Source organism: Ptychodera flava (assembly GCF_041260155.1).
Source record: "Ptychodera flava strain L36383 chromosome 3 unlocalized genomic scaffold, AS_Pfla_20210202 Scaffold_26__1_contigs__length_13983176_pilon, whole genome shotgun sequence".
NCBI lineage: Eukaryota > Metazoa > Hemichordata > Enteropneusta > Ptychoderidae > Ptychodera > Ptychodera flava.
The window spans coordinates 10,239,986-10,371,461 of NW_027248280.1; the positions used below are offsets into that span (position 1 = coordinate 10,239,986).

At 38.3% G+C, this 131,476-nt stretch overlaps 4 protein-coding genes and 1 long non-coding RNA gene across 6 annotated transcripts; 3 read left to right on the forward strand and 2 right to left on the reverse strand.

Annotated features, from left to right (window-relative positions):
- The first annotated feature begins 6,607 nt into the window (after positions 1–6,607).
- On the forward strand, positions 6,608–11,736 carry LOC139125929 (uncharacterized). Its single transcript, XM_070692007.1, has 4 exons — positions 6,608–7,352; positions 9,037–9,267; positions 10,521–10,739; positions 11,504–11,736. The coding sequence occupies exons 1-4, from the start codon at positions 6,623–6,625 to the stop codon at positions 11,506–11,508; spliced, it is 1,185 nt and encodes a 394-aa protein (XP_070548108.1). The 5' UTR covers positions 6,608–6,622; the 3' UTR covers positions 11,509–11,736.
- A 14,255-nt stretch (positions 11,737–25,991) lies between these two features.
- On the reverse strand, positions 25,992–41,834 carry LOC139125810 (perlucin-like protein). 2 transcript variants are annotated; one of them, XM_070691901.1, is made up of 6 exons: positions 31,252–31,353; positions 30,286–30,362; positions 29,713–29,869; positions 29,186–29,277; positions 26,708–26,850; positions 25,992–26,306 (listed from the first exon to the last, which is right to left on the reverse strand). In XM_070691901.1, coding segments are annotated over exons 2-6 (453 nt in total). In that variant the 5' UTR covers positions 30,346–30,362; positions 31,252–31,353; the 3' UTR covers positions 25,992–26,305. The 2 variants fall into 2 exon arrangements, with proteins under 2 accessions (XP_070548002.1, XP_070548000.1); XM_070691899.1 differs by lacking the exons at positions 29,713–29,869; positions 30,286–30,362; positions 31,252–31,353 and adding exons at positions 40,204–40,360; positions 40,778–40,854; positions 41,759–41,834 and having other exon boundaries at positions 26,170–26,306.
- A 27,469-nt stretch (positions 41,835–69,303) lies between these two features.
- On the forward strand, positions 69,304–99,469 carry LOC139125730 (aldehyde dehydrogenase 1A1-like). Its single transcript, XM_070691829.1, has 13 exons — positions 69,304–69,449; positions 77,462–77,566; positions 78,883–79,023; positions 83,072–83,198; positions 84,028–84,218; positions 84,969–85,082; positions 87,133–87,238; positions 88,188–88,375; positions 90,545–90,709; positions 91,849–92,006; positions 94,780–94,854; positions 95,901–95,940; positions 98,859–99,469. Exons 1-13 carry the CDS (start codon positions 69,408–69,410, stop codon positions 98,886–98,888), a joined length of 1,482 nt encoding a protein of 493 aa, XP_070547930.1. The 5' UTR covers positions 69,304–69,407; the 3' UTR covers positions 98,889–99,469.
- A 4,125-nt stretch (positions 99,470–103,594) lies between these two features.
- Positions 103,595–107,880, forward strand: LOC139126090 (uncharacterized). The gene is made up of 3 exons (XR_011550462.1): positions 103,595–103,984; positions 104,429–104,548; positions 105,757–107,880. It is a non-coding gene; the product is annotated as an uncharacterized lncRNA (long non-coding RNA).
- Positions 107,881–115,490: 7,610 nt separating this feature from the next.
- LOC139126011 (perlucin-like protein) lies at positions 115,491–120,464 on the reverse strand. The gene is made up of 6 exons (XM_070692079.1): positions 120,375–120,464; positions 119,407–119,482; positions 118,831–118,987; positions 118,597–118,688; positions 116,150–116,292; positions 115,491–115,793 (listed from the first exon to the last, which is right to left on the reverse strand). Coding segments are annotated over exons 2-6 (435 nt in total). The 5' UTR covers positions 119,449–119,482; positions 120,375–120,464; the 3' UTR covers positions 115,491–115,792.
- Positions 120,465–131,476: the final 11,012 nt, after the last annotated feature.

A 131,476-nucleotide genomic window follows, 5' to 3' on the forward strand; every position in this document is an offset into this window, starting at 1 on the left:
TGAAATCTTCCGAGAAAATTCAGATAAGCATTTTCACTCTGTAATTCGTCCACTCTTCTACCCAAATCGTGGATAGCTTGTCTGTGTGCCTTCCTTTCCTCGTTCAGCTGACTTATCGACAGCAAAACGCTGTCTTCCTGTTCTTCAATAGTGTCAAGTCTTCTCTGTTGCCCTCCAGCTGGTCGTTCAGCTCCTCGAATCTCTTCACTGTATCGTCTACGTTCGTCAAAACCCGGGACATGCTTTGGCACTCGCCACTTTCACCGACCAGGGTGGTGAACACGCGGGAGCAGGCTCCAGGCCGGTGGCAGTAGTCATTGCCATGTGTACACTCTTGCACGTACTGGGCAGCGGTGGAACCAAGAAGGATGAAACTGGTGCATGAGAGCAGAAACGCCGCTGTAAACGAACATCTGTACATTTTGGCTCTCAAAATCACACTGTATCAAAGCCGCCTGTGATTTTTATGTCGACTTTTAGTAATCTGACGATCTTTTTATCCTATCATAGTGGGTTGCATTGTTTTGATGTAAATATACATTTCATGTATATATAATTACTACAACATTATACCAGAAAGCAGGAAGCGAAACACAGGACACGCTGTGAACCCGGATACTAACTGTATGAAATTTTTCCGTACACTTTCAAAACCAGTTTCATCATAAAATTTTAATTACGCACTCTAATCGTTGCGACTGTTCTGGACCACCGCATTGCAATCAAACTATTGCTTCGTAAATCTTTTTGTATAAGTAGACAATTCTGTCAAACAGTTCATAGATACGTTTCAAGCAAGCGCATCCCGTCTTCGTTCAAATGTTCCTGGTGTCTCGTTCACTTCCCGCTTCCTAGTTCAATGTTGTAATATATACATAAAAAACAATGCAGCGCTGAATGGGGCCATCGGTCCAAATTTCAACATTAACCAACGCATGGCCGTTGACCTCATGAGATTAGAAGCATCTCTGCAGTACTTGATCTAGTGTTACTGTCAAATTTCCCAACGGGACTCAACGCGTATACTGTTTTGAGGCGAGCAGACTCGCGCGGACAAAGTTTTAAGAAATCAATCGGGGACAATGCTCTTTAAAGGTTTACTATCACCAGTTCAAATTGTGCCACAGTCAAAATGGAAAGAGAAAATCTAACCAATCACAGATTTTAAGCGGGAGGCCGCTTTTAAAAAACAGCGCCCTCATATGGGCATTTTGAATACCAAAGAACGCCCCTTTTACCATATATGGGCATATTTAGATTACAGGTGACTGCATACCTTTACGGTAGAATGCGCCTTGAGAACAGCTCTTCAGATTCTCCAAAGTTTACAATACGATGTTTGGTCTGCGACCTGTTGAGTCCCATTTTAAAGCTCATGAAATAAATACAATATTCACCGGCAGTATACCCGTGTTACTAATGGAGGCACCGTGGGTAGTGGTTAGAGTGCCCGACTCACTGTAGGAGGATGGTGAGTTCGAGACTGTTGGTGTTGTGCCTTTAAGCAAGGCTGTTCACTCATAATTCCAGTGGGCACTGGGTTATGAGTTCCTCATCCTGTAATTTGGTTCGCATGTTGGATGAGCCCCCCCCCCCCCAAAGAAATGTGCTGTTCCGATTATCCGATCTAAACCAATTTTATCCCCCGACCCTAGACTTCTTAGAGCTTCATAAACCCGGAAGTAAAAATAACGATATAAAAAAACGGGAAACGCATGAAATCACGCGACGAATCGCGCGAATGACGCGAGAACTATGACGTCATTCTTATAGCAGGCCTCGTCAAAATGGCGACTCGCGATGCACATAACGTGTACTCAATTTCGTTTCGCAAATGCGATCATGGCGAAGAAAGGTAGATTTTGTCTTCCGTTAAACAGAACCGAACATTCGAAGAAATTTTGGAGGTACACCATCCAGGTTTTTCTGAATGTAAAATGTACTCTATTCGAGTTGAACGGGCCAGTGATGCTGCTGGGCCGTGGTTGGAAGTACAGCAGACAAATGTACAGGTTGGCAAAGCTACAAACAGCTTCATCGTAAAGTACGTTCGTTTTTCTTGAGAGCAACTGCAAAAAGCTGAGGATTTACGAAAATTTTGGAAAAATTTTGGAAAGAATAAATAGTTGATCATGACAGTAAATATTGTGTTGTGTCAGTTCTTACAAGTCAGACTTACCTGTGGATAAACAGTTCACTTTCCTGTCAAAGAATTGTAATTCGGCCACATCAATTTCAGTGGCAGTCTAATAAACCACACACTTCAATTCTACTGATCTATATTTTATTTTAATATATTAGTTTTCAATTTGAGTGCGTTTCATGAGGAAATTGTTCACTGGTAGTTTGTTTGAACGCGTACAAAAAGCACATTCAGAAATAAAAAAAAAATGAAAAAAAAAATCCCTACCTACCTACCCTATTTTTGAAAACAGTGTAATCGGAACAGCACATTTTGGGAGTTTGAGCAATAAAATACAAATGAAAATGAAATAAAAAATATTCCCATAGAGTTAAAATAGGGATGACGGCCATCATTTTGAATTTCGAGTGTCGGTAAACATCATCGATAAATTCTTTTCTCCGTAAATAAGTTTTGCACAGTGACCTCTGATTTTCTTTCTTGATTGAAAAGAGGACGGTTTAAAGTGCCGAAGGGACAGCTAGCTCAAACATTTCTAATTTTTATCTGATCTACCATTTGTGGGGCCTCATTCTAAAGTTCTTGGAGAAAGAAAAAACTTTCAATATCTTAGTTTTTCGAAAATCTGAAATGTAATCCCTACTGATGAGTTAATACACGAATTGCGGCCGTTTTGAGTTTCAAATATCACAAAATGTTGGGTAATTTATTTCGCTAATTCCAAACTTTGCACTTTGACCCCTGACTTCTGTTGTTGATTTGGTAAAAAATTGGTTGCAAGTTTCATTCAGGAAAGTTTGAACAAAAGTTTAAGTCTCTCACATTCGTGGTGCGTCCTACCTGAACAGACACACACGTCCTACGATGCAATTGGCCATTCCTGTCAACTGTATACATGAGATTGATCTTAGCAAATTCAAAGTTAATAATAGTTTTGACTATATTCCAAGCATTTTTTCTGATTATTTCCGTAACGCCTTCCTCAACCCCTCCCAAGTAACGAATTCTCCATTCCTTCCAACTGATTTCCGATTTTTAAGGTTGTGTTCTCAAACACCTTTGGAGGGGGGAGAACTGAGGGGACAACTGAAAATATTATGGGTATGTTTGGGCCTTTTGAAAAGACTCTGGGGCGTACAGAGGGACTCGAAACGAACGTGTCTCTGATTAATATGCGATACGTGTTCGGTTGCCCCTTAAATAAAAAGTCGAAAAAATAAGTTGTATTGTATATCTATGTGTCTTTATTGTTAAGAACATGTAATTAACACACTGGTACTATCTGACATCTGTAGGCATTAACCAAGATCAAACGAAAGGCTCCAGCTTCTTTGTACTGTGCGTCAATAGAAAAAAAAGTACCTTTGCTTTTATGAAACAGTACAAGGATTACAGTCAGCAGCTTTTGCGGCATACTCTAAGAGAGACAGGAAACCAAACTTTCAATCTTAAAGCTGTAATGATCAATGGCAGTTGTTGATAGCCGTACTGAAATCAACTTGTGGGAGACCCCTTTGAGTACCCCTTTTTTTGAAAAGTGGAAATCACAATGCGTCACTTTTTATAGAACACAAATGGAACAGAATACACACTCTGACTGGGCTGTCAGTAAACAACTCTGATTTATTGGTGAGATTTGGTCATTTGCATGACCCAAGAGTGACCTAACTTCCTGGCACTTTGTCAGTATGGTATCATGCAACAATCAACGTTTCTCCCTTGTTAACAAAGAAAACCGATTCATGTTCAAGAACCTGCTAAAAATTAATAGTATGGTTGACTATTGCAGAGTTTGAATTCAAAATAGCAAATCCATTCCAACAACAATGCCAGGATGTAAAGGTCACAAGGGGATCATGAAAGTGTATTACATACAAATTATACCACAATATATGGTCATACACAACTTGCCTTTCACTAAATGTACAAGTCTTCCAGTTTTTTCAGAAGAGACAATAGTGAACAAACATCAGGTTCTGTGAAAACAAAACAATTTCTCAACACAGCTTTCAGGGACATTTTGACTTTCAGTCATAGTACTGTTACCTAAGTCACCTAGCATCTTCAAATAGAAAAAAAGGGTGAAACTTGATATACATGTAAACACGAACATATTTTTGAACTTCATATATTAAATCTGTATACATACCTTCAACTTATTTGAAATTTATTGAAGATCTATTTTTAAACTTACTGATACAAATATAAGAACAAAACTTTCAAAACTGTAAAAAGTGAAAATACCCCGACATATAAACAGATTCCCTTTTCTCATCATCTATTATACAATCATCACAAGTCACAGATTAAAAGCTACTTAACTGTATGACTTATGGCTATTTTTCTAGTGATATTGTTTTGTGAATCTACTGAAGTTTCTTGTTCTACTCCTAAAGTGTGATGAAAAGTGGAGACTGCTTTTAGCTTTTCAACACAGCCGTATGTGTACAGTCAGCATTGTTATTATTTAAAATTGAATTCAGGTCCGGACTAGAATTCACTAGTCATCAATAACAATGATAATGGTCTTTACACATAAACAGATTTTGTTGCCGAAAGAGAATTTGTTATTCTAGCGTGCTGCGGCCCGGGGGAGTAGAACGAAACAAGTGCAGATGATACACCAACCAAACTTTCTGAAGGTACAGCTGATGCCAATTTTATAAAATTATGTTAATTATGTTCATTTTCACGACAGATGAGGGAATTCATCCTCCTTTAAAACTTTTTTATGTGATCGCTGTTTCTCATCTTTACAAGATGAAGTTTTCCTGTAGAAGAAAATATGTCAAAACAGCGCTCTTCTTTCTGTAAATAAACTTCCTCATACATACAAACCGAACTTTCGTCGCTCTTTAGGTTGATATATTTCATGTTGACAACTAATAAATTTTTACGTGAGCAAATCCTATGAATTCGGGCACATATATGTTAATCGGAAACAGCGACAAACAACACCAATTTGATGGTAAATTAGCAACCAAGTGAAACACCCCATATTAGCTTGCTACCGCCTCAATATTTGAAGTGTTGATGCATCACTGGCTGGACTTGTGAATTTGTTCAAACAAACATGTTTGTATCAAAAACATCCAAAATGAGGTAAAAAGGAGCGACTCTGTCAAAATGCTACAACCCAAACCTAAAGCCAGATTGCCTTGATATTTGTACCTCGCACAAACTTTATGGAAGGCTATTGTCCCACTACCCTTTTTTTAGCTTAGCTGTCAGCAACACCGGACTTATGTTTTCTTTGTATATTAACAACAAGTTATTAGACGCTGTTTGTCCTGTGGTCAGAATTTTAAAAACGACTTTCATACATGATTGCATTCGTGGCACATTGAAATACCCAATTCCACTGAAATACTTAGTTTCGTAAGGCTGTCACTGCCATTACTATTGCTATTTGCCATCAATACTGTCTTCAGATATCACTTGATCAATTCAACAGTTGAACCATACCTGTAGTAAAAACTCATTCTGGGCCATCTGTATCTCAATTAATGAACGTGACTCTGTCATCTTCTAGGACTTGTAGTCAAAGTACCCATTAACAAGTGGGGACAGTGTCATAGACGATGACTTGTTGTTTCTAGATTTCTTTGTATACTTAAGCTTTGCCATGAGTTGTTATAACGGGCCGGATCGAATATGCAATCATAATTAATCTAAGAGAGCATAAAGTTTTGTAGTAATCTTGGTATAGCAGCCTTTTATCATCAGCGGGCTGTGCTGTAAACATCTTTGTCAATATGTAACATCTAAAAAGTAAGAATAAAACTGTGTTAACTTTGAAGACCGAGAGTCACAGCTCTGTTCATGCATCCCGACAACCTTTCGTATGCCATATCCTGATGACAGACAAAGTAAAATGTTATTCGCGAATTGTTTTTATGTCATTCAATACTTCATTTCTCTGCCAGCCAATAATCATGTCTGCGATAGAATAATAGAATGATAAAGCAAGGCAATTCTCACATTTCACTGAAGTTTCGTCTCGAGCCATTTGTCTCAATTTACAATAACAACCGAAGATGTTCTGTCTCGATTGTTTTATACTCTGTAACCTGTTTGACACGCTGTTTATGATAAGATAGAAGACACCTGACAAAATGCAAAATAGATATTTACATCAGATATATCTCGGAGATACTAAATTATTTAATGTCTGTTTGGTACTTGCATCAATTATGACGCTTTATTTATTCATCCATTCAGGAGAGAAGGCACTCCAAACACGGGATGTAGTGACAAGATGTTTCTGGGCGAAAAACGACGCCATCATGGTCGTCAAGAGTCATGCCCCCGGCTCTTGATATAGTCGTTAAAACTTTACTTCGTTAGCAATAATAAATGTTTCAATGGCATTGTGGTCATAAATTTTGTGAAATGGCTTGTGAAACGACAGTAAATTTGACAGCTGTAAAATCACGAAATTATGCAAGTACAGTTAGGTTATATACAGTGTGACTATATATGAACAATACTTCACCACTCCATCAGCAATTCATTCGTCCGAAGTCACCCAGCAGCATGTTCAGGTTTGTGCTTGCTCTTGCCTTCCTCACCTCCTTTGATGTAACATCCGTATTTGCAGCTCTGATGATGAACAGAGAGTGCACATCAAATGGCAACTACTGCTACAGATCAGATGTGTGTGCCTATGTGTTGAATTTCCAAAGCAGCGAGAATTGCTCATGTCCAGAAGTTGAACAACTTGTGACAGCTGTCCACGAGGTTGCTGCCAACGTTGAATTACTTGGACATCGAATCGACTTGACGGAAGATCAAAAGGAGACCATAGTCTTCCAACAGGAAAGTCATGGGAATATAATAGACCAGCTCAACGAAACTCTCAAGGCTGATAGAGAGGCGATGAAGGAACTAGAAAGAAGGGTGGACACGTTACCGAACGATGCGACCGTCGCCGATGCATTAGGGTCAATTCAGGACAGCGTCGATGACCTAGAGTTGCGGTTCATGAGACAGCGGGCGTCACTTGAAGGAAGAGACGCCAATTTAACCAAATGCCTCGGAGAGGTGACATATGCAAATCGACAAATATCTAATCTCCGGTATGAGGTAGCAATGAGGGATGCACAAATGACAGGAAAAAATCGACAAATATCGAATCTCCGCCATGGGTTAACAGCGAAGAATGCACAAATAGCAAGTCTGCAGGGTCAAGTTACAACCTTACGACAGCGTGAGTATATCTTTGTTGATGTACCAGGCAGGATTCTTTGATTAGAAAACGTGTGGAAAAGTGTGTGTCGCATTTTTTACACGTTTATTTGCCATTTTCATAAAATAATTTTTATCGTCTCGCAATCCCATCCATATAAGAAATGGTTGTGTACTTCATTTTAGAAAAGGAAGAAACGCTGTACTGCAATAATATGATCAATTTTCTTTCAAGGAAAAAAGTCTCGGCCTACATAATATATTTCTTTCCACAATCTGATTGGATGTTTAATAACTCCCACTGTACAATATTTCAGAAGTATATTTGACAAAATTTTGCATACCCTTTACATTTCACAATTCAACCATGCTGAATCCAAATCTGTGGTATGCAAAAGTTAATTTTGAACGTTTATCTTTTAAGTGTTCAACATAAATTTCCACTGCTCTTCATCGCTAACTTCACTGAAATATCCCTTATATGTGTTTAATAACTCATCCTGCCGTAGCCAGTATTTCTTGCGTATTTAGAAATAATTACATAAAAATTCAATATGTCGCAAGGTCCAAACTCTTTATGAAGGTAAAGGTCATTGGTTCAGTGTCCACTGCAAAGTCAAGGCCACGCCAATTTCAAGGCAGAATTCATCAACCAGATGTGGTTACATGGAAATTAGATCATTCTTTCAAAAGAGCAGCCATTTTGTTTTAAATTTGGTATTTAAATGGTCAAAGCTCAAACTTGAGATTGGCATACGGAAGATTTACAGTGCGTTTCTCCTAGGCACCGCAACTCAGCGTATGAGACGGACACATTTCACGTACAAAACAAACGATTAGCTTGGCTATCACGACACATTTCAAAGCTACAAACTAATTGATTAATTAATTACAGTAAACCAGCATGGCGCAGCCCCTCTGTCTATACTGAGAGATACACTTGATCTGCAATGTAACTGTTTTTTACAATTTCAGCAAAGAGTTGAAGCTGAAGGTTTTCTCAACAGAAACATCTGCTCTCGAAATAAAACGCTAACACGAAACTTTAACTTTTCTTGCGTTGACAACTGACATATGAGGTTCATGTCCGATCTCGAAGTAGATCAAGTGTATCTCTCAGTCTAAACTGCAGTGGCCCTACGCTTGTTTACTCAAGGGGTAGTTTACTCTGAAATGTGTCGTGATACCCAAGCTAATCGTTTGTGTCGTAGGTGAAATGTGTCCGTCTCATACGCTGAGTTGCAGTACCTAGGTGAAACGCACTGTAGATTCAACATACTTAACTTATGAAAACTTAAGTGTATTCCAATCCCCAATCAACCCCCCCCCCCCACCCAAAAATAAAAATGCGTCTAGTTGTCTCACATCTCAAATCTTTAACTGGGCTATCACAACTTACATGGCGAGCTATTAATTTGTTTTGCTTTTGAATCATGTTAGTGATAGTGAAAGCGCTTCATTGCATTTGGAGACCTGGCCGTTGTAAGGAGCTCAATGTAGGTCTGAAAAAGTGCCTCCTGCTACACTCTCAGATGGTGCATAGTGGCGATGCACTGAAGGTTTGAGACGTAGGTCTGCAACACTTTTCCAATAATTCATGATGTAAACTTGCTTTTTCCACATTTCTCTTTGCCTATTTATACGGGCATAGTCATTCACCAGTTGTTGAGTTAATTTCTTGTTCATATTTGTCTCATACGAAACAGTCGCAGTTTATCCAAATGTAGCGGTTGGAAAACCTGCCTATCAAAGCAGTCTTTACACACGATCGACACCAGCTGGTGCAGGGAATGCTGTCGATGGAAACAGAAACAGCTATTGGTCAGGCCTATCTTGTACTCTCACTGAACATCAATACAACCAATGGTGGCGAGTGGATCTTCTGAATACATACATTGTTGACGAAGTGGTCGTCACAAATCGCCGGGACTGCTGCGGTAAGTTATAAGTTAACCTTGAAAATAATTGGCACTTGTCACTTGATGGTGTAATATGGTGAAACATTAATACTTGTGTTGACTCGTACAACGCTGACATATCCCTACAAATTTGATCATGTTTGTCAGTTCATCAGTGTAGATAATATTCGTAGACCTTACTTGTCAGTTCAAAGTTTCAGATGTAAGAAGGCTAGATATCTTTACATTCGTAATCAAGGCTATTAGAAGGGGTTAAACGGTTTCACACTTATCACCCGTTGTTACTACCATTGTATTAACATGAGCTAGACTGATCATCTCTTCAAGTATAAAGTTTCCAGTAATTAAATGTTGTATAGTCACTATGTTATGATCAAAATTACGTGAGACAAAAAGTAGACGAAAATGTCCGGCTCTCGGATAGAAAACCCGGTTTAAAACTAATTTTGGTCAAACGTCACCAGCTGAGCATATGGGCGTGCGTTTCCCGTTTCGATGCAGGTCTGAACAAGTTGTGCTGCAGGGCAACGGTTTAGCTTTGCCCATAGGGGCGACACTAATTTACTAGACGTCCGTGCTTGCATTGCGTCCGTGTATGCGTCCATGCGCCAACTGAGATATTTCAGACAAACCAGCTGATTTCTGTAATACTTGGCGCAAGGATAACACACTACGGCATACACACGTACGCCTATTGGTTTTGTGATACAATCCAAAATGGTTACCAAGAGGGCAGTTTGTTTCCAGCTTCCTCATGTTTAAAGGCATTATGCAGACATACCTCAACTGGTGCCATTCAGATTTTGCACAAGGACAACACATGATGACTGAAACATGGACGTCAAATTAGTTAGCGGTATCATCCAATATGGTTGCCTCATGGCTATTTTGTTCTGGTTTTATTTCCATGTCAACAATTGATACTCAGACATTTTTTGACTGATTTCTTGTAAACTTGGCACAAAACGAAGACTGATATGTAAATGTGAAAGCACCTCTCAATCCAATACATAGGAGAATTTCTTTGAATTCGGCGAAGAGTCTTCCTTAAGCTGTACAGGGATTTGAATCTGACTCACAAATTAAATCCATAGGACACTGTTTGGCACCGTGTATGACAACATATGCTGGTAGCACGATCAGTCAAGTTGAACTGAATATATTAAGTAATATAAAGCCATTATCTGCTTAGTCGACTGATCGAAGACCCACATATTCTTGCAGGTGGTGCATATGTTTACCAACTTTCCTTCTCCCTTTTACACATTTAGCTGAGCGTTTGGTGGGAGCCGTTGTACGTTTTGGCTCAAGCAGTTACTTAATGAGCAACTCTAAATGTGGCAGCACTGTAACAAGCTACCAAACAGCCAGATGGACCACTATCAGATTTGTTTGCAGCCCTCATACCAGAGGGCGCTATGTTTCTGTTCAGCTAGAAGGACAAAACAATTATCTTACGTTGTGCGAAGTTGAAGTACATGGTTACTTAGGTAAGTGCGGATATTAATTGACTGTTTTTCAAAGGCAAGGAAACACTTTGAAGTCTGCTGAAGATACATTTACTTTAAGAATGATCGTGTTCAAAATTTCATTTTGTAGTTGAAACAATTCCATATCGACACAAGGGGGGGGGGGGTGTTTACGATGGAGAATGTGTTTATGTTTGTCACGAAATTGGTCTCGTAAATATATGCCCTTCGCAAGTGAGCTTAAAGTAAAACTCTGAACATTCAGTGCTATGGATCGACGAAAAGTATTTTGACACTAATTTGTTGTTACCATTGTACGCAAAAACTGGTTAAATCCTTTGAAATCTTACTCCCCTTATTATCAAGTTTTAACGATACTTCACGAGGTATTGCTCTTTGGCGACGCCAGGCTGTGTAAACTTCATTCATTGCCTTCAAAGATACGTCCTAATGGATTTAGCACTATTGATTGACTAATTCGCTGATATATATATATATATATATATATATATATATATATATATATATATATATATATATATATATATATATATATATATATATATATATATATATATATATATATATATATATATATATATATATATATATATGTATATATATATGTATATTCACACAAAATGCAGAATATCAAATATTTATATGTATGTATGCATTATCCGCGTTACATATTTATTTATTATGTATACGTTTCTGTGTGTTTATTCATATACACGTATCTTTTTAATCATTAATTTATCTTTGTATATATTTTTTGTTTACAGCCTAACATGTCCGAATTGAGCAATTTCAGAGGATCATATAGTATCCCATGCTTAATTGATAGCGATTCATAGGTTTACAATGACTACGTCATCGTGAAGTTCCGAGGAGTTAACATAGAACTTAGAAGTGTTGGTAATTTGCACATTTCATTCAAATTCGAATTCTTTATCATAGCTGAATGTAGACACTTTTTTCAATCTTGTATTATTAAATAAACCGTTAAATTACAGAGAATCATGTCTATGTACACACTTTCTTTCGCATGCAATGTGACAGATTCAGCACGGTAAAACCCTTCTTTGAGGAGATATGGTATGAGATTAAATTACAATGTTTTTTTTTTGCGTTTAATAAAGGCAATGCAACGAGGTGAAGGAGAAGCCACATTAAGTTCAAGCAAATCAACATCTGCATTGTAAAGAAAATACCGAACCTTAAATTAGAGACAAGAAAGAAGGATTTACATTCTCGCATATCTCCCACGAGTATACATTTCCACCATGTATTTGTTGCTTTTAGTGGACCATATGCAGACACAGTGTGAACGCCTCTCGGTCTGGAAGTTCGTTAATACTATCAGCTGTCCTTCACTTAAGATGCACTGGTTTGTTTACTCGCGCACCATACCTGTTGATATGGCAACTACCAGACTGTAAACAAAACAAAATGGCCGTGGCTTTCTGTTCTCTGCGACTCCTAGTATTCGGGAGAGTAGAAGAAAGCTTTGGATTGGTAATATTGATATATCTTCCCTTGATATCTCCAGTTTGGATGTCATTATCTTTTTCCATGGTACGTTCAGATATGGAGGAATTATTGGTATTGAATTCGGTGGAGGAGTCATATAGCTTTTGAATGAAGCATGCTAAAGGCATTGTGCGCCGCAGAAATAAAAGACTTAAACTATTACTCAAACTTTCCTTAACGAAAACCTTCAACGATTCTATTACCATATCTAGATTAAAATCAGGGTTCGTCGTGCAAAGTGTGGTACCAGAGAAAAACAAATACCGCAATTATATACGTTGTCGCTCAAATTTGATCAGAATTGGTACATACCAAAGATCAACAATAAGTGTTGCTTCTATCTGTTCAGTGTCTATGGTTTGAGCAGGTCTGTTTATATGTCACAGTTCATGAACAATGACAGGAAATGACTAATTAGCTGTTTCAGTTACTGCCCCCACTCCCACACATAATAGGTACCCTGCATACAAATAGGTTAAAGGTCAAAAATCTCTTACTCAGATGTGTGGGCTGTTTCAGTTACTGCCACCACTCCTGCACATTTGTAGGATTTCCCCCCTTTTCTTCCCTCATTTGCATATTTTTGACACTGACATGTTCATTTGAACAACGTCACATCTCAACCCCTGCATCTACCTGTACACCAAATACTCAAATGGTAGCTTCGCCGGTATGGGAGCCTTTGCGTGTGACGGACATACATCCGCACATACATACCCACATACATACAGACAGACATACAGACGCCATCGACTCACCATATAAGCTCTTTTTGATATTTATATAAATACTAATATGAGTAAAAATACCAAACATTTACTTATATTTGCATTTCAAAAAGGCCAATATCCCTTTATTAACTCTACAGTCTAAATCGAAGTTTTGATTTTTGAAAATCAACGTAATTTTTTTTCTTATTCCAAGACTTTTAAAATGAGCCCTACAAGTGTTTGATCAGAAAAGTATTGAAAAATTTCACAGTCTAATTGTTATTTTCCAGGGCACATTTAACCTTAACATATCGCGACATTTATGTGCCTATTGTTTATTGATTTCTCATCAGCTTTTAATACAATCCAACCCCACCTCATGGGACAAAACCATTTAGATTTAGTGTCAGCCCTGAACTTTGGATAGTTGATTTTATTGTAAATCCCTCCAAAAGGGTTCGCTATGGGTTGGCTTATTCAATCTCTCGGTCTACCTGTCCTGGAGCTCCACAGAGTACCTTTTCTATCCTCAGTTCTATTTACACTTAACACAAACGGTTCATGCGGTAAAAATTAATCCACTCCACTTGTCTAGTATTTCGATGATTCTGCGTCAGTAGATTTATCGAGCTCTGATACCATCTACTTCAGTGAAGTTGAGAATTTTTTTTTTCAAAATTGTGTAAGTGAATGACAATGTTGCAGTAGCAAGGGTTACTACATTCAAATATTTAGGTGCTATCTTAGACAACAAACTCAATTTTACAGCACATATTGATTATATTAACTCAACATCTCAGTCCAGGATTTAGTGCCTTCAGAAGCTCAGATCACGTAATATGAAAGGAATATCACCCGAATTTGCTAATTCACTGTCGCCCGTACGATCAGGACAGAGGAAACGTTCGAATCTCGCGCTGGCTTTCAAGTTGTTTACGAATGGAACGTTTGCTGATAGCAACGCTCGTAGTAACCAGAATGAAGCTTGTTCTAAAATGCATGCGCTTGCCCATATTTGGGCAAAACGTGCCTGGGCGTGATACGGCAACTTATTACACAAATGTGAGGGCGTCTTTTCCCATGGCGTTGCACAAGGGGCGAGTTAGATTGTAACCCGAGTAGCAACCCCAAATCACCAGAGTTACAATCGAACGAATCAGCGAACCTACTTTAATGACGCAAATACGTCATTTGACCTTTCAACCTAACTCGGGCTTCTCCCGCACCGGGAGCACGAGCGTAAAGTTGGCGTCATCGCCATCCTCATCCTCAGCCTCAGGGGTCACACGAAAATGAGGATGAGGATCACGCTACAGCGTCGGCTTCACCGGCGTCATATCCTATTATTCGCGACTGCGTCTGATGGAATAATACGCGTAAAAAGGACTGTAAAAACGTGTTCCAAGTTTCATATCACTTTAAATGTTAATCAAAACACAGTGGAGTTTGTATTTCATAATATTTAGTAACCTCTCCTCTTAAGATCCATTTCACACGATGTAGTTACAATTCAACATTCTTAGCCTTTAAAGTTCGAATGCTGTCTATTTAATACATTGACTTTTCAGGTCTCAAGTCGTAGTTATACAAGTTAATTGTTTTATAAGTCTTCTAAGTAACTGGGGCTTTCATATCGCCTCTCATGGTGGCGATTTTTACACATTTTGGACCATGCATGCCTTTTTTGCACCCATTTTCTGAAAATCTTAACGACTTTTCTTTATCCACTTTCTTGGATATTTGCGGTATTAACAATTCAACAAGTCATAAGATTGATCCAGTTGTGGGAATGCGTTCTTTTAAAATCTTACCCTTTAGGTATTTTCTCCATTCAATATTATGAATGTTTTCGTTTTCTAAAAAGACGGATTATAAGGATTACATGATACTAGTCCAACTACAGTAGTTTTCGTTTGCCCAAAGTTATGCCAAGTGATGTCATGCAATTGCAGAGTATCTGCTCCGTGTTCTTCTTATGTCTTTTGAAGAAGTCTTTCTAGAACCACATACCGTATCTATTACTTAGGGGTTATTACACGAAGTTAGGGCGATACCGCGTCGTATTCGAGTGATGTGTCCGTATTTTGACGAGTTGCGCAGCAACGAGTCAAAATACGGACACATCACTCGAATACTTCGTGTAATAACCCCTTTATCATACATGCATGCTTTGGTTATGACTGCTTTTCTACAGACGCTCCGAAATAAGCGACGAAATCAACGTGAAATCGACCTTGCTTCCTCCAGGCTGTACTTATAAAAAGTTGGTTGCTAAGGAGTGATGACAACCGTATCACTTCTTGATATTATTCCGCTATTGGGTCATTACACTTCAAAGGCGTGTTTATGGAGCACTTCAAAAACGAACAATTTAAATATTACGATGTCGACACAGGTTTTTACAATTTGAAGAAGATTTAATGACGGTGGATGTAAAACATTGGCGGGAGTTTTTTTATAAAATGGGTGTGTTTTCGTGTTTTGATACATAACCTCATCCCTTCGTGAAAGTTTTCGGTTGTGAGGCCGCCAAAATCGGGTCAAAATACTCGCGTCACGCCAGCGCGCGTTCGATTTAAAACTCGATAGAGAATGAACAGCTGAGAGCATGGAGCAAGCAGCTCTGCGACATCTATGAATGCACAGTGGATATAATACCCGTAGGCCTACCAGTCAGTTTATCTCGAAGAATTATACATGTCCCCAGACGTCAAATATGTCTAATTTACCATCTTAGAAAGCGGATTAGGGAAAACATGAAGTGAGTACGCTGTAAGCTGTAGTGTCGTAACTCGTTCGTGATTTTGTTGCTGTACGAATAAAACATTTCAAAGGTATTTCCGTCGTCTGTTCGTATATTTTCGTTCCTGGCTTGCCTAAATAGAACTAAACTTCCTTTAACAACCTAAGCGAAAGTTGACTTTCCCTAGATCTTACATTGTATCTGAAACCCGCACCGCACCGGTGCCACCAGACACGATCATGACCTGTGAATCTCACTGACAGGTACAAATCGGAAATATTATGTGCACCTTCAACCTTGTCTGTCGCGAGTATTTTCAGTGAGGTTGGATTTTTGTGGCTCATTTACGGCTGTAAACGATGTAATTCACCGCCCAGATACTTAAGCTCATCAACAGGAAACTTGTCGTAAAGCGGTTCTATCATGATGCACTGTCAACCGATATCTTACATGTAATCTTCAGCAACGTAGACGACACGAAAACACCGAACCGCAACGGGACCGGCCTTGAAATTGACAGGTTTCCGTAAATGATACACATTTTCAATATGTTTATTTGTGTGTTTTTGATACAACTGTGCCTAAGTGCAATGCCCATGAAGTGACTGCAAACAACAGAATTTTGACCATAATCATAATGACGTTTCGGATTGTCATTTGTCTTATTCGCTCAGCTGTATTATATGTACATATACCAACGAAGGTCATGCATACCAGCGAAGGTCACGCGTACGCGTCGCTGTAAGTAGTTCGGTTACAGTGAAAATATAATCCATATTTTCACCAGTTAAAATATGGGCTCATATCAGTACCGTCTGAACAATAGAAGAATGGCAATACAGGCATAGCATGTACGATAAAGTAGAAAATCCCTTGCACAAACTCAATAACTGCTTTCACAGCGCATTACCATCCAATTTAAACAATGCTATATGGGTTGGTATTGGTCATAGGAAAAGTTTAAATATCTAAGCTTACATTTTCTTGTGACTTTGTATTTGATTTTATTTGTTTCACCTTTGTCAACCGTCACGAGGCAACTGATGAAAATCTAGCAGTGAGTGTAAACACGGATTTGAAAGTTCTTCACTATTGCTGTATTTTTGTAAATTTTACAAATACATGTATTGATATTTAACTATTCTAACTCGAGGGGGTCAGTCAAAATGTCTGTGTTAGAGGTAGATAGGGGGTTACTCAAATTCATTATGGTTGGATTTCGGGGGGGAATACTTGAAATTAAGGAGTTTCTAATGTAATTCTTACGATCCCCTAGGTCGTAAATAATGACGGCTCCCTCCCGACGTCTACTGACTATTCCTTCACCCTATACATGAACATGCATCACGTCTCTGTAAAAACAGGAACCTTTCATTGTAAATGAGTTTGTCAGTTGTAATTCTTTAGAGAATTCAACGGATGTCGTCCCGAGCTGGCTTCTTCATTTAATTTTCAACTGAAAGAGTAGGGTGTAAATAACTGAGGCTGAACAGGTAGGTAATAGACATCAAATCAGGTCCAATAATCGTTATCATTCAAGGTAAACTATGAAATTTACCAGGTCCAAGGAACATATAGATGATGACAAATTTAAAGGCAATGGGGCCATCTTGAACCACGAAATAGTGGTGGTACCAGGTGTCCGGAATGGGTAAGCGTACCCTGCCAGCTAGCCGCACCCGTCAAGATTGACCAAAAGCGACAAATTCATTGTTATTTGGTGAATTCACCAAATTACTTTTGTGAGTCAAAATTTGGTATGCTGTCACTCATCATTTGAGAAACAGACAGGTCATATTTGGATACAACATCTCCGTATCTACCGTAGAACTTCTTAAATGATTTCACTAGTCTACTTTCTGAGAATCCTTGCCTCACTAACTTTTGAGCTAATAGGCTGTGTCTAACTCGAAAGTCTTCATATGAATGGCATGCTCTACTGTATCTGAGGAGTTGTGAAATATACACACCATAAGCTGGAGATGATGGTATATTGCTCGACAAAAGGGAAAGTTTATGATTTCAAAATTGAAATCGTCTCTTTTGTCATACAGCTTAGTATATAGTGTATTATGTCTAATTTCAAACAATACATCTAGGTATGATGCCGAGTCCACACTTTCAGTTGTTTCTTTTATTTCTAAATCATCTGGGTAGATGTGGTGTAGATAATTGGATATACCAGGATTGTTTAAACTGATGAGATCATCAATATATCTGTGGGTATTGTTAAATCGCTTGGCAATCCTTTTACACCCAGATTTCTGAAGTGATTGCATGAACTCTGCTTCATACGAATATAAAAATAAGTCTGCAAGAAGTGGGGCGCAGTTTGTGCCCATGGGAATGCCTATGGTTTGCCTGAATGTCATGCCAGCAAACTTGATAAATATGTTGTCAATTAGGAAATGTAGCATTTGAATCACCTCAACATCACTGTATTTGAGTTTGGCATCACTGTTGTTGGTGAAATAGCCTAAGTTGCGCTTGATGGCAATGTATTCATACCTACGACTACCATTCTTGTAAAAGAAGGCTTTCTTCACGAGAGATGATAGCCTGTCTTTAAGTTTGTTATGTGGGATGGTTGTGTACAACGTTGAAAAATCAAATGTGTGGATTGAATTGTACATGTTTTTGTTATTTTGTAAAATATGTAACAATTCTTTGGAGTTCTTTTAATATCCACATTTGATTGACCCCACTAGTTTCATAAATTTTGTCACAATACCGTACCAAACCAGATTTAATGGTTGATAAAATATGATGGTAAAAGTTGTGACAAGCGTTTTGTTGTACACTTACTGGAACCAGCTATGAAACGTTGTTTATAGGGATTCTTATGGATCTTAGGAATCCAATATAGATTAGGTAATACCTTGTCATCTTGTGCTAACTCGATGCCAAACTCACTCAAAACTGTTGAATGGTTCTGCAATATTTCCTCTTCAGATAAGGTTGAAAGAGAGTATGTTGTGCTACTCTCATCATCTGAGTTAATCTGAAGTTCGTTCTTTAAACATTGAATGTAATATTGCTTGCAGACAAAAATGATGTTGTTTGATGCTTTGTCTGCAGGCACAACAACATATTTATCGTGTAAAGCATCTAGACATTCCCGTACAGAAGGGTCATCGAAGGCAGATGTAGTGTTGATGACAGTGTGTAAAGAACGAAGACGTGAAATGCGAGATTTTACCTTGTCACGGACTGTGCGAAGCCAGTCCGAAAGACATCCAACGTCTTCGTCTTCAAGGGCAGCCCACTTCTTAGCATAAGCCTCAGCAGCATCCATGATTAACTTAAAGTTAAAGTTCCAGTTTACTTTGGGTGGCTCGCGATATTTTGGGCCAAACTGGAACAGCTGCCGAAGCTTAGGATGTGGAACTATTTTCATGTCACCTGTTATTATATGACCGTGAGGTTTGTAACAAAAGGGAGATGACATACAATCACAAGTACCATCATGAACATTGTTCCTAATATCAATTTCTTTCAAGACCCTATTGTAATTAAACAATTTCCTACCTATGGTCTTAGAATAGGTATAGGACACTATAGGAGGGTCTTGAAATGTAAAATAAGGTGGTACTTTGTCCATAACGTCCTTGTTGTGTAAGATATTACTGATGTTAATCATGTCAATCCCTTTGTTAACAAACCAGAGTTGTCCGCGATGTGTAACAAGTTCCCTATGTTGACCGTACACGAGGAACTAGCGTTCACAGTTTACCGTGACTGTCGTCTTCATTCGCATCCGACGCGAAACAGAATTGCAGATGGAATTGCAATGCTTACCTAATATGCATGGATATTACATGTCGATCATCCAGAATACGTGGCATCTTGCCAGAGAGGGCGCGCACACACGCAAGTCGTGACGTAAACCGGGGATCACGACCGTGACGCACATGATTCAAGTCGGTTGCAAACCGCAGATTGGCTCCTACAAGTTAGCAGAGTCAGGGAATGTTTGGAAATGGGATAATTGGAAATATGCTTTATTCGTTACAATTATTATTAATAGAAGAGCTTTACGATCCCAATAATACAATTGTTTGTTTTTGTGTTGTTTTTCGGACTTGAAAGCGTGCCAAATATGAGGGTACACTAATAATTACGTAGTCGTGACAATAATTCCAGTAATGAGTAATTATAATTAAGGTAATTATGGTAATTTACTAATTGTTCATCATTAGCAATGTACATTCGCATAGGGTGTTTAAATGTTAGTTGAAGTCTGTGTGATTTTCCCCCGAGAAATAAACCAAGGCTAGATGATTTTACTTAAAATAGAGGGCGCTGATAACATGCTGATGTTCTCACGTAGGGCCTCTTTAAATCAGTATTTTTATCATATTTTATAACACGGGAAATAGCAAGGCATATCGAATATGCGGGCGACTAAATCGTTGTATTAATTGGGTGATTGTGTAACGAAATGCATCTGAGGCGAGGAGATCAACAAGCTTACGGTCAACAGGCACATATTGTGTGTGTGATTGGTTAAGGCTTGTAGGAGCTTCTTCGGAAAAACGATCAAACAGACAAACAAACAAACAAACAAACAAACAAACAACGTACAAAGGAAATAAATATCCAAAGCGAGGAAATGTTGGAAAAATTAGATAAAAAAATTAACTATAATAAGTAGTAATAGGAGGGACGGTAACGGGCGGATTTTGGCAGGAGGTTCAGTGAGGTTCAGTGAGGTTCAGTGAGGTTCACGGTTTTTTGGCAGGAGGTTCAGGAGGTTCAGTGAGGTTTACAAATTTTTCGCAGGAGGTTCAGTAAGGTTTCACATTTTGGCAGGCGTTGATTTGAGGTGCCACAGTCGCCGACGAGTTGGACCCCCTAGCCCAGTCAAAAATAGGAATTTGCGATTTTTGGCAGGAGGTTCAGTGAGGTTTCAGATTTTGGCAGGAGGTTCGATGAATGTTGATTTTAAAAAATAAATGTTCACTGCACTCCACGTAACTGTTAGTTTTCATCATGAAAACTCTATATTTAGCTATAACTGTCGTGATAAGATACAATCACAGAAAGCTAACCTTGATTAAAAATGCACTAAAGATAATATTTTTCTTCATTTGAGGCCATAACACTTAGGTACATGTGTCTATAATTTATATAGGGTTTCCAATAAGCACCATTCAGATTGACTTTTTATCACTCTCTGCCACCAACTCAGAATAACTGTCAATATATCGGCCGCTGAGGCCATGGCTTATTTTCAAAGATAGAATCCATGCATGGTTTGTGAATCGAACTAATAAGTAGCAGCAAAGTCTAAAACATGTACATAGGGGCAAAGCCTAATTTGTTTAGGCCCCAGAGGGCACCCAGTTCAAAGCCATGACATGTTTAAACGAGACTGCTTATGTAGTCAAGGCTGATAGAAAAGTAACTGGCCTATGTTGTTAGACACAAGTTGTGGTGACTCACTGAGTGCCCACAATATATATTTTTTCCGACTGGCTCAGGCATGCATGACTGCCCAGAGCAGGTTTTGAAGACAGCCTCTGACCCAAGAAGTCAGTGGAGCATGCCGTAAGAGTAAATGGGTCGTGGAGTGAGTGTACTGTATTTATATTCATTTCAAGAATGCCCTGAAATATGAAGTTTGGTTTAATAAATTAAAAATCAAGGTTTAAATTCACCTTTTACAATATAGCAAAGCCTTAAGGATAAGTATGCCACAGGCGTCAAAAATAGAGAAAAGGGGCGCCCTCAATCTAGCGCGTTTTTTTTTTCGCCAAATTTTGCTAGAGGGGTGGCGGTATACAAGGCACACAGTTCTGCAATAACTCAAGCAAATAACTGCCGACAGCAATACAGAAAACAGGGCTCGAAATTAGCGGTAGTCCCGCGTCCACAGACTACCAACCTATCCCTGGGGCTACCAAAACCCATGAAATGGTAGTCTAGACGGACTACCAAAGCCTGGGACATGGAATTACTTGGTAGGCGACATGATGTTGATCGCTGTGAGATGATCGACGCCCATACAGTCGACCAAGCTGGACACAGAAAGGCGAGACTACGACTTTGTTTATGCAAGTTAAAAGGCGACAGTGCAGTCGATTTTGTTGCGACAAACTATCACTAAAATATCATTATCTGAACTGATGTACTTCGATGACAGGCTCGGGAAATGATGGCCAATGGAAACTCATTTATATAATTATTTACTCACAAAGTATAATCACAGTTAAGGGGAGACCCGCCTTCGCAGACACTTATCTTTAACTTGATTTTTCACCATTAAAATGAATCTTAAACCCGACATGTAATATGTATTTTGGTCACTCGACAATTGAAGATTAAGAAAATTGTAAGAATATTTCAAAATCTGCGTGCGTGTGTTTCAGTTTTTCACTTAAAAAGTGTAAGTATGAGGGGGTGATGGCCATTGGTGAGCGGTTTGTCTTGGATGTTTGATACTCCGATTTGTTTTTGCACAATTAACCATGAAAGTGAGAAGTGGTGGATTCTGAATAAAATAACGACTTTTGTCCACGTCTGTCACGATATTTATTTGAACATTATCGGAATTCTGGCATACAGTTTTGTAGAAACAGTCACTAACTACCACCTGTGTAAAGATAAGGCTAATCCATCAACTTGGCACCACACGTTACACTCTCCAGAAGTTGCGATACATTGCCAAAAACGGAACGGAGTAAATCGCAGAAATGTGTATGAGAGCCTTAATTGGAGTCGCACAAAGTCAGCCAAAAATCCGGTTCGCTTACATTTTCGGTGGAACTTCACTTCCTGGATAGAATCATGCATAATAAATATTTCATTGTCTAGATATAAATAAAAGGCCCCTTCACAAAAAATCTTCATTCTTGCATGGGCTACCAGATCTTGTCACTGGGCTACCAACTCCAGAAAATGGTAGCCCGATGGGACTATCAGGAAAAAAGGTAATTTCGAGCCAAGAAAAAGATACAGGCGATCGAGGACATAATAGATCCACTCCTCAATGTCACCGAAGTTTGCTTGCGCATGCGTTATTATATGCACGTCGCCGGTTTGACCTATTTCCGCTGCAGTCAAACCTAATCCTCTGAAACGTTCGTCGACTCTCTCCGTAGGGTTGGTGTGTGCGAACCCTGCTTCTGTATTTCCGGGAGATTTTACCGCTTCACAAGAAAAAAGTCTCTGCGTGAAAGTCATCAAAAATGGTTTCGCATTTCTGACTGAGACGAAGTGGTCGACCGTGTGATCTGCATTGTGTCTGTCCTCAGTTCGATAACCACATGGCAGCCCTGATGTAATATTAGCGTACTTCGAGTGTGACAAAAGCTCAGATATACGTTTACATATTACAAGTTTCAATTTGATTGAACTTTTGTAATAAGTTAGGCTACCAAGCAGCCCAACAACCACTGGTCTGGCTGGAGCTGGCCCCTTGCTGGTAACACAATGACTCATTGACTGTTCCCAATAATATTTGACAGCTGTTTTCTAAGTCTCTAGTAAAAAAATTCCAACGTACAGAAGTTTTGGCTTAACTTTAACTGTCTGAACATGATTTCTTTCTCAGGGGTGAGCAAATTATACATTGAGTCACTAGCCCCTGCGTTGCCATAAACAATTACAAATAGTCGAGCCACAGTGTCCATTAGCCGGCCCGCCAGTGACTCGTTAACTATGTGAAGTCCATTTCTCCCGCCTAATCTCAAACTTCGAAATGTGAAGGAAAAAATTCTATTTGGCATGAGGATTTTTGCCTAAGTTAACGAAACTCCTAGCAACCAAAAAACAGCAAGATATAAATCAGTTATTTTAGCGTAGTGCATGGCCGTTCGTACATGCAGACATACATGGTATGACTGTACTGTGAAACTTTTGCGATTCCCAATAACCTCCATGTGATATTTCGGTGACCTCAACGACCCTTTGCAATAGAAACATTCTGTCTCTTGATATACATGTATCAATTGTTGAAATAGATGAAACTACAACAAAAAATCACACAAAATAGCATCGCATACGTGATGGATCAAATTGGTGTCGATTCCGATGTCATATCCGCCGTAGTTGTCAATGCCAGTCCAGCTAACTTAACGACCGATCATTTTCTCCGAGTGTCTTTTACACGAGCGATTTCATCGCTAACAGAATGGTCCAAATGAATGACTTGTTTTATTTTGAAGAGCTATACTGATGAATATAACAAAGTCCACAGCCCTGTTGTTTTTATAAATTGAAAAATTGGTTTTTGCATGCTCAGTTGCTGCAATTTACCCAATTTGCATACTACTTGATCCATAGTATCATAACAGTTGATTGTTACGTAGATGCTTTGACGTTGCCAAGCATTTTGTTGTTTTTATTCGACAAAGAGGCCGTCTGTCTCTTAATACCCATCTATCAATTGTGGAAATATATGAAATTACAACAACAACAACAACAACAACAACAACAACAACAACAAACACACAAAATAGCATCGCATACAGTTGGTTCAAATTGGTGTCGATTCCGATGTCATATCCGCCATAGTTGTCAAAGGCAATGCCAGTACAGCTAACTTAACGACCGATCATTTTCTCTTTTCACACGAGCGATTTCATCGCTCACAGCATGGTCCAAACGAATGATATTTTATTTCAAGGAGTTATACTGATGACTACAACAAATTTCACAGCCATATTGCTTTCATTTTAATTTTTGAAAGATTGTTTTTTTTCATGCTGCAATTTAAATTTACCCACGCTGCACAATACATGATCCATATCATGACATTTGTTACATAGATGCTTGACAGTTTCATTCAAAATTTTGTTTATTGAGTTAAAATTCAAGCTGTAATTTCTGATTACTACGTTTTTTTTTCCCAGAATTGCATGATTTCTTTAATTTTGAACCTTACTGAAGAACCTTATGTCAGTTGAGTTAGGCTCGGCATGGAGCTAGACTCCGTTTCTTGCTACATGGACTCGGTAACCATCTTCGTGTTCACTTTCCTTTGATCACTCTTGGCAATACGCTTCTGTATATCGTTCGATGCTGATTGAATTTGCTACTCTTACGTTTCGAATGTATTTTCATCGATCACCACAGGGCACCTATTAGCATGCATAGCCAGAACCTTGGCAATGCGACTCCGCAGCTGAACTAGGTCAAATGGCCATGCAAATGATATGCTAATCCAATTCCCGGTGAATGAGGGAAAAGGTCTATTCACTAGCAAATGCATCTTATACAACAATAATAAACACACACATACAGACTCTGTACATTTGTCAAGTACGGTAAGTATACGTGTATATGAGAACAAATCTTTGGAACTGCACAGTCGGGCAGCAGTTGGAATGGAATCAGACATTTTAAGTACGATTTGGTACAGGACATTCGGTTTAAGTGAATCAGGACGACAGAGAAGACCAAACTCAATTAATAAGATTTAAAAGGCAGATTTAGGAGGGTACTCACTGAGAACACTTTGCAGGATCCGGAAGTACAACTGACTGATCAAAGCGAAACAATTGTGTCACTGTGACAAGACCTAAACTTAATAAATACACAGTCGTGTTCGAATACCCTATGCACCTCTGAGGGGAGCGAATTGTGGGGCAGAGGCGTAGTGCTTGCGATGAAGGCGAGGCAGTTTTATGTCAGCAGAAATTGCAGAAATAGCTATAGGATTGGTGTCATTGCAATCGGTATTGAGATTTGTGGCTAAATGGGTGTCTTTTTTGTGGCCTGCTTTTGAAAATTGATGAATGCTGGAGGGATGTCTTAGTCTCCGCAACGTATTGTTTTGGGCCAGGTTTGCGTGTGATGAGGTATATGAGCTTCTTACTCTGACAGCTGATGTTGTATCTGATTCCATATGTGGTATTAGTGGCGGTGAGAAGAAATGGCCTATGCCAGATGAACATTCGTGGCTTTTTTAAGCCGCATTAATTGTTGAGAAACCACGTTTGAGTGGGACGGACATACTGAATTTCTGAACAAATGCGGCAAGAAAGATAGATAGATGAATGGATGGATGGATGGATGGATGGATAGATGGATAGATAGATAGATAGATAGATAGATAGATAGATTGATAGATAGATAGATAAGTAGGTAGATATCAGGCATTGGCAACACACAAGCCAATAATAAGATTACATATGTTACCTACGGCATACTCGTAGGAATGTTGAAATACATTATCCCAGAATAATTTAATAATTTCAATAAAACTGAATTTGTAAATTAGCGCCACAAAGGGGGCAAGTAGTGTCTCCAAAGAAAAAAGGTACATTATGACAATGTTATTTTGCTAAGATGTATATTTTAATACTACCACCTAGCAATTACAGGTCGATTGATTTCATGCTTAAAGTTACAACCAATACGAGCAAACGTTTTTGGCTTCTGGTACACATCTCTCGTTCAGTGACATTCTCCGAGTACCATGTAAATAGGATGTGACAATTTCTTACAAGTTTTGTTTTATGAACAGAACACTAACAAACAGTAAATAACTACATAAATACCATACATTTAATTGAAGGAAAAGAAATTATTTGAGAAAACATTGACTAACATTGTCCAATGCCATAAAAGTATGGTATCTTTTTATGCTTCTGTTATCTGCGAGAAGAAAAAAAAGATTGTTGAAATATTACATAAAGATCTCTCTCTCTCTCTCTCTCTCTCTCTCTCTCTCTCTCTCTCTCTCTCTCTCTCTCTCTCTCTCTCTCTCTCTCTCTCTCATATGCCGAGTGTAACTTTTGCAAATTTTCATTCGACTCACTATGGTGTTTATAAAGCTATAAATATAAAGCAGGTATTTGAAATAATATATATATATATATATATATATATATATATATATATATATATATATATATTATATATATATATATATATATATATATATATATATATATATATTATATATATATATATATATATATCTTATAGAATAAAATACTATTGGAGTGCGAAACCTGATAAAGTTATGATTTTCGATATGCATCCGATGTACTCACCAGTTTTCTTTTTCACACATTGATTTCCTCTCAAGACTGCATGTCCGGTCATTCCATAGATAATCTTTCATCCAGATTTCGACACAGTTTTCGGTACCTCCACTGTTATTTGGTTCGTCTGGACTCCAGCTGGTGAATGGCACCTAGCAAACACATGTTTTTTTTTTACATTTTACCATTAAACATACTCTATCACTAACAATTGAGGATACAGAGCGGTAAAAAATAAGGCAGTTCTCTATTGTAACGTCTTTGGTTAATAATATGATATAACGTTTCAACTTTGTGTGACTGCAATATTCAAAACTCGATCAGTCTTAAGGTCAGAATTGAATAGTTAGGCCAAGACGTTTATTCTGATGACGATCCAACAGAAGCTATCATCTATAATACTGGCATGCATAGGAGTACCAGTATTAGGAGAGGTAACAATGTTATTTTGTTCGCGCCATCACGTGTTATTAATAATATTACGAAATCACGTCTGGGTTAAAACTTCTACATAGAGAAAGGTTAGGTCATAATGCAGAGTAGTCACTGAAATCTATCTATTTTCCAATTGCCAATCAACTCTAGGAGAAAATGACTTTGGTGTTTTGCTACGTATGTTTCCATTTTACTGTACGATTCTTCGATTAAGAGGGATTCGCTTTACTCTCCTTTGTAACCTACGGCGATACAAAAGCATACCAAATTTTGGTCAGGACAACTCGTTAAAGTTGCAATATGGATCAAAATTGCCGATTTTTTTCGTAAAACTAAAGCAAATAGACCGTACTACGTTGAAGTACTCTTCTTAGCTAAGCCTCTCACCAATCCCGACACACAAATACTTTTATTTTGATACGTTGTGGCCGCCTAGAAAAGCTGTTTTGTAAACAAACTTTCAAAACAAAAACATTGGCGTTTTCTGCTGTGCACGTGACAAGTACAACCAAGAGTGATGACGTCTCACTGGAGTGCACGTTGGAGGGGCGATGTTGTCACGCTGACAGAACTTGACACATATAATGATAATTCATTGTAAATTTTGCGTTTGCCAAACTTTGGTAGCATCACAATGTTTCAGAAATATAAGTATATCGATATGTTAAAGTACAGCTGTACAAAAGATCGTGTAATTGATTTTTCTCAACCATATAGCCTACATGTACGTCAGTGCCGCGCCGTATGCACCAGTACTGTGTACGTTCGATCGATCGAACGTCCAGACTCGTACACCGATCTGGTTGTGTTCACCACGTGCCTGACAGCGTTTCCGCAATCCTCTCCCCGTTGCATGTTGTTACATTTTTAAAAGGCGAGGTATCTGCACGCTATATTTATTTGAAAGCTTTGCCCACTTCAGTATCGTCCACCACTGCAGAAGTTCGGCAACTGTCTCGCCCCTCTGTCTGGTCTTGCATGGCCATGTCAGCGCGTCGATCGATGCGTCATAAGAGACCATGCCATTATATGTAATGATGGAGACTGCAGTTTTTCTTTACTTCCGACAAATGCATATTTAACCTGAAGGATATAGATTATCAATGAATGCTAACAGATCTAAGTTATTTCCTTGCGGGGGGACTATGGTTCGGTTCACATTACAAATCGTGGGGTCCGCACGGCCACGGTGTTGGTAGGTCGGTGTTGCCCTAGGAAACACCGCTGGCTAGCGAAGTTGATCATCACACAGCGACGTTGGTGTTTTCGAGAGAAACTGTAGACACAGTCTGCCTCCTCGACGTGGTGCAGTAGTCGCGTGTCACTCTTTTTTCTGGTTCCATCTTTTGATCTGACCAAACAATGTTTATTTTGCCGACATTTTGGGCTAATTTCTTCCATTTATACAAGGCTGAATCAGTCAGCAGAGATCCAGGGCGCGGGCAGAGACCTGACCGCTTACCCGTGGGAAGGCTAGCTAGGCATGTTGACACGATGTTGCAATTTCATAAACCGTTACCATGCATCAAATACGCATGCGTACATATTCAAATAGTAAAAATGACGTTTCAAATTCTGTGCTTTACTCTCGCAAACAGTAAGTACCAAAACAGCAATTTATTCGGTAATTAAATCAATTTACTCGAATTAGAGCCACCCCCATATTCCCGTTAATGGTCGAATCTGCAAATGACATTGTTATGGATTTTTCTATAAAGTTAAATCTTCGAAATATGAAGGTCAATCTGATCCATATTGCAACTTTAAGCGCGTTAAAGCTTCTCATTGGACACGTCCGTAATATCGGCATATTGAGATGGAAAGGTCCCGTCAACCAAGTTATATCACTTGTTTGTTCTTGCCCTTGTTACCATGTCTCCGCAAATCGTCAAGGATACAACATGAGGTTTGACTATTTAACATAAAGCACCAGGTAATTGTGTTTGCACGACACATCATGCCTGGGTGCAGCACAAAACAGCCGTATACATTACCAGCATTACGAAAACTGAATGTCAAATGCCAAAATGAATGCATATCAATTAATCTTACCTCAGTCAGGTCATGTATCATAAACCATTTGGCACAATCACAGTCAGTTAGCGCTCGCCTTGTGCCAATCCAAGTGTTTTCAGTAATAATGCCTACAAAACAATAAGAGTTGCGATGATTTTGAATCTACCCTGCGAACTGTGTAAAATAAATAAAGGGGATTCAGGAAATTGAACAGATGAGTAGTGCTTGATGGATTCAAAATTTGAACTCTCAATGTGAAAATCGTTTAAATCGTTTGCTTTCGTAAAAACATACGTACAAAAATACATAAATAATACACACACATAAACACATACATACATTCAAACATACATACATACATACATACATACATACATACATACATACATACATACATACATACATACATACATACATACATACATACATACATACATATACATACATACATACATACATACATACATACATACATACATACATACATACATACATAGTTACGATGAATGGATGGTTTGGTAAATATAACGTCAGTAAGTCACAGTTTTGTTTGTGCGTTCTACCTGTCACAAAATCAGATTCCGCCTGATCGTCCAATTTTACGAGATAAGCACCATTTGCATTGCATGCACACTGCGCATCAACAAAGTTCATCTCTTCCTCTTCATAATAATAACAGTGTCCATTATACTCAGACCAACCATCATCACAACATAAACACTACAAAAAATACAAAGAGAAACGACATTTCAACAATTCGGTATATTGAATTGGCTTTCGATATCTTGTGTGTTCAACGGTTCTTTTGCTGATGAAACCAATGGCCGGAATTACCTACGTATGTGCTAGATAAAAGGAAACGCATTCTTCACGGCATGTGGTCTGTTGCTATTAGGTATTGAGCTGAATGCACGTAGATTACATACATACGTGCAGAGCATTGGTTTTCACGTATTTTAAGAAATCAAAACCTTTTTACTTGGTGAGAAGAAGGTACCACCTTTAAAAACAAAATTTCTCTTTTGGAGGCTTACTTTCTTGAAGTAAATTATATAAGATCCATAAGCAATATGTATATTTTCAAATTTGAATAGTGGTAACTCATTCGGTCAGTCTAACAAGCTTATTTTACCTACCACGAGTAGATGAGCACTCAGGACAAGCAGGGTAACGATCATGGCACTGGGGATCTTCATCGTTCTTGCGTCAGATGCTAAAATACAAGCGACGGGAGATAGTATACGTTGTAAGGGATGTAAAATACACAATAGCGATAATTGAGTTCGCCTTTCAACATGGCCCGAACGTTAAAAAATTTCACTGTCAATTGCTGAAGTTGTGTTTAATATTGTATGGTATATAGTTATACGATGCCGTCCAAAGAGCCAGACAGTAACATGAAAAAACCTATCAGAGTAGTGCTAACATACTAACTTTATTGCATATCACCAATGGTTTATGCGCTAGTGTACTTTATAGACGTGCGCTGGATCTAGTACCATAAAATCTGAATTGTTGATCTGAGTGTGAGTATAATTTGGCACGTGACTGCTGTAGTGCTTTTTTATAACTGCAATCAATAATGGCCTAAGTAGAGGTCACTGATAATTAATGCAATTTGAAAGCAACTGTCAGCAAGTTCAAGTACAATGTAAAATGTCTCAGCCTCCTGAAAGGTAAAGTGTGACAATTTGAGTGTTTACAAAGATAATACGTTAATAGAAAGCGAATCAGATAAAAGAAACAGTCAAAGTAAACATGTATCATTTTTATTCGAATACCAAAATGATACATTTCATGACGTTTGCTACTTTGATCAGGGTCAGACAAGGAGAAGCCAGAATTAATCATGGACTACTTATTTTTTTTTTAAGATTTATATATTTTGTTCTGGTCTACTTTTTCTATTTGGCGAGTGTAAAAACAAGTTTTTAATAACATATTGCATCTACATGTTCTTATTATATGACTTTTTTCTGTCACAACCACCATCCGTTTTTTAATTTAATGGATTTGCGGCAAAAGTTTGAACTTCGAAATGCCGTTGATACAGGTGAATGAGCTCAAGAAAAGATGTAATAAAAAGGCCATGCTACGCTTACCTGGTACCTTGGCTTTGTATATGTCACAATTGAATGTGGTCTGTCGCTTCTTTCCAGTTCGGGAACGGAGCTTGAAATTGCACGTTGGAGGTCACATATATATATGTTATTCAAGGTCAGTGTGATAGAACTATGCACCCGCGCATTTGAGCAGCTTCTCGAATCTGATTGGTTGGAACAAGATATAAAAATACTTTATCTCTTTATTTCACTAAATATAGAATAGTATTGCAGTAAATTAGAAATATATTTCAAAAGGTGATGTGTTTCAGGAAGATTAGAACGAATTGTGGGTACAATCCGGTGGTAACAATTATAATACTAATTATAGATATGGCATTTTTCAAGAAAAGTGGTCAGGCAACAATTGCTGGTTACTGGTAAAACACACTTTAATGCACATAACGTTGTTTTGCTTGACTTTTTCAAATGCTCCCTGGTGATTGTCTGTTTTTCTCTCTAATCGGCGTTCATTCAAATAACGTCTTGAAATCGATTGCGTTTTTATCAGAATTAAAGTTACTTGATGCCTTGTCTTTTTACAGCAAGTCTGAAGATGCTGCGCTGCATTCACTTGCACAACTTTGTACGGCGTTTTGGTGACCATGCCTGTATTCAATAAGCAGTGACTGTACCTGGTGCGGTAAAGAGGCAAAATCTATGGGTCATCTCGCTGTCCCAAACAATGATGACTCGGTAACCGACACGAAGGATGGTATCCTTCCGCCTATCAATCCAAAAAACAGGCACACTGACACAAATATTTAATGCTAAGGTGGAAATGGCATAGCAAAGACAATGTTCGATAAAACAGCATTTCGCGTAATGTGTACCGATAAATTTGTGTTTCTCTTTAAAGCATCGCATTCGGCCATTAGTTCACTATTTGTGGAATGATCACGCCAATGTTTAGTAAACTGTAACTCATACATTATGGAAAAGGGATAAAACACAGCAAAAGTGGCCACACTTTCAGGTCGGAAATATGTGAGATTTGAAATGGGAACAGAGCGAACTCATTTGCCAGGTTCCTCCCTACTGCCCCTGTAAGTTAATTTTTGCTGGTATGTACGTCGACCTATAAATGGACGAAACATAATTGTCTTTCTGAATGTTCCAAACTTCGGTGTATACCAGTGCTATATCATAGGATTGTGCAAAAGCACGTTGTAGATCATTCTGAATTTCAAAGTGTATGTATATTGTGTGACCATAGCCCGGACGGTTTTGCTCTACCACGTTCAAGACATTCGATCCCTCCGTGTAAACATTTTAAAGAATGTGTAATTAAGATCAAGTTAGATATAACTGAACAAAAGTGGTACAAAAGGGGAACAAGTTAACCGAATAAACAAGTACACAAAAGTTATTATAAATTTTATGCTTAAGCGTGGTACGGGATGTTCTGCACGGTAAAACATGTTTAAAATTCTTCACACGTTTTCACACGTAGAGTCAAATAATATAAGGTTATTCACAAAATACAGAGATTTATGTCCGAGTACATCGTGCAGCGGAGGTATTGTTCCAGACGCGTAGCGTCGAGGACAATTGTGAAGCGTACGATGAACGAGGACATAAATCCCGGTATTTTGTGAACAACCTTATTATATATTACACACCTTTTTGGTCCGATTGTACCGCGAAAAAAGTCAACATTAAAGCGTTTTGGGATGCCCGTGCCGCACTGCACTGAGCAATCGCGAGCAAACTGAGAACGCGTTCAGTGCGTCCGCTTAGCGCACAGAACGAAATTTCAAACCCGCGCAGCGCAGTATACGTGATAGACATTGTAGGTCGACAGCATAATTTCACCCGAATTCACAGGTTTTTGATTTAACACTACTAACGTTGTGAAGTGCTGGAAGTTTAGAAGTATGTTTTTTGTTACAAACTTCAAACCATCTGTCCTTTTTCCTCGCGCTTACGCAAAGGGTTTTTAGGTCAAAGGTCAGAAAGCGTCCAATAACACCAAAAGTTATTGTACTCCGCGTCAAAGTTATTGGACTCCGCGTCCTGTGATATTGAAATTTATTACTGTGCGACAAAACTCCATAGGTTACAGACGCAGGTGTATAATAATCATTATATTACCATGCCCTGCCCGTCGCATTTTGATTGGGCGAGCTGAACCACGTGACTGACCACAAATACACAATAATGGTTTGTTTACATGCCCGTGAATATGAATAATAAGATTAACAACTGAACGTATCGTAACTTCACAGCTCAAACGTAAATCATAATCAACCACAAAATAAAACGGAGCACTTGTACGTCAAGTTGAGATACTTTATTTCTGAAAACATCTACGGATTTGCCAATTTTTTACAGCGCGCGTGACAGTGCGTCGCGTATTGCTCAGTTTCTGGGGCCCAGTTGTCGTTCGCTCCTGAAATTTTCGCAAATTTTGACGGTTTTCTTGTGTTCGCTGATAATATAATGGAAATAACAGACTCCGCTCTGACCATTAATGTTTATTTGTGGGCGCGGGCCGTTAATTTTTGGCTTTCCTCTCGCCCTTGCCCACAAATAAACGTTAATGGTCACAAATAAACGTTAATGGTCAGCGCGTCGCCCGTATTTCTATAGTATCATTCAAGGTAAAAACGTTGATTACCAGACCTAAGAAATAAAATAAAAGATTGATAGTCCGAATATTTGCCGCCAATTCTATCTTCAATGGATATAGATACAATTTTGTGACTATGACCAGAATAATAATGTTCTATCAGGTTTGTTGTACACTCTAGAGTAAGAGTGTTTATCTTAACAATCTGTGAATCTACATGAGTTTATTTCCAAGAGCACGGTTCCTCCCGCACATTTGTATTTAGGAAGACCACTTTCTATTTATAAATATTTTCGATGAATACGTAATGAAGGGTGGACAAGTCGATATTTGAAACAAATTTAGTAAAAGTTTGATACAAAGCACACAATTGCAGTAACAAATTAAACGTGAAAGTTTCAAAAAACGGTGGATGCCAATAATAGTAATGTAATTATCCACGTTTACACGGCATTCGAGAATGATGGAATAAGTGTTGGTTTCAAGTAAATGCGTGGCGGTTATCCTTGATTTGAAACGCCACAAAGGCCATTCTAGATGTTAAAATGTTGGTAAAATCTGCTAGCTAAAGATTAAAACAGACAATGACTGTAAAATTTGGTAATCAGTAATGTAATTCATGACAAAAGTATGGGTGTTTTTAGGCAAAACATAGTATACTTTATACATATCTCGCTGCGAATAAATGCAATGTCAGTATTTACAAGTTAATGCTTGTCCGAAATAAATTCATTCATGGACCTTAACGATGAACATTACTGCCGCAAAGACTATTTGAATTACAGTTGAAGACAACGAATAGTCCTGATTTTGCATGACAAAATCGTCGATGCTAACATGTACACCAATTAATGCCTATTAATCAGTTTCGACAAGCGCCACATGTATGTATGGCGAAGTGTAAAGGAAATTGGCTTGCTCTCAGTATCTGGTAATGAGGGAATTATTGCCTATGAATTTTCTGGCCATCTTTATGGCAATGCAGTCCATGATATGTTCACCCTCAATCCCTCACTACACGGACTGTGGTTGACCCGTACATCCATAGGTTGACCATAGTCTCTTGCTGGGTGGAGGGACTGTCATAGTAAACAGAGCAATACTAGTTTTGGCCCTGCTATGCAAGAACATTTGCACTTGGTATGTGATTGCGATTGCGACAAGATTGCGATTGTATTTTTGACTGAATGAACTAACGATTCTCGTGACCAAACTGTAGTACATGAGAAAAATTAAAGGGCATATTTCCATGGGCTTTCCCAATTTCTTGAAATTATATTGCACTGCACTGCACTTATCAGGAGTGCACATTTCCCCAATTTGAAAAATTAGCAAAAACTGAGTTTTCTTCTCAGTGACGTGTGCACGGGCGCAATTTATACTGTTGATTAACAGTGCCGATGACCTTGTTGCATCAATGGCTTGAAAAGGGAGAAGTAACATCCATAGAAAATTGCTTTCTGACATTGGGATGCTGCATACCCTGTGCTTTTAAAGACGTTCCCATCTGTCTGCTAGCAATGGCCAATCCCTACAGTATATCAACTTTTCGACTTCTACGTAGGTTACAGTTATTGTTGGATTCTGTGCACGATGTCGCTTACGCAATGATAGATTTTTGCAACATGTTTCGAGTGTTTGCAAGTGACATGAGTGATGAGCAAAGCTACTTTTCGTGTCCCCATATCTTTGCTCCCAAAACGACTGATAGATAGATAGATAGATAGATAGATAGATAGATAGATAGATAGATAGATAGACAGGCAGACAGACAGATGGACAGACAGATAGTAAGATAGATAGATAGCTCTGCTGACTACATCAGCGTGCTAAAAAGGGGCGCCCTCAATCAAACGTGGTTTTCTTTGTTTATTTACACGCGTATTTCGAAGTCGTGCAAACTACGCCAATTTTGCTAGAGGAGTGGCGGTATACAAGGCACACGGTTCTGTAATAACTCAAGCAAATAACTGCCGGCGGCAATACAGAAGAGATACAGGCAATCGAGGACATAATAGACCCTCTCCTCAATGTCACCGGAAGTTTGCGTTATTAATATATGCACGGCCTCGTTTGACCTATTTCCGCTGCAGTCAAACCCAATACTCTAAAACGTTCGTCGACTCTCTCTTCGTAGGGTTAGTGTGTGCAAACCCTGCTTCTGTATTTCCGGGAGATTTTCCCATTTCACAGAAAAAGCCTCTGTGTGAAAGTCATTAGAATAATTTTGCATTTCTGACAAAGTCGAAGTGGTCGACCGTGTGATCTGCATTGTGTCTGTCCTTAGTTCGATAACCGCATGGCGGCCCTGATGTTATATTTAGCGTACTTTGGCAAGACCAAATGCTTTAAAGTATGAAAAAGCTCAGATATACATTTACATAGTACATGTTTCAATCTGATTGAACTTTTGGTATAAGTTAGGCTACCAAACAGCACAACAGCCGTTGGTCTGGCTAGTTACTGGTAACACAATGACTCATTGACAGTTCCCAGTGATATTTAACAGTTATTTTCTTTCCTTGTCATCAGTTAGTCTTTAATAATAAATGTCCAACGTACAGAAGTTTTTGGTTAACCTTAACTCTCTGAACACGATTTCTTTTTCTGGGGGTTTGCTAATTATACATTGAGTCACAAGCCCCTGCGAAGCAAAAACCAATTACTAAAATCCGAGCCACAGTGTCCATTAGCCAGTCCGCCAGTGACTCGTTAACTATGTGAAGTTCATTTCTCCTGCCTGCTCTCAAACTGCGAAATGTGAAGGAAAAACTTCTATTTGGCATAGAGATTTTTGCCTAAGTTAACGAAACTCCGAAAAGGTCTATTCACTGGCAAATGCATGATATACAACAATATAAACACACACATACAGACTCTGTACATTTGTCAAATATGGTACGTATACGTGTATGAGAAAAGATCTTTTAAACTGCACAGTCGGGTAGCAGTTGCAATGAAATCAGACATTTTAAGTACGATTTGGTACAGGACATTCGGTTCAAGTGAATCGAGACGACAGGGAAGACCAAACTCAATTGATTAGATTTAAAAGCCAGATGTAGGAGGGTACTCACTGAGAACACTTTGCAGCATCCGGAAGTACAACTGACTGATCAAAGCGAAACGATTGTGTCACTGTGACAAGACCTAAACTTAATAAATACACAGTCGTGTTCGAATACCCTGTGCACCTATGAGGGGAGCGAATTGTGGGGCAGAGGCGTAGTGCTTGCGATGAAGGCGAGGCAGTTTTATGTCAGCAGAATTGCAGAAATAGCGATAGGATTGGTGTCGTTGCAATCAGTATTGAGATTTGTGGCTAAATGGGTGTCTTTTTTGTGGCCTGCTTTTGAAAATTGATGAATGATGAAAGGATGTCTTAGTCTCCGCAACGGATTGTTTTGAGCCAGGTTTGCGTGTAATGAGATATATGAGCTTCTTACTCTGACAGCTGATGTTGTATCTGATTCCATACGTGGCAATATTGGCGGTGCTAAAGAAATGACCTATGCCAGATGAACATTCGTGGCTTTTTTAAGCCGCATTAATTGTTGAGAAACCACGTTTGAGTGGGACGGACATACTGAATTTGTGAACAAATGCGGCAAGATAGATAGATAGATAGATAGATAGTAGATAGATAGATAGATAGATAGATAGATAGATAGATATAGATAGATAGATAGATAGATAGATAGATAGATAGATAGATAGATAGATAGACAGATGGACAGACAGATAGTAGATAGATAGCTCTACTGACTACGTCAGCGTGCTAAAAAGGGGCGCCCTCAATCAAACGTGGTTTTCCTTGTTTAATTACACGCGTATTTCGAAGTCGTGCAAACTACGCCAAATTTTGCTAGAGGAGTGGCGGTATACAAGGCACACGATTCTGTAATAACTCAAGCAAATAACTGCCGGCGGCAATACAGAATACTGATAGATGGATTGATCGATAGATAGATAGATAGAAAGATAGATAGATGGATAGATAGATAGATAGATAGATAGATAGATAGATAGATAGCCAAGATAGCCACACTAGCCAATAATAATGTTACATATGTTACCTACGGCATTCTTGTAGGAATGTTGAAATACATTATCCCAGAATAATTTAATAATTTCAATATAACTGAATTTATAAATTAGCGCCACAAATGTCCTTAGAGAGCGGACAAGTAGTGTCTCCAAAAAAGAAGATACATTATGACAATGTTATTTTGCTACGATGTATATTTTAATACTACCACCTAGCAATTACAGGTCGATTGATATCATGCTTAAAGTTACAGTCAATACGAGCAAACGTTTTTGGCTTCTTGTACACATCTCTCGTTCAATGACATTCTCCGAGTACCAGGTAAATAGGATGTGACAATTTCTTACAAGTTGTGTTTATGAATAGAACACTAACAAACAGTAAATAACTACATAAATACCATACATTTAATTGAGAGAATAGCAATTATTTGAGAAAACTTTGACTAACATGGTCGAATGCCATTACAGTATGGAATCTTTTTATGCTTCTGTTATCTGCGAGAAGAAAAAAAAGAGATTGTTGAAATATTACATAAAGATATCATTGTTTTCTTGTCTCTCTCTCTCTCTCTGTCTCTCTCTCTCTCTCTGTCTCTCTCTGTCTCTCTCTCTCATATGCCAAATATACCTCTTGCAAATTTTCATTCGACTCACTATGTTGCTTTTTAAAGCTATAGATATAAAGCAGGTATTTGACAATATAATATATATATATATATATATATATATATATATATATATATATATATATATATATATATTATATATATATATATATATATATATATATGCATCAGATGTACTCACCAGTTTTTTTTTTCACACACTGATTTCTTCTCATGACTGCATGCCCGGTCATTCCATAGATAATCTTTCGTCCAGATTTCGACACAGTTTTCGGTACCTCCACTGTTATTTGGTTCGTTCGGACTCCAGTTGGTGAATGGTACCTAGCAAACACATGTTTTTTTTACATTTTACCATTAAACATACTCTATCACTAACAATTGACGATACAAAGCGGTAAAAAATAAAGCAGTTCTCCATTGTAACGTCTTGGGTTTATAATTGATATAACGTTTCAACTTTTTGTGACTTAAATATTCAAAACTCGATCAGTCTTAAGGTCAGAATTGGATAGTTAGGCCAAGACGTTTATTCTGATTACGATCCAACAGAAGGTATCATCTATAATACTGGCATGCAGATGAGTAACAGTATTAGGAGAGGTAACAATGTTATTTTGTCCTCGCCATCACGTGTATTAATAATATTACAAAAACACGTCTGGGTTAAAACTTCTACATAGAGAAAGGTTAGGTCATAATCCAGAGTCGTCACTGAAATCTATCTATTTCCCAATTGCCAATCAACTCAAGGAGCAAATGACTTTGGTGTTTTGCTACGTATGTTACCATTTTACTGAACGATTCTACGATTAAGAGGGATTCGCTTTACTCTCCTTTTTACCTACGGCGATACAAAAGCATACCAAAATTTGGTCAGAACAACTTGTTAAGCGCGTAAGAGCTTCTCATTGGACACGTCCGTAATATCGGCATATTGAGCTGGGAAAAGGTCCCGTCAACCAAGTTACATCACTTGTTTGTTCTTGCCCATGATACCATGTTTCCTCAAATCGTTAAGGATACAACATGAGGTTTGACTATTTGACGTAGAGCAGCAGGTAATTGTGTTTGCACGACACATCATGCCTGGGTGCAGCACAATACAGCCTTATACATTATCAGCATTACGAAAACTGAATGTCAAATGCCAAAATGAATGCATATCAATTAATCTTACCACAGTCAGGTCAGGTATCATAAACCATTTGTCACAACCGCAGTCACTAGCGCTCGCCTTGTGCCAATCCAAGTATTTTCACTAATAATGCCTACAAAACAATAAGAGTTGCGATGATTTTGAATCTACCGTGCGAACTGTGTAAAATAAATAAAGGGGATTCAGGAAATTGAACAGATGTGTAGTGTTTGATGGATTCAAAATTTGAACTCTCGATGTGAAAATTGTTTAAATCGTTTGCTTTCGTAAAAACTTACACACAAAAATAAATAAATGGCACACATAAATACCAGACATAAATACATATTACATACATTCAAACATACATACATACATACATACATACATACATGCATGCATGCATGCATGCATGCATGCATGCATGCATGCATACATACATACATACATACATACATACATACATACATACATACATACATACATACATACATACATACATACGATGAATGGATGGTTTGGTAAATATAACGTCAGTTAGTCACAGTTATGTTTGTGCGTTCTACCTGTCACAAAATCAGATTCCGCCTGATCGTCCAATTTCACAAGATAAGCATCATTTGCTTTGCATGCACACTGCGCATCAACAAAGTTCATTTCTTCCTCTTCATAATAATAACAGTGTCCATTGTACTCAGACCAACCATCATCGCAACATAAACACTAAAAAAATACAGAGAGTAACTACATTAAAATAATTTGGTATATTAAATTGGCTTTGGATATCTTATGGGTTCAAAGATTCTTGGACTGATGAAACCAATGGCCGGAATTACCTACGTATGCGCTAGATAAAAGGAAACGCATTCTTCAGGGTATGTGATCTTTGCTAGTAGGCATTGAGCTGAATGCACTTAGATTACATACATACGTGCAGAGCATTGGTTTTCACGTATTTTAAGAAATCAAAACATTTTTACTTGGGAAGAAGAAGGTAGCACCTTTAAAAACAAAATTTCTTTTTTGGAGGCTTACTTTCTTGAAGTGATTAATTTAAGATCCATAAGCAAAATGTATATTTTCAAATTTGAATAGTTTTAACTCATATTTCGGTCAGTCTAACAAGCTTATTTTACCTACCACGAGTAGATGAGCACTCAGGACAAGCAGGGTAACGATCACGGCACTGGTGATCTTCATCATTCTTGCGTTAGATGCTAGAATACAAGCGATGGGAGATAGTATACGTTGTAAGGAATGTAAAATACCATTATTATTAATCTTCAACGAGACACAATAGCGATAATTGAGTTAGCCTTTCGATATGACCCGAACGTTAAAAAAATCACCTTCAATTGCTGAAGTTTTATTTAATATTGTATAGTATATAGTTATACGATACCGTCCAAAGAGCCCGAGAGTAACATGAAAAACCTATAAGAGTAGTGCTAACATAATAACTGTATTGCATATCACCAATGGTTTATGCGTAAATGTACTTTATAGACGAGCGCGGGATCCAGTACCACACAATCTGTTAATGTGAGTGTGTTTAATTTGGCACGTGTCTGCTGTAGTGATTTGTTATAACTGCAACCAATCACGGCCTAAGTAGAGGTCACTGATAATTAATGCAGATTCAAAGCAACTGTCAGAAAGTTCAAGTACAATGTAAATGTCTAAGCGTATCCAAAGGTGAAGTGTGACAATTTGAGTGTTTACAAACATAATACGTTAATAAAAAGCGAATCAGATAAAAGAAACAGTCAAAGTAAACATGTATTATTTTTATTCGAATACCAATATGATACATTTCATGGCGTTTGCTACTTTGATCAGGGTCAGACAGGGAGAAGCCAAAATTAACCATGGACTACTTATTGTTTTTCAAGATTTATATATTTTGTTTTAGTCTACTTTTTCTATTTGGCGAGTGTCAAAACAAGTTTTAAATTACATATTGCATCTACATGTTCTTATTATATGACTTTTTTTCTGTCACCACCACCATCCATTTTTTTAATTTATTGGATTTGCGGCAAAATTTAAACTTCGATATGCCGTTGATACAGGTGAATGAGCTCGAGAAAAGATGTAATAAAAAGGCCATGCTACGCTTACCTGGTACCCTGGTTTGTATACGTCACAATTGAATGTGGTCTCTCGCTTCTTTCCAGTTCGGGAACGGAGCTTGAAATTACACGTTGGAGGTCACACATATATATATATGTTCTTCAAGGTCAGTGTGATAGAACTATGCACCAGCGCATTTGAGCAGTTTCTCGAATCTGATTGGTTGGAAAAAGATATAAAAATACTTTATCTTTTTATTTCACTAAATATAGAATAGTATTGCAGTTAATTCGAATATATTTCAAAAGGTGATGTGTTTCAGGAAGATTAGATCGAATTGTGGGTACAATCCGGTGGTAACAATTATAATACTAATTATAGATATGGCATTTTCAAGAAAAGTGGTCAGGCAACAATTGCTGGTTACTGGTAAAACACACTTTAATGCACATAACGTTGTTTTGCGCGACTTTTTCAAATGCTCCCTGGTGATTGTTTGTTTTTCTCTCTAATCGGCGTTCATTCAAATAACGTCTTGAAATCGATTGCGTTTTTATCAGAATTGAAGTTACTTGATGCCTTGTCTTTTTTACAGCATGTATGAAGATGCTGTACTGCATTCACTTGAACAACTTTGTACGGCGTTTGGGTGACCATGCCTGTATTCAATAAACAGTGACTGTACCTGGTGCGTGTGGGTCATCTCGCTGTCCCAGGCAATGATGGCTCGGTAACCGACACGAAGGATGGTATCCTTCCGCCTATCAATCCAAAAAACAGGCACACTGACACAAATATTTAATGCTAAGGTGGAAATGGCATAGCAAAGACAATGTTCGATAAAACAGCATTTCGCGTAATGTGTACCGATAAATTTGTGTCTCTCTTTAACCCTTTGAACCCGGCTCGGACAACAATGTCCACATGATGTCATAGGGTACCAGGGGGTCAGGGTGCAAAGGGTTAAAGCATCGCATTCGGCCATTAGTTCACTATTTGTGGAATGATCACGCCAATGTTTAGTAAAGTGTAACTCATACATTATGGAAAAGGGATAAAACACAGCAATAGTGACCACACTTTCAGGTCGGAAATATCAGAGATTGGAAATGGGAACAGAGCGAACCCATTTGCCAGGTTCCTCCCGACTGCCCTGTAAGTTATTTTTTGCTGGTATGTTCATCGACCTATAAATGGACGAAACATAATTGCCTTTCTAAATGTTCCAAACTTTGGTGTATTACCAGTGCTATATCATAGGATTGTGCAAAAGCACGTTGTAGATCATTCTTAATTTCAAAATGTATGTGATTGTGTGACCACAGCAAGGACTGTACGGTTTTGCTCTACCACGTTCAAGACATTCGATCCCTCCGTGTAAACATTTTAAAGAATGTGTAATTAAGATCAAGTTAGATATAACTGAACAAAAGTGGTAAAAAAGGGGAACAAGTAAACCGAATAAACAAGTACACAAAAGTTATTATAAATTTTATGCTAAAGCGTGGTACGGGATGTTCTGCACGGTAAAATATGTTTAAAATTCTTCACACGTTTTCAATAAAAAGTAAAATTTAATTACTATATATTTCAACCGCTGTTCGTCATATTTCAAGATTTGCTTTCAACAAATTATTTAGTGTGACAATTGCCGTCATCTTTAGTAATATATTCATTTCTGCCATGCAAACAATCACACCTTTTTCGTTTTACTTTTCAATTATAAAGCACAGTAGAATATGAGAGTTCGGGCATATGCCACAAAAGGGAATTATAGCTGAATTCTTGATATCGAGAAAATGATTCAAATCGCCCAACATCACATTGCAAAACCGATATGTAGGTATCATCTTGGTTCCATTCCTCATTGCCCAACTTTACCTTGGCTTTTCCAATAGCCTTTTCGTCCTGATGTTTCACACATTTGCACTTTATGTGCATTATAGTTGGAAAAGTGACGTGACCAGTCTTATAATTTACTCTGTACACTAAGATAGCTGCTAGTGTATACACCTTTTGCAAGGTCATGTGGGATATAGTGCCTGTTTATAACCTTGACGGGACGTGCGTTACAAGAAAAACGTTACTATTCTGTAAGGCCGTTGGCCGAGGGGTATAGCGATGTGTTTTGTAACGCACGACCACAAATGAAAGCCAGGTCATAGTAATTTCAGGTGCAGCCAACGGAGCTATTCATCGAAAAAGCTATTCCGGAAGCATTGTTGAGGGCAGAGGAAATTTTAATCTTACTAGGGCAGGGGACATATTTTTAGGTGGCAGGGGAGCAAATTTTAGGGTTTTTTGTCGGCAGGACATATATTGGTTTATTGTCCTGGGGACAGCACTTGGCGAAAAATGAGGAGAAAGGAAGCTACTTTTAAACGGGGACAGGAGAATTTCAGCAATGGTATTTTTGGGGATGGGGACACAGGGCAAGTACTTATACTTTTAAAAGGTTACCCAGACTGCTTAGCCTATCGATTGCCCCAAATCTCACTCTTTGTACTACGAGATGGAAACCAAATAGAAGGCAACTGCAGTGTGTTTCTGTATGGGAATGTTAATTTTCAGGGGAATTTTTTTTCTCATGGCAGGGAATTTTTCATCACAGGGTAGGGTAGCTTCATGTCTGCAGGGGAAATGGAAAGACAAAATTTCGAGGGGAACTTTCTCTAGGGCAGGGGAACCGGCAAGTTTGGTTTTTTATTTCGCAACAGTGCACTCAGGGGAGCTTCAAACATTCACAGTGTGGAGGGGAAACAGGCAAAAATATGAGGGGAGCGGTAGAAATGAAGTTTGAGTGCGGCAGGTTAAGTCGAAAAATTTCCAGTGGGAGGGCAAATTATGAACAGCTAATTAATTACCATCTTGACTTAAAATTAGTCAGTTCACATATATCTTATCATAGTAAGGACCCCTTTAAAAGTGCATTGTTCATTGGCTGCACCTGTAGTTTAGGGTAACAGGACTACCACATTTTTTTAATCTCTACAACAATATTCCAAACACAGCTAGCTACGTCCAAAGTTGCACTTGAATCTGTATCGTCGATGACCTCTTCCAATATCTTCGCTATTTCAATGTTAAATCTTTAGCTTGCGGTTTTATTCACAAGCTCATCGCTCACCGGGGCGCACCTCAAGTTTTGGTCAACCGCAGCTCTCTCAAAACTGCAGACGGCACTACGTGTATCATCACATGACAGCGCGCTTGTTTTCAAAGAGTATTTCCCATGGAATATTCTTTCAAAAATAATCTCTTACGTCACTTGTGTTGATTCAGACGTATCTGTTTTCTCGTCATTTGACGAGTTATAGAAGATTCCATCATGGAAAGACCACGTTGCGTATTATACGTCTAACTAAGTCGTAGGCCATAGCATTGATATTAATAAAAGTACGAAATTGATTTGAATTGTCATATACATTTGAATTGCGATTATTTACTTTTCTAGATTCGATTTTTAACTTCCCCTTTGCGGGATATGAATCTTAACAGTACATTTTTTTGACGTTTGCGTGACAGTGATACGTCTCGTTGTTGAACACGGCGCCAGTATTTGATCGAAGTTTGATTTAGACATCCAAAGAGTAAAATAATATAAGGTTATTCACAAAATACAGAGATTTATGTCCGAGTACATCGTGCAGCGGAGGTATTGTCCGAGACGCTCATGGTATTTTGTGAAAAAAACTTATTATTATTTACCTTTTTGGTCCAATTTTACTGCGAAAAAGTCAAAATTAAAGCGTTTTGGGGATGCCCGTGCTGCACTGCACTGAGAGATCGCGAGCAAACTGAGAACGCGTTCAGTGCGTCCGCTAAGCGCACAGAACGAAATTTCAAACCCGCGCAGCGCAGTGTACGTGATATACATTGTTGGTCGGCAGCATAATTTCAACCGAATTCACAGGTTTTTGATTGACCACTACTAACGTTGTGTAGTGCTGAATGTTTAGAAGTATATTTTTTGTTAAAAACGTGAAACCATCTGTCCTATTTTCTGGCGCTTACACAAAGTTTTTTTAGGTCAAAGGTCAAAAAGCGTCCAATAACACACAAAAGTTATTGTACTCCGCGTCAAAGTTATTGGACTCCATGTCCTGTGATATTGAAATTTACTGTACGACAAAACTCCATAGGTTACAGACGCAGGTGTATAATAATCAGTATCATTCAAGGTAAAAATGTTGATTACCAGACCTAAGAAACAAAATAAAAGATTGATAGTCCGAATATTTGCCGCCAGTTCTATCTTCATTGGATATAGACACAATTTTGTGCCTATGACCAGAATATTAATGTTCTATCAGGTTTGTTGTACACTCTAGAGTAAGAGTGTTTATCTTAACAATCTGTGAATCTACATGAGTTTATTTCCAAGAGTACGGATCCTCCCGCACATTTGTATTTAGGAAGACCACTTTCTATTTATAAATATTTTCGATGAATATGTAATGAAGGGTGGACAAACCGATATTTGAAACAAATTTAGTAAAAGTTTGATACAAAGCACACAATTGCAGTAACAAATTAAACGTGAAAGTTTCAAAAAATGGTGGATGCCAATAATAGTAATGCAATTAGCCACGTTTACACGACATTCGAGAATGATGGAACAATTGTTGGTGTCAAGTAAATGCGTGGTGGTTATCCTTGACTTGAAACGCCACAAGGGCCATTCTAGATGTTCAAATGTTGGTAAAATCTCCTAGCTAAAGATTAAAACAGACAACTACTGTAAAATTTGGTAATCAGTAATGTATTCCATGACAAACGTATGGGTGTTTTTTGGTAAAACATAGTATACTTTAAACATATCTCTCTTTGCGAATAAATGCAATGTCCGTATTTACAAGTTACTGCTTGTCAGGAATAAATTCGTTCATGGACAATTATAACGATGGACCTTACTGCCGTAAAGACTATTTGAATTACAGTGGAAGACAACGAATTGTCGTGTTTTTTGCATGACAACTTTGCCGATGCGAACATTTACACTAATTAACGCCTGTTCAACTGAATCATTTGCGAAAAGCGCCACATGTATGCATGACGAAGTGTAAAGGAAATTGGCTTGCTCTCAGTATCTTGTAATGAGGGCATTATGAATTTTCTAGCCATCATTATGGCAATGCAGTCCATGATATCTTCACCCTCAATCCCTCACTACACGGACTGTGGTTGACCCGTACATCCATAGGTTGACCATAGTCTCTTGCTGGGCGGACGGACTGTCATAGTGAAAAGAGCAATACCAGTTTTGGCCCTGCTATGCAAGAACATTTGCACTTGGCATGTGATTGCGATTGCGACAAGATTGCGATTCTATTTTTAGCTCACGTGTGTAAACACGTGGGCTATTGTCATAGCGATGTCTGTCTGTCTGTCTGTCCGTGTGTGTGTGTGTGTGTGTTAGTGTGTGTGTGTGTGTCTGTCTGTCTGTCTGTTTACACGATAACTCAAAAATACCTGAACGGATTCAAGTCAGATTTGGTAGACAGGTACCATATGCTACTTGCAAGAACTGATTAGATTTTGGTTAGTGTGGCTTGCATATTAATGAAGTTATGCAATATTGTTTTTTTCCTTACAATGGTTTCCCTATGGAGACGGTAATGACAGTGTAGACATAATCATGAAATACTGCACAAAATTTCATGAAACTTTTAGCACATGACAATCTACGAACATTTTGATGATACTGTGAGTGTCATGTCAATTATCTTCTCATTTACATATTAATGAACTTTTGTTATTAGTGAGATAACTCTGAAATTCCTGCACCAAACTTGATGATACTTGCAGCAAATATTGATCTGATATATATCTTATTATACTTAGAAGCATTAGGCAGTGTCAAGTTAATAAATAGCTCATTTGCATATTTTATGAAGGTTTGTAATTAGTCATATAACTCTGATATATTTCACCAAATGTGATGAAATCTGCTACAGATACTGATCCATTTTTATCTAACTGTAGTGTAAAGCATTTAGTAGTGTGAAATTAATTAAGGATTCATTTGCATATTTAATGAACTTTGTAATTAGGTATATAACTCTGAAATTACGGCACCCAGGTCAGTGAAATTGAGTACAGATATTGTTTTGATAAATATCTAATTGTACTGAGAAGCATTTGGCAGTGTCAAGTTAACAAATAGGTCATTTGCATATTTTATGAAGTTTTGTAATTAGTGATATAACTCCAAAATAACTGCACCAAATGTGATTAAATCTGCTGCAGATACTGATCCGACAGATATCTAATTGTGGTGTAGAGCATTTAGTTGCGGTAATTTAATTAAGGGTTCATTTGCATATTTAATGAACTTTGTAATTAGTGATATAACTCCAAAATTACAGCGTTAAATTTGATGAAACCTGCTACTGATGTTGATCTGATAAATATCCAATTGTACTGAGAAGCATTGAGCAGTGTAAAGTTAATAATTAGCTCATTTGCATATTTCATGAAGTCTTATAATTAGTCATATAACTCCAAAATAACTGCATCAAATGTGATGAAAACTGCTGCACATACTGATACGACAGATATCTAACTGTGTTGTAAAGCATTTAATACTGTAAAGTTAATTAAGGGTTCATTTGCATATTTAATAAACTTTGTAATTAGCAAAATTACAGCGTTAAATTTGATGAAACTTGCTACAGATGTTGATTTGATAAATATCTAATTGTGCTATGAATCATTGAACAGTGTCAAGTAAATTTAGGGTTTATTTGCATATTTAATGAACTTTGTTATTAGTGACATTACTCTAAAATTACAGCATTAAATTAAATAAAACGTGCTACAAATGTTGATCTGGTGGATATCTAATGTTCCTAAAGCATTGAGCAGTGTCAAGTTAATTGCATATTAAATAAAATTTTGTAATTAGTGATTAAACTCTGAGAGTACCGTGCGAAGTTGAAAAACCTGCTACATACAGTGATAACATATATCTCATTGTTCTGTGAAGCGTACAAGTATTATTGAACCTGTTGTAAAACACGTGAGCATATTCAGTTCATATCTGGTTGACTGATTGAACTAACGATTCTCGTCATCAAACTGCAGTACATGAGAAAATTGAAAGGGCATATTTCCATGAGCTTTTCAATTTTTTGAAATCATATTGCACTGCACTTATATCAGGAGTGCATATTTTCTCACCTTGAAATAACAGCAATACCAAACCGAGTTTTCATCTCAGTGACGTGTGCAGGGGCGCAATTTTACTGTTGATGAACAGTGCTGATGGCCTTGTTCTGCTTTCAATGCTAAAACACTTCCTTGAGAGTTGCATCAATGACTTGAAAAGGGAGAAGTAACATCCACAGAAAATTGCTTTCTGACATCGGGATGCTGCATACCCTGTGCTTTTAAAGACTTTACCATCTGTCTGCTATCAATGGTCAATGCCTACAGTATATCATAATTTTGACTTCTGCGTAGGTTACAGTTATTGCACGATTCGGTGCACGATGTCGCTTACGCAAAGACAGATTTTTGCAACATGTTTCGAGTGTGTGCAAGTGATGAGGCAAAGCTTGTTCTGCTGTTCACCATATCTCTGCCCACAAAACAACTGATAGATAGATAGATAGATAGATAGATAGATAGATAGATAGATAGATAGATAGATAGATAGATAGATAGTTTTTACCAACATTTTACTATTGGGAATCTCTTTCGCGGCGCGTCCGGTTTTTTTAAGCCATGGATAACCACCACACATTTACTTGAAACCGCAATTATTCCATCGTTCTCCAAAGTCATGTAAACGTGGCTAATTGCATTACTATTGTTGGCATCAACCAGTTTTGCAACTGTCGCCTTTGAATTATTACTGCGAATTGTGTGCTTTCTATAGAAAGTTTACTCAATTAGATTCAAATTACTTTTTTTCACCCTTCATTACGTATTCATAGAAAGTGGTGTTTATGCGGTCCTGAGCATTTTGACTCTGGGAACAACACTAACATTAATGTAGGAAGTGTAAAAATAAATTATAAATAAAATCTTCTGCCCTCAGAATCTACAACAAGGGGTCTCACAATAGACTCTCTCCTCAATGTCAACGAAAGTTTCCTTGCGCATGCGTAATTATATGGGCGTCGCCGGTTTGACCTATTCCGCTGCAGTCAAAGTCAACCCCATGGAACGTTTGTCGATTCTTTCTGTAGAGTTAGTGTGTGGAAACTCTGCTCTTCTATTTACGGGTGATTTTTGCCGTTTCATAGAAAAATCCCTCTGCGGCGTGAAAGTCATCACACTAATTATGTAATTTGTCTATGGTATTAACTTGCAAAAATGTTGTCGATCCCGATGTCATATCCACCATAGTTGTCAATGCCAGTCCAGCTTACTCAAAGGCCGAATGGAGTGCAAAGTTTGCTTGAGTCCATTACGGGCTGGGAGGGGGTGCATTATTGCTATTATTTTATAGCTTTTTGCAATGCCAGTAATTTTTAGTTGTGGAAAACACTTAGGAAATTTAATCTGAGTTTGAAGCAAGTGAGCGTCGTCCGACATGATCGGCCCTGACTCTGTATACTGTATACATTTACATGCACTCCACACTGCGCCGCACCTAACACGGACGCGTTCAACACAAAAATATGAGCAGCACTTTCACGGTTCAATTTGGAATTAAAAACTGATGTATTTTGAAGGAAATGAAAGGAACTGCAGGCCTACCGTCTATGTCGAACTTGAAAAGTCATCTTTAAATATCATGCCATTCAAAAAGCCGACACGGTGAAATGCCAGATATGAAGAAAACGGAATGTTCATGCATCGACATCAGCATGCATGATAAGCGAGCTGCATGGTATCAGCTGATCAATACGATCATTATTATGTCGCTCGTAGTACAGCATTCGGTGCAAACGACATCAACAGAGTTTAACATTGTTGTTCAAATGTTTACACTCATTAATAATTGTGTCTATAAATTTTATTTTCGATGGCTTCTTGAGAAGAGTTATTTTATTTCGGCGAACGAGAAAACTTGACGTAAACGGGTGCTTGAAAGGTACAGATGAAAAACATACCGGAGGGTTACCGTCGCGATATCGAAAACAAGATAAGGAGGAAAAACGATGAATTAAAGTTGTCTCCGATTGCAATCAGTACATCAGAATTAGGAGGCCGAGGTGTTAGATCTACGGAGAGTCCACGCACGGTCGTCATGATTGTTGGCAGTAGCTCATCTTGGACCGAGACTTTCCGTCGTAATTTCCGTACACGTCCAATCAAGGTTGATGACAGCTAGCAGCTATAGCTGCCGTTGTTGGCCCGTTTACGGCTGGTTCGAGTAGCCTTTCACGCTTGCATCGTTTACATGGCCACTGACATACATAATATGCCATGTGTCAAACCCAGTATCGTCTAGGAGTTTGCAAACGTACTGAGCGGCAATGAAGCGAACCATCTTGTAAACAAACGTAGGTAGCCTACAACCAGCGTATCGGACGTGGACTGCATGCTTAGTTCGAGCAAGACAGACGACAAGTGCATGCGGGTGGACTCAAAAATGTGACAAATCGTAGAGTAAGACATTATTATCAATATTGTGCACCATTGTCAAGATTTATCGTTTTGTGTATTACATGGTTTATCCGATACCTTCCTCCTTTTAAATGCGCAGCCCTTTTTTCGTTTCTAAAAATACTTATATTGTTATGCTCGCTGTGGGGCCGCAATGCTGAATAAAGGAAAACATTACCAGTAATAATGTGTGGATATGACGTCAAAAAATTCACTGGTATTGACAAAGCTATAATATAATTCAGGATACTGCTGGATTCTCTAATTTATAAAAAATCAAGGGACAAGTACTTTTCCCTTGTTTGATTACACAATAATGAGAAGGACAGTTGCCGATTATATTCATACTTATGCTTAACCAATTTTTGCATATCGAACACTGGCTTCCAGGGCATTCGGGGTCCTCATATGGCAGTATTGTTTTGTAGCTTTTGTGTCATGTATTAATGCTAATCCACAAATCAAATAAACAATAATATATATATATATATATATATATATATATATATATATATATATATATATATGCTTATAGCATGCAGTCCCCATCCGATACGCTGGTTGTAGGCTACTACAGGGCTCGAAGTTAGCGGTAGTCCCGCGTCCACAGACTACCAACTTTTCCCTTGGGCTACCAGAGTCCATGAAATGGTAGCCCACATGGACTACCAAAGCCGGGGCCATGAAATTCAGTCAGTACTTGGAAATGCCATGTCCGGTCTTTAACTTTTGGACGAGCTAAATGCAGTCAACCCAGCTGGACACAGTAAGGCCGGACTATGACTTTGATTTGCAAATTACACAGACGACCCTGCGATGGAACTTTGCAACAAAGTTTCAATATCTCAACTGATGTACTCGGATGACAGTCACAGAAAATGAGGGTGAGTGAAAACGTATTCTCATCGCATTTTGATCAAAATGTATCAATCACAAATTCCTCCCCACTTCAGAAAGCCCGTGGTCTGTTTTTAGCCCTGCTGAGGTGGTGGTCATTGCCATGACAACTATCGAAACTGGCATGCAACTCTGAGAATGAGACGAATTGTCAAAACAATGATTGGTCACTAAACGTTTTAGTCATTTGATATGAGGATTGGAACAGCAAAGGTATATCCAACAAAAAAAAACATTATTCGTACAAACAATAAATGAATTGTGGCCTTACGTAAAGTCATCTCGATCACAGTCTACTTTGAAAAATTCAATTGCTAAAAACTGTGTACTGTAAAGGAAGTTTCCTAGCCGCCTTTGTTTTTACACAATCGGCCCTGAAAGTAAAATAACTTCGGGAATTCATGAATAAATTAGATTCGTTGTGGAACAATAGGTATTAGATAATAAGGCCTTGTGTGTCCATTATGCGTTAAAACAGGACACCCTACAGCACCACTGGGGTATTCACAGCGGGCTCAAGGCATGGTGGGGAAGAATATTCGTAGTTTCTGCGAAACATTTGGGTGAACATCGGACGAAGAGATAGGTCGCAATCTCTGTTGCAATAGATCTAAGGACCGATAGTCTCAAAGCTTGCCGTTTTCACGCTGACAATTGTTTTATTTGCTGTTAGGAATGCGATCGCGCTCACGCTTACTTCCTCCAATCAGGCAGCCACTGCGTGAAAAGTGGCTTGCGGATATTTCCGCCGTTTTCTTTTAATAGTGCAATATGGTTGGTATACCGAATTTAACGATCGATTAAGGACTGAACAAGTGAATAACACTGTCATAAGTGTTGAAAGTGGCAAGTAAATTCAAATATTTTAACATCATTTTAGATTTCCGCCGTTTTCAAAACTAATCATGAGACAGAAAAAATAAGATAACATAGTCACAAGAAAATGTTGGCCATCGTGTGTTGTGCATTCAAGTAAATGGCATTATTATACATGTACCGTCGAGAACGATAGAATTTTGCATGAGTTCAAAAGCCGTATGGAAAGTCCGTTCCGTAACACGTACGGTTTCAAGGAACCCCATCCCCTGCAGCTGTATCTGCGCTATCACTGTTGAACGGTTTCAAGGGACTCGTTGGACGAGTGCCAGAACATGTCTCGCGCTGGCTCTGTACGCACGTGTGTAGTGCACACACACTATCTTGAACTTGCAGAAGGGCGTCCGAGATAGCGTTCCACGCTTGTGCTATAAATCTGAAGAAAAATTTGTGACGTTGCACGAAAACGGTCATTATTCTGACAATTTGATGCCCCAGTCACGAATATAAGGTGTATAATAATAAAGTTATTACGAAAACACCGTAAGAATGCGCTCGGACATTGGCGCCGCATTGCCCTCCGCTCCGCGTCGGGCGATACGCTGCGCCAATGTCCTCTTGCAGCCTTTGCGGTATTTTCGTAATAACGTCATATTATGCTTGTTTCCTGTATAATCATGACGTGTATGTGCAAGAAATACTGCATTTTTTGTAATTTTACTGGGGCGCCAACTTATGAGTGCGACACCCTTTTATTATTATACCTGTTAAAACGCGTAGGAATTAATCAGCGAGTACTGATACTTCTATACATGTCCCTCAGTTAAAACATTTACACGAACCAGCTTTGACAATAAAATCATGAAAATAATGCATAAAATTCGCAGCTATTGTGGCTTAACTTGAATAAATTGGTGATTCATAGTTTTAAAACTGGAATAAAGTATAATTCTTCAATTGCCAAAATGTCAACTAGGAAACAGAGAAACGTTTGTGTCCCACTGAACACTATCATTTCCTGTGTGATTTCACATCATTTGCATTGTCAAGTTGATTACAATGCAACAATGTAATTGTCACCTCTTATACTTGTTACATAAGTACAGTATGCACAAACTTTTAAAAAAAAGTTGAGTTTGAAGTTCCTTTTGAAGGTAACGTGGCCTGCAAATTTGCAACATTGTATACCAACATTGTAATTTAAGGGGTGAAAATCACACGCAAATCACATGCATAACGTCAACTTGGATGTTACTTGATGTTTATCCATATCAAGCTGTGTCACAGAGAAACCAGTGGCGTTTCCGGATGGAGAGAGTATGGTAAGACAATAATCCGCTCAACCTTTGGAGGGACCGTGTTTGCTATAATGCTGAACCTGACAACCGAGAGAATTACTAAATCGATTAAAGTCTTCAACGATTAGTTAGAATATTTCTTGTGTTCTAACTCTAGACACAAGGAAAAGTACGAATTTCAGACGATCCTTTGATGATATATTAGGTATGTGGGAGGTTCTGTATCGGTACTCTGTGGATCGAACGTACCTAGGTCGATACAGAACCTCTCACATAACTCGATATCTGTGACATTTCCAATGAAGACATGTTGACCAACTCATATAATCCGCTGATAAGGCCCATAGCTTGAGGTAGACTATTGGGCAATGTTAATCGACTAACTGCTGTGACTGTGATGTCAAGTGTAAATCTAGGAAATATAGCTTATTGTATTCATTAGTGGTAACGGTTGTCAAGGCTTTTAGTCATCTACATTACTTGCTTTGGTTCTAAAGCTATGAAAGAACGACATTTGTCTGAAAAGACCGTAGACCTAAAATGAGCAGTTTGCATATCATTGATATTACTGATTAACATCCATGATCAAACTTTAAAAATCCTAAATTAATGTTCGGCCATTGATGAATGTAGTTAAAAGTTTTGGACTTGAAGAATTTTTTTTTGACATTTGCGAGCCCGAACTGCAAAAATAATTCGTAAATGTGTTTCATTACATTAGTTATTAACAACCATGACCAAGCAGAAACTAGAAAAGAGATTCGTTCATTTTACGTACATGTCGCATTTTTGTTGTGATTACTAACATTAAGGGATACGTAATAAGAAAGGAAAAAGGATATTGCCCCTGCGAACGTCTACCGTAAAAAAGGAAAAGGCGAAAACGGCTGTCAATGCAATCATCGTAGCCGAAAAAAATATCGAAACATTCTCGCCACGACACCTTTGTTTCTAAAAGTTTCTGCGTTTTACATATTCTGTACTTAAAGCACGATGCTTCGAGGATTTCCAGGCTTTTAGAATTTAAGTATCTGAATCGCACGCCATTCTCATCTCACATATGACGAAGAGGTCAACTCGAAACAACGCCATTCGTCAATGAAACATGTTCTTCCAGTAGAAGACAATACTCATTACTGTAAAAAAAAATACTTATTTGTTTCCTTGCAATTGTGCAAATATTCCCGAATCATTTGCATGGTTTTTAACTTATATTGGTGAGCTCAGTATGTTCGTGATTGGGATTCGCAATCAACCAAACGACAATCGTTTTCTACCTAAATATCGTCGAATCGCGTAGGTATGTATCACCTCCACGGTCAATCCATGTAGCTGAAAAATATATTCTTTCTTCAGTTCCGTGGTAAAACACTGTCCTTTACACGAGGCAGGATTCTACGTTGTGTAACTTGTGGCAAAGACGGGCCGCAAATGTAGTAAGAATTCTGGAACTCGGGGCTACAAGATCAGTACTAGTTCTACACTTGGTTCAAGTCTTTGTGAATGTTTGAATGGGGTGAACAGAATGATTTGTGTTCTGTTTTCATGATGATGCATGAGTACGGTGAACGCTGTACCGAGGAGTTTCTCATTCAACTTGCAGCCTTGCTCCTTCAGTAGAGAAATATGCGGAGATTTTAATCAGTACAGTTTTGTCCGAAGCGATGAAAATCAGAGCAATGTGGGGTGACTTCTTCAGTGATTGCTTGGTACGCAGACGAATACATGTTTTCACTGAATATAACTCTCGACAACTTTTTTCTGGTAATGTCCCATGATTTACGATGGTCAACCGATCAGTTTTAAAACATGGTCGATGTGCAATCTTAATGCCATATTTTCTATGCGTGTAACGTACTCGTACTCGATATGCGTTTTTTTTTCAGCCAGAATAATCGGGGGAGGGCTGTCAATCAGTTTGTATTGGCTTTACGCACGGTCCCCTTTTGTAGATGAACTGTGCTTTACGTCACTGTGTACACGGTCCGTCTAGCAAGTACTGTGCAAGAAGTCCAAATCGGTGAATCCGACAGACACTAACTCATTACTGCGCAGACTCAAAGGTCACGCGTTTTATCACTGGGAACACCTGGCCTGGGCTGCCAAATTGCAAATAGGTGAATAAGAAATAGGAGGGACACAAGAGAAACTATTACAAATGGTTTTATTCTTTAAAAATTCACCGACTTAAACCCAGTCTAATTTCAAGGGCGCTCTGAGCCAAATCTGTTAGGAGCTCAAGACATCCTCAGAGCCTCCGATCATAGCGCCATACTCTGACATAAACCCCAAGTTATCGGCATGGCGAAATATAAGTACCACTCAAATCAAAATTATATTTTCGGTAGAAAGGGAGATGTACTGTATATTTTGGTCTTTTGAGTCACCTGTGAAAGTTTTACTGTATTGGCCAACAAAATGCTGAGGATTGGGCAACAGCCAGCGGTATATCCGATCGAGAAAACCTTATTCTTGCAAATAACAAATAATTGTAGCATTACGTAAAGTCCATCCGGACCACAATCAACTTTGATATATGCAATTCATGCTTACAATGTGAAGGAATTTCCCCAGTCGCCTTTATTTTGACACAATTAGCCGTAAACATTTACCCGTAGTCCAATGACTAAAAATTGTAAAGGACTATTTTTGTCTGCCTTTGTTTTTACACGATCAGCCACAAAAGTGAAAACTGTAGAAATTCATGAATATATTAATGGCTTTGTTGACCATAGGCAATATATAGTGAGGCTTTCTGTGGTTCGATTATGCGTTATAACACGATACGCCACAGCACCGTTATATTCACAGCTAGGTCGCACCCGTTGAGCTACAATGTCGAAGTCTATCGCCGCGCCAGTAGTCAAATACACACAGGTAAGCCAAGAGAGAACAAAATATTATTTTCCGGATATATGGGCAAAGCAAAGGCAGCGACCGAAACCAGCAAAATCTCGCCCTCTCATTCCATTGTTATTGATGACTTGGCGTGTACATTTTACAAACTGTCAAAATTATAGAGGCATTGCATAAACAGTCAGTGTTAACAGAAAAAATCTGATCATTCACATGCTCTAAGAAGAATACTCAAAACAATGTGAATAAAAGCACAGACAAATAGAGTCGGACTGGCTTGCCTTTTGTTCCATGGTCGTCTCGGTAGACTATTGCCTTTTCATATTAAAATGAGCTTCGAAGGTGTTAAACTTTTTGGAGATTTTGTTTGTGGTTGATACAGCGCTTGTCATTTTAGTGTTTCAGGGTTTGGCACACACAGATTTTTTGTTTGGCACAGCCAAGGTTTACAGTTCGACACAAAGAAATACCAGACGGAAATGCAACATTTTATCCAAGACAGACGACACGTTTTCATTTCTGTCTTCGTCTGAGAATGCCGCACAGTGCAGTGTTGTTGCATGCAAATTTAAGCGAGTTGTTTAACGGTCACAACTGTCGGTCTGAACAGAAAAAGACCCACGTTTGATCGTCGTATCTTCGTATAGCTATCGCCTTGGAGTAATCTATCGAAATAATGCAAAATACACGGGGAAGAACCTACACCCGTGGAAAGGCAACCAGCAGTGATCTCCGGCAATAAGTAGTTCACGAAATAGAGGAGATAGGTGGTGATAAGGCGACTGGTTTTGTACCTCGTGGATCATATGTACAAACAGCGAAGAAATTGCGATTGGCAGCAAAGACCGTATTAAAAGAAGATTTGGGTACATTTTTGCAAGACCGGTTCAGTAAATTCCCCTAGAAACTATCGCCGTGGTCGACAAAGAGTGTTCCTGGACGTTGAAGTTGAGTTCATAGAAGCCATCAAATCTGAGAAGCCCTCCGTTCGGGACCGTTCAGTTTTTACGGCCTTGGGGGCGGCAAAATCTTGTCGCCGGTGAAAAAAGATGAACCCCCCCCCCTTTGTCAGACGAAAAAATTTGATGATTAAATGGAATAGTCTTCCGGTGTGTTTGACCCAGACTCCGAAGGTTTGAACCAATCATACGCCTGTATCGGGAAAGATTACTGTCACTCTTAGGTAAAAGTTCTGCTACAGTGTTATAGCTCCGTAACATTCTGCATGATAAGAGAACGTGCGGCAATCGACGCATCCTTTGATGTTTGTGTGTCGGAGTACAACAACTTGTACGTTACAGTCAAGAAACCCGTGTGTGCCAAACCCTGAAACTCCACACTAAAAAGACAAGCGCTGTAATTGCTCGAGATTATGCGAAAAATACGACGAGATGGCATCGTGCTGCCAGTCGAGTAGCAACCATAGTTACTTTGTGAGCTCTCAGGGCAGAAACACTGCTTCACGCCAATCAAAACATAACACGCCAGCAGTTTCATAAACATGTCCTTCCTTGACGAACGTGTAAAAGACGGTATGACTGACCGTAAACCATATTGTATAACTAGACAGTATCGATAAAAGACTTTCAAATTTGGTTCAGACGCACTCATTATATATTCAAAAAGTATGAGAGGAATTTTAAAATGGTAAAACTCACTTTCCTGAAGCTCAAAACACTCCCGTTTTCGTCAGCACGCCAATTCCGCTAAGCACCACACGACAACAACAGCACAAACTTTGCCGAACAAACTTTCGCTTAACCATTGGCGAAAGTCCGCAAATTACCGAAGGATGCATGGTCGGCATTCTTCGGAAAAGAGAGGCGAGAGCAACCTAAGGCGAGGCGAACATGGATGGGGTACCTAACCGCTTCACGCCTTGAACAATACCCGTTACAAGTCTGTCTATATTTGTCTGTGATAAAAGGCAAAAAAAAGTCTTTATTAAGTTAAACAATCGCACTATAGACTTTTTAATGTCTTCTAGGTGTTCGCTCTTTTATTTTTCGTTCGCCCTATCGTTGAATACCTTCATACGCTGAAGGTAATTATTGTACCTTTTTTTGGCAACAGAAAAATCGAGTTGTATTACTTCCGCTGTGCCTTTTGTTTTAAAGCGCCAAAATTGTAATGAACGTACGTGAAAAGTGACTTGCGGATATTTCCGCCGTTTTCTTTTAATAGAGTAATATGGTTGGTATACTGAATTTATTGACCGATTAAGGACTGACAAGTGAATAACACTGTCATAAGTGCTGAAAGTGGCAAGTAAATTCAAACATTTTAAAATCAATGTAGATTTCCCGCCGTTTTCAAAACTAATCATGAGAAAGAAAAAATAAGATTACATTGTGCCAAGAAAATGTTGGCCATCGTGTGTTATGCATTCAAGTATATGGCATTATTATACATGTACCGTCGAAAACGCTATGATTTTGCATGAGTTAAAAAGCCGTATGGAACGTCCGTTCCGTAACACGTACGGTTTCAAGGCACCCCATCCCCTGCGGCTGTATCTGTGCTTTCGCTGTTGAACGGTTTCAAGGGACTCGTTGGACGAGTGCCAGAACATGTCTCGCGCTGACTCTGTACGTACGTGTGTAGTGCACACACACTATCTTGAACTTGCATAAGCGCGTCCAAGATAGCGTTCCACACTTACGCTATAAATCGAAGGAAAAATTTTTGACATTGCAAGAAAACGGTCATTGCACGAAAACGGACAATTTGATGCCCCAGTCACGAATATAAGGTGTATGATAATAAAGTTATTACGAAAACACCGCAAAGGATGGACTCGGACATTGGCGCCGCATTGCCCTCCGCTTCGCGTCGGACGATGCGCTGCGCCAATGTCCTCGTGCAGCCTTTTTTGGTATTTTCGTAATAACCTCATAGTATGCATGTTTCTTGAATAATCATGACGTGTATGTGCAAGAAATACTGCATTTTTTGTACCTTTTTCTAGTGTGCCAACTTATGAGTCCGACACCCTTTTATTATTATACCTGTTAAAACGCGTAGCAAATCAGCGAGCACTGATACTTCTATACATGTCCCTCAGTTAAAACATTTACACGAACCAGCTTTGGTTTGACAATAAAATCATGAAAATAATGTATAAAATTCGCAGCTATTGTGGCTTAACTTGAATAAATTGGTAAAATGGCCTGCAAATTTGCAACATTATATACTAACATTACGGAAAACGTTAAAATATTGTAATTTAAGGAGTTAAAATCACACGCAAATCACATGCATAACGTCAACTTGGATGTTACTTGATGTTTATCCATATCAAGCTGTGTCACAGAGAAACCAGTGGCGTTTCCGGATGGAGAGAGTATGGTAAGACAATAATCCGCTCAACCTTTGGAGGGACCGTGTTTGATATAACGCTGAACCTGACAACTGAGAGAATTACTAAATCAATTAAAGTCTTTATCGATTATTTAGAATATTTCTTGTGTTGTAACTCTAGTCACAAGGAAAAGTACGAGTTTCAGACGATCCTTTGATGATATCTCAGGTATGTTGGAGGTTCTGTATCGGTACTCTGTGGAACGTACCTAGGTCGATACAGAACCTCTCACATAACTCGATATCTGTGACATTTCCAATGAAGACATGTTGACCAACTCATATAATCCGCTGATAAGACCCATAGCTTGAGGTAGACTATTAGGCATTGTTAATCGACTAACTGCTGTGACGTTGATGTCAAGTGTAAATCTAGGAAATATAGCTTATTGTATTCATTAGTGGTAACGGTTGTCAAGGCTTTTAGTCATCTACCTTACTTGCTTTGGTTCTAAAGCTATGAAAGAAAGACATTTGTCCGAAAAGACCGTATACCTAAAATGAGCAGTTTGCATATCATTTATATTACTGATTAACATCCATGATTAAACTTTAAAAATCCAAAATTAATGTTCGACCATTGATGAATGTAGTTAAAAGTTTTGGACTTAAAGAATTTTTTTTTGACATTTGCGAGCCCAAACTGCAAAAATGAATCGTAAATGTGTTTCATTACATTTACAACCATGACCAAGCAGTAACTAAAAAGAGATTCGTTCATTTCACGTACATGTCGCATTTTTGTTTTGATTACTAACATTAAGGGATACGTACTAATAAAGGAAGAGGATATTGCCCCTGCAAGCGTCTACCGTAAAAAAAGGAAAAGGCGAAAACGGCTGTCAATGCAATCATCGTAGCCGAAAAAAAATATCGAAACATTCTCGCCACGACACCTTTGTTTCTAAAAGTTTCTGCGTTTTACATATTCTGTACTTAAAGCACGATGCTTCGAGGATTTCCAGGCTTTTAGAATTTAAGTATCAGAATCGCAGACCATCGTGAAGAAGAGGTCAACTGGAAACAACGCCATTCGTCAATGAAACATGTTCTTCAAGTAGAAGACAATACTCATTACTGTAAAAATTGTACTTATATTTTTCCCTTGAAATTGTGCAAATATTCCCGAATCATGTGCTTGGTTTATAACCGATATTGGTGAGCTCAGTACGTTCGTGATTGGGATTCGCAATCAACCAAACGACAATCGTTTTCTACTTACATATCGTCGAACCGCGTAGGTATGTATCACCTCCACGGTCAATCCATGTAGCTGAAAAATATATTCTTTCTTCAGTTCCGTGGTAAAACACTGTCCTTTACACGAGGCAGGATTCTACGTTGTGTAACTTGTGGCAAAGACTAGCCGAAAACGTAGTAAGAATTCTAGAACTCGGGGCTACAAGATCAGTTCTACACTTGGTTCAAGTCTTTGTGAATGTTTGAGTGGGGTGAACAGAATGATTTGTGTTCTGTTTTCTGTTGAGTGGGGTAAACGCTGTACAGGGGAGTTTCTCATTCAACTTGCAGCCTTGCTCCTTCATTAGACAAATATGCGGAGATTTCAATCAGTACAATTTTGTCCCAAGCGATGAAAATCAGAACAATGTGGGGTGACTTCGCACGTCAGTGATTGCTTGGTACGCAGACGAATACATGTTTTCACTGAATATAACTCTCGACAACTTTTTTCTGGTAATGTCCCATGATTTACGATGGTCAACCGATCAGTTTTAAAACGCGGTCGATATGCAAACTTAATGCCATATTTTCTATGCGTGTAACGTACTCGTACTCGATATGCGTTTTTTTTTCAGCCAGAATAATCGGGGGAGGGCTGTCAATCAGTTTGTATTGGCTTTACGCACGGTCCCCTTTTGTAGATGAACTGTGCTTTACGTCACTGTGTACACGGTCCGTCTAGCAAGTACTGTGCAAGAAGTCCAAATCGGTGAATCCGACAGACACTAACTCATTACTGCGCAGACTCAAAGGTCACGCGTTTTATCACTGGGAACACCTGGCCTGGGCTGCCAAATTGCAAATAGGTGAATAAGAAATAGGAGGGACACAAGAGAAACTATTACAAATGGTTTTATTCTTTAAAAATTCACGACTTGAGCCCAGTCTAATTTCAAGGGCGCTCTGAGCCAAATCTGTTAGGAGCTCAAGACATCCTCAGAGCCTCCGATCATAGCGCCATGCTCTGACATAAACCCCAAGTTATCGGCATGGCGAAATATAAGTACCACTCAAATCAAAATTATATTTTCGGTAGAAAGGGAGATGTACTGTATATTTTGGTCTTTTGAGTCACCTGTGAAAGTTTTACTGTATTGGCCAACAAAATGCTGAGGATTGGGCAACAGCCAGCGGTATATCCGATCGAGAAAACCTTATTCTTGCAAATAACAAATAAATTGTAGCATTACGTAAAGTCCATCCGGACCACAATCAACTTTGATATATGCAATTCAATGCTTACAATGTGAAGGAATTTCCCCAGTCGCCTTTGTTTTGACACAATTAGCCGTAAACATTTACCCGTAGTCCAATGACTAAAAATTGTAAAGGACTATTTTTGTCTGTCTTTGTTTTCACACGATCAGCCACAAAAGTGAAAACTGTAGAAATTCATGAATATATTAATGGCTTTGTTGACCATAGGCAATATATAGTTAGGCTTTCTGTGGTCAATTATGCGTTATAACACGATACGCCACAGCACCGTTATATTCACAGCTAGGTCGCACCCGTTGAGCTACAATGTCGAAGTCTATCGCCGCGCCAGTAGTCAAGTACACACAGGTAAGCCAAGAGAGAACAAAATATTATTTTCCGGATATATGGGCAAAGCAAAGGCAGCGACCGAAACCAGCAAAATCTCGCCCTCTCATTCCATTGTTATTGATGACTTGGCGTGTACATTTTACAAACTGTCAAAAATTATAGAGGCATTGCATAAACAGTCAGTGTTAACAGAAACAATCTGATCATTCCACATGCTCTAAGAAGAATACTCAAAACAATGTGAATAAAAGCACAGACAAATAGAGTCGGACTGGCTTGCCTTTTGTTCCATGGTCGTCTCGGTAGACTATTGCCTTTTCATATTAAAATGAGCTTCGAAGGTGTTAAACTTTTTGGAGATTTTGTTTGTGGTTGATACAGCGCTTGTCATTTTAGTGTTTCAGGGTTTGGCACACACAGATTTTTTGTTTGGCACAGCCAAGGTTTACAGTTCGACACAAAGAAATACCAGACGGAAATGCAACATTTTATCCAAGACAGACGACACGTTTTCATTTCTGTCTTCGTCTGAGAATGCCGCACAGTGCAGTGTTGTTGCATGCAAATTTAAGCGAGTTGTTTTAACGGTCACAACTGTCGGTCTGAACAGAAAAAGACCCACGTTTGATCGTCGTATCTTCGTATAGCTATCGCCTTGGAGTAATCTATCGAAATAATGCAAAATACACGGGTAAGAACCTACACCCGTGGAAAGGCAACCAGCAGTGATCTCCGGCAATAAGTAGTTCACGAAATAGAGGAGATAGGTGGTGATAAGGCGACTGGTTTTGTACCTCGTGATCATATGTACAAACAGCGAAGAAATTGCGATTGGCAGCAAAGACCGTATTAAAAGAAGATTTGGGTACATTTTTGCAAGACCGGTTCAGTAAATTCCCCTAGAAACTATCGCCGTGGTCGACAAAGAGTGTTCCTGGACGTTGAAGTTGAGTTCATAGAAGCCATCAAATCTGAGAAGCCCTCCGTTCGGGACCGTTCAGTTTTTTACGGCCTTGGGGGCGGCAAAATCTTGTCGCCGGTGAAAAAAGATGAACCCCCCCCCCTTTGTCAGACGAAAAAATTTGATGATTAAATGGAATAGTCTTCCGGTGTGTTTGACCCAGACTCCGAAGGTTTGAACCAATCATACGCCTGTATCGGGAAAGATTACTGTCACTCTTAGGTAAAAGTTCTGCTACAGTGTTATAGCTCCGTAACATTCTGCATGATAAGAGAACGTGCGGCAATCGACGCATCCTTTGATGTTTGTGTGTCGGAGTACAACAACTTGTACGTTACAGTCAAGAAACCCGTGTGTGCCAAACCCTGAAACTCCACACTAAAAAGACAAGCGCTGTAATTGCTCGAGATTATGCGAAAAATACGACGAGATGGCATCGTGCTGCCAGTCGAGTAGCAACCATAGTTACTTTGTGAGCTCTCAGGGCAGAAACACTGCTTCCCGCCAATCAAAACATAACACGCCAGCAGTTTCATAAACATGTCCTTCCTTGACGAACGTGTAAAAGACGGTATGACTGACCGTAAACCATATTGTATAACTAGACAGTATCGATAAAAGACTTTCAAATTTGGTTCAGACGCACTCATTATATATTCAAAAAGTATGAGAGGAATTTTAAAATGGTAAAACTCACTTTCCTGAAGCTCAAAACACTCCCGTTTTCGTCAGCACGCCAATTCCGCTAAGCACCACACGACAACAACAGCACAAACTTTGCCGAACAAACTTTCGCTTAACCATTGGCGAAAGTCCGCAAATTACCGAAGGATGCATGGTCGGCACTCTTCGGAAAAGAGAGGCGAGAGCAACCTAAGGCGAGGCGAACATGGATGGGGTACGTAACCGCTTCACGCCTTGAACAATACCCGTTACAAGTCTGTCTATATTTGTCTGTGATAAAAGGCAAAAAAAAGTTTTTATTAAGTTAAACAATCGCACTATAGACTTTTTAATGTCTTCTAGGTGTTCGCTCTTTTATTTTTCGTTCGCCCTATCGTTGAATACCTTCATACGCTGAAGGTAATTATTGTACCTTTTTTTGGCAACAGAAAAATCGAGTTGTATTACTTCCGCTGTGCCTTTTGTTTTAAAGCGCCAAAATTGTAATGAACGTACGTGAAAAGTGACTTGCGGATATTTCCGCCGTTTTCTTTTAATAGAGTAATATGGTTGGTATACCGAATTTATTGACCGATTAAGGACTGAACAAGTGAATAACACTGTCATAAGTGCTGAAAGTGGCAAGTAAATTCAAACATTTTAAAATCAATGTAGATTTCCCGCCGTTTTCAAAACTAATCATGAGAAAGAAAAAATAAGATTACATTGTGCCAAGAAAATGTTGGCCATCGTGTGTTGTGCATTCAAGTATATGGCATTATTATACATGTACCGTCGAAAACGCTATGATTTTGCATGAGTTAAAAAGCCGTATGGAACGTCCGTTCCGTAACACGTACGGTTTCAAGGCACCCCATCCCCTGCGGCTGTATCTGTGCTTTCGCTGTTGAACGGTTTCAAGGGACTCGTTGGACGAGTGCCAGAACATGTCTCGCGCTGACTCTGTACGTACGTGTGTAGTGCACACACACTATCTTGAACTTGCATAAGCGCGTCCAAGATAGCGTTCCACACTTACGCTAAATCGAAGGAAAAATTTTTGACATTGCAAGAAAACGGTCATTGCACGAAAACGGACAATTTGATGCCCCAGTCACGAATATAAGGTGTATGATAATAAAGTTATTACGAAAACACCGCAAAGGAATGACTCGGATATTGGCGCCGCATTGCCCTCCGCTTCGCGTTGGACGATGCGCTGCGCCAATGTCCTCGTGCAGCCTTTTTGGTATTTTCGTAATAACCTCATAGTATGCATGTTTCTTGAATAATCATGACGTGTATGTGCAAGAAATACTTGCATTTTTTGTACTTTTTCTAGTGTGCCAACTTATGAGTCCGACACCCTTTTATTATTATACCTGTTAAAACGCGTAGCAAATCAGCGAGCACTGATACTTCTATACATGTCCCTCAGTTAAAACATTTACACGAACCAACACTTGGTTGACAATAAAATCATGAAAATAATGTATAAAATTCGCAGCTATTGTGGCTTAACTTGAATAAATTGGTAAAATGGCCTGCAAATTTGCAACATTATATACCAACATTACGGAAAACGTTAAAATATTGTAATTTAAGGAGTTAAAATCACACGCAAATCACATGCATAACGTCAACTTGGATGTTACTTGATGTTTATCCATATCAAGCTGTGTCACAGAGAAACCAGTGGCGTTTCCGGATGGAGAGAGTATGGTAAGACAATAATCCGCTCAACCTTTGGAGAGACCGTGTTTGATATAACGCTGAACCTGACAACTGAGAGAATTACTAAATCAATTAAAGTCTTTATCGATTATTTAGAATATTTCTTGTGTTGTAACTCTAGTCACAAGGAAAAGTACGAGTTTCAGACGATCCTTTGATGATATCTCAGGTATGTTGGAGGTTCTGTATCGGTACTCTGTGGAACGTACCTAGGTCGATACAGAACCTCTCACATAACTCGATATCTGTGACATTTCCAATGAAGACATGTTGACCAACTCATATAATCCGCTGATAAGACCCATAGCTTGAGGTAGACTATTAGGCATTGTTAATCGACTAACTGCTGTGACGTTGATGTCAAGTGTAAATCTAGGAAATATAGCTTATTGTATTCATTAGTGGTAACGGTTGTCAAGGCTTTTAGTCATCTACCTTACTTGCTTTGGTTCTAAAGCTATGAAAGAAAGACATTTGTCCGAAAAGACCGTATACCTAAAATGAGCAGTTTGCATATCATTGATATTACTGATTAACATCCATGATTAAACTTTAAAATCCTAAATTAATGTTCGACCATTGATGAATGTAGTTAAAAGTTTTGGACTTGAAGAATTTTTTTTGACATTTGCGAGCCCAAACTGCAAAAATGAATCGTAAATGTGTTTCATTACATTAACAACCATGACCAAGCAGTAACTAAAAAAGAGATTCGTTCATTTCACGTACATGTCGCATTTTTGTTTTGATTACTAACATTAAGGGATACGTACTAATAAAGGAAGAGGATATTGCCCCTGCAAGCGTCTACCGTAAAAAAAGGAAAAGGCGAAAACGGCTGTCAATGCAATCATCGTAGCCGAAAAAATATCGAAACATTCTCGCCACGACACCTTTGTTTCTAAAAGTTTCTGCGTTTTACATATTCTGTACTTAAAGCACGATGCTTCGAGGATTTCCAGGCTTTTAGAATTTAAGTATCAGAATCGCAGACCATCGTGAAGAAGAGGTCAACTCGAAACAACGCCATTCGTCAATGAAATGTTCTTCAAGTAGAAGACAATACTCATTACTGTAAAAATTGTACTTATATTTTTCCCTTGAAATTGTGCAAATATTCCCGAATCATGTGCTTGGTTTATAACCGATATTGGTGAGCTCAGTACGTTCGTGATTGGGATTCGCAATCAACCAAACGACAATCGTTTTCTACTTACATATCGTCGAACCGCGTAGGTATGTATCACCTCCACGGTCAATCCATGTAGCTGAAAAATATATTCTTTCTTCAGTTCCGTGGTAAAACACTGTCCTTTACACGAGGCAGGATTCTACGTTGTGTAACTTGTGGCAAAGACTGGCCGAAAACGTAGTAAGTATTCTAGAACTCGGGGCTACAAGATCAGTTCTACACTTGGTTCAAATCTTTGTGAATGTTTGAGTGGGGTGAACAGAATGATTTGTGTTCTGTTTTCTGTTGAGTGGGGTAAACGCTGTACAGGGGAGTTTCTCATTCAACTTGCAGCCTTGCTCCTTCAGTAGAGAAATATGCGGAGATTTTAATCAGTACAGTTTTGTCCGAAGCGATGAAAATCAGAACAATGTGGGGTGACTTCGCACGTCAGTGATTGCTTGGTACGCAGACGAATACATGTTTTCCCTGAATATAACTCTCGACAACTTTTCTCTGGTAATATCGAATGATTTACGATGGTCAGCCGATCAGTTTTTAAAACATGGTCGATGTGCAAACTTAATGCCATATTTTCTATGCGTGTAATATACTCGTACTCATGTGCATTTTCTCTTCAGCCAGAATAATCGGGGGAGGGCTGTCAATCAGTTTGTATTGGCTTTACGCACGGTCCCCTTCTGTAGAGGGACTGTGCTTTACGTCACTGTGTACACGGTCCGTCTAGCAAGTACTGTGCAAGAAGTCCAAATCGGTGAATCCGACAGACACTAACTCATTACTGCGCAGACTCAAAGGTCACGCGTTTTATCACTGGGAATACCTGGCCTGGGCTGCCAAATTGCAAATAGGTGAATAAGAATTAGGAGGGACACAAGAGAAATTATTACAAATGGTTTTATTCTTTAAAAATTCACCGACTTGAACCCAGTCTAATTTCAGGGCGCTCTGAGCCAAATCTGTTAGGAGCTCAAGACATCCTCAGAGCCTCCGATCAAAGCGCCATGCTCTGATATAAACCCCAAGTTATCGGCATGGCGAAATATAAGTACCACTCAAATCAAAATTATATTTTCGGTAGAAAGGGAGATGTACTGTATATTTTGGTCTTTTGAGTCACCTGTAAAATTTTTACTGTATTGGCCAACAAAATGCTGAGGATGGGGCAACAGCCAGCGGTATATCCGATCGAGAAAACCTTATTCTTGCAAATAACAAATAAATTGTAGCATTACGTAAAGTCCATCCGGACCACAATCAACTTTGATATATGCAATTCAATGGCTACAATGTGATTGAATTTCCCCAGTCGCCTTTGTTTTGACACAATTAGCCGTAAACATTTACCCGTAGTCCAATGACTAAAAATTGTAAAGGACTATTTTTGTCTGTCTTTGTTTTCACACGATCAGCCACAAAAGTGAAAACTGTAGAAATTCATGAATATATCAATGGCTTTGTTGACCATAGGCAATATATAGTGAGGCTTTCTGTGGTCAATTATGCGTTATAACACGATACGCCACAGCACCGTTATATTCACAGCTAGGTCGCACCCGTTGAGCTACAATGTCGAAGTCTATCGCCGCGCCAGTAGTCAAGTACACACAGGTAAGCCAAGAGAGAACAAAATATTATTTTTCCGGATATTTGGGCAAAGCAAAGGCAGCGACCGAAACTTTTATTTATTTTACCAACCAGCAATATCTCGCCCTCTCATTCCATTGTTATTGATGACTTGGCGAAAATTATAGAGGCATTTCATATACAGTCAGTGTTAACAGAACAAATTTGAGCATTCCACATGCTCTAGGAAAAAAAAACTCAAAACAATATTCAATAAAAGGCCAAAAAAGTTTTTATGAAGTTAAACAATCGCACTTTTGGCTTTTTAATGTCTTCTAGGTGTTCGCTCTTTTTATTTTTCGTTCACCCTATCGTTGAATACCTTCATACCATCGAGGTAATTATATATTTTACCTACAAGTTCGCACACAGCCGGAGAAAAACAAATTGCACATGACAAAGTCAATGAATAATTCCTGTAGAAGGACAACTCAAACCGAGCTTTTACGGAACCATGCGTAATATTCAACGTGATACCATTTCTTGTGAAACCGACGAACTTTTAAGCAGCAGAAAATATAATGTACTGTACATACTGGTCTTGTGAGTCATCTGTGAAATTTTTACTGTGTACACTGGGTGAAAACCCTATAATACAGGACAATACAGGCACATATTTTAGACTGTATTTAGGGTAAATACATGTAAATAAAGGGCAATACAGAGTAATACAGGAAACACAAATGCAGGCCCTGTATTTTTGCCTGTATCAGATGATGCCTATACTGACAACAACTTTATTCCGATGTTGACTGGCCTCTAGCCGATGTCCGCCCCTCTATCAATCAATCAATCATCAGCAAAAGTTTGTATAGCGCCAAAGTCCAAAACAGAAGTTTTGCTCTGTGACGCTCAATGGTTAAGCCAGACTGTATGCTCTGGTGAACATGTGAGTTTTCAGCTTTCTTTTGAAAGTTTCTAAGTTTTTAGACTCTCTGATGTCAAGTGGTAGTGCATTCCATAGTTTAGGGCCAGCGTGAGAGAAGGCACGGCCACCATAGGTTATGTTTATGTAGGTTGTGCAAGTTAAAAGTTTCTTGGTAGATGAGCGCAGTGTGCGTGTGGGAATATAAGGCAGGGGTAGATCACTGATGTATGCAGGCGTTTGGTTGTAGGTAGCTTTGAACGTTAACAACAAAATCTTTAAGTCAATCCTGAGACAAACTGGTAACCATTGGAGTGATTTGTGTGAATTTCCTGGTGCGTGTGATATCCTGGCTGCAACATTTTGTGCTCTTTGTAGTAAAGAAATAGTGTTGCATTAGTCGATTTTGGCTGATAAAGTTGCATGTATGATAATTTGACATGTCTCGTTACTGAGATAGCGTCGTATAGAACCAATCCGGCGGAGGTGACTGTAGATTGATTTGCAAGTTTGCCTGGTGTGCTGACTGAACATGTGTTTATTGTCGAAGATCATACCAATGTTGCGCGCAGATGAGACAGCTGTAATGGAAATACAACCAATGTTCACAGTGTTAACAGGATCACGTGAGCAGTTGAACTTTGAACGAATCAGCAGGGCCTCGGTTTTACTACACTCTAGGCGTAATAAGAGAGAGAGAGAGAGAGAGAGAGAGAGAGAGAGAGAGAGAGAGAGAGAGAGAGAGAGAGAGAGAAGAGAGAGAGAGAGAGAGAGAGAGATTTTACGCTTCCACGAACCGATCATGTTCTTTCGGAAATCGCCGTCGGGTTGCACGATAACGCCGTACGAATACGAAAATGTACGGATACTTTCCTGAAATTTGACTGACATTAAAACATGTAGAACACAGCAAAAGAGTTGAAGTCTTCTGATCTTGGTTTCGTAAGTCTACAAACTTAGAATACTCACAGGAAAATGGTCGCCATAGTCTTTTCAGATTGTTAAAATATTCTTCAACATCGCGTTTCTTACGATAGGTGATGTCAATTATAATTATTTGATCGACGTAGATAATGCACTACACGTCTCGATCATATAACCTGCCTGCCACAAGTTACCATTTATTTTCTATTTACTATTTATTTTCAAAGGCCGAGACAACTTACGTGACGTCCACCGATGGCCGGTCGCGATGTGTCTTGAAACAGCGGCCACTTTGATTTTGACATGCCCCTACATCCAATTTGTTTTTGTTTGTGACGTAGAGCATAGAACTACTGAATGACGACCATTTGTCGATGTCGGGGTACCAAAAAATCCACCCATTCTTGAAGCAATCTCGATATAAAAACATGTTTCATGTGAAATTTCACAATCGTCTCGTTATTAATTCGACCATTTATCTCGGCAGTGTTAGTTTATTCTTAAATTTGATCCGACGATTTAAAATCATAATCATTTTTGTGCTCGAATTACATGGGTTTTTACGGTGATATTAAGATCCCGTACACATTGACAACGCTGGGTTTTTACCCGCAATTTGGCAATTAAGTGAACAACTGAATTGCAGCCAGCACATGCCGAATTTTCAGTCTTGAGACAGGAAGCTGAACAAGCGTACGGTCCGACAAACAAAACTGGCATGAAATGGCTATGCATGTCGCTTCGAAACCTGCCTTTATCATGACTCGACACTCCCTGCGGACTAACCGCCGTGTGCTAACAAAATCGAAACCACAATATGTATACTGCGTTGATTTGGGTCACCTTTGCCTATACAGAGGACGGTGTGAGGGTGAAAGCACCAAACTCATGACATGTGACATTTTTGCCAGGGCGTTATTAAAAGTTGGGTTGGTCACTGTTGTCTATGCTGTGGGGTTGGTGTTGACCTGGTTGGTTAGGCAAAACAATGAATTGTGCTGTTCCGATAACATGGTTTTGAAAAACAGGGTAGGTAGGTCGGTAGGATTTTTTGTCCAAAACATTTTTAATTTTAAATAAGCATTTTTCAGGGGTTCAGGGCAGTCAAATACTGGCCACAACATTTCCAGAAAAATGTATCATACATACATGGAGGTAGTCTTTGCTACCTCCATGATACATATAAAAGGAAAAACGAAACATAAAAACATCTTTGTTCAAGCAAAAATCAAATTTAAAGTAACGAATGCGTGATTTTATGGATTTTTTCCTTCTTTTTTTACTTCCGTATTTACGTAGCCCTAAAAAGTTTAGGGTCGGCAGTTAAAATTAGGGTAGGTCGGGCTATCAGAACAGCACAATTTTTTTTTGTTCGGCCTCACCCACTGGCAAATGTGGTTAGTGCCAGGACCTGTACTGAGGCTGCGAGCTTGTCAAACACTTACTAGAGTCAACAGATTAGTCAATTAGCCAGCGTTATCTATTAAGAGGTAGCTGTTGAATAAAACAATACATTGACTATAATAGGAAGAATGGTAAATTAGGTGGCAAGGTGGTTTTCCCACAGAGCACAGATCCGTGATGGAGGGACTCTACACACAGTGCAGACTACATTTCCAGAGGTACATCAAAATACGGTCTGACACAGTGTAAAACACATTACAGCAATAGAATACAAATCTGTGTTTAGAAATGTGTATTTTCTCTCCAATACAGTCTTAAAACATTTCTGGTCAGCGTGTTTGCTTTTTTACCTCCATACACACGGGACCGTGACATACACTCATGTATCGTGCCTGGTTGAACAATTTCCCAAAGCTGCCAGTGAATCCCTGTCCTGCCAAACAAATTCTCTTCGGTTTCTTAATGAAAAATTCTTCCAGTACATGTCCGTGCGTCCGTAGGTGGAGAGACTGTGGCTTGGTACATTGGTATGGGACAAGGTGACAAAGTCAAAGTCATCTCGACCACAAGTATCTCTTTTTTTACATCCATTGTCAAGTCAACCCTCATTTTACGTCTATGATCAGATCTCCAATCAATGAACAGATTTTCTGCTACTCTTTCCATGTTTAAATATACCTCATTCTGCCGATCTATGCCCCAAATTCCAAGACGGACTGGCTCAAAATTATACAATAATGTGATGAACAATGCAAGCTATGAGTCTCCATTGTGAAAAATGACGGCTGGCATGCATCCGGACGTAAACAATGCAAGCTATGAGTCTCCATTGTGAAAAATGACGGCTGGCATGCATCCAGACGTGAACAATACAAGCTATGAGTCTCCGTTGTGAAAAATGACGGCTGGCATGCATCCAGACGTGAACAATACAAGCTATGAGTCTCCGCTGTGAAAAAAATGACGGCTGGCATGCATCTGGACGTGAACAATGCAAGCTGTGAGTCTCCATTGTGGAAAATGACGACTGGCATGTATCTGGACGTACCCCCAAACAGTGATAACGAGTGAAGCCAATTTACGGCTTATGTATTGCAGTTGAGCTACACCATGGAGGTCTGCCCATACTTTGATGGCTACATCAAGCCTGAGAAAAGTGAATAAAAATTTTACATTTTACAAAAACGACAACGTTCAAATAACATATAAAACATATTGTACAATTACTGTACATGAAACAATCACTGCCTTGCATAACACAGATCGATCTGCATACCAGCAGCACACTAGCATGGTTGCCGCTGCTGTTTAAAATGTGATAATATTCAGGCAAAGATCACTGATAACAACATTTTGATAGTTTACTGACGACTGTAACTAAGGAACGATTAGTATAAAAAAATCAAAGTCATTACTCCCGTGACAGAACACAATAATCGATGGTTACCATGGCAGAAAACACAAACCGTCAACTTCCGATCTATTGTGATCTATTAAAAATCAAACTAAATAAAATGCTATATATCTAAAACAAACTTTATTGTTCTCGACAAATTTCAAAGATTAAATCACTCAATACAATCGTACTTAAGCTTATTATAATTTCTTTTGGCAACCCTCCGTCCACGAGAGCAGTTCATTCTTCTTCCAGCTATTTTCATATTACAACCTGGCAGTTATCTGAAATTAACTCCATTTATCTGAAACCAGTTCCATTCCTAAAATGACAGATTGTGTTTCGCTTTCAGTAGTTTGACAATTTTTTATTATAATTACTATTAGTTCTTTAATTGGGGGAATGTTTTTTGTCATTTACTCGCCTTGGCCTGCCGAGAGGTACTAGGAGATCTTCAGTGTATTGATCAACGTTATCTTTAAGGCGTGGCTTTGATCATACGACAGACATGAATTAAAGATAAAATGATACATCCATCATAACATCAGTGTCACAATTAATATTCAAACTTCACTGTGACACGTTGCAAAACCCATCACGTGAAATTATCATATTCTTTTATTATTCTTAATATAATTCAAATATATTCCAGTTTTCATCCAGACTTCCGTGGACATCCTCGTCAAACGTAATAAGCGTTATTGTGCGTTTGTCTCAAATATGCATATCGACTTATTATTGAGATCTTGTTGTTTAATTAACTATTTTAATGGTGTCGATGACCGCTAGATTCATTAACCTTTGTCTGAGATAAAATATCTCAGTAACACTCTCCGTCTTTCAAGTTATTCGTCCCGCATTGTTATCCATAAACTAGTTACATTTTAAAGTGTAAAGAAAGTTAGAAGTCGTACATTTACAATAAGTTGTAAAGTCTTTAAAAAAAGCGAAAAATTACATATTAAATTCCTTCTTTACATCGAGTTTTAAACGGCATAAAGATGGACATCCTCGCAATTCTGAAGAAAATAAGTGCACTATTGTTTCATTTCCCGTAATGTGGGAAGTCGGGAGAAAATGAACTATACATTCATGATTTATGCAATCTCCATCATCGGGGCACAGCCTCGCCTTCACATACAGAACTAAGCCAGGAATTCTTGACCACTTGACGTGGATTCAATAGAGAAACTAGAAAATGAAATTTCTTGCGCCGCTGTTGGACTCAGTCGCGATGTCTTTAAGTTTTTGAATGAACAATTTTACGTAGCACCCCTAAGTTTATATTTTTGATTCGATGTATGACTCTACGGTACACTGTCGGATGAACCGATATATCAGACGTATTATATGTTCTCAAACAAATATAAATTCAAAACACTTTTGAGAAAAAATATTTTGTTTAAGGTAAAGTTAAGTTTATATTTTAAAAGTTAATTTTTTTTGTTCAAAGTTTTTAAAACATTTTATTACAATATAAAAATTCTCTTACAAAATCGAAAGTTCGGGGTGGAGGAATAAAATCTTTAACAAATATTAAAGATGTTGTCGAGAAAAATAAGAGTTTAAATTCAAAAGTGATAAAGTTCCGTGGCATGCAGGGGCCACCGTAGGAGCCAGTACCTTCATGCTATACGGCAAGCATTGAGGAATATCTTGGTCATTGCATGCTCACTGTGTTTCGAATGTCATTACAAACAGCTTTGGTAGGTCTGCATAGATTTCCCTGTTTGATGAAAGTTAGTGTTGTAATTGTAGGAAATTCGTGAAACAAACAAATTTGTCTCGCTTTATTCGGAATTGCAACTGTCTTAGAATGAGCATGGTGCTAAATCCATGCAAAGAGTAATCTCAATTCGCTGCCCACTTGTGGGGGTTGTAAACCTGATGTAATAGCTATTCCCAAGATTTCTATCGATAAAGTGTGTGTGTAAACAAGAAAAGTAAACTCATGAATTTTAATAGACGTGGTGGGTATGGCCGATTTGGGCCAAGTAGGCCATAGCCACTACGTCTAAATCTGTGTGGGGAAAAGCTGCAATGTAAATTAAACGGAAATTCGGCTTTTATAGAGGAACTTATCACTTGCTTTAGTTCAAAAGCTACGAAACGAGACATCTGTCTGAAAATACCGTAGACCTAAAATGTGCAGTTTGCATATTGTTGACACTTCTGATTAACACCCATAATCAAACTTTAAAAATCCTCAGTTAAACCCTCGGCTCGAAAAGGCCCAGGATCGGGATCAACGAGGCGTTGGGAAGATTATATGGCGTTATTTCTGTCTTTTACCCTAAGGTTCTTTTAAAATTTCAATCATTATAGAAATATGTTACTTATTTTTTGGATTAAGTCCGGATGGGGTTTAATGTTCGATTATTGATGAATATAGTTAAATGTTTCGGATGTGAGCAAAATGTTTTAGACATTTGTGGGCCCAAAATGAAAAAAATAAGCCCTTAATGTGTTTATTGTACAACAACCGTAACCCAGCAGAAAACAAGAAAAGCGAATCGTTCATTTCACGTTTATGTAGCAGCAAAATAAAATTGTTTGTTTTATAAGACTCTCTTCGATACAAAAATATCTTGCAACTTTGCATAAATAACACGGAATTGCTTTTAATCGGTAGAATAAAATATTTCTGAGGACAGTCACACCTTATCTTCTAATATTAAACATATTTTGTTTATAACACCAAAGACTTGAAATTGTGAAAATGTTCCCAAATGATCTGTATAAATTAGTGATTTTTAACTGTCTTTCTCACGGGCATGTTCGTGATTTGGATTCGCAACAAGCCTAAGGCTAATAGTTTGTAACCTGAATTTCGTCGAACTGCGTAGGTATGTATCACCTGCCCGATCATACCATGTAGGTGAAAAAGATATTCTCTCTCCAGTGCTGTAGTCAATCACTGACTCAACGATGAAGGGGTTTATGTTCTGAAACGTGTATCAAAGACTGGCGTTTACGACTGCAAAATAAGCATGAATTCAGCAAGTCGAGGCTACAAGATAAGTTCATGCACTAAACTGCTTGGACTCTTCTATTTTCTGAAGTTTGTGTGAACAAAATCAACATACCTTGTCATATGTGGCCATTAATATCCTTTGAGTTCATTTGCACTTTTTCTTATGTCTCTCATTGTAAATGTATTATGAATGCCTTTCAGTTTAAAATGGATATTTTAAAAAACGAAATATCTGATCAAATTGTTGTTAACATTCCGCCTCTACACATGAAAATATCACAAACTTACTTATTAGTGTCTGGCATCGGTCAACAAGAAGTTTGTGCTTACACAAAATTTAATGTACTTACTCATAATACATGTATTAATATTAGTTTGTATGAAATATGGTTTGTATGAAACATATTCATTTCTTTTCATGCATGTTATTACAGCTCCTCATCAACAATGAGTTTGTTAACTCAACAAGTGGTAAAACATTTCCAACCATCAACCCATCAACTGGAGAGAAGATCTGTGATGTTCAAGAAGCGGATAAGGTTCATTTGCACTATTACATAAAAAATCTTCAACCACCATGGATAATGAGCTTGCCTCCGAGTTGATAGCTCCGCTGTCAGTGACACGGGGCCTATTTTGTCGGGCATTCAGCTCCTATTGTCCGTCCGTCGTCCGTCAATTTACACTAAGAGCGGTTCCCCTGGTCTAAAAATGTTCATACTCGGACAACAAGTCTTTAAGAATGACCTTACTAAGATACTGATATGAGAATGAAATGCTAAATTGGAGTTTATTCCTCTTTTTTGATGAACAAGTCTTTTCTAATACTCTCTGGTGTCACAGTTGTCAATTGGATGAGTTATCTTCACATTTGTTAAATTGATTTTTTTCTCATGTTTTTGTCCACATTTTCAAAAGTCTACTTCTCTAAAACTACTTGCATAAAAATCTGATAACTTTATTCAGCGTGTTCAAATAACTAAACTTGCATATGCCACTTTTCGTGTCATTTCCTGTTTTTAGATATCTCTAATATAACTACTGTGTGACAACTGTAAAATTTAATATAGTATAAACCTTTCGAGTAATGTCCTCATTAAGATGGGTTAAAATTTTCAGGAGATTGCATAATGCAATTTTGAATTTTTGCATACACTTTGTTAAGGTTTTCATGAAAACGATCATTTGTCTCAAAACCACCCGCGCAAAATTTCGGGTATAAATTTTCCCAGGGATGACCTGATTCAGTTTTGTTCAAAGTCTGATGAAATCTGCATGTTGAAAGTCTTGGCATAAAATATTAACACCTAGAATAATTTATTTTTCCTCAAGTAAAGCCAAACTGTGACTTCAACGTAAAATGTTAACTTAGAAGAAATACTTAAATCGCAACAGTGGCTGGTAAATTATTCTTTTAGAATTGTGCATGAGCAGCCGTACAATAATGCATTATTTGTATAAGTTTGATGATATATTTCGAATATTTCATTACCATTGCACAGTTTGTGTTACAGCAGTCTTCTTGAAATGTCATCAGATTCATACGTTCTGGTTCATGAGATGTACGGCTGTTAACTGTGCAATATTAAAATACTCAATGCAAGTTTACTCTTTGATATTCATTGGATATACACGCTGAGTACATATATTGTTTTCATAATGCCATCAGTAATATAACGTATTATGTGTTAGCTTAACTGGAAGATCGGACAAGTGCTGAGTATGATCACTGTCAAAATGTCATAATGACATCGATAATATATTTTTATTTGTTTAAAATCGTAATTTAGCGATTAGACGATTGACTTTGAGTACATCTACAATGACGTCGGTAATATATTTTATTCTGTGTTAGGCCGATGTTGATATTGCAGTGAGGGCTGCCAGAAAAGCATTTCAGCTTGGCTCGCCGTGGAGAAACATGGATCCTTCTGCAAGGGGAAAACTTCTGTACAAACTTGCAGATTTGATTGAACGGGAAAAAGAATACTTGGCTGTAAGTTATAAATAATCATTTTCCTCGACACCTTTTCAAACATCGGTGCTAAGCATTTTTATTTACTTAGTATAATTTGTATTCTTTTTTGCCGTACATATGTTATGTTAAGTCTCATCCAACTTTGGTTCTTACATTTATTTATTGAATCGTCATATCAGCATTTTTTATCACTCGGAGATTTGGATGTAGTGGTACGATACTTGTTTTTTGTGTTTAATTTGATTTATTTGGCAAATTATTTATGAAAACAAAAACAGAGGATATACACAAAGAAAACAATGAAACCAACATTTAAAAAAAATGAAAATAACTTGCCGATTATTACACAAAATAGTTAAAACCTAATTTCCATTGAGGTACGCAAGTTAAAGTAGACGAAAATAATACTAAAATAATGCAAGCCAATACAACAATCGATGCAGGACTAGTAAAAATCCACATAAATCAAAAAGTACAGCAAACAGAATATAAAGTACCCTTAGCCGTCGAAATTTGAGTACAGGTAAATTTAACCTTTTTTGAAAGCCCGTAAGCATTGGCTTGTGTACTAAATAGTAAATGGAATATAATTCCAAGATTAAGCTCCTGAAATCAGGAATGAATGTTGTATATGAGAACCAAAGGCCAGAGAACGAAAAGAATATGAACTTGATCTGGTGTGGTATCTAAATACTATTCCGTAGTATTTTTCTTTTTTCAGCACGGAAAATACTCGTTACGTGATGACCGTGTCACCACGCGTCAAAGACAAGTGGTGTCACGGTCATCACGTCATGAGTATTTTTCGATCCGAACGAAGAAGTAGGGAATAATATACTAATCACATGCACAAGCCAAAAATTGATTACTTTTTGCAAAATAAAAGGGTTTTTAACAACAATTCGGCTTTTAAACTTCTGAACTACTTTTAGAATAAAATTAATATGCCGTGGCGAGTTGTCAATCATCTAGTCGTCGGTTGCTTAGGCGAGGAACACGGCGCTTAAGTTTGTGTTCGGAGCAAATCCCAGATGGCCTCGCACAACGCGTGCCTTTTGCGAAGTTCTACACGATTTCAAAGATAGCAAACTTATCATTTTTCGAGAACAAAAATCTACTGAATCTCAACAGCGCCAACACTGTGTAACGTAGCGCCGGACAGTACTCTGGTTGCTACACTTACGGAACCCACTGTAATTAATGTGACAAGCTTTAAGAGGCTTAGCGTGCGCCCTTGCTGTGGAAACTGCATATTATCGCATGAAAGTACTCTGTGCCTCGAAAATTCTGGCAGAGGTGGGGTCTGTACGGATACGATTCCCCATATTGGTAACAAAACTAACACATAAGGACTCAGAATTTGCTAAGTGGATGTATTATGACTGACTTTTACAAATTTTCACGTCTGACAATATTTTTATCGCGGGAGGACTACGGGCCGCCATATTGTTTGTTTACGTTGACGAGCACATCGAAGATCGAAGAAAAATGTTGCGGTGGACCAAAATCGATGATATAGACGCGGTTGTCGTGACGTAGAACGACCAGAGTATAAATATCGGTATTTTCTGCTCGAAGGCGACAAACTTGCTTTGACTTTGGTATGTGATAATAATCGTGACACTTTACTGTTAATTTTAAACTATTCAGAGAAATTCCTGTAGAAGTGATTTATTTTAAACTGGTCAACTCTTTGTTACCCAGGCCGCTACTCTAGTGTGTTTTATCGGTAAGTTGAGAACAAATGTAACTAAATTGTTTTGGGAATACTGTAAGTTTGACCAAGTACGCTTTGCTAAACTTGAAAAGCAAATGTACAAGTATAGTCATAATGACATTGAATGAAGGTATAGACGCCGATTTTATCGTTGTTGTTATTTTTATGATCGCCATCATATAAGCACAAGGAAATAAAAACTTTATAAGAATATAGGAGGTAATTTACTCACGTCATAAACTTTTTGCTGGAACCTCATCCACGGACGCTCTGCTCTTAATAAGCTATTTTAAGTCGGAAATGTATAATGACAAAGTTCGAAAAAAATATTTTTGGACGGAATACTTTTCTGGGTGATATTTGTTACTCGATCATTTTATATAACACTTACTTTGAGAGAAGAGTTAACAGTAAATTTGTATACGATAATGATAAGTATATCAGAATCATTAGGCACGCCGGAGCTCTACAGTCACTTGAATCGGATTTATCAGAAGATTCAGAACCTTCACTAGCCAAGCGATGTTTCTTCGGGCAAGGGATCCGGATCCCCGATGACCGTGTGATTGATAAGCGGCTTAACATGGTTGTAAAATGATAGACAAATCATAAAATTCATGATGAAAATGCCTATGAGATTCAAAACATCGGCTTACAATACATTACCTCGCATTTGTTTTGTTTTCGAAAAAGGTTATGTTTGACGGACAATAAGGGATGGCAACACATTTTGACTTTAAATGGCAATTATACTTTTTTACGTGCAAAAGTAAGAGTATCATTTCCTCAGCGATGCCGAAACCAGTGTTTACCGTAGAATGGTAGTTATCTGGAGAACAGAATTTTGCGATAATACGAGCAATATTACGGTAATGTGTGATTTTATGGCAAAAAAGGAAGTAGATCGATATTATAGGTAACACGATCATTGAGATGATTGGATTTCCAAATTATCCAATAACGATTTTTTGTTGACTTAACATTCCAACTGTTCCTCATACAGAAACTGGCCTTGTTAGGATTTTACCTGGTCCACTAATACTACTGTTCTCGATGTTTATCTACAAATGTAAGATCAGCTCAATATTTTGACACTTTCACGAAACGCATACGTGGATGGATAAAATGGCTGCCTTCAGCATTTGTAATGAACCCTATGTACTGGTCAGATGTTAATGTTAAACATGCCTGTAATTAAGTTCTAAGTTATAAAGAGCTGGTATACTATTACAAAGTGCCGTTTGACACGTCATAACAAGTTCCTTCTCAGTGGGTTCTACAGTAGAGGTGGCTTCAGATCAGACGCTACAAGACAGCGAACGATACAGAAAGTATGTGACATAGAGTAGAAGTAAACGTTCATGTACACTGAAACTATATATTGTATAGTAAAGCCGTCGAAAAATCCGAACTTCGATCATTTGTTCTCGTCGTGGTACGAAGCAAAAATGACTCAATCGTTAATCGCGACGCAACAACCCGGATGCTCCGCGGCGAGAATAGAGGGAAATCGTCGGGATTGGGGGTTACAGAACTGCAGCAAATCGCTGCCAAACTGTTCAAGTTGGATAGTGTCATATCAGTTCAAGGAAGTGCTTCAGATCAGGTGTCAGTTTGTGTTCTCTAACAGCTTGCCAAAAGCTTAGACTTGCTCCAAGTATATAGGCACATAAGTATCAAAACATATAGGAAATTGAAGGACAAATCATCAGCAGACCGTCGCGCTTATGGTAGGCTGTTGCCTAGATCGTGGGGGTGTACGCGTTGGTTACTCAGCTACCTAGAAAAGCCAGGCAACTTGGGCCAGTCTACCACAAGCTTTAAACGTTGAGCTAGGTCCGTTTCTAGCTTCATGCTCTAACTAGATGCTAATTGTGTGCATTCAACTCCTCTTTACAGAAAAATAATTGTCATGGTTTTCTCTACCTCCCTTACAGTGCAGTGTAGATCTTGACCTGGTTCAAATCGGTGATACACATTTGTTTGAAGTCATTGTGTTACTTACTTAGTTTGTTTGTTTGTTTATTTGTTTGTTTGTTTGTTTGTTTGTTTACGTTTATTTGTTCATGAACTTGTTTGTTTGTTGTGGCACTGATGTCCGGACTACATATATTATAGTTCAGGCTGTATTCAATCATCAATAACAACATCTGACGATTAGACACACACAGGCTGTAGATATTTAGACATAATTTTTGGTAGCCACGAGATGGCGTACTCTTGAGTAAGGATAAAAATACGTAATAACGTCTGGTATTATAACCGTATCTGTGCTAGCATTAGGATACTTAAACCTCTCCTTTTGCATTTTAAACGGTAACACTGAAAAAATTGTGACTTATTTTTTAGGCACTTGAAAGCCTTGACAACGGCATGCGATATTGTGATGCATTGGAAGAGGCAGAGGACGGAAGCAACCTTTTTCGTTATTTTGCTGGATTTGCCGATAAAATCGATGGACGAACCATTCCTGTCGGTGAGATGCTATTTTGTGTGTGGTGGTGGTTGTACAATAGGAAACATGTTAGACTGAGTAGGACGACTATAGATTAGCCCACACACCTGTGGCTGCGAACTAAAACATATTTTCTTAGGGCTCCAAGTAATGAGTAATGAATGAGTGGACTCCCTAACTCACTTAATTTTCAAACATAAATTCTCTGTGTCCACTTATCTTCAGTTTTGCCACTAAATACAAGATAAAGAAAGCCCTGTCCTAATCGACTTAGGCCGATGTTCATTAGTAAGATAGAAGGAAATGCCAAGACGTTGGTATAAACTTATCAAGTCTCGCTCGGTTTAATCTTCTGTACCCGGTATACAGCACAAATTACCACAGCTCGTCTTTTCAATGACGCAGACGTTCATGTTTACATGAAATTCCAGCTATTTTCACTATTGTCAACTGACTTGGCTCACAATGTCAGGCACCATAAAGTTACGCCTGATTCAGAGCAGGGAAATCTAGGGAAAAAAGATAGGAAAGCTTCGTTGTATTTATAGCAAATTTACACATTGCAATGTCTTGTTCTGTGCTGTAAATTACGACTCTGCGATGTTCCTTTCGTAATAATATAATTGTATCGTAAACACACACATATTTACGCATATTTAATTATCGTATATATATATATATATATATATATATATATATATATATATATATATATATATATATATATATATATATATATATATTCATTTATGATTTAATGGTAAATATGTACGATTATGGTATATATGTACGAATCAATAAATTTTATACTTTGCAAATTTTACGTTGCACAATTCAATCTTGTTCACAGATGGTCCGTATTTGAGTTACACTCGTACTGAACCAATTGGTGTTTGTGGCGCGCTCTTACCGTGGAACTACCCCTTGGGAATTACGTTTTGGAAGATTAGTCAAGCTTTAGCATGTGGCAATACAGTCATATTGAAGCCATCAGAGGAAACACCACTCACTGCATTATATGTTGCATCTTTAGTTTTAGAGGTACTGTACTTTCAGATTTCATCATAATATACTTTGCCTGAATAGAGCCACTTGATTTGCTGAAGCTGAGAGAATCCTGTCGTACGCGACAATTACAACCCTTTTCAGAATTAGAGCGCAAAGCCACTGCAGTGAACTGCAATAAAACTGCTTACACTAATTAGTTTCAGCTGTAGCCATGGCCACTTTGGTGTTGAACAAGGCTACTTGATAAAGACCAAAATGTCTGCTTGTACAAAGGCAAAACTAGCTCTGTCTGAAGCTCGAGTTGTAAATGAGAGTTTACGATTGGCACCCCGTGTTCAAGATTAAGATACAATGTAACATTACCATGCACTGGTCCATGTACAAATCTTTTTTATTTCAACTTCCCCAGACAAACTGTCTGCATGGGACATACAATGTTGTCGACTTTGCCAGCTGGCTACAGCTGAAACTAATTAGTGTGAGCAGTTTTATTGCAGTTCACTGCAGTGGCTTCGCGCTCTAATTCTGAAAAGGGTTGTAAACATCGAATGAAATTGTTTCCTCTGGCATGATGAAATTCGTAATCTGTAGAAGATCATTTTACGTATGCTGCTTTGGAGATGACATGAAGATTAATTACACTTCTTAGTTTCTTTTTTTCTCAAGCCGTAGGACAAATAAACCAACGATGTCATTTTCTTGTGAAACATAGTCACTGCACACATACAAAACAGAGCATTTGCTGACTAATTCATCAGTTTCTTCTGTGGTTTCTGTCACAAGGCTGGATTCCCTCCTGGTGTTGTCAACGTTTTACCAGGATATGGCTCGACAGCTGGTGCCGCCATTGCAGAACACATGGATGTGGATAAACTGTTCTTCACTGGAACTATTGAGGTATCTCTTCATCATATTTCTCGATCACGGTAAACAATGTGGAACCCATTCTGTGGTATCAATAGAGACGTAGTATATGATTCATCTGGTGCAAACAACCTCAGAACAAATAATGTTCAAGTAATTTTTCAATGCTGTTTTCGTTTCCCAACTAGTCATCCTTTCAATTAAGATGGTTGCTTGAATATTAGCCAAGAATTGGATATTTCGTAAAAATATTATTTTGTTATGAGTGCAATAATGCCTATGTGGGACAAAAGGAAAAGTAAACAACTATGTCCAATTTATTTCTATTGTAAATTGCAATGTTCAACAAGAATCACTATGCAGATATAAGTCGGTGTTTTTTTCTCGGAGACTCGTTCATTCAATGGAAGGCCGTAGTGTGCCCGTGGCCACAACTCAGCTAGCTGCCTAATATGCGTCTCAATTATATTAAGGCCCAATTAGATGTAACTTTTGGGGTTTTTTGTAGATCAGATGTTTTGAAATAAAATGGAACTTATGTAAAAATGTAAAAATTTGCGACAAACGCACAACGTAGATTTTAACGATCGAAAAATTTTAGAGTTGCACGTCAACAATAAGCGCGACAAAAATCCCATAAGCGCCCTTATTTTATAGAGGAAATCCACCACTATTGATTGAAATATTTGTATTATCAAAGTCTGCTAAATAATGGAACATCACATCTCTCAGAAGATAGGATGGTGACTTTTGGTAAGCAAAATGCAAAAAAGATACAGCTAATTGGGAAAGAACATAATTTGCGTTGAGGTGCAATTCACATCAGTTAGGTTGTCCTTAATTTGTCTGTATTCCCTAAGTCATTACTGAGGTATTTAGTTATTATTTAAAACTAGCAGGACGAAAATGTATGCCACTATAATACCGTCAAATATTGTCGTCAAGAATCCTTTTCGTAGAATCTCTTGAGTGAAAGTGCTACTATTCATACTGTACACTTTGTGAGATCCCTTTCCGCATTGGAAGGTCGGTAGTCACACTCGGTCACTTTTAATAGGACACAAATGGAATACTTTACACACTCTGACTGGCCTTTCAGTAACAACTCAGATTTATGGGTGAGAATGGGCCATTGACATAACCCAAGAGTGACATTACTCTATTACTGTAACTTTTGGTTAAGTTTTTGTGGTTTTGTTCTGTGCATCTACTGCAGTTTCTTGTTCTACTCCCCAAAGCGTGATGAAAAGTTCAGTTTTTAGCTCATCAATATGCCATATGTGTAGAGCCAGCATTGTTATTATTTAAAATTGAACTCAAGACCAGACTGGAATTCATTTGTAATCGATTATAATGTTTACCGTCTTTATACATATTCAGAGTATTTTGCAAAACAGAATATTGTTTTATTCTAGCATGCTGTGAGGGGTAGAATTAGAAACACCAGATAATAAACAGAACAAAACATACTGAAAAGTTGTCCAAAGTTAATGTCCACAGTTACTGTTCTTTTTTACAATTATGTTAATTATGTTCGGTTGTCCTGATGTGTGAGGGAAGTCATCCTGTTCCCACGCCTTGTTCATGTGATCGTTGTTTTTCTGAGTGTTTTACTTGTTTCCTGTAACAGAAAATATGTCAAAACAACGCTTTCCTTCCGACCGAAAAATCGTTCATTCCCCAATCAGGCCTATTCTCTTTTTAAGGGGAGATTTCAAAAGATTTCAAGCCGGAAGGCCGGCATTTGAATACGTTTTCAGTTTGTTTGTTGGACATTTGGCAAAAATCGAGGAAATTTTAGAGGATTATCTTGCCCCCATTCAGAAGTGTTTGTGAATGCAGCGTAAGGGCATACCCTTCTTGAAACCAATTTCAACACCGAACACACTGGTGGCTATACCTCGGAAATGATCATTTGATGTAGACAAGGTCTTGACCTTAGACAAGGTTTTATTGAAATTTTATACTCCTTCTATAAGCTATTTCTTTTTCAGTATTATTATGAGCTCTTCACTGTAGGTTCTTCATTTTGATTATCTTACTGCCGTTACTTAAGCCTCTAAAAACTCCATCAACTGATTAGGTTGGCAAGAAAGTGAAGATCGCTTCTGCAATGAGTAATCTCAAACGTGTGGCATTACAACAAGGCGGCAAATCTCCAATTATCATATTTGCGGACACCAGAGACCGTACGTATGACTTATTTCTATCTCCTAGATCTTGTTCTTACGTTGATGTAAATTATTATACTCTTAAGTACTGGCTAAAGGGGCCTGTAGCTCTACCTTTTACTACGTTTTTTCACTATAAATTTTGGTATTTTATGCCAATCGCAAGACACATGTTGAAACACCTACTGCCTAGCTTGCCAGCATAGCTCAATAACTGGACAATACAATGCTATCTTCACATTTGAATTAGAGTCCGAGCAAGATTTAACCTATCAACAATAGCAATGCAGTTCGAGACACGGTTCGAGACCCGGTAGGTCCAGAATAAAAGACTAACTATCAGAGGACGCTGAGTTCGAGACTCTAGCACGGTGTAGTACCCCTGAGCAAGGCTCTCTACTCCCCCATTGCTCCATTGGGTTGTGAGTAAATTGTGGGTACCTCATCCTGTAACTGGGTTCGCCTGTCGGAGGATGAATATTAAAAAGTATATACATGTGTAGACTGAATAGACAAGCTAAATACTATGTATCTCAACATGCTTTGGGGAGTAGAACAAGTAACTATTTTTGGCATAGAATGAAAAATAGCATTCTTCAGAAATTACCGATGAACAGCTACTGGTCTTTTAGATGAATCGACGATTTTGAAGGTTGAGGTGATGGTAAAACGTTTTCCAAACTTACTCAAGACCTATAAGCGGTTATGTTACGATTGATTTTGTTCATCACCACGGTTTCCCCCTTAGTGGCAACAAATTGGCCTCGAACTCTGGACCGGTGCGTAGACCATCTTTTTGGCACTTGCATTACAAAACAATTTTAGTAACCCTTACTGAGTAAGTGCGTCGTTTCTTTTATACTGAGGTACTCGAAGAAAGTGTTAAGATGTTATTTTCTTCAAAGAGAGAGTTTATGGCTGTCCATAATAGTAAACTTCACTTGACTTTTGTTTTTTTTTATCTCAGCGGACGAGGCTGTGTTAATGGGTCATGATGCGCTGTTCTTCAACACGGGCAGGATTTGCTGTGCTGCTTCTCGCACATTTGTTCAAGAGGAAATCTATGATGAATTTGTGAAACGCAGTATAGAAAAAGCCAAAGCCAGATCAATAGGAAATCCTTTGGTGAATACCGATGCTGAATCGGGTCCTCAGGTGAGATGTTTATATCCTTGTCATTTGACCAAAGCAAGTACCGTATGTCCTTAGAAATCCCTGTGCATATTAATTTTGCTGAGTTTACAGCAGATCAGAGCTACTTAACTATCAACTTTCAGAAGTGTCCTGCCGCAAAGAAAGAGAAAAAGTATCATGTCACGTGAATTTTCAGAAAGAGAGTGTAATATTATTTAAATCACATGTACATTTTATACAATATCCTTTCGGAAGAAATATAGAGTTCTTAGTTAAGGTTGAGCTGCATGATGCCAACACAGTTTTTTTTTCAAAGCAATATTTCTCATTAAAGATGACATGAAAACCCCCTCATATTATATATCTTCAAAACGCAGAGACTTTAAAGCACAGACTTTCCCCATAGAGCCCTATGGCCGTATAACTTTTCGCCGAGGCTGCTGGGTAAATTTGGAGCTCATGCGCACATGGCTTACGACGTGACTTGACCCCGCAATATCCAGCGAATTTCAAAATCAATAAACGTAAACAATGGCTAGCGACGGCAAATATTTCGCGTTGTCCCATTGATAAAGGCAATAGAGAACAAACGGAAAACCTCAACAAAAAGACTGCAGCAGTCGGATAACTACTTCCCAGCAGAAGGTCATCGAATTGTGCAGCGTGAAACTGTTTTCAGAGGTAATTTTGTGGTGGTATGCCGACGATATGCCGTACGCGTACCTACGTACTGCCATGGGGGGGGGGGGTCGTGGTGTCGGTAAGGCCTGGACGGGCGTGATCAACATTGTGGTGGCACGGCACACCTTCGTGAGTTCATTGGCATATAAGTTGATATTTGCAGGTTTTTTAGGTCTTGAGTGCCACACACACGGCATTGACGTGTCAGCATGGAGGTATGCTTCTCCTCAGAGGGTCTGTCACCGCTCACCTCCTCCATTTTCTAGGTCAAATAAGCCAATCCTATGTGTCAAAAGACGGAAAATAGGCTATGCATAAAATCCCGTTCCCTCATTTATAGTCGCGTTCCCGACTTGGTTGTTGGTGGAAATGTTAGGTGATGTATTTAGGTATCTGGGAAAATTAGCGGTTTCAACATGGAAAATCTCATTCAATTTCTCCATGTCCTCTAAAAAGGACAGAAGAAATGCCCAGAAAACTTCAGAAAATCACAAATTTTTGAGAGCGATTTTCAAAAATATGTAATTTACGAACGAAATGACAGAATTTCACCGGGTTTTTACTGTCTTTCTGTCTTGCGATTTGCGCATGTGAAAAATGTTTTCAGCCAGTTGTTGATTCAGAATCGGACGTGATTCCAAGTCAAGCAAAAACCTGTCCGCATGAGCCGATGGCGGCGCTCTTCAAAAAAATGACGTCCTTTCTCATTAACCTCCCCTATAGAAAGTTATACGGCTATGGGAAAGTTGTTTTTGTAAAGTTGAGAATTGTAGCGGTAGTTTACTCGAAGGGTGAAGTGGGTTTATATTGGGGTAAAAAAAACCTTAATTTTGGTATTAATGTTTAACATTAATTTAAGTCAAAAACTTGACTCTATTTTCTGAAATTTAATATTTCACTTAAAAGAAGAGTATATGAAGAAAACAACGACTATTTTATTTGGCATTATCTTTTCTCATTCCAAAATGGCAAGGGTTTAAAGATTGACACTCAAAAAATTGGTTACTTACTATTTTTATTTGCAACTGGGCTTGTTTGAAAAGTTGTATCGGTTTTTCCTGCTAACCATTACAAAATGGGCCTAATGGGTTAAATCTGCGATATGCGTGTTTTGAGCCGTGTTAATTGCCTTGAAAAACGGCTGCAAAGACGTGTCATGTAAAATCAAGCTCGTCGTAATCCAAGCTACTCGTACGCAGATATGACATTATGTTTGAAAGGAAAAAGTGGTCGCAAGATACACTAATAACAGCCAGGTTTTGCAAAATCTCTAGTTGAATGCTCATTAATTGGTACGTTTGTTTCCGAATTCCCCAAAATTAAGCCAAGTTGATCGGCGGGAGCGATTGAGACGATCTGATGATCTAGCAGCGCAGCCTTGCGGCGTAGATTGAAATGCGCCGGCGCAATGTTGGTGCAGATTTATTCTGAGAGTTAACATGCCTCAGTGCATATACCTGAGAAGCAAAGTGAAATCAGTCACATTTTGAGGACACTGTCTTTCTACAGATTAACAAAAGGCAGTTTGACAAAGTTATGGAGCTAATAGAGAGCGGAAAAAAAGAAGGTGCAAAACTTGGATGTGGGGGTTTTCGTCATGGTGAAACCGGTTATTTTGTTCAGCCAACTGTCTTCTATGATGTTAGAGATGACATGAGAATCGCACAAGAGGAGGTAAGGAACAATGGAAGAATTTGAAAAGCCTTCCAACTACATATAAGGATTTAAGAATGCAAACTGACTAAGGCCAAGAAAAATAAAAGTTTGTTTCTCATGCTCACGCGCTTCAATTCAGACCCACAGCATTAACCTTTTTTGCTCATGAAGAAATAAAATAAAAATAAACACAAAAATACGCGACGATAGTGCATAACACAGTGCTGTATAAAACAGAACCGTGAACAAAATAGTTTACACTAACATTCCACTCAGAACTGTACACATACTTCACTGTTATATTACGCTGTCAAAACTGTGCATTGCTGCATTTAAAGTCAAACCGCAGAACTGTTGCTATACAAAATCAATAAAACCGCTGGCTGTGCATTATATCTCTGCGTGCATTCCTATGTTGTTTTCATGTTTTTCCCGCGTTTTTGTTGATTGAAGAATGAAAAAAAAATGAGAGTAAAAAACCGCGTCACCGCATCATTTTTTAAATATGTCTAGGATGAGAAACAAATTTTTGTTTTTCTTGGCCTAATCAACTTGATTTTTACACGATATTTGAAAAATGAATCAGGGTTTGTTTAACAAGAAATTATCAACCACTTCTATTTAGTTGTCGATACCGAACATTTTGCTTTTAATGTGTTTTGCTCTCATTTTCCAAAATATCATTTCCCTCGCAAAAAATGTTCTGTAGTTTCGTGGAAATTGTTCATCTTTCTTGTTCACATTATTACATGACATATCTATGACCCAATTTACTTTACTTTACTATTGCTAGGGTCCCAGCCATAGCTCACGCGATTGTATTTGAAATCGATTCGTTTGAGGTCAAAGCTACCTGATGAAATATGGTCAATATATGTACATGTAGTATATGTGTAGTGAACATGACGGCGTTATCGTTAATCGTTGTTTTTAATTATGTGTATCTGTACCAATGAAAGTTAAACAGATTCAGTTACTTCAAATAAAGAAAAGTGTGTCCTGCGACGGGCAATCAGGAGACGTTATTGGCTTATCTCCTTTTTGAATATTGCTCACTGAAATTTGAAAAATAAAATTATCGTAATTTTGATATTTCTTGAAACACTGTGACACAAACAATGAGAGCTTTATCGTTGTTTTATGTTGATCTCGTACAGATATTTGGTCCAGTTCAGTGCATTTTAAAATTTAAAAGCACTGACGAGGTGATTGAGAGAGCCAACAATACAAAGTATGGCCTTGCTGCAGCAGTCTTCACAAAGGATATTGATAAAGCTATCAAAGTCTCAAATTCCATTGATGCAGGAACTGTATGGTAAGTTTGGATCAAACACCATATCACATTACACATTCTTTATATTTTCCCCATCTTGCAAACAAGCGCACATCTTGCACTCTGGCTCTTATGCTCTATTGTTTGGTGTATAGAATTACAGCAGAAGCGCAAGACATGCACCTGTGGTCTTTGACCCGTCATATACGTTGAGGTTCATTTGAGTCACACTTGAATCTAAAGTCAATCGTGCTAGGTCCTTGTTCTTTTGTTTAGTTAGAGCCTGGAATAAATTGCATTTTGATAGCTGTTCAACTCCAAAATCAGTCTGAGCAGTAGACATTCGCCTGTTTAAGTTATACAGCTGCGTGCAGCCTGCGTTGCTAAGTATGTAGATAATTTCTCACCAACTATCGACCGGACTGAAGTAGTATGGATGATGTATATATGTAATAAAAATAATCACACTAAGGTGTAGAGATCTGGTAAGAGTTGTTAGTATAATTGTAACTTTGACAAGAAATATCAATTTGCATTGGTACCCTAAGTGTAATGTTTTACTCCGTGGATGCTCTAAGTGTAATGCTGCTGGGTGGAAATCTTGATCACAGAATGCTATGTACAGGTAGTCTTCGCTGTTGTTTTGTGATTTGCCAACTAACTTTATAAAGGAGACGAGATTTAAATGTACTAAAAGGCAGCCTGGCACACAGTGTTTGTCGCAATTATGTTTTATGACTCTACTACCGGTTGATTTCCCCAATACTCATCTAACGTTCTTTAGACTTACTTTTCGATTATGATATTGAACAAATTACATGCGCAACGACTGTATCTCCGACTGGGAATTTAGTCCTGGTCCCACAGTGAGTGAGACTACCCACTATTCCCCATGATCTGTACACACGGAGATCACTCACAGAACTGAAGCAAATTTCTTCTGTACACTGAACAACTCGGTCCATATTTCAAAATCCTGGCAACATAGTTCTGATAATCATAATTTTCTGTTTTCTCCCTGGGAATTATGAGAAGATCAACCACTTTTCCGCGGAGGAGATAGCAATTTTGTAATTTTTTCGACATAGATTTTTGACAGCACTACACAATATTTTCAAGGAAACAAAGGGAATAAGTTGCACCTGTGTTGGCAAAAGAAAGGATATTGACTTTTTTTAATGTTCGTAACAAAGGAAATTTGCATGTCTGACAGATGGTGTGATGAGACCATCTTAGTTGCTGATAACTTTATCTTGAAAAGTGTGCAATTTTTAGCACCTGCAAACATCGACTTCTTATTCAATTCACTCTATTGAATTTTAAACATAATCAATAATTTTGGAACATAGTTTTAACAAACAATCCTGAATTTAAATTGTAAGTTAAAAATTGTTAAGAAACTGATAAAATTGAAAAGGCCTCTAGCAAAAAAATGTCTGAGTGATCACAAATCAAGGGAATTGTGGGTAGTCTCCCTTACTGTGCGTCCGTGTTTCTTGGAGCTGTCTCACACAATAATGAATACCCTGACTCGTTAACCCTGGGTAGTCGACAAAGATCCCAGCCCTGACCAAATTACGTAGTGTTTTAGAATTACTGGTATTAAAGATAATATGAGTGTATTACTTTTGTTACCAAATATGATGCAATTGAATATTCAACAAGCAAACAAATCTGATGTCTGGTGATATTGCAAGTATAGTAGTTTTTCCCAGGAGAGCAATCAGGCTAGGGCCGTGTTTTAATTTCCTTATAGTCAATAATCATACTTGCAGTCTATGAAGTACTACACGTTAACATGTTAATATTACATGTTTGTCTTCCACGTCGTGTGTGTTTGTGAGAAGTTTTGGATTACTAGATAGAATAATGCATCGCAATGAGAGGATGTAACTGCTCACCGCCTTTCTTCGGGGAATACCTAGGGAGTGTACGTCGAGACATGGAAACAGAGTAGTGGCTCAAAGTCTTCAAAGATAGAAACATCGTTATGTCTTATAAATAGATGTTACATACTACCCCGTGTCGTCCCTTCTTCCTTTTCCCCTCTGCTTCCCCTGTCTTCGTAAACATATCTCTCAAGTACATGATCATTTACATGCAAGTAAAATATAAACTCATGTCATAGCCTGTACATGTGGACTTCATGCATGATCAGAGCCCCTCACACTGCTACGTCAATATCATTATCATTTAATGGTTTTGTTTGTGATTTCTTGCCTTGTTGGTCATTCGATAAAGGTTATAAGTGTAGATATTACTTGATAATATCAAAGTGAATGACCTTTGTAACAAAGGGATCAGTTTTTTTATCAGTAAGGAACATTAATCAGATGAGAGAGATCAAAGTATTGGAGTAGATCTCACATCTACAGTGCATACTAAAATCATTCAAATACAAGCTGATAAATTCAGAATAATGTCAATATAGAGGGATTTTTTTATCTCATAAAAACTTCATCGCGTTTCTTCATATCCTTTCATGGACTTGCTAAGAGTCTTCGCCCATTAGAGCGTGCAATAACTTCACAATTGATAGCCCATCAGTTAGCGACTCAAACTTTGCCACAAAAAAGCTCACGGCAACTGTTCCATAGTGTAAAAAGTTGGTCAAAGATTCCCCAGATTTCCTTTGAAATGACTACATTAGTTTTAGTGCATGACAACTGACGCTTTTAATGTCATTAGACATTATCCAACATTTCTGTAAAGATAGATTTAGAAACATTAAAACATGCATTCTTGAGTGAGTGTACGGCATGATTTTACACGGACCAATGCGTTTGCTTAATTATTGGGGTTTTTTTTGTTCCAGGGTGAACACATACAGCATTATTCAATTCGGAGCACCTTTTGGCGGCAATAAAATGTCGTTTGATAGTAGAGACCTGTAAGTATCATTTGGAAAAAAGGGGTCTTCAATGTGTTCAACCCCTTTAATATCTGTATACTATGACGAAAAGATTCACAAGAAAGTTGCCATGGCGAGTATTTCCTCTGACACTCTGCTCTCACAGGAGTGGTGCACACACGAATCAGCATTTAAATCAAGTAAACAGAATCAGAGGGGTTTCTCTTTCCCTTGTATGCCACATTAGCCTTCAATACCTCTGCTGTCTTTACAAAATGACAGAACATGACAGGTCGCAACTAAACAGAGAATTACGGGAAAACGCTATTATCAAAAACCTATTGTCTATGAATATGTTCATCTTGCACGGTGGAACCATATCCAGATAGCGTACTATGTGTTTTTGAAAAACAGACAGATTACTCTAAAATTTACATTTGTAATATTTTTGCTAGAGTTCAGAGCAAACATCTGGGACCATAAGCAAACAAAGATTTTGTAAAAACGTGCGCGGCTTTCAAAAGCAGAAGGGTGGGTCAGCCGGTTCACTATAGATAGAGTAAGCCTACAGACACATATTTTCATGTCTTATGAAACTGCAGTGTTGACATCATCCCATTGCAATGGGAGTTATGATCTTGGCAAACTGTCACTGGCACTACCTTACATTTATTCAGCAGCGCCTCTGCATACGACAAATTTGTTTGCATCAATTCTCATAATGATACGATCCTTTTTTTCAATCGGCAGAACACTCCAGAACTCGCTGTTTTTTTTGTTAACATTACTTGTTCACCAGGAATTGGGTGCCCTCGGGATAACTTGGTCGCAATTTACAACCATCGATTGGCCCTAACATTTATTTATATTTGTAAAATGTAAAATCACCGAAATATTGACCTTCGTAAGCATTGTCTTTCAAGCAAGTGAATCGTCTACAATTCTGTTCAACTCTATGAACCACCGTGGTACCGAAGGTTCTCTATTAGGCAGACAGCAGCACTGTCATTTGTCGAATACCATGCAAAACAATGCTCCTGCAATTGTAGCAATTAAAACATGGTCATTTTTTTTCAATTTTGCAGCGGCGAATGTGGTCTACGGGAATATACCAAAACCAAGACAGTAAGTGACTTGAAAAATTGATATGTTATACTACAAGTTATATCATACCAGCATATCGATGGCGCAAATACAGCGATCTGATTGGTTGAGACGCAGAAAGAACCGTGGTATATTGGCGATATACCACGGCTGGCATATACGCGTGAGCTCTCAGCTTGAGTAAAAATCCATTATTTGACGTTCAACGCCAGAATTTTAATATACTGTTATGATATAATAGCAATAAATCTCACCAAGCGACGGTATACCACTCGATTTTGACCAGTTCACTTAATATCTGAACTCGCTATCGCTCGTGCATATATGTCGTCGGAACTGGTCAAAATCTCGTGGTATACCGTCGCTTGGTGTGCTTTATTGCTTATCAATACATGTGGATGCTATATGTTCTTGCTGATCCCAGATCATCTCACACGCTGTCGAAAAGAATTATGTGCTTAAAAGATGTGCTGGAGTTTAATCTATCAAGGTGATTTCAGCTTAGATCTATGAAAGGGCAGGAGTAATTATTGACACATCAAAATCATGTACATCAATTACGATTATGAAATATATTTCTCAATAGCAATTAAAAGGGTCCATAAATATAGTCAAGGAATAGAATGTATCTTTATTGGCGAGGGGAGACAAAACAGGGAAAGTTTCTGTAGTGTACACCGACCAAAGCATATTGTATGAATTTGCATTCATTCTAAATAGAATAATGCTTGTTTTTTCTTCAGTTGCCGTTCGCATTCACAAACAGAAGCCTACCAGAAAAGTTCGTTTAAATGACTCCCTCGTTCCTGATTGCTCTGTACAATATATAAGATAGTCATTGTGAAATGTCAAAATGATCTAAATTTAGCAATGGTTTGGTAGTGTTTTACTAATAAAGAGTATTTTGAGAAACGTTATACAAAGATAGCTACGCCTTAATTCCTTGACAATGAATACAGATTGTCATCTCTCCAGTTCCTTCCTAATATCTTGGTCTCGGAACCAAAAACAATGTGTGGGATTGTTTACGAAGCAGGATCTTTTGAGTGATGGAGACAGAGGCGTCGGCTGTATTTCTTCAAACTTTATTGCTATAGCTATGATGAACTACTGCTACAATAACGTAATGTATCAGTGGGTGGATAAGTGACGACCAGATCCAGTGGTGAGCGATGCGCTCTGAGTATACGCATACACATACACTATACTGTATATAAACATATACTAAAGTAAAGTGGCTACTTCAGGCTGTGATGTAGCCGATTTTGCGGGAAAGTAAGAAGTGTCTTCGACTTTGATTGGTTAGAGATGAGTCACAGAAAGAATTAGAACTATGTGTCCTCGAAGATGATTTCGGACAACGCCTCTACTTATTTATCCGCCGCGGATAAAATACGGAAATTGTTCAACGCCCTAGATGTGAAACGCTATTTAGCTAATCGACGTGTACAATGGTCCTTCATACTAAACGCGCCCCACGGTTCGGAGGTTTCTGGGAACGCAAGATCGGACTGACTAAAAACGCGATAGAGAAAGTACCCGGTGGTGCCTTCGTTACATTCGACGAATTGAACGCTATTGTTACAGAGATTGAAACCATGTTGAACGACCGACCTCTCACATACTTGTACACGGATTCTGAAGACACGACGCCCCTATCACCGTCTCACCTTCTGCAAGGACGGTCACTTACAGGCGTGCCACACCCACTATACGACGACGACGAAATTTCGGACCCAGCCTATGGAAATCGCAGTTACTTGAACAAACGGTATGTACGCATTGCTCAATCACAAGAACAATTCTGGCGTCGATGGATTTAAGAATATCTACCTGCTTTGCGTGAACATCACAAATTAAACGGAACTACCGACAACGAAATCAAGGTCGGAAATGTTGATCTAATACACAGTGACACTGGACGACGAATGAAGTGGCCATTAGCCATCGTGGAGAAATTAAACTACGGAAAAGATGGAATGATACGATCTGCGGAAATCAAGACTACGACCGGACTCACTAATCGTCCTATTGTGAAACTTTATCCCCTTGCACTGAAGGCAGACACTTCTACATTGTTACCAAGCAGCAACAATGACACGGACACAATTCTGTCTGACCCTAGTAAAGGTCAACGATGTTTTACACTTACAGCAGCAGCCATTGCGTGTTTGTAGGATACAAGACCTGAACACTATGTGAACTTTATATATCGGACAATATATATTGGACACTATTTAATGGACCCTATATACTCATATATACTCACTATATGATATCTAGTCATTTTACTCAATATTTCAATTACTTTCATTTTCTGCATTTTTTCTCGAGTTTTAGTTTTACGATGATTTTTCTAATTTTAGACTTGACACCTTTTCTGTCGGGCGGGAGAATGTTGAGAAACGTTATACAAAGATAGCTACTTTTTAATTCTTTGACAATGAAGACAGATTGTCATCTCTTCAGTTCCTTCCTAATATCCTGTGTTTACAGATATTTTTAATTCTTTCTGACTTGTTACTCATCTCTAACCAATCAAAGTCGAAGACACTTCTTACTTTCCCGCCAAAATCGGCTATATCACAGCCTGAAGAAGCCACTTTACTTTAGTATATGTTTATGTACAGTTTAGTGTCTGCGTATGCGTATACTCAGAGCACATCGCTCACCACTAGATCTGGTCGTCACTTATCCACCCACTGATACATTATGTTATTGTAGCAGTAGTTCATCGTAGCTGTAGTAATAAAGTTTGAAGAAATACAGCCGACGCCTCTGTCTCCATCACTTGGACTCAAAAGATCCTGCTTCGTAAACAATCCCACACAGAGTACACAACTTTGAAAGGTATCATATGATTTCCATCCATTTCAGCATTTCAATACAAAGGTCTGCTTTCCACAAGTAAGCTTACATGATGTTTTTTCATCTTGCAGGTGACCGTAAAATTGTCCCAGGATTGCTAGATGTGCAGAGGGAACAACCAAACAAAATTTGTACCAATCTAGCGATGCACATGTACCATAATTATGTTTAACATACTTGTTTTAAGGCATACATATTGTAAAATTTAAAAACATCTAAGTTGTAGATCTTTCCGAAATCTATCCTTTACTGCACTTTACGTAATGAAGAATAATGTTTAATCGTGATTTTTTTAAGACGTTTGAAAGTTTTGTGATTACACTATATCATATCAGTCTGAAAATCAACCCCTATGAGTCTTAAGACTGTCAAGGTCGTGGTTTAGTTTTAATGTTAAAGAAGAGATGTTAGTGCTTTCACTGTCAAGACATCACAATCTACAATTAATTGGTTCGCATAGGTTTATTATCCTGGTGTGTTTTTAGTATATTGATTGATGAAAACCCCTCTCTTAAGGAAAACAAAATTTTTGTAGTCCGTTTCGTATCTTGAAATGTTATAAACACGCTTCACGTTAATATACTGATACTTGTCAGACTATGTATTTTACGGTAACACTGATGTTTGAAATTTGTCGACATTATGTAACAGACATTACGGCTAGTAACTTTTAAAAGTTGTCATTCCTTCTAGTCTTGATTAAAGTCGGTGAATGGAAAAAAAAATCATTTTCAAACATTTCTCTTGAGTCTCTTATATGTCGTACTAACCTAATTGGAAATTGGCTTCCCAGGTCAGGTTTTCCTTGCGATCGGACGCGGTACCTTTGAGTGTGCGAAGTTATGATTTAGTTTAGTTTCTACCGGATTAACCGACTTGACATCCTTGCACAGTACCAGAGGCTAGGCGGACTGTGTATACAGTCACGTAGAGCAAATACAAAATGATTGACAGCCCCGGGTGAAACTCCCTTGTGTCGCATTCATTCAAATCATCGCGGCCACACTTTTATATACATACATACATACATACATACATACATACATACATACATACATACATACATACATACATACATACATACATACATACATACATACATACATACATACATACATACATACATACATACATACATACATACATACATACATACATACATACATACATACATACATACATACATACATACATACATACATACATACATACATACATACATACATACATACATACATACATACATAGTTTATTAAATACATGTTCATACGGATAGAAAGGCAAGTCTCCTTCTGTTTCTCTGCTAGACATTCTGTAAAATAATCAGTCCCTTTGAAATGTTAAATGGTTTTTAGTCGTCTACCATGTATTATGATGACACCAATATTGTTTTCTCGCTACAATTCTGTCATCCAAAATTATAACGGGGTCAATACCTGCATAGGTTTTGAACCCTGAACTTCGTACAATGCACCCTGGAGGTAGCTGGTTACCATGGTTTATGACAGATATCGCAGTACTGGAAGAGACTAAGAGGATTGTAATGCAAACGGAACATTGTGAAACAAAACTGAACACATTAAGTGACAGTGACCGAACACACAATTACCTGACGTCAGTAGGGTGTTTGTAATGGTTACTTGAACGTTTTCAGAGATCCAACGAAATATAACTGACTTCTATCAGTGTTTTGCAATACAGAATCATTTTTTTTAGATTATCGAGAAAAGTAAAGTTTTGCAAAACCACTCTCACTTTGAAAAGATATCAGTTAAGAATAGTGACCTGTTAAACATTTTGTACTTAATTATTCATTTCCTTTATGCGTGGAAGAGCACAAAAGCCCTGTAAATGTAAAGGTCTTCTCGTAAACAAACGTGTTGTTGTCCACTATGACAGGAGTCATTTGTCACGTGATATGAAATTATTGAATGATAATATGACGAGGTCATCTTAATACTACTGAGAGAGAGAGAGAGAGAGAGAGAGAGAGAGAGAGAGAGAGAGAGAGAGAGAGAGAGAGAGAGAGTACTGATGGACTGCGCTGAGAGTAATTCTCGGTGCCTGAGACGAAGTTCTTAGTATATTGATTTTGACTTTCAGTGATATTGCAAGAAATTTGCATTTGAAGACTGCAACATCGTCTCCAGCCCTCTGCTTCTTTGTTCGTTAGGACAAGTGAACACTCAGCTGAAACCTAAACGTTTTTCAAGTTCACATGTGTTATGATCCTTGTGAACGATTTCAGCAATTTAACTTATGGGGGATCAAGGAAATTTCATCACTGTATGAGAGAATCCCGTCCCTGTGACTCCCAAATAAAACTGAAGAGGACATTGGTACGGTTTTAGATAAACAACCCAATCAAAAATATCCTTGTTTGTCGGTCAACAACCATTCACCTGGTTACCCTAAGAGGCGCGAACAGCTAAACCGTGACGTCATACCCGCAACTGTAACTATGAACCGCACACGTCTCGGAAACAACCATAGGCGGCATCAATGAATATGTAAATGTGCGAAACTTTGATAAAGTCAGGGTAGAGCGTGGCCGTGTACAATATTAATGCTTTACGGAGATAACGGCGGGGCATCTATTTATGTTAGACCCTGATTGCGAGGTCGTGTGAAATTCTGAATAACAGTACCATCACGCTTGTGTTCATAATCCGACTTTTGACCAATTTTACACGTTTTTTCCCCGAAGCGTACGCGATACAGTCACGTAAACATCAGATAAAATGAAAAGTGCCGCAGTGAAAGAGCTAAGTTTTTAATATTATTGGCATAAATGTAGGAAGGTCATTAAGAAAATTGCATGAAAGGGATAAAATGAGAATGACGGGCAAATTTCTATAAATTATTCAGTATGATGATTAATTATGATCCTTTAAGCGTCATGCATTAATTTCATTGAGTCTGGTGGCTTTGTGGGTGTGTTTTTAATTCTCGTTGGTAGTAAGCGCCACGAGGGCTTTTGTATGAGGTATGACTTTACAACCGCCTCCTAGTCGGATTATTGCATGGAGTTTAGCGACTTTTGTGCACCTAAAGAGGTAACCGACCGTGAAAGCACAGCAACGCTGTCGTTTGTCACAGCTCTCACAACTAGTAAGTATCACTGTGGGCTTCGACTACAAACAGGCACGTGTCATGATCTTCGAAATTAGCGTCCACGGACGCGTGACATCCCGCCAATGTATAGAGAGCGTGTAATGTTGATTTTCTTTGCGTCAATTTGGAAGATCTTGACACACGGGCCACTTCAGATAGGACGGAATTCCTGTTTGCTGAAGTTGACGTTGAACGATATGTACACGTCGAACACAGCTGCGTCACACTTCCTCGTCTTGCCAAACGCGATGAATCTTACGAACGGTGATCTTTTCTCTGCTTCTCAGTTCGCCGACGAACGACTGGACGTATCATTCTCGCAAGCCTGTGGAGTCACCTATATGAACATTAACATTCTCAAGTGTTTAATATTTTAACGAAATATTATACAAGCTGTAGTTTAGAAACTTGAGTCATAAGCTTATTTTTTATTTTTTGTTGTTTGTGTTGTTTTTTTTCTGTTGTCATCTATATGAAACTCACTGCAACGTGAAAACAATTTATGCTACTTTCATTCAAATGTCGTCCATTGTCTCAAGTCGATCAAAATGTTTGAATCCGAAGAACCGCGTGGTATTTTTTTAAAAGAAGCGGTGTCGGGTAAAACTTTCGGGTTGACATTTTACGTTATCCACCATTCTGTCCTACGTTGTGAAATCCGGGCAGTCACATTGTATACGTATGGTTAGTTTTAATATCAACTATATACAGAAAGGTATTGTGCACTTGATTTGAATATTTCTCTCTCTCTCTTTCTTTCTCTCTCTCTCTCTCTCTCTCTCTCTCTCTCTCTCTCTCTCTCTCTCTCTCTCTCTCTCTCTCTCTCTCTCTCTCATTTCTATCTGTAGTTCCATGTCTGTCTATCAGTTCTCTTACACCATCGTAACAGCATAGCACAGTCACAATACGGACAGCATGGACAACGAAGTGTCCGTATCAGCTATTTCACTCCACAACGAGATCGCACCGATGGCGGGGAACGCTCACAGGAGTGGTCGGCATTCGTTGAGCAAAGACGCCGGCGATAGGGGAAGCACTGCCGCTGGACCGGACAGTGGCAATCGCACGTGGAAATCTCAAGTTCAAGGCTTCGGTAGTAGGACTACAACGCACGGCATCTCCTACATAGTTAACGCCAGTTCCCATTTTAGCCGCACAATCTGGTTAGTGATTTTTCTGGCTGCCATGGCGGCACTCGTAAATTAGTACAGTAAGCATAGCGAGGGCAGGGCAGGAAGTAGGCATGGCCAGAGCCGGGCCCAGAGGTCACGGAACTAAAGGTCACATTTACGAGGACGCACTATACATGCCAATACACGCTACACAAAAGACAGCTACACAAGTGTTGTGCTCTTCAGCTGGATTATTTGTAACATTGAAAAAGAAAGAAAAACGCTGTAATATTGACTTAACCTTATGAGGCCCTGTGCGTATATTAACGTATACGGAACACAATATCTTTGTATGTAGAACATTCCAATACGTTGATATGCGTAGCGTATTTCTATGCAGATAAAGAGTATACGTAACGCAAATCTTTGCACACTAAGCGTACACTGTAGTTTTGCATTTTATTAGTATACGAACGTGTATACTTACATGTATAGAATCAGTATATGTGTATATATTGTTGTACATCAAGCATTTTGCCCAGTGTAAGGATTACGTGACTGTCAATTTGATTACCTCCAAAAAATCTGGATATTCCCTCGTACTAGAAGGGCTATGGTGCTCCAGGTTACAGTAATAGCACAGACGACTGATTTATTTTGTCTGCTCTATTTTTCTTTGTTGACTCCTAAGGTTCTTAGACAATGGCTCAATCGCCAGCCAAAAGAATTGTTGCGTATAAATGTATGATATAAGCCTTAAGCAAAAATGACACACACATTTTGTGTCGATTATTTGAAGACTTCACGTTATTAATCGATACCTCGTTAGATCAAATTGGTAACCGACGAGCAGCTGCCCTTCCCCACCGTCACGGTCTGTAACACGAACATGATCCGACGCTCGGCCGTCAAGAACACCGTCCACAGGGAGTTGCTGGTGTTCGACAGCGACCTCGTTCGTCCGTACTACGGTGAGTCATGTTTCACGCATTTGACCAGTGTGAAATGCTGTTCGCTCAGTTGACCAAATAGATGTGCTTTAAAGGGGTACAGAAATAAAAGTACATTAACTTGATATGTCTACCGAGTTCCACAAACTAGCAAAATTCAGCTTGAAGGGAAAACTTAATCCCAAATTGACACGGCCACGGCTGCAAACAATCTGTAAAAGGCTTTTAAGCTAACACTATGTTATATGTACGTTTGGTGACAGAGAATAAAGCGGGCGCCTATTTTATTTGTCCCACACACAATGATATAAGAGTCGCCAATTTGCGTTGTGAGGGTATATGTTTAACTAATGTGTTTACACTAAAATAATTCATTTTAGTTCATAAAGGTATTATTTTTTTCTAATTTCTGTCATTTTCTCATGGCGCTTATAATATACACAAAAATGAAACACATTTTTACAGTGCCCTGTTACGATGGTGATTTTCAATGTGCTGGCGGTCAACACTGTATAAAACCGTTCAACCAATGTGATGGTACCATTCATTGTCCGGATAACAGCGACGAGCAAAACTGTACTTACGGTAAGCTCTCAGCCAAACAGCTACAACCACAATTAAGGTTGTATGCGCCTCTATAGTCCAAGACTTAAACTTTTGCTCAAACTTTCCTCAATTAATCTTTCAACCAGTCTCTTTCAAAATCAAAAAAATAAAAAATCGGGGTCATCGTACAATTTATGATATGATAGAAACAAATTAACCAAATTTTACTGATATTTGAAATTCAAAATGGCCGCCATCCCTGTGTCAACTCTATTCAGAAAATAAAATTTCCGATTTAAAAAGGAAATTTAAGACGGTAAAAGTTTTTCTTCCTGCAAGGGCTTCAAAATGAGCCCCAACAAGTCGTATATCAGAAGAGAATAGAAAAAGTTTGAGAGTCCGAATATCTGTCCCGGAGGCACATTCTACCTTAATACATGTATCTTGCACACGATACAGAGAGTGTTTCAAGGGAATATATGTGTCAGCTGTCTACTGAGAACACACAATGGTAGATTGATCGAATTCAACGACAATTCTTAGGGAACTTTACCGTGTGCGATGCATAGCGCTACTAAGATTACCACTTTTACAATATCGACATTGTTCAACCATTATTATATTAACGCGATTAGAACTAATTTTGGATAATTGGATAGTGATGTAAAGCCGGTTAAGTGTACAAGTGTAAGTTCATCTAATTTTCTTTTTAAATTATACACTTTAGTATTGTTTTCATAAGTAATTTGTAATATTGCAACATTAATTTGAAAAATATGGAGATCCAATTATCCCAAATTAGTTCCAATCGTGTTTATTACATGTTTGCCAATACAAGTTAAGTTTGTGACGTCATCCAATCAGCTTGTTACTGATAATGTATCGGATTACCCGGCATTGTTTTCTCTGACGTTTTCTACATTACAAATTCCATGTCATTACCAAAGCTATAAAATAATAGCAACTATGGACCCTTTAATGGACTACATATAACTTTGCAATCCGTAATGTGCTCGGCTTCGCCTCATACATTATATGTTAAGAAAAAATCATTTTCGTCCATACGCGCCGATAGAGGGGGATATAATTTACTCCATGGTTTTCGTTCTACATAATTAAACGGCTTAAAAAATCGAGCATCCTTTCACTAAACTATTAGAACATGCTCCTCTCTCACGTGTCATTTCTAAAGTCAAAGGCCGCCGTCGATGAAACAAAGAATTTACATTAAATAACTCGTTTTGTAGGATTCTGCGGAGAGGAACAGTTCCGATGCAGGAGTGGCAGCGAGTGTCACTGTCAAATTTCCCTACGGGACTCAACGCGTATACTACTGAGGAAAACAACACCTCTTTTGAGGCGAGCAGACTCGCGCGGACAAAGTTTGAAGAAATCAGTCGGGGACAATGCACTTTAAAGGTTTACTATCACCAGTTCATATTGTGCCACAGTTACCATGGAAAGAGAAAATCTAACCAATCACAGATTTTAAGCGGGAGGGCGCTTCTTAAAAACAGCGCCATCATATGGGCATTTTGAATACCAAAGAACGCCCCTTTGACCATATATGGGCATATTTAGATTCAAGTGACTGCATAACTTTACGGTAGAATGCGCCTTGAGGACAGCTCTTCGGATTCTCCAAAGTTTACAATACAACGTATGGTCTGCGACCTGTTGAGTCGCATTTAAAAGCTCATGAAATAAATACAATATTCACCGACTGTATACCCGTGTTACTAATGGAGGCACCATGGGGTAGTGGTTAGGGTGCCCGACTCACTGTAGGAGGATGGTGAGTTCGAGACTCTGGGTGTTGTGCCCCTTAAGCAAGGCTGTTGACTCATAATTCCAGTGGGCAGTGGGCTATGAGTACCTCATCCTGTAATTTGCTTCGCCTGGTGGATGAGGCCCCCCAAAAATATGCTGTTCCGATTACCCGATATTTTAATAAATTGGTATTCAATTTGAGTGCGTATCATGAGGAAATTGTTCACTGGAAGTTTGTTTGAACGCGTAAAATGTACATTGAGAAATAAAAAAAAACAAAAAAAACAAAAAAAAAAAAATCCTACCTACCTACTTTATTTTTGAAAACCATGTAATCGGAACATCACATTTTTGGGGGGCCTGAGCAATAAAATACAAATGAAAATGAAATAAAAAATTCCAATAGAGTTAAGATAGGGATGTCGGCCATCATTTTGAATTTGGAGTGTCGGTAAACATCGATAAATTCGTTTCTCCGTTACCAAGTTTTGCACAGTGACCTCTGATTTTCTTTCTGGATTTGAAAAGACGACGGTTTAAAGTCACGAAGGGACAGCTAACTCTCACATTTCTAATTTTTTATCGGATCTGCCATTTGTGGAGTCTCAAATTCTTGGAGAAAGAAAAAACTTTCACCTTCTTAGCTTTTCGAAAATCTGAAATTTAATCCCTCCTTTAGAGTTAATACATGACTTGCGGCCATTTTGAGTTTCAAATATCACAAAACGTTGGGTAATTTGTTTCGCTAATTCCAAACTTTGCACTTTGACCTGACTTCTGTTGTTGATTTGGTAAAAGAATGGATGAAAGTTTTCATTCAGGAAAGTTTGAACAAAAGTTTAAGTCTCTCAGTTTCGCGGTGCGTCCTACCTTAACAGACACATGTCCTACGATGCAATTGGCCATTCCTCTCAAATGGATACATTGGATTGATGTTTGCAAATTCAAAGTTAATAATAGGTTTGACTATATTCCGTGCATTTTTCTGATTATTACCGTAACGCCTTCCTCAACCCCTCCCAAGTAACGCATTCCCCATTCCTTCCCGAGGACTTCGGATTTTTAAGGTTGCGTTCACAAACACCTCTGGAGGGGGAGAACTGAGGGGACAACTGAAAATATTATGGGTATGTTTGGGCCTTTTGAAAAGACTCTGGGGCGTACAGGGGGACTCGAGACGAACGTATCTCTGATTAATATGCAATACGTGTTCGGTTGTCCCGTAAGGTAGAACGCACCTCGGGGACAGACATTCGGACTCTCAAACTTTTACAATTCTCTTCTGATATACCACATGTGGGGATTCATTTTAAAGCTCTTGGTGAAAGACAACTTTTTACCGGCTTAGTTTTTCGAAATTCGAAAATTTACATTTTTGTCAGAGTTAACAAAAGGATGGCGGCCATTTTGAATTTCTAATATCGGTAAATCTTGGGTAATTTGTTTCTCATGCACCAAAATTTGCACGGTGACCCCCTACTTTTATTTTCGATTTTGAAAGAGAATGATTGAAAAATTCCTTGAGGAAAGTTAGAGCAAAAGTTTAAGTCTATCACTTTCGAGGTGCATACTACCTTAAATAAAAAGTCACCAAAAATAAATTGTATTCTATGTCTATGTTTCTCTATTGTTAAGAACATGTAATAAACACAATGGTACTATCTGACATCTTTAGGCATTAACCAAGATCACACGAAACAGCTCCAGCTTCTTTGTTCTGTGTGTCAACAGAAAAAAAGTACTTTTGCTTTTAAGAAACAGTACAAAGATTACAGTCAGCCGCTTGTTCAAATGCACAATATTAAGGATGTATGTAGCAGCCCATCTACAGCTTTTGTGGCATACTCTAAGAGAGACAGGAAACCAAACTTTCAATCTTAAAGCTGTAATGATCAATGGCAGTTGTTGTTAGCCGTACTGAAATCAACTTGTGGGAGACCCCTTTGAGCACCCCTTTTTTTTAAAAAGTGGAAATCACAGTGCGTCACTTTTTATAAAACACATATGGAACAGAATACACACTCTGACTGGGCTGTCAGTAAACAACTCTGATTTATGGGTGAGAATAGGTCATTCGCATGACCCAAGAGTGACCTAACTTCCTTGCATTTTGTCAGTATGGTATCATACAACAATAAACTTTTCTCCCTTGTTAACAAAGAAAACTGATTCATGTTCAAGAACCTGCTAAAAATTAATAGTATGGTTGACTATTGCAGAGTTTGAATTCAAAATGGCAAATCCATACCAACAACAGTGCCAGGATGTAAAGGTCACAAGGGGATCATGAAAGTGTATTACATACAAATTATACCACAATATATCGTCATACACAACTTGCTTTTCAATAAATGTACAGGTCTTCCAGCTTTTGCACAAGAGACAAACATCAGGTTCTGTGAAAACAAAACAATTTCTCAACACAGCTTTTGACTTTCAGTCATAGTAATGTTACCTGAGTCACCTAGCATCTTCAAATAGAAAAAAAGGTGAAACTTGATATAAATGTAAACACGAACATATTTTTGAACTTCATATATTCAATCTGTAAACATACCTTCAACTTATTTGAAATTTGCTGAAGATCTATTTTGAAACTTACTGATACAAATATAAGAACAAAGCTTTCAAAACTGTAAAACATGAAAATACCCCGACATATAAACATATTCCCTTTTCTCATCATCTATTATACAATCATCACAAGACACATATTAAAAGCTACTGAACTGTATGACTTATGGCTATTTTTCGAATGATATCGTTTTGTGAATCTACTGAAGTTTCTTTTCTACTCCTGAAGTGTGATGAAAAGTGGAGACTGCTTTTAGCTTTTCAACACAGCCGTATTTGTACAGTCAGCATTGTTATTATTTAAAATTGAATTCAGGTCCGGACTAGAATTCACTTGTCATCGATGATTATGGTCTTTACACATAAACATATTTTGTTGCCAAAAAAAATTGATATTCTAGCGTGCTGCGGCCCGGGGGAGTAGAACGAAACAAGTGCAGTTGATACACGAACCAAAAAATCTGAAGGTACAGCTGATGCCAATTTTAAAAAATTGTGTTAATTATGTGAAATTTTCACGACAGATGAGGGAATTCAACCTCCTTTGAAACTTTTTTATGTGATCGCTGTTCTCATCTTTACAAGATGAAGTTATCCTGTAGAAGAAAATATGTCAAAACAGCGCTCTTCTTCCTTTAAAATAAACTTCCGCATACATACAAACCGAACTTTCGTCGCTCTGTAGGTTGATACATTTCATGTTTATGACTAATACATTTTGACGTGAGCAAACCCTATGAATTCGGACACGTATATGTTAATTGGGAACAGCGACAAACAACACAAAGTTGATGGTAAATTAGCAACCAAGTGAAACACCCCATATTAGCTTGCTACCGCCTCAATAATTGAAGTGTCGATACATCACTGGCTGGACTTGTGAATTTGTTCAAACAAACATGTTTGTATCAAAAACATCCAAATGAGGTAGAAAGGGCCGACTCTGTCAAAATGCTACAACCCAAACCTCAAGCCAGAATACCTTGATATTGTACCTCGCAAAATCTTTATAGAAGTTTATTGTCCCACTACATTTTGTTTAGCTTAGCTGTCAGCAACACCGAACTTATGTTTTCTTTGTGTATTGACTACAAGCTATCAGACGCTGTTTGTCCTGTGGGCATAATTTTAAAAAAATGACTTTCATACATGATTGCATGTGGCACATTGAAATACCCAATTCCACGGAGATACTTAGTTTCGTAAGGCTGTCACTGCCATTACTATTACTATTTGCCATCAATACTGTCTTCAGATATCACTTGCTCAATCAACAGTTGAAAAATACCTGTAGTACAAACTCATTGTCGGCCATTATGCCGCATCTGTATCTCAATTAATGAATAGGACTCTGTCATTTTCGAGAACTTGTAGTCAAAGTACCAATTAACAAGTGGGGACAGTGACATCGACGATGACTTGTTGTTTCTAGATTTCTTTGTATACTTAAGCTTTACCATGAGTTGTTATAACGGGTTGGATCGAATATGCAATTACAATTAAGCTAAGAGAGCATAGAGTTTGGTAGTAGTTTTGGTATAGCAGCTTTTTATTATCAGCGGGCTGTGCAGTAAACATTTTTATCGACATGTAACTTCTACACGTAAGAATAAAACTGTGTTAACTTTGAAGACCGAGGGTCTCTGCTGTGTTCATGCATCCCGACGACCTTTCACATGTCATTATCCCGATGACAGACAAAGTAAATTGTTATGCGCGAGTTGCTTTTAAGTCATTCAATACTTCATTTCTCTGCCAGCTCATACTCATGACTGGGATAGAATGATATAGAGCAAGGCAATTCTCACATTTCATTGAAGTTTCATCTCGAGCGATAATCCATTTGTCTCAATTTACAAAAACAACCGAAGATGTTCTGTCTCGATTGTTTGATACTATGTAACCTGTTTGACACGCCGATCGATTTCGTGGGATTTTCTTTCACTGCACTCCACGTAACTGTTAGTTTTCATCATGAAAACTCTATATTTAGCTATAACTGTCGTGATAAGATACAATCACAGAAAGTTAACCTTGATTAAAAATGCACTAAAGATAATTTTTTTCTTCATTTGAGGCCATAACACCTAGGTAAATGTGTCTATGATTTATATAGGGTTTCCAATAAGCACCATTCAGATTGACTTTTTATCACTCTCTGCCACCAACTCAGAATAACTATCAATATGTCGGCCGCTGAGGCCATGGCACATTTTCAAAGATAGAATCCATGCATGGTTTGTGAATCGAACTAATAAGTAGCAGCAAAGTCTAAAACATGTACGTAGGGGCAAAGCCTAATTTGTTTAGGCCCCAGAGGGCACCCAGTTCCCAGCCATGACATGTTTAAACGAGACTGCTTATGTAGTCAAGGCTGATAGAAAAGTAACTGGCCTATGTTGTTAGATACAAGTTGTGGTGACTCACTGAGTGCCCACAATATATATTTTTTCCGACTGGCTCAGGCATGCATGACTGCCCGGAGCAGGTTTTGAAGACAGCGGCTGACCCAAGAAGTCAGTGGAGCATGCCGTAACCCCCCAGTGTAAGAGTAAATGGGTCATGGAGTGAGTATACTGTATTTTTATTCACTTCAAGAATGCCCTGAAATATGAAGAAGTCAGTAAAATTCTGGAAATAATTTACGCATACCGTGTTGCTCGGTCCTGCACAGAATTGAAACATCTAAGTCGGTTACTGTGACCAACTCTTTTGGGTTGGAAGCAGTGGCCGACTGGTTTTGTGTGAGGCCTAGCAGCTAGGCGATGTTGCCGTGAATGTGTGGGGGTTCGAATCCCGTTTTGGGTTATAGTAAAATTGATATTTTATACAACTTAAACATTACCAAATTTTATGTCTTTTTCGTGTCTTAACGGTATTCTGGTCAGCTGCAATCTTTAATTCTCAGATAACAGCGAGCTCTGACTTCTTGTCGACTTTTGTTATACAAGGACATTTAAATTGAACCACACTCGCATCCTGTCCGAGTTTGGTTTAATTAATGAAAAAATAAGGTTTAAATTCACCTTGTACAATATAGCAAAGCCTTAAGGATAAGTATGCCACAGGCTTCGAAAATAGAGAAAAGGGGCGCCCTCAATCTAGCGCGGTTTCTTTTGTTTAATTACACCCGCATTTCGAAGCCGTGCAAACTACGCCAAATTTTGATAGAGGGGTGGCGGTATACAAGGCACACAGTTTTGTAATAACTCAAGTAAATAACTACCGGCAGCAATACAGAAAAGATACAGGCGATCGAGGACATTATAGACCCTCTCCTCAATGTCACCGGAAGTTTGCTTGCGCATGCGTTATTATATGCACGTCTCCGGTTTGACCTATTTCCGCTGCAGTCAAACCCAATCCTCTGAAACGTTCGTAGATTCTCTCCGTATGATTGGTGTGTGCGAACCCTGCTTCTGTATTTCCGGGAGATTTTACCGTTTCACAGAAAAAAAATCTCTGGGTGAAAGTCATCACAATGATTTTGCAAAATTTTTGTGGTATTAGCTCACAAATATGGTTTTTCATTTCTGACAGAGACGAAGTGGTCGACGGTGTGATCTGCATTGTGTCTGTCCTCATTCGATAACCACATGGCAGCCCTGATGTTATATTAGCGTACTTTGGCAAGACAAAATGCTTTAAAGTGTGACAAAAGCTCAGATATACGTTTACATATAACAAGTTTCAATTTGATTGAACTTTTGTAGTAAGTTAGGCTATCAAACAGCCCAACAACCATTGGTCTTGCTGGAGCTGGCCCCTTGCCGGTAACACAATGACTCTTTGACTGTTCCCAATAATATTTGACAGCTGTTTTCTTTCCTTGTCATCAGTTAGTTTTTAATAAAAAATTCCAACGTACAGAAGCTTTGGCTTTACTTTAACTGTCTGAACATAATTCCCTTCTCAGGGGTGAGCAAATTATATATTGGGTCACAATCCCTGCGTTTCCAAAAACAATTACTAATAGCCGAGCCACAGTGTCCATTAGCCGGCCCGCCAGTGACTTTTTAAACTATGTGAAGTCCATTTCTCCCGCCTGCTCTCAAACTGCGAAATGTGAAGGAAAAACTTCCATTTTGCATGAGGATTTTTGCTTAAGTTAACGAAACACCTCAACCCAAAGACATAGCAAAATACAATTCAGTTCTTTCAGTGTAGTGCATGGCCGTTCGTACATGCATACATGATATGGCTGTACTGTGAAACTTTTGTGATTCCCAAAACCTTCATGTGATATTACGGTGACCTCAACGACGCTCCGCAATAGAAACATTCTGTCTCTTGATAAACATGTATCAATTGTTGAAATAGATGAAATTACAACAAAAGATCACACAAAATAGCATCTGATACATGATGTTTCAAATTGGTGTCGATTCCGTTGTCATATCCGCCATAGTTATCAATGCCAGTCCAGCTAACTTAACGACTGATCATTTTCTCCAAGTGTTTTTCACACGAGCGATTTCATCGCTAACAGAACGATCCAAATGAATGAATTGTTTTATTTTGAAGAGTTATACTGATGACATGTTGTTTTTTTTTAAACTGAAAGATTGGTTTTTGCATGCTCAGTTGCTGCAATTTACCCACTATGCATACTACTTGATCCATACCATAACAGTTGATTTTTACGTAGATGCGTTGACGTTGCCAAGCATTTTGTTGTTTTTATTCGACAAAGAGGCCGTCTGTCTCTTGATACCCTTCTATCAATTGTGGAAATATAGGAAATTACAACAACAACAGCAACAACAACAACAAACACACAGAATAGCATCGTATACACTTTTTTTAAGTGGTGTTGATCCTCATGTAATATCCGCCATAGTTGTCAATGCCAGTCCAGCTATTACTCAAAGGCCGATCATTTTCTCTTTTCAAACGAGCGATTTCATCGCTCACAGAACGGTCCAGATGAATGATTTTTTTTATTTCAAGGAGTTATACTGATGACTACAACGAATTTCACAACCACATTGCTTTTATTTTGATCTTTGAAAGATCGTTTTTTCATGCTGCAATTTAATTTTACCCACTCCGCACAATACCTGATCCATATCATGACAATTTATTTTTAAGGTAGATGCTTGACATTCTCATTTAAAATTTTGTTTTTTGAGTTAAAATTCAAGCTGTAATTTCTGATTATTACGTCTTTTCATCCCAGAATTGCATGATTTCTTTAATATTGAACCTTAGTGAAGAATCTTATGTCAGTTGAGTTAGGTTCGGCACGGAGGTAGACTCCGTTTCTTGCTCCATTGACTCGGTAACCATCTTCGTGTTCACTTTGCTTTGATCACTTTTTGCAATGCGCTTCTGTATATCGTTCGATGCTGATTGAATTTGCTACTCTTACGTTTCGAATGTATTTTCATCGATCACCACAGGGCACCTATTAGCATGCATAGCCAGAACCTTGGCAATGCGACTCCGCAGCTGAACTAGGTCAATGGCCATGCAAATGATATGCTAATCCAATTCCCGGTGAATGAGGGAAAAGGTCTATTCACTAGCAAATGCATCTTATACAACAATATAATCACACACACACATACAGACTCTGTACATTTGTCAAGTACGGTAAGTATACGTGTATATGAGAACAAATCTTTGGAACTGCACAGTCGGGCAGCAGTTGGAATGGAATCAGACATTTTAAGTACGATTTGGTACAGGACATTCGGTTTAAGTGAATCAGGACGACAGAGAAGACCAAACTCAATTAATAAGATTTAAAAGGCAGATTTAGGAGGGTACTCACTGAGAACACTTTGCAGGATCCGGAAGTACAACTGACTGATCAAAGCGAAACAATTGTGTCACTGTGACAAGACCTAAACTTAATAAATACACAGTCGTGTTCGAATACCCTATGCACCTCTGAGGGGAGCGAATTGTGGGGCAGAGGCGTAGTGCTTGCGATGAAGGCGAGGCAGTTTTATGTCAGCAGAAATTGCAGAAATAGCTATAGGATTGGTGTCATTGCAATCGGTATTGAGATTTGTGGCTAAATGGGTGTCTTTTTTGTGGCCTGCTTTTGAAAATTGATGAATGCTGGAGGGATGTCTTAGTCTCCGCAACGTATTGTTTTGGGCCAGGTTTGCGTGTGATGAGGTATATGAGCTTCTTACTCTGACAGCTGATGTTGTATCTGATTCCATATGTGGTATTAGTGGCGGTGAGAAGATATGGCCTATGCCAGATGAACATTCGTGGCTTTTTTAAGCCGCATTAATTGTTGAGAAACCACGTTTGAGTGGGACGGACATACTGAATTTCTGAACAAATGCGGCAAGATAGATAGATAGATGAATGGATGGATGGATGGATGGATGGATAGATGGATAGATAGATAGATAGATAGATTGATAGATAGATAGATAGATAGATTGATAGATAGATAGATAAGTAGGTAGATATCAGGCATTGGCAACACACAAGCCAATAATAAGATTACATATGTTACCTACGGCATACTCGTAGGAATGTTGAAATACATTATCCCGGAATAATTTAATAATTTCAATAAAACTGAATTTGTAAATTAGCGCCACAAAGGGGGCAAGTAGTGTCTCCAAAGAAAAAAGGTACATTATGACAATGTTATTTTGCTAAGATGTATATTTTAATACTACCACCTAGCAATTACAGGTCGATTGATATCATGCTTAAAGTTACAACCAATACGAGCAAACGTTTTTGGCTTCTGGTACACATCTCTCGTTCAGTGACATTCTCCGAGTACCATGTAAATTGAATGTGACAATTTCTTACAAGTTTTGTTTTATGAACAGAACACTAACAAACAGTAAATAACTACATAAATACCATACATTTAATTGAAGGAATAGAAATTATTTGAGAAAACATTAACTAACATTGTCCAATGCCATAAAAGTATGGTATCTTTTTATGCTTCTGTTATCTGCGAGAAGAAAAAAAAGATTGTTGAAATATTACATAAAGATCTCTCTCTCTCTCTCTCTCTCTCTCTCTCTCTCTCTCTCTCTCTCTCTCTCTCTCTCTCTCTCTCTCTCTCTCTCTCTCTCATATGCCGAGATGTAACTTTTACAAATTTTCATTCGACTCACTATGGTGTTTATAAAGCTATAAATATAAAGCAGGTATTTGAAATAATATATATATATATATATATATATATATATATATATATATATATATATATATATATATATATATATATATCTTATAGAATAAAATACTATTGGAGTGCGAAACCTGATAAAGTTATGATTTTCGATATGCATCCGATGTACTCACCAGTTTTCTTTTTCACACATTGATTTCCTCTCAAGACTGCATGTCCGGTCATTCCATAGATAATCTTTCATCCAGATTTCGACACAGTTTTCGGTACCTCCACTGTTATTTGGTTCGTCTGGACTCCAGCTGGTGAATGGCACCTAGCAAACACAAGGTTTTTTTTACATTTTACCATTAAACATACTCTATCACTAACAATTGAGGATACAGAGCGGTAAAAAATAAGGCAGTTCTCTATTGTAACGTCTTTGGTTAATAATTGACATAACGTTTCAACTTTGTGTGACTGCAATATTCAAAACTCGATCAGTCTTAAGGTCAGAATTGAATAGTTAGGCCAAGACGTTTATTCTGATGACGATCCAACAGAAGCTATCATCTATAATACTGGCATGCATAGGAGTACCAGTATTAGGAGAGGTAACAATGTTATTTTGTTCGCGCCATCACGTGTTATTAATAATATTACGAAGTCACGTCTGGGTTAAAACTTCTACATAGAACAAGGTTAGGTCATAATCAGAGTAGTCACTGAAATCTATCTATTTTCCAATTGCCAATCAACTCTAGGAGAAAATGACTTTGGTGTTTTGCTACGTATGTTCCCATTTTACTGTACGATTCTTCGATTAAGAGGGATTCGCTTTACTCTCCTTTGTAACCTACGGCGATACAAAAGCATACCAAATTTTGGTCAGGACAACTCGTTAAAGTTGCAATATGGATCAAAATTGCCGATTTTTTTCGTAAAACTAAAGCAAATAGACCGTACTACGTTGAAGTACTCTTCTTAGCTAAGCCTCTCACCAATCCCGACACACAAATACTTTTATTTTGATACGTTGTGGCCGCCTAGAAAAGCTGTTTTGTAAACAAACTTTCAAAACAAAAACATTGGCGTTTTCTGCTGTGCACGTGACAAGTACAACCAAGAGTGATGACGTCTCACTGGAGTGCACGTTGGAGGGGCGATGTTGTCACGCTGACAGAACTTGACACATATAATGATAATTCATTGTAAATTTTGCGTTTGCCAAACTTTGGTAGCATCACAATGTTTCAGAAATATAAGTATATCGATATGTTAAAGTACAGCTGTACAAAAGATCTTGTAATTGATTTTTCTCAACCATATAGCCTACATGTACGTCAGTGCCGCGCCGTATGCACCAGTACTGTGTACGTTCGATCGATCGAACGTCCAGACTCGTACACCGATCTGGTTGTGTTCACCACGTGCCTGACAGCGTTTCCGCAATCCTCTCCCCGTTGCACGCTATATTTATTTGAAAGCTTTGCCCACTTCAGTATCGTCCACCACTGCAGAAGTTCGGCAACTGTCTCGCCCCTCTGTCTGGTCTTGCATGGCCATGTCAGCGCGTCGATCGATGCGTCATAAGAGACCATGCCATTATATGTAATGATGGAGACTGCAGTTTTTCTTTATATCCGACAAATGCATATTTAACCTGAAGGATATAGATTATCAATGAATGCTAACAGATCTAAGTTATTTCCTTGCGGGGGGACTATGGTTCGGTTCACATTACAAATCGTGGGGTCCGCACGGCCACGGTGTTGGTAGGTCGGTGTTGCCCTAGGAAACACCGCTGGCTAGCGAAGTTGATCATCACACAGTGGCGACGTTGGTGTTTTCGAGAGAAACTGTAGACACAGTCTGCCTCCTCGACGTGGTGCAGTAGTCGCGTGTCACTCTTTTTTCTGGTTCCATCTTTTGATCTGACCAAACAATGTTTATTTTGCCGACATTTTGGGCTAATTTCTTCCATTTATACAAGGCTGAATCAGTCAGCAGAGATCCAGGGCGCGGGCAGAGACCTGACCGCTTACCCGTGGGAAGGCTAGCTAGGCATGTTGACACAATGTTGCAATTTCATAAACCGTTACCATGCATCAAATACGCATTTCGTACATATTCAAATAGTAAAAATGACGTTTCAAATTCTGTGCTTTACTCTCGCAAACAGTAAGTACCAAAACAGCAATTTATTCGGTAATTAAATCAATTTACTCGAATTAGAGCCACCCCCATATTCCCGTTAATGGTCGAATCTGCAAATGACATTGTTATGGATTTTTCTATAAAGTTAAATCTTCGAAATATGAAGGTCAATTCTGATCCATATTGCAACTTTAAGCGCGTTAAAGCTTCTCATTGGACACGTCCGTAATATCGGCATATTGAGATGGAAAAGGTCCCGTCAACCAAGTCATATCACTTGTTTGTTCTTGCCCTTGTTATCATGTCTCCGCTAATCGTCAAGGATACAACATGAGGTTTGACTATTTAACATAAAGCACCAGGTAATTGTGTTTGCACGACACATCATGCCTGGGTGCAGCACAAAACAGCCGTGTACATTACCAGCATTACGAAAACTGAATGTCAAATGCCAAAATGAATGCATATCAATTAATCTTACCTCAGTCAGGTCATGTATCATAAACCATTTGGCACAATCACAGTCAGTTAGCGCTCGCCTTGTGCCAATCCAAGTGTTTTCAGTAATAATGCCTACAAAACAATAAGAGTTGCGATGATTTTGAATCTAATCTGCGAACTGTGTAAAATAAATAATGGGGATTCAGGAAATTGAACAGATAAGTAGTGCTTGTACGTACGTACAGTTTTGTACAGTTTTGTTTGTGCGTTCTACCTGTCACAAAATCAGATTCCGCCTGATCATCCAATTTCACGAGATAAGCATCATTTGCATTGCATGCACACTGCGCGTCAACAAAGTTCATCTCTTCCTCTTCATAATAATAACAGTGTCCATTGTACTCAGACCAACCATCATCACAACATAAACACTACAAAAAATACAGAGAGAAACGACATTTCAACAATTCGGTATATTGAATTGGCTTTCGATATCTTGTGGGTTCAACGGTTCTTTGGCTGATGAAACCAATGGCCGGAATTACCTACGTATGCGCTAGATAAAAGGAAACGCATTCTTCACGGCATGTGATCTGTTGCTATTAGGTATTGAGCTGAATGCACGTAGATTACATACATACGTGCAGAGCATTGGTTTTCACGTATTTTAAGAAATCAAAACCTTTTTACTTGGTGAGAAGAAGGTACCACCTTTAAAAACAAAATTTCTCTTTTGGAGGCTTACTTTCTTGAAGTAAATTATATAAGATTTATAAGCAATATGTATATTTTCAAATTTGAATTGTGTTAACTCATATTTCGGTCAGTCTAACAAGCTTATTTTACCTACCACGAGTAGATGAGCACTCAGGACAAGCAGGGTAACGATCATGGCACTGGGATCTTCATCGTTCTTGCGTCAGATGCTAAAATACAAGCGACGGGAGATAGTATACGTTGTAAGGGATGTAAAATACACAATAGCGATAATTGAGTTCGCCTTTCAACATGGCCCGAACGTTAAAAAATTTCACTGTCAATTGCTGAAGTTGTGTTTAATATTGTATGGTATATAGTTATACGATGCCGTCCAAAGAGCCAGACAGTAACATGAAAAAACCTATCAGAGTAGTGCTAACATACTAACTTTATTGCATATCACCAATGGTTTATGCGCTAGTGTACTTTATAGACGTGCGCTGGATCTAGTACCATAAAATCTGAATTGTTGATCTGAGTGTGAGTATAATTTGGCACGTGACTGCTGTAGTGCTTTTTTATAACTGCAATCAATAATGGCCTAAGTAGAGGTCACTGATAATTAATGCAATTTGAAAGCAACTGTCAGCAAGTTCAAGTACAATGTAAAATGTCTCAGCCTCCTGAAAGGTAAAGTGTGACAATTTGAGTGTTTACAAAGATAATACGTTAATAGAAAGCGAATCAGATAAAAGAAACAGTCAAAGTAAACATGTATCATTTTTATTCGAATACCAATATGATACATTTCATGGCGTTTGCTACTTTGATCAGGGTCAGACAAGGAGAAGCCAGAATTAATCATGGACTACTTATTTGGGTTTTTTTAAGATTTATATATTTTGTTCTGGTCTACTTTTTCTATTTGGCGAGTGTCAAAACAAGTTTTTAATAACATATTGCATCTACATGTTCTTATTATATGACTTTTTTCTGTCACAACCACCATCCGTTTTTTAATTTAATGGATTTGCGGCAAAAGTTTGAACTTCGAAATGCCGTTGATACAGGTGAATGAGCTCAAGAAAAGATGTAATAAAAAGGCCATGCTACGCTTACCTGGTACCTTGGCTTTGTATATGTCACAATTGAATGTGGTCTGTCGCTTCTTTCCAGTTCGGGAACGGAGCTTGAAATTGCACGTTGGAGGTCACATATATATATGTTATTCAAGGTCAGTGTGATAGAACTATGCACCCGCGCATTTGAGCAGCTTCTCGAATCTGATTGGTTGGAACAAGATATAAAAATACTTTATCTCTTTATTTCACTAAATATAGAATAGTATTGCAGTAAATTAGAAATATATTTCAAAAGGTGATGTGTTTCAGGAAGATTAGAACGAATTGTGGGTACAATCCGGTGGTAACAATTATAATACTAATTATAGATATGGCATTTTTCAAGAAAAGTGGTCAGGCAACAATTGCTGGTTACTGGTAAAACACACTTTAATGCACATAACGTTGTTTTGCTTGACTTTTTCAAATGCTCCCTGGTGATTGTTTGTTTTTCTCTCTAATCGGCGTTCATTCAAATAACGTCTTGAAATCGATTGCGTTTTTATCAGAATTGAAGTTACTTGATGCCTTGTCTTTTTACAGCAAGTCTGAAGATGCTGCGCTGCATTCACTTGCACAACTTTGTACGGCGTATGGGTGACCATGCCTGTATTCAATAAACAGTGACTGTACCTGGTGCGGTAAAGAGGCAAAATCTATGGGTCATCTCGCTGTCCCAAACAATGATGACTCGGTAACCGACACGAAGGATGGTATCCTTCCGCCTATCAATCCAAAAAACAGGCATACTGACACAAATATTTAATGCTAAGGTGGAAATGGCATAGCAAAGACAATGTTCGATAAAACAGCATTTCGCGTAATGTGTACCGATAAATTTGTGTTTCTCTTTAAAGCATCGCATTCGGCCATTAGTTCACTGTTTGTGGAATGATTACACCAATCTCTGTAACTCATACATTATGGAAAAGGGATCGAACACAGCAATAGTGACCACACTTTCAGGTCGGAAAGATCAGAGATTGGAAATGGGAACAGAGCATACCCATTTGCCAGGTTCCTACCTACTGCCCCTGTAAGTTAATTTTTGCTGGTATGTACGTCGACCTATAAATGGACGAAACATAATTGTCTTTCTGAATGTTCCAAACTTCGGTGTATACCAGTGCTATAGAAGGACACAGAGGGCGCTTCCTGGGAGAGCTTTCCGTCAACATGGGATCCTAGTTTTTCTGCAATTCCACGTTCAATTTTGAAGATGGTCCTTGGAACCTTCGCAGAGTGAAAACGTAAAGGTCTTGTGAGTGTAATTACGAAGGTTTGAAGAAATGGGCATAAGCGTCCAGCAGTGGCGGTGCAAAATTGGTTGCTTCCAACAACCACGGGCACGAGCAGGCGCTGGCCATATTGGTCTCACTTTGAAATCAGTGTCACCTGTTGTAAGATTCCTGGTCTTATTGTTACTTGCCGTGTGTGGTGACGTGGAACCGAACCCAGGGCCCAGAGGAGGCACTGCTGCCAGCAGTGCTGGTAAGCAAGCTAAGTTGACGGACACTGGGATTTCATGTGGAGATGCAACCGAACCTATGCGGTTACGGAGTTCGAATTTATCGAGTAATGCTACTGGCGAAGAAAGTGGAGCACCATGGTTACCATTACTTAGCGAAATGAAACAACTGAACGGTAAAATGGATAACTTATCAAAAGGTTTGAACACCAAAATAGATGAACTAAACCAAGAAGTGCAGAAATTAAGCAGAGAGGCAAAAGTGTCGAATGAAAGAATTGGTAGTTTAGAAGCGGAGAATAGAAGATTGAACGACAAAGTTGATAAGCTTGAAGTGGAACTTGACAAAAAACGTGGTCAATCCAAACGGGATAATTTGATATTTTACGGTTTGGAGCAGAGTGACCATGAAACATGGGAAGAATCCGAGGAAAAGGTACAAGACTTTATCAAAAGTAATCTACATATAGAAGAAAATATAGAATTAGAGAGAGCCCACAGAATATCTGCTTCTCGTGCCAAACCGCAGCCTATCGTCGCTAATTTCAGCCACTTTAAAGATAGAGTTAAAGTCTTGAAACAAGCTAGAGGTTTAAAGAGCGGCGGCGATAATGTTAGAGTTGGTGAAGACTTTTCGGAAATGGTTCGAGAGAAACGTAGAAAACTGTGGCCAACAATGAACCAAGCAATTCAAGAGGGAAAGCGAGCATCAATGCGATATGATAAGGTGATAATCGAAGGTGACGTTTACATTTATGATACTAAAGCCCAAGAAGTTGTACAGTTGAAGAAAAGATAGCATGGTGGCCAAAGCCGTAGAAACACTGACTTAAATCAAACTAGAGCATATGAATATCCAAATGAATCTGTTACTGTTAATAATACAAATGACAATACGTATGAGAAACCAAAAGAAAATAATTGTGTTAATTTGATTAACATATTGTGTTGGAATGTCAATAATATAAAGTCCAAATGGTCAAATCCTGATCTTATCAAATATCTCAAGCAATTTAACATATTATGTCTTACAGAAACATGGGCTACAGCCTGAGATTAATTTTCATTACATGGGTTTAAATCAATTTCCAAAGTTCGTTCTAAAAGATCTCACTTCGGAAGATATTCTGGTGGTTTGTTGCTGTTATATTCAAATGATCATGTTTTATCAATTTTTGAATTACCAAGTCAATCTGATGACGTAATGTGGGCCAAAATAACAACTGTACATAATTTGTCACTGTTAATTGGTCTTGTGTACCTTTCACCAGAAGGTTCGTCTTCGTATTCTGACGATTCAATTTTTGATGTCATTGAAAATGAATATGCTATGTATACACAACGTTTTGCAGATTATCATTGTTTTATTTGCGGAGATTTCAATGCACGAACTTCCAATGATATAGACCATTTATATTTTGATAACTCTGCCTTTTTACCATGTGATGAATGTTATACGGCAGATGAAATTATGCCAATAAGGATGTCACGTGATGTATATAGTAATCATTATGGGAAATGTCTGTTACAGTTATGCAAGACATCTGGGTTGAGAATTATGAATGGTCGTTTCTCAGATGAAAGTGGGCATTTTACTTGCATAAAAGGTACAGGTGGCAGTGTCGTTGATTACCTTCTATGTAATTCAACAGCTATGAAAGAGATTGTTAATTTTTGCATTGGCGATAGAATAGAGTCCGATCACCAACCTTTGATTTTTCGTTTACGTAATCATAGTACTGTTACGTCACACACTAATTCTGTAAATGCCACTGAAGAACATAACGTCCCTGTGTTAACAAAACTTGTCTGGAAAGACGACAAAAGTCGCGATTTTCATGATTACTGGATTAGCGAGAGTGCTGATATCTTGGTTGATAAATTCTTAGAAAAGCTGGAAAATAATGAGTATGACGCAAGTCTTGCTATGCTTCTGAAAATGTTGAATACAGCTGCATCTGGTATGAAAATTGAATGTAAATTTGGCAAACTTAAAGAACATGGCGATAGATTGCGTAATAGTTGGTATGATAAAGAATGCGTCGAGGCCAAAGTCAAAGCGACAAGAGTACTGAACGAATTTAGACGTACTAGGTCAAAAGAATCACTGGATTCTTTAAAAATGAGTAAATCAAGCTATAGTAAACTGTTATCTGTGAAAAAGAAGGAATATGAAAAGAAGGAGAAGAAGAAATTAATCGAAGCGGCTACCGAATCTGATTCTAAAAGATTTTGGTCTCTTCTCAAAGCAAACTCGGGGGGTCCTTCACCTAATGTCACATTGGATGACTGGTTATCGCATTTTCAAGGCCTGTTTAACTTCAATAATGATACGGGGGAAAGTGATGAGTTTTATGACGAGGTTAAGAATACTGTAGATGGGTTTGATCCTCTTTTTGGTGTCGAGGTTTGTGATCATATTGATTGTAGTCAGTTAGACAAAGAAATTACTTTTGATGAAGTTGAAAATAGTATTTCCAAATTAAAGTGTGGGAAAGCACCGGGTTATGATGGTATTTCAGCGGAAGTGCTTAAACATTGCTGGCTATTTTCCATCGGAATGGGCTTTGGGTTTGATAGTTCCATTACACAAAAAGGGAGATAGAGATAATGCCAATAATTATCGGGGAATAACATTACTTTCTTTGTTATGAAAAAACATTTTCATCAGTCATGTACAACAGACTCCAAGCATGGGTTGAGAAAAATTGTCCCCTTTCTGAAAACCAGGCAGGTTTTCGTAAGGGATATAGTTGTATTGATAATATGTTTATAATTGACACAATTATTAATAGATATTTTTTTTTGAATAGTCGTTTGTATTGCGTTTTTGTTGATTTTGAGAAGGCCTTTGATCGTATAAACCATTATTTGTTATATTATAAGTTGATGAAGTATGGCCTTCATGGTAACTTTTATCGAACACTTCAATCTATGTACAAGAATATTCGGTCTCATGTCCGCACACCAAATGGTATTACACAAGCATTTGAATGTATCTGTGGAGTTCAACAAGGAGCTATTTTATCACCTTTGCTCTTTGCACTATTTGTAAATGATTTGGGTCAACAACTTAATCACCCACTTTCTGGAGTCTATGTGGGTGCATTGAGACTGATACACCTTCTTTTTGCTGATGATCTTATTTTACAACCATTTGCAGTAATAGAGCGCGAAGCCACTGCAGTGAACTGCAATAAAACTGCTTACACTAATTAGTTTCAGCTGTAGCCGTGGCCACTTTGGTGTTGAACAAGGCTACTTGATGAAGACCAAAAAGTCTGCTTGTACAAAGGCAAAACTAGCTCTGTCTGAGGCTCGAGTTGTAAATGAGAGTTTATGATTGGCACCCTGTGTTCAAGATTAAGATACAATGTAACATTACCATGCACTGGTCCATGTACAAATCTTTTTTATTACAACTTCCCCAGACAAACTGTCTCCATGGGACATACAATGTTGTCGACTTTGCCAGCTGGCTACAGCTGAAACTAATTAGTGTGAGCAGTTTTATTGCAGTTCACTGCAGTGGCTTCGCGCTCTATTACTGAAAAGGGTAGTATTTAGTTACAATGCTATCGGCCTGCAAAGACTACTGAATAATTTGTCAACATATTCAGCTAAATGGAGATTGAAAGTCAATATTGACAAAACTAAAGTAATGGTATTTAGGAAATCTGGTGGCCTGAGAAAATACGAGAAATGGCTTTACAATGGCGAAAAACTGTCAGTTGTATCTTACTTTAGTTATCTTGGTATTACATTGTCCTCTAGTGGTTTTTGGTACATGGCTCAGAAAGTGATAGCTGAGCAAGCATGCAAATCAATGTTTGCCTTGAAAAAGTCTTTATCAAGGTATGATTCACTAGATGTAAGGATTTCAATGAAAATTTTTGATTGCAAGATTTTGCCTATTTTAATGTATGGAAGTGAAATATGGGGCTTCCACATGGCAGAAAATGTTGAAAGAGCCCATCGAAAATTTTGTAAAGATGTTTTGGGTTTATATAAAAATGTGTCAAATCCTGTAGTGTATGGTGAGCTCGGTAGAACACCTTTGTATTGTTTGAGATATGAGAGAATTATTAAGTATTGGTTTAAAATTTTAAAAATGAGTAATCACCGTTTTGTATATGAATGTTACAAATATCAATATAAAGAAGCTGAAAATAATCATAAATGCTGGGCTCTTAATGTAAAACAACTGTTGTTCTCGTATGGTTTTGGCTTTGCATGGCTAAATCAAGGTGTTGATGACGAAACTGTATTTTTGAATATTTTAAGCAGAGGGTTCGTGATACTTTTATACAGTCATGGAACTCAGATTTGTTAAAATATTCAAAACTTGATAATTACCGTGCCTTTAAAATTACTTTCAACTGTGAATTTTACCTTACAAATATTGAGGACAATCACTTAAGATCAGCATTGTGTCGTTTGAGATCGTCAACACACCAATTAAGGATCGAATCTGATCGTTCAAGAGGTATTTCAAGGGAGAATAGAAAGTGTGTCTTCTGTAAATATGGTGCAGTAGAAGACGAATATCACTTTTGTTTGGTTTGTCCGCTTTATGATGACTTGAGAGAAAAGTACTTACCGAGGTATTTTTTATAGAGATTGTAATTACCAGAAATTTGTTATGTTAATGCAGTTAGAGTCTCGAACTACAGAGTATTTGGCTAAATTTGTATTTTTTGCTTTCAAACGGAGAGAGCGACGTAAACGTGACCTAGAGATGTAGTCCATTTGGAATTTCTTTTGTCAATTGCTTTTGTCATAATTGTAGTCCTCATATGTGTCCAGGTAACTTTATAATTATTGTATAATGTATTGTACTATAGGCCGGAGGCCAAAGTACCGAAATAAACATAATAATAAATAATATACCAGTGCTATATCATAGGATTGTGCAAAAGCACATTGTAGATCATTCTTAATTTCAAAATGTATGTGTATTGTGTGACCACAGCAAGGACTGTACGGTTTTGCTCTACCACGTTCAAGACATTCGATCCCTCCGTGTAAACATTTTAAAGAATGTGTAATTAAGATCAAGTTAGATATAACTGAACAAAAGTGGTACAAAAGGGGAACAAGTTAACCGAATAAACAAGTACACAAAAGTTATTATAAATTTTATGCTTAAGCGTGGTACGGGATGTTCTGCACGGTAAAACATGTTTAAAATTCTTCACACGTTTTCAAAAAAATAATAATTATATATTTCAACCACTGTTCGTCATGTTTTCAAAATTTGCTTTCAACAAATTATTTAGTGTGACAATTGCCGTCATCTTTAGTAACATATTCATTTCTGCAACGCAAACAATCACACGTTTTTCGTTTTACTTTTAAACTATAATGCAGTGTAGAGTGTGAGAGTTCGGGCATATGCCACAAAAGCTAATTATAGCTGAATTCTTGATATCGAGAAAATGATTCAAATCGCCCAACATCACATTGTAAAACCGATAGAGGTATCATTTTGGTTCCGTTCCTCATTGCCCAACTTTACCTTGGTTTTTCCAATAGCCTTTTCGTCCTGATGTTTCACACATTTGCACTTTATGTGCATTAATAGTTGGAAAAGTGACGTGACCAGTCTTACAAATTTACTCTATACGCTAAGATAGCTGCTAGTGTATACACCTTTTGCAAGGTCATGTGGGATATAGTGCCTGTTTATAACCCTGACGGGACGTGCGTTACAAGAAAAACGTTACTATACTCTAAGGCCGTTGGCCGAGGGGTATAGCGATGTGTTTTGTAACGCACGACCACAAATGAAAGCCAGGTCATAGTAATTTCAGTAGTTTAGGGTAACAGGAGTACCACATTTTTAATCTCTACAACAATATTCCAAACACAGCTAGCTATAGCTACGTCCAAAGTTGCACTTGAATCTTTATCGTCGATGACCTCTTCCAATAATTTCGCTATCTCAATGTTAAATCTTAAGCTTGCGGTTTTATTCACAAGCTCATCGTTCACAACCGTAGCTCTGTCAAAACTGCAGATGGCACTACGTGTATCATCAGATGACAGGGCGCTTGTTTTCAAAGATTATTTCCCATGGGATACTCTTTCAAAAATAACCTCTGACGTCACTTTTATTGATTCAGACGTATCTGTTTTCTCGTCATTTGACGAGTTCTAGAAAATTCCATCGTGGAAAGACCACGTTGCATATGATACGTGTAACTAAGTCAGTCGTAGGCCATAGCATGGATATTAATGAAAGTACAAAACTTCATTTGAATTGTCACATACATCTGAATTGCGATTATTTACTTTTCTAGATTCGATTTTTTAAACTTCCCCTTTGCGGGATATGAATCTTAACAGTACATTTTTTGACGTTTGCGTGACAGTGATACGTCTCTTTGTTGTACACGGCGCCAGTATTTGGTCGAAGTTTAATTTAGACAACCAAAGAGTCAAATAATATAAGGTTATTCACAAAATACAGAGATTTATGTCCGAGTACATCGTGCAGCGGAGGTATTGTCCGAGACGCTTAGCGTCGAGGATAGTATCGAAGCGTACGATGTACGAGGACATAAATCCCGGTATTTTGTGAACAACCTTATTATATATTACACACCCTTTTGGTCCAATTGTACCGCGAAAAAGTCAACATTAATGCGTTTTGGGATGCCCATGCCGCACTGCACTGAGCGATCGCGAGCAAACTGAGAACGCGTTCAGTGCGTCCGCTAAGCGCACAGAACGAAATTTCAAACCCGCGCAGCGCAGTATACGTGATAGACATTGTAGGTCGACAGCATAATTTCACCCGAATTCACAGGTTTTTGATTTAACACTACTAACGTTGTGAAGTGCTGGAAGTTTAGAAGTATATTTTTTGTTAGAAACTTCAAACGATCTGTCCTTTTTCCTCGCGCTTACGCAAAGGGTTTTTAGGTCAAAGGTCAGAAAGCGTCCAATAACACCAAAAGTTATTGTACTCCGCGTCAAAGTTATTGGACTCCGCGTCCTGTGATATTGAAATTTACTGTGCGACAAAACTCCATAGGTTACAGACGCAGGTGTATAATAATCATTATATTACCTTGCCCTGCCCGTCGCATTTTGATTGGGCGAGCTGAACCACGCGACTTACCACAAATACACAATAATGGTTTGTTTACATGCCCGTGAATATAAATAATAAGATTAACAACTGAAAGTATCGTAACTTTACAGCCCAAACGTAAATCATAATCAACCACAAAATAAAATGGAGCTCTTGTACGTCAAGTTGAGATACTTTTTTTCTGAAAACATCTACGGATTTGCCAATTTTTTACAGCGCGCGTGACAGTGCGTCGCGTATTGCTCAGTTTCTGGGGCCCAGTTGTCATTCGCTCCTGAAATTTTCGCAAATTTTGACGGTGTTCTTGTGTTCGCTGATAATATAATGGAAATAACAGACTCCGCTCTGACCATTAATGTTTATTTGTGGGCGCGGGCTCGAGGAAAGGCAAATTAACGGGCTCGGCAAGCCTCGCCCGTAAATTTTTGGCTTTCCTCTCGCCCTTGCCCACAAATTGAAACGTTAATGGCCAGCTCGTCGCCCGTTATTTCTATAGTATCATTCAAGCTTAAAACGTTGATTACCAGACCTAAGAAATAAAATAAAAGATTGATAGTCCGAATATTTGCCGCCAATTCTATCTTCAATGGATATAGACACAATTTTGTGACTATGACCAGAATAATAATGTTCTATCAGGTTTGTTGTACATTCTAGAGTAAGAGTGTTTATCTTAACAATCTGTGAATCTACATGAGTTTATTTCCGAGAGCACGGATCCTCCTGCACATTTGTATTTAGGAAGACCACTTTCTATTTATAAATATTTTCGATGAATATGTAATGAAGGGTGGATAAATCGATATTTGAAACAAATTTAGTAAAAGTTTGATACAAAGCACACAATTGCAGTAACAAATTAAACGTGAAAGTTTCAAAAAACGGTTGATGCCAATAATAGTAATGCAATTATCCACGTTTACACGGCATTCGAGAATGATGGAATAAGTGTTGGTTTCAAGTAAATGCGTGGCGGTTATCCTTGATTTGAAACGCCACAAAGGCCATTCTAGATGTTAAAATGTTGGTAAAATCTGCTAGCTAAAGATTAAAACAGACAATGACTGTAAAATTTGGTAATCAGTAATGTAATTCATGACAAAAGTATGGGTGTTTTTAGGCAAAACATAGTATACTTTATACATATCTCGCTGCGAATAAATGCAATGTCAGTATTTACAAGTTAATGCTTGTCCGAAATAAATTCATTCATGGACCTTAACGATGAACATTACTGCCGTAAAGACAACGAATAGTCCTGATTTTGCATGACAAAATCGTCGATGCTAACATGTACACCAATTAATGCCTATTAATCAGTTTCGACAAGCGCCACATGTATGTATGGCGAAGTGTAAAGGAAATTGGCTTGCTCTCAGTATCTGGTAATGAGGGAATTATTGACTATGAATTCTCTGGCCATTATTATGGCAATGCGGTCCATGATATCTTCACCTTCAATCCCTCACCACACGGACTGTGGTTGACCCGTACATCCATAAGTTGACCATATTCTCTTGCTGGGTGGAGGGACTGTCATAGTGAAAAGAGCAATACCAGTTTTGGCCCTGCTATGCAAGAACATTTGCACTTGGCATGTGATTGCGATTGCGACAAGATTGCGATTGTATTTTTGACTGAATGAACTAACGATTCTCGTGACCAAACTGTAGTACATGAGAAAAATTAAAGGGCATATTTCCATGGGCTTTCCCAATTTTTTGAAATTATATTGCACTGCACTGCACTTATCAGGAGTGCACATTTTCCCAACTTGAAATACTAGCAAAACTGAGTTTTCTTCTCAGTGACGTGTGCACGGGCGCAATTTATACTGTTGATTAACAGTGCCGATGACCTTGTTGCATCAATGGCTTGAAAAGGGAGAAGTAACATCCATAGAAAATTGCTTTCTGACATTGGGATGCTGCATACCCTGTGCTTTTAAAGACGTTACCATCTGTCTGCTAGCAATGGCCAATGCCTACAGTATATCAACGTTTCGACTTCTACGTAGGTTACAGTTATTGCAGGATTCTGTGCACGATGTCGCTTACGCAATGAGAGATTTTTGCAACATGTTCGAGTGTTTGCAAGTGACATGAGTGATGAGGCAAAGCTACTTTTCGTGTTCACCATATCTTTGCTCCCAAAACGACTGATAGATAGATAGATAGATAGATAGATAGATAGATAGATAGATAGATAGATAGATAGACAGGCAGACAGACAGATGGACAGACAGATAGTAAGATAGATAGATAGCTCTGCTGACTACATCAGCGTGCTAAAAAGGGGCGCCCTCAACCAAACGTGGTTTCTTTGTTTATTACACGCGTATTTCGAAGTCGTGCAAACTACGCCAAATTTTGCTAGAGGAGTGGCGGTATACAAGGCACACGGTTCTGTAATAACTCAAGCAAATAACTGCCGGCGGCAATACAGAAGAGATACAGGCAATCGAGGACATAATAGACCCTCTCCTCATGTCACCGGAAGTTTGCGTTATTAATATATGCACGGCCTCGTTTGA

Excerpts from the sequence above, each read along its gene's own strand:
- LOC139125929 (XM_070692007.1), top strand. The coding sequence starts at position 6,623 with ATGAACAATACTTCACCACTCCATCAGCAATTCATTCGTCCGAAGTCA. Across the intron at positions 7,353-9,036 it reads AGTTACAACCTTACGACAGC|TCGCAGTTTATCCAAATGTA; the intron begins GTGAGTATATCT and ends CATACGAAACAG. Across the intron at positions 9,268-10,520 it reads AAATCGCCGGGACTGCTGCG|CTGAGCGTTTGGTGGGAGCC; the intron begins GTAAGTTATAAG and ends TTACACATTTAG.
- LOC139125810 (XM_070691899.1), bottom strand. The coding sequence starts at position 40,840 with ATGATGAAGATCACCAGTGCCGTGATCGTTACCCTGCTTGTCCTGAGT. Across the intron at positions 40,361-40,777 it reads TGAGTGCTCATCTACTCGTG|TGTTTATGTTGCGATGATGG; the intron begins GTAGGTAAAATA and ends GTATTTTTTTAG. Across the intron at positions 29,278-40,203 it reads GGAATCTGATTTTGTGACAG|GCATTATTACTGAAAACACT; the intron begins GTAGAACGCACA and ends ATTGTTTTGTAG.
- LOC139126011 (XM_070692079.1), bottom strand. The coding sequence starts at position 119,448 with ATGATCGTTACCCTGCTTGTCCTGAGTGCTCATCTACTCGTG. Across the intron at positions 118,988-119,406 it reads TGAGTGCTCATCTACTCGTG|TGTTTATGTTGTGATGATGG; the intron begins GTAGGTAAAATA and ends TATTTTTTGTAG. Across the intron at positions 118,689-118,830 it reads GGAATCTGATTTTGTGACAG|GCATTATTACTGAAAACACT; the intron begins GTAGAACGCACA and ends ATTGTTTTGTAG.
- LOC139125730 (XM_070691829.1), top strand. The coding sequence starts at position 69,408 with ATGTCGAAGTCTATCGCCGCGCCAGTAGTCAAGTACACACAG. Across the intron at positions 79,024-83,071 it reads GGGAAAAAGAATACTTGGCT|GCACTTGAAAGCCTTGACAA; the intron begins GTAAGTTATAAA and ends CTTATTTTTTAG. Across the intron at positions 90,710-91,848 it reads TGAGAATCGCACAAGAGGAG|ATATTTGGTCCAGTTCAGTG; the intron begins GTAAGGAACAAT and ends GATCTCGTACAG.